Source organism: Haemaphysalis longicornis, unplaced genomic scaffold (assembly GCF_048455015.1).
Source record: "Haemaphysalis longicornis isolate Haplotype H1 unplaced genomic scaffold, Haemaphysalis longicornis Haplotype H1 scaffold_1, whole genome shotgun sequence".
In the NCBI taxonomy this organism is placed as follows: domain Eukaryota; kingdom Metazoa; phylum Arthropoda; class Arachnida; order Ixodida; family Ixodidae; genus Haemaphysalis; species Haemaphysalis longicornis.
In genome coordinates, this window is record NW_027526203.1 from 54,738,346 (window position 1) to 54,882,524 (window position 144,179).

At 49.2% G+C, this 144,179-nt stretch overlaps 1 protein-coding gene and 1 pseudogene across 1 annotated transcript; one reads left to right on the plus strand and one right to left on the minus strand.

The window, feature by feature from the left end:
- The first annotated feature begins 32,306 nt into the window (after window positions 1–32,306).
- On the plus strand, window positions 32,307–84,375 carry LOC144170887 (uncharacterized; annotated as a pseudogene).
- Window positions 84,376–141,017: 56,642 nt separating this feature from the next.
- Window positions 141,018–141,773, minus strand: LOC144170994 (uncharacterized). Its single transcript, XM_077700959.1, has one exon. The coding sequence runs from the start codon at window positions 141,771–141,773 to the stop codon at window positions 141,018–141,020; it is 756 nt and encodes a 251-aa protein (XP_077557085.1).
- Window positions 141,774–144,179: the final 2,406 nt, after the last annotated feature.

The following is a 144,179-nucleotide window of genomic DNA, read 5'->3' on the forward strand; positions in this document are numbered from 1 at the left end:
TTTGGCGTTTTTACTCTACGCTCAGCAGCTAAGCGGAGCTGGAGTGCGATTGCCCATGCTCTCTCCGCTTAGTGGCTAAGCGGGCTAGCTGAGCGAGAAGCACGGTCCGTTAAAACGCAGCCAGAGCGAACCGTCGCGAAGAAGAGGAACGGTCGAAGAAGAGAACACACCGAGACATCGGTCTGCCCTGCCTTGCCCGTCTCCGGTCTCTGCCTCTTTCCAAGCGTCTTGCTGGTCCCCAGCTATAATCCCCCTTATAGTGTGGTGGAGGTGCAGTCCCCCTACGCCTTTCAAGCCTGGAACTATGGAGCAAGCGCATAATACAACCACTATCCCAAGACATCGGTCACGATATGGCGCCTCCGCAACATGAACCCATCATGTGCTCCAGATCCCTTCCTCACCGTAACCCTGTTAAGTTCACCGGCACCGACTACCGCGACGCAGAAGACTGGCTTTCGTACTTCGAAAGAGTGCCCACAACCGCTGGGATGACCCGATGAAGCGTGCTAACGTCGGCTTTAGCCTTACGCAAAAAGCCGAGCGGTGGTTCCTAAACAACGATGCCGACATGACAACTTGGTCTGCCTTCAAAACGAGGTTCTTGGACGTGTTCGGTCGCCCCGCGGTCCGCAAGCTTAAGGCTGAACAGAGCTTAAGTGGGCGCGCACAGCTGGCCGACGAAACGTACACGAGCTACATTGAGGACGTTGTCGGCCTCTGTAGGCGCGTAAATCCTGATATGCCCGAGTCCGAGAAGATCTGGCACGTCTTAAAAGGCATAGAGGACGGCGCGTTCCAGATGTTGCTCAGCAAGGACCCAAAGTCGGTTGGAGACGTCATGAAATGGTGTCTTAGCTACGACGAGCTCAGGAAGTAGCGCATTTCTACCCGCCAGTTCTCCCCGAATGACGAGCCGCATCGGGCCTCACTTTCAGCGCTTGCAATCTCATCTGATCTTCCGCCGCTTCTTCCTCACATTGAGCAATTCGTGCGCGAGGAGATTGCGCGTCAACTCAACTTTCAGCCGTTGTCATCCACGCCTTCATGCCCGTTCCCTACGTCGGTGCGCCGCGTAATTCACGACCGAGTCGCCGAGGCGCTGCCGTCAGACCGCCAGCCTACGTCCTCGACTCCGCACATGGTCCCGCCTGTTACTGCCCTCCTCGACTCGCTCATGGCCGCGCCCCCAGCCGTACCCGTGGTCGCGCTTTTCTTTTCACCGACGGCAGCACCGATTCCTTTCGCTGTGGCCGTGCCCTTCGCCTCACCCGTGGCAGGGCCTTTCACTTATGCTGGCGTTTGTGCCCAACCACCGGAAGCCACATTTCAGCCGTTGCAGTACAGCACGAGCCAGCGGGTGCTCCCATATCCTCGAGCGGCAGCTCAGGGCCCCAACCCGTGGCGCACGTCCGATAATTGGCCCATTTGTTTTGCGTGTAACGTTCCGGGACATGTCGCACGTTTCTGCCGGCGCCGGCCGCCTCCTACGAGTGACATTCTTCGGGGGTCCGCATTTGCACCTCAGTTGCACTTCGCTTCCGTTCCTTCCGGATCAACGCCAAACTCATATTCCCCAGATGGCTTCCCCTTTTCTGGACGCCGTTCCTCTTCACCACGCCACCGTTCTATTTCTCCGATGTGCCCCCGTGGCAACACTGCAGCTGAGGGAAACTAGAAGCCGCAGTTCCTGAGGCACGAGCTGCGCAACCGTCGAACGTTCTAAGTCCTCATATTTCGTCTCCAAATGTGATTGATGTGATTGTGGATGGTACCCCTGCACTCGCGCTTATTGACACTGGAGCCGCCGTATCTGTGATTCAAGAGACTTTTTGCCGCAAAATTCGTAAAGTGATGACGCCGCTTTCGGGATTTACTCTTCGCACTGCCAACGCACAGCCTATTCAACCGCTAGCCATGTCCACCGCTCTCATTACCATTCAAGCCATCCCTCACATAGTTGAACTGGTCGTCCTTCGTGCATGTTCTCACGACGTTATCCTCGGGTGGAATTTTTTGTCACATAACCAAGCTATCATCGATTGCTTCCGCGCAGAAGTTGAACTGTTTTCACCCAGTACTAACCGCGGAGACTAGCAGCGTGAAATTGGTTGCTGCTGAAGATGCCATCATTCCCCCATTCTCTTCTGTCATTGTACCTGTGCTGTCACCCGATGCCCGAGACGCTACCGTTGTCTTCACGCCCTCCGGTCTATTTTCGTCGCGCACCAATCTTCTCCTCCCGTTCGCTGTCCTGGAAATGAGATGTGGTTCGAGCATTGTGTCGATTAATAACCCGTCACCTTGCCCGTCCCGAGTGCTTCGTGGCAAATGTCTTGGATGCGTCGAAGTTGTTCCGCCACATCTTGTCGACATCCCGAACGAGTCCGCTCCGGCCCATCTCGACGCCCTGAGCCCCGACGTCCCTTTTAATCAGGCAGCTTTTCTGCTCTCCATCGACGCCGACCTCACCCAGGAGCAAAAAGACCAGCTCCTAGCTCTTCTGCAACGATTCCGTACATCATTCGACTCCCAGCAAACATCCCTGGGGCGCACGTCAACTGTCTCTCATCCGATTGATACCGGCAACCATGCACCACTGCGCCAGCGACCGTACCATGTATCACCCAAGGAACGCCGCGTTATCGACGAGCATGTAGCAGATATGCTGAACCGGGACGATATTCGCCCCTCCACGAGTGCCTGGGCCTCTCCAGTCGTGCTAATCACCAAGAAGGATGGGACTATTAGGTTTTGCGTCGACTATCGCCGCCTAAATAAGATTACACGAAAGGACGTCTATCCACTACCTCGAATAGATGACGCGCTAGACTGCTTGCAAGGTGCCGAGTTCTTTTCTTCATTAGATTTGCGCTCGGGTTACTGGCAAGCACCTATGGCTGAGGCTGACAGACAGAAAACGGCGTTTGTGACACCGGATGGGCTCTATGAATTCAACGTCATGCCCTTTGGTCTGTGTAATGCGCCAGCGACATTCGAGTGAATGATGGACAGTGTTCTGCGTCGGCTGAAGTGGCGTATCTGTTTATGCTATTTGGACGACATTGTCGTGTTTTCACCGGACTTTACGACCCACCTCCAGAGGCTTGACCAAGTCCTTACGAGCCTTACTTCGGCTGGCCTGCAAATGAACCTGAAGAAATGCCGTTTAGCTCCCGGCAGACTTACCATATTAGGTCGTGTGGTATCTAAAGACGGCATCCTACCAGACCCAGCCAAGCTGCGTGCGGTCCGCGAGTTCCCTAAACCGAGCACAATGAAGGAGCTTCGAAGCTTTATTGGGCTTTGCTCGTACTTTCGGCGGTTTGTCCGGAACTTCGCGTCTATCATCGCACCGTTGACGCAGCTGATCGGTGACGCCAAAGAAGTTTTAAACTGGTCAACGGCTTCCGAGAGAGCGCTTGAGACCTTACGAAGGCTTCGGGGGTCGCCGCCGATATTGCGCCATTTTGATCCTACCACGCCCACTGATCTTCACACGGACGCCAGTGGTACCGGTCTCGCCGCTGTCCTGGCTCAACGCAAGGCTGGTTTTGACGAGTATGTCGTGGCGTACGCAAGTCGCGCTCTGACAAAAACGGAGTACAACTACTCCGTCACAGAAAAAGAGTGCCTTGCAATCGTTTGGGCAATAGGTAAATTCCAACCCTACCTCTATGGCCGCCCATTCGAAGTAGTCACGGACCACCATGCTTTATGCTGGTTGGCATCATTGAAGGAGCCTTCCGGACGTCTAGCCCGCTGGTGCCTTCGGCTCCAGGAGTACGACGTTCGTGTTGTTTACCGCTCAGGAAGAAGACACACCGACGCAGACGCCCTTTCTCGTTCGCCATTGCCACCGGAAGCCACGACGTCAGCGTTGGTGTCGAATAGCGACGTGTCGTCGCTACAAATGGACGACATGGCTACCGAGCACCGCAAGGACCCTTGGATAACCTCACTACTAGACTTCCTTGGAAACCCCACAAAGTCTTCCTCATACCGCAATACGGAGCCAAGCAGCGCATTTTGCCATTCGAGAGGAGCTCCTATACCGGCGCAACTATTCCGCAGAAGGCCGCAAATGGTTGCTGGTGATACCGTGTCACCTGCACTCACATATATGCGCATTGTTTCATGCCGACGCCCAGTGTGGCCATGCTGCAACACTTGCGACATATCAGCGCCTACGCTTACACTACTACTGGCGAGGCATGTACACGTTCGTCGCGAAGTACATTCGTTCCTCCACTGACTGCCAGCGTCGCAAGACCCCTTCACGGCACCCCACTGGATAGCTGCGGCCGCTACCATGCCCGGAACGGCCTTTCGATCGGGTTGGGATTGACTTCTACGTACCCCTTCCGAGCACTAAATCAGGCAACCGGTGGATCATTGTCGCGGTGGATCACCTGACTCGATACGCCGAAACAGCCTCCCTGGCCACCGCAACGGCACGCGACGTCGCCATTTTTCTACTCCGGCGTTTCGTATACGACACGGTGCTCCCCCAGAGCTGCCTAGTGACCGCGGCCGGGTATTTCTCTCTGACGTCGTAGAGGCGCTGCTACAGCAATTTCAAATTTTCCACAGAACCACAACTTCATACCACCCACAGACAAATGACCTAACTGAAAGGTTCAACCGCACCCTTGGAGATATGCTTTCCATGTACATATTGTCCGACCACTCAAATTGGGACATGGTGCTACCGTTTGTCACGTACGCATATAACACCGCCACGCAAGCGACCACGAGCTTTTCACCGTTTTTTCTTCTGTATGGACGTGAGCCATCTTGCTTGATCGACACTATTTTGCCCTATCGCCCTGACGCCTCTGAGTGTGCCCCAGTTTCTGAGATGGCGAGGTATGCTGAGGAATGTCGACAGCTCGCTCGCAAGTTCACATCAAAAGACCAAGGACGCCAGAAGTCTCGACATGACAGCTCCGCCGCTGCACCAACGTTTGAACCTGGATCCCTTGCATGGCTTCGTGCGCAATGCCCCACTCCTGGTCTTTCGGCGAAATTCCTTGCTAAATACCACGGCCCATATAGGATTCTCGAACAAACATCGCCCGTTAACTACCTCATCGAGCCCGTGATTCCCACCTCAGACCTTCGCCGTCGAGGTCGTGAAATAGTGCACATCGAACGTTTAAAGCCCTACTACGATCCCCTCGTCGTTTCGTCCCCTTAAGTCGCCAGGATGGCTCTTTTCGCCGGGGGTGATTATACTGGAGATAGGTGTCCCCGATACGACGACATACCTTGCGCTTAGTGTGCGCCAATCTACGCTGTGCAACCGACGGGGTATTTGGCGGAGGAAGGACTGCTATGTGCCGCATGATGATGGCAGGCGCAAGGCGTGGGCGAGAGAAGAAGAGGAACGGTCAGCATCGCCAGTGGCTTGCTTTAAGAGAACGCAACGAGACATCGGTCTGCGCTGCCTTGCCCGTCTCTAGTCTCTGCCTCTTTCCAAGCGTCTTGCTGGTCCCCAGCTATAATCCCCCTTATAGCGCATATACCTGTCGCCGAAATAACAAGCCGAATGTGGTACGTCCAGCTTGCACCCCAATGCACACAATCACTTCCACATCACTGAATTTGCTGCATCACAGCACGGCATATCCTCGCTTGGTGAACTCTTTTGATGCATGTTGTTGCTGACGGCAACCTGACGTATACTTGTACTGTATGGGGGCGCACAACTAGTGGTGTCACACTTCGTCCTCGATTCTTTAGGGAAAAGATCGGTGTCGTCGTGTTGTCGCCGTTTCACCGGCGAGGGCTCAAGGTGACGGCTTCATTCGTGAGCTGGCTCAAGCAGCAGAACACGACGCCGAGGGACATTTCGACGACACACTTCAACATATAACGCGGGTGTCATCTACGTTGAAAGAAACGAACTCGGGCGCAGAACAAATTCCCAGGGCAAAATGACGCAATAACAATAAAAAAAACCCGGCGAAGCGACCGTAGCGCACACACACGATGCCTTTGGCAATCGCCTCCACATGCTTTGGCTGAAGCCTTGGGTGAAACTAAAGGAAGCGACGGCTACGTTGACAGAAACTCGGTCATCAAACAAACGCCAAAGCGAACCCACCGCTGCAGAAGGGCGCACTTGCGCAATGGTGATAAAAGACACCTTACCGAAGTGCATAACTTCTCGATACTATGCCCAGTGCCTTCGTGAAAAAACTAAAAACAACAAAAAAAGTCCACGGCCTAGGAAGTGACGAAAATGTCTTCACCACGTGACTTTTGGCTGTGACGTCACGACCTCGATCTGTTGATGGCCGGGAAGAGCGTCCCGCTTCCGACGGCGGCCGACGCGCGGTAGGGGCGCTTCGGTCGGCGGCGCCTTACGGCGGCTACAGTGGCTAGAATAGGAAAGTGTGATTAGCGGCATGCAGCCCCTATGAGGCGCTTTGAAGCTGCCGATAGGGATCCGCGAGGGGGCGCGCGCGATCGTTTACACGTCGCATGGTGAGGCGCGCGCGGATCGTCTGCAATGCGATTGCTGCTTTGACCAGAGAGAAGCACCGCCTGTTTCCTGTGCCGTAGCAGGTTTAACTGCCGCCAAAGCAGAGCCACAATTTTGTGCCGGGCCGCTCTACGGTGTACAAGTCCTGCAAAAAGAAACTGTCGTTGTTTGGCGTTCCGAAGGACACGCGTCTGTATTGGCGCAGTGGCGACGAGCAATACCACGTACTGAGAAGCGGCTCAAGGAAAACACCGCTGTATGCGAGCTACACCTCGGCGAAAGGTACAGCTCCCGGCACATTGAACATACGGCCAACGGAGAAGTTGTCTCAATCTACAGGGGCAGGCCTCGGTTGCCCCCGGAGCTGTGCCCACGCAATTTCCAATCTTCGGAAGTACCAGCTGAAACAACTTCCCCAAGCAGGAAGTGTCAAGCGAGAAGCTCACCCGCGGTCACACCCAGCAATAAAAAGCTAAGGATGGTGACTGCCCTATGAGTGCAGAGTTTAAAGAAGAACCCCCATGCTCTTTTTCTGTCAAGAACTTGACCCTACTTCGGCAACATGAGGGAAACCACACGCTGAGTGTTTCGCCATTCACAGTGGCTTACAGAGTGTGTCGCACTGCGCAGGATAAAGCCAAAGCCCGTACACGTACCCTTGCAGATATTGGAAGCATTTACGAAACATCTGACATACGAAGAAGCCTGCCACTCTCCCCGTCCATGACTATCAAATTAGTTTTGGTCCTCTAGCTGCACTTTTACACGAAGGCATTGAAAAAGGAGAAGGCATGCCTTTTAGTGAAAGGAAGAAGCATTTAAAGCTCAATTGTCTCACGCAACAGCAGAATCGAATATGAAAAACGCTTTTCCGAAGACAATTCGAGAAAAAAATGCTTGAAATTCTTCACACACACACAGACACACAAAGAAATATCAGCGAAAGGCAAGGGCCCATTGAGCAAAGAAAGTTGATGGCTTCGAGCCTTTGCAATTATGAACGAATCATGAGAAATTCACCAAAAGTGAGTAGTTTTTGTCTGTTTGTAACGAGCACGTCGAAAATAAAATGCGTGTTTACCAGTTACCAGTCCACAATTCTCTAATGTGCTTCATAAGTCTCCGAGCCAGCCGGCTATATTCGGCTGTCAAATTGCACCCAGTCGGTTGCAAACTTCGATTGTAGTACTTTAAAATACAACATTCATTGCATCTCAGTTTGCGCGGCCACGTAGAATAGCTATGAAAAAAAAATATATTCGTACTCCATATTCCGCCGCCGTCGCAGAGAACGTGTAATCGTGGAACAGCGCCACCTAGATTTTCCTCCTACAGCGTCACGCGGGAGAGGGCCCGGTCATCACACTTTCCTATTCTAGCCACTGTACGGCGGCTACGCTGGAGGGTGAGCCTCATTTCACACACGATCTCTATGACACCCCCTCGCGCTCCTGTCACGTGATCAAGAAGGTCGTGACGTCAAGACCAAAAGTCACGTGACAAAGATCGTTTCGTCACGTTCTTGCTTTGCCCAAAACCATGGCCCAAAACAAATCGTGCCGTGCGCGTTTTCTCTACGTTGGCGTCGGCGTTTGCTTGACGCCCCATTTTCTTCCTCTAAACGTCAGTGCTATCCGCGTGTTACGTTGTCAAGGCCGGTTATTTAAACCAAGTGCAGCGTCGATCTGCAAACGCTAGACTTCGCGTTGTGTGCTGTGCTGGGAGCTCACGGGTGTAGCCGGCGTGCTGAGCCCTCGTCGACGAAACGGTGACCATGACGACACCGATCCATCTCGTCAAAAATCGAGGACGAAATTTGCCACCACTAGTTCTGCAGTACCTATCCTACAAGTCACGTTGCCACCAGCAATGACATGCAACAACGTGCCAGAGATCACCACACGAGAAACGCCGTGCTGTGATGTGGCGAATACAGTGAGGTTCGATTGTGTGCATCGGAGCGTAGAGCTCGACGTACTTACCACATTCGGATTTTGCGGTAAATGCGCAAATGAGATGTGGAGGAGTGGAGGGTGTGTTGTGTCCTATGTACCGATTACTTTGTGCTGTCGCTCTTCGTGTCGGCGCACTCGGCGGTGAAGTGCGATGCTTGCATGGGCAGCGATTGTTGCAGGCAGCCGCTGCAAGCATCGCGCGGTTGTGCTGGTCAGTTACGATCGCTTTGGCGTTCGGTAGCGCCCGAGGTTGTTTCGCCCAACGGAGCTGCTACCCGCGTAACATGCTGCGCGTTGCGGGGACGAAAGATGGCAGCGGCGGTGGTGAAAGAAAGGGTACGGAGACCATGGTGACAGCAGGACGCTTGTTTTCATTATCCGTCGTCCATGTACTTATTCTATTCCAGCATGAAGGCTAGACTTCATCCAATTTACTAGGACGTCGTAACTTAGCTTTAGGAACGACAAAAAGTAGGTTCTGTATCTAATAACAGGTTCGAATTTCACATTTACAAAAAGCCAGCAATTATACTGGACTATAAAAGGCCACTTTACAAGTGCCCTTTTAGGGATGCTGTAAATCAGGCATGTTCTCTGAACAACCTCCGCTTAAACCATTTCGCACTTACCCCCGCCTTTTAATATATATCCTCCTGTGGGCATTGAAGTGTCCACCAAATGTGCATTCTGCTCTTTGTTCTCTTGAATTTTATTTCAAGCTACATAAAAACCGCTTTTGGCCTGAATGTCCAACGAGACGAAGGGTCCAACAATACTAAGGTCCACTGTTTTATTCAAGACATGCATTTGTTGTGAAGATTAAGCCGATAGCGGTAGGTTCAAGCGTGTTGTGCCAAATGTTACGCTACATTAATAAAATGAGCGTTGCGACTGTGCAGGTAGTCCTGTGCGGGCCTCACCTTTGCGTCAATATAAAGCGTTGCACATGAATGTGCCGCACCGGATGGCTTTCGTCAACCTCCTAAAAATAGTTCCACCACAAAACAAAGAAAGTGTGATTGTGATTATGGAAATCTATCAGAATAATCTGTTTGTTTGCGGCACAGGGTACCATCATATGATTAATGACGTGTGAAGACTCTACCGGAAATCACAAAATTTCGCCAATTACTCTTAGGCCATAAAAACGAACTTCTGCTCAATTGATTCTTTAAGCAACGTATGGGCTATCTTCTCGATTTAGCTGGAGCACTCCTTAATGATTCAAAAAATACAGCGCGACTTGGACAACGACGGTAAAGGACGACTGGTCAAGCGTTCATGGTTTACTAGAATTAAACGTGCACACAAAATCATCTGACCCACTATGAAAATAAATAATTGCATTCGAGCAGCATCTCTTGGCGCTCTCTCTTGTTCATTCCTTTGTTTGAAGTATAGTGGTCCATCCCTGGGGAGTACGGCAACTGAACAACCCGGTGGTGGAATAACCGTTTGTCCGCTCACATTTAGCTCCTAAAGGGGGTAATGATTGGGGCAATGTCAAGTAGTCCGCCAGAAGACCAACTTTTAGTCCTTTTTTGCCTATGCATGCATGCAGTCTTTTTAGGCCGACTATGCGGAAATAGCATTTTCAGGGGGTTGAAATCTTGAGTGCAATTGGCCATTGAGCCTACTCGTGCTCACCATCCCACAGGACGGATCAGGCTCCAACGGATCAGGCTCCAACAATGACTCAGCTAACCAAATTCATCCACCGCACCAAGCACAAACGGGCAGGAGTGAAGGAACCAGATATCATCCGACTTAAGCTTTTCTCATAAGGCACATTATGTACGGCACACCTTACCTGTCTCTCAAGCCAGCCGAACGGCGAACATTCTGTACTTGTGACATGACGCCATAATATCGATCACTGCAGGTGAACAGGATATTCCTTTTCGTATGCTGTGAATGATCTCGTGGCACCTTGTCACAAGCACAGACACTTACGCACAGAATAGTAATAGAAGTAAAACGAGAACAAAGCAACAAACGTGAACAAAGAATTGTAAGCCTTATTTCGGAAAGTAGGGTAACCTGGCACAGAAGACGACAGCTTATCTGAAACCAGGTAACCGGTATCGACAACAATGAACCGCAGGAGTACAGTATTATGATTTGTACTAGCTGCTATGTAATTATTTGTGGCCGTCCTAAGCTATCGACAAAAGAGGTTTTTTGATCCTCTGTCCATAATGGCCGCCATTTTGCCATAGTCAAAGATCGATATTATATATTTGCAGAATAAACAGGTATCTACTGTTGTTGTTCCCAGTGCCAAACAAAATAGACCACAAAATGCGACCTCCGTGTGAAGTTTGAGCGCGAGCAGAGCAGCGATACGCTCAGGAAATTTTCATTTCCTGAGCGTATTTTCATTTTATACGCTCAGGAAGTGTTCCATTTATCGATGTAACACATGTCCTGGTGCTGAGTCTATGCTGCTGAGGGCATCGTCAAATTTCTACTGCTGCGGACAGATGAGGAAAGGGAATTGATGAAAAGAAGACGGTTTTTGAAAAGTGAATACTATGATAATTCCAAGGCTTGAAGTTAGTATTTGGGCTTGCTTTTGTGACAGCGTGAAGCACACTAACGTCGTTTTTATAAGTGGGCACGAAATTTAGACGAAATATCAGAAGGGAAGATATTGAAGTAGGATGTTTTATCTCAATAACTGATTAATATGTGAAATCCTGGATGACAAATATGACACATCAAACCGACGCCTTGATGAGACCGAACTGAGAATATACAACCCTCATCCGCATCGACCGCTTCTTACGGGCTGCCAGCAGTTGACGGACACTCACGCGCGTACACGATGAGTGTCAGGCGACTGTCGTAGCACCCTCCTTTTTTTGGATGGACGAACATGTGACTGTTTGCTTAGCGCTCGTGTGCCTGCCATGGCATGAAGGTCAGGAGGAGGAGGAGGAATAAACGTTTATTGTGCACACCACGATGTGCTCAGCCTCCCAAGTCCAGGAGGCCGCGAGTCCGAGCTGCGTCCAGAGCTCGTTGCACCAGGGCTTGCTGTCGCTCTGGTGCTGAGGTGGTCAGCTCGGACTCCCACTGCTCAGGGTTGGGGGATGGGATGGGGTTAGGGTGGTGAGGACAAGAGAAAACAAGGTAGTGAGTGGTGAGAGGTATGTGACAGTGCGGGCAGTTGTAGGGGAAAAGGGACGGCGAGATGTGGTGTAGGATGGGGTGATTATAGAAGGTTTCAGTTTGCAGGCGGCGATAAAGGGTGGCGTGGTGTGTTGGGAGGGAGGGGTGGGGCGGGGGGTATATTCTTTGTGTGTGCCTGTAGTGGGACAGTATGGCACTGAAGGTGGAATCAAGGGCAGGGAGCGTGTCTTCAGTGGTGGGAGGGGAGCACCCAGTGTCGGTCCTTGAAGTTGTGAGTGCCCGGTAGTGCAGATCGCGGGCTGCGGCATGAGCCGCTTCATTCCCAACCAGGCCGGCATGGCCAGGAGTCCATACAATGGTCACTTCTAGGTCCGGAGGTAGGCAGCGTAGCATGGGTAAGGCTTGCTGTGGGGCGAGACCGCCCTGGTAAAGGCGGCAAGCTTGCTGTGAATCGCTAATGATGGGGAGATAAGGCTGATTTCGATTTGTAGTAATGGCATGGGCGAAGGCCAGGGCTTCGGCTTCGGGTGTAGGCATATTTCGGTAAGTTGCCGCAGTAAGGGTGTTGCCAGAAGTGTCCAGGTTGACAAGCGTAGCCGGAGAATTGGGGGAGGGATGCGCAACATACGTGTAACGGGTCTGCGGGTCATTGCCGTAACGCTTCTCGAGGTGGCGTACTCGAGCTTCTCTTCTCGCCCGGTTGTAAATGGGGTGCATGTGCCTGGGTATGGGCGCTGTTCTGAGTTGTTGCCGAATGGAAATGGGGATGCGCTGTAGATTAAGACGAGCAGGGGGCGGGGTTCGGCCTATATTATGAAGAACCTGACGGCCTGTGGGGGTGAGGGCAAGTCTTTGCAGCTGAGACACGCGCTGGGCTTCGATGAGTTCATTCAGAGTGTTGTGGAGGCCAAGTTTCATGAGACGTTCGTTCGCGGTGTAAGTAGGCAGGCTGAGGGCTGATTTGTACGTCTTTCTTATGAGGGCGTCCAACTTGTTGGTCTCTTGGGGTTTCAGATTGACGAAGGGGGTCCCATAAGTGATACGGCTGGTGAGCAAGGCTTGTACGAGGTGACATGTGTCTGACTCTCGCAGTCCATATGAGGAGCCCCGGATACGGCGAATGAGATGCGTCAGCTGGGAAACTGTCTTGTGTAGCTGTGGTAGGAGAGCTGACCCGGATCCGTCTTGATGGATATTCCATTTTTGTGTCAATAGCTTGCTGTAGGCTGTCTTGCTGCTCACCGCTTGAGCCCCGGGTTGTCCAAATGGTGGGATCATCAGCATAGAACGCGCGGTGAATTCCAGGAATTTCTTGCAGCTTGGCCGGGAGGTGGAGCATGGCGATGTTAAGTAGTAAAGGTGAAATAACCGAGCCTTGGGGTGTACCTTTGCCCGAGGTGTGGAAACAAGTTGAGGTGAGAGGGCCCAGGCGGAGAGTTGCTGTTCTGTCTCGCAAGAAGGCACTGACGAATTGAAAAGTTCGCAGTCCACATCCCGTGGTGTTTAAGTTATCTAGTATGGCCTGATGTGTAACATTGTCAAAGGCACCCTTGACGTCTAATGTAAGAATGGTCTTCGGGGTGGTGCGGCTGAGGTGGTCAAGCACCTCTTCCTTGATCTGGATGAGCACATCTTGCGTGGAAAGGTGTTGGCGAAAACCAAACATAGTAAGAGGCTAGAGGTTCTGCTTTTCTAAGTGATCGGATAGGCGTTGATGTATCAGGTGTTCAAGAAGCTTTACGAGGCAAGAGGTCAGAGAGATTGGGCGGAGAGTGGTGGGGGTGAGGGGTTTGTTCGGCTTCGGGATGAGGGTGATGTCTGAATGTCGCCAATCTGCCGGAAGGGTTCCTGCTTGCCAGTTAGCATTGAAGAGAGTGAGGAGTTCCTGCAGGGTCTCCTCATCCAAGTTACGGAGTACGCGGTATGTGATGTTATCTTTCCCGTGCGTGGTATTGCGTGTGAGGCGGGCAAGCACTGCGGTGAGTTCCGTTAAGGTAAAAGGGGCATCGAGGTCTTCATTGGGACTACTGGTATAGTGGCTGACCGGAGGAGGGTGGTAGGAGCTTGGGTGACCGAGTGACCGAAGAGATGATGCTGGATCGACTCAAGAAGGCATTGCGAGGGGAGATCACTGTTCTTGATGAGGCGTTGTATCTTATCGTCGGTATGCCTCCGGGTATTAGTGGGATCGAGAAGAGAGCGAAGCAGGTGCCATGTCCTTTTTGAGTGTAACGTGCCCTGCAGTTGGTCGCAGAAGCTGCGCCAGTTCTGTCGTTGGAGTTCTTGTGCATACGTTTGGGCTTGCTGGGTGAGGAGGGCGATGCGTTTCTTCAATGTACGATTATGTTTTTGCCTCTGCCATCTCTTAGTGAGGCTTCGCCGGGCGTCCCAGATATGGGTGAGATGGGGATCGGCAGCGGGCATAGTATCGGTGAGTGCAATTTCCTGTGTGTGCTTTTTGACCCGTTGGTTAAGGGCTTGCGTCCAAGCAAAATTATTTTTTTCACCGATACTAGTGCACTCCAACAAAACGACGAGAAAAACCCTGATGGTTTGCCCGAATGATAAAACAGGTCCGAATTAAAAAACTGGAGTCATATTTCGGCACCCTCAGCAACGTACTCGTGACCAAGCTTGCTTTCGTCAATAGCGTTGCAGGCGCACTCAAATTTTATGACGTAAATCAGAGGTGCCAGGCATACATTTCACTTCAAATTATCGTGTAAAAGGTATTGCATGTGAAAATGCAGAAGGCCCCACAACTATATTGCGGCAGAGGGCATTCAAGGTAACTTCAGAGTGCTCCAGACATTCATTTAATAGTAAGAGCCTCAATGTCTAACGAGACGAAAGATCCTCTGAGACAGAAAGTCCAATCGAGCCTGAATGACCACCGAGACGGAATATCCACTATTGGACCTTTCGTCTCGTTGGACCTTTAGATGCTGAATACACTGAAACAAAGTTAACGTAATGGCTTGCATAGTTTCAGTGTTGGAATACTGAGTTCGCAACCAATTTTACAAATTAATTGTGAAACTGCCACACTCCTACTGCACTATTGTTAGTCACCACAGTTACCAAAGCCTGAAAGGAACTTTACATTTTTTTGTGTGTCAGCAGCAGCTGAAAATGCCTTGCTGTAAACAAACTTTGTACCAAACATTATGCTTGCATTATGGCGCATACAGTTGGGATGTTTCGTTGCCGCTGCTGTACATCACAACTTCACATTAATCAGGCAGAGTTAGAATGACAGCAAGCATAACCCACATTTTTTTTTATTGCGATAGTATGCCCATTGGCATAAATACTATGTCACAGGTATGTAAAACAAAATATATAATATAAAATCAGCAAATGCACAAAAAGGCCATTAACTGCGAAAGTAAAATTAGAATTCAATAAGTACACTTGAAACAAAAGAAAAAATATTTTTATGCACAAAAGTGTAATAAAAGCAATATCTTGCAGGTAGGTAGTTTATTGTTTATGTGACCGACTTCTTGTTTGTACTTGTAATTCTGCCTTAACAGTGTGAAGCATTCATTATGTCTAAGGTGTAGCTTATAAGCCACTTTACTGCTCTCAGCAATGCTACAGATCTGTGAGAGAGGATAGTTAAGCAGACACCAATTTATTTGACAGCAGGCCTCAGGTACGTGTCGGTGTACAAACATTCAAATTCAAATAACATACTGAAAGACAAACTAATATATACACAGGTAAACAATCCAATGTGGAGTAATATGGAAATCAAAGAACACAAGACCACGCGCACTTTGTTGTACAGCTAGATACCAGGACACTGCACCTCTGTGCAATTAAAACTCACGGGCTTTGCACAAAGCCTCCACAAAAATTGTTACAGGCGTTAACGATTGCGCGCCGCAATCGCAAACGGATACGCCTCGTTACACGACAGTTAACGTGCCCACTAACGCAATGGGCGCGCTAAAGTGGTGCTTTCCGCTGTACTAAAACTCTCTACTGTCTGTACAGTGACGACTGCCTCATCGTCGACTCATGGAACCTTTTCTCGTTGTCCGAAAGGTAGCCACGAACAACGGCTGCGATCCGAGACGTCAGTGACCGCTTTCCACTCGCACTTTTGACATAATGGGCCTTGAGCACCCTGTTTTGGGCTTCAATGCCGTTATTTGTCGTTAGAACAACGTCAAATTCAAGCCTGTGAAACATTACCCACAGCTCCTTCACACTTAGCCACACCGCTTCAAAGTAGCTGCGAAATTTCTCGTTGTTCCAGTCCTTTGAGCTAGAAGCAAGAACAGGTAAGGTAAGGTTGTCAGCTTTCCGGCGCGCAAGGCCAGCCGCGCACTCGGAACGATCGACCGCCAGGCACGAACGCGACGCCCGAAACCACGAAACGACGGAAACAAGGGGAAAATAGCTCTCCCTCACTCTCGCTAACTTATTTACCTGACAGAAAGTTTGCAGATCGACGCTGCACTTGTTTTAAATAATAGCACCGAACCGACAAATGCCGACGCCAACGTAGAGAAAACGCGCACGGCACAAAGTGACGAAACGATCTTTGTCACGTGACGTTTGGTCTTGACGTCACGACCTTTATGATCACGTGACGGGAGCGCGAGGGGGTGTCATAGAAATCGTCTGTGAAATGAGGCTCACCCTACGCTGGATTCCAGCGATGTCGCTCACGCTGCTGCTGCTGCTGTTCCTGTGCGGGGCGCGGTGCCGCTCGCGTTGGCGGCTGCGGCGCACCCGTAGAGGGGGCTTCTCAGCGCGGCATGGATAACCGGAGTGACGTTTTCACGGCGGCGCGTGGAAAAGGGTCGCGCAACTCTTAGCTCCCTGCGGGAGTTATATAGAGGAACTCTAGGTCGAACTAGAGTTCCGGTATATGATCCCTACGGGAGCAAGAGTTGCGCATAGGTCCGCCATCTTGACCGCCGAGCATCCAAAGCAGCGTGGGAAAGCCAACCGTCGGGCTTGAAGGAGTGGAGCGTAAGCGTGCCCCGACGTCGCTGCTTTTTTTTTTTTTAAGTGCGAATGCGACCCCAAACCATCCACCGCCGGAGTCGTTGGCGTCCGCAGTGCTCCTCTATATTTGAAAAAGAAGCAGCATCCGGCGCCAGGTTTCGATCCGAGGACTTTGCGGCCGCAGCGCGACGCTCTACCGACCAAGCCACGGACGCGACGGTGACATCAGTGTTAGACGCGCCTTATATCTTTAACGCATTCAAACTACGTCGTCAGCGGCGTGCGTTGGCGACTCAGCGGCGTTATAGCGGCTTGATAACTGCGTGGTGTACACTTGATACTACAAACCCGATGGAAGAGATGGAAGAGAAGGCGGCGAGGCGGTGGGCTGCGGGGGCCGAGCGCAAGCGCCGCAAGCGGGCCGACAACCGTGCATTCGCACTTTCACATTCTCCCCCTCGGGGAAATGCGGGGGAAGTTTTTTGTAACACGCGCTTTGCTTTATTATTAGGGGTGGTTTCCTATAACGCATATCCGAATATCGGGAAGATGTGGCTGTGAAAATGTTCCGAAATATCCTTCCAGGTCTTAACAAACATATATGCGTTGCTATAAATTTAACGAAGACGTGACTCGTTTTGCTCAATAAACCTCCATACTGGTTAGATGCCTGGTATAGAATCAGCACTCGCGTATATACACACTTGGTTATTTGGAACTCAAACTACAGTTTTTGCAGTCTATAGTGCATGTCGGCAAACGTTCATGCCTTGACAACGTAAAGTGATGTGACCAGGCATCTAACCAGTATGGAGGTTTATTGAGCAAAACGAGTCACGTCTTCGTTAAATTTATAGTAACACATATATGTTTGTTAAGACCTGGAGGGATATTTCAGAACATTTTGCACAGCCATATCTTTCCGATATTCGGATATGCTTTATAGGAAAACTGCACTCAAGAGGGAGAGGAGGAGTGTTAAACAAAGTTTTCCCCTCCTCCTCTTACTCCTCCGCCTCCTCCTCTTGAGTGCAGTTTTCCTATAACGCATATCCGAATATCGGGAAGATATGGCTGTGCAAAATAGAGCTAGGCGTCAGCTTCTCATGTAAGCATTCGAACAAAAGGAACAGTCAGCTGCTAATAACCGACAACAGCGAAAATGGAAGAGCAAAACAAATTCTAGGCCTTCAGGGCTGTCGGCTTCACCGCGTACTGAAGTTGTGCAAAAAAGATACTCTTCATGTACTAGCGTGTTGCGACTTGTCGCTCTCGCGCTACGAACTACGAATGCGACATGGCAGCGGCGCAAAATGTACGAAAGACGCCGACAGCAGAGGGCAGCAGCGGCGTTGCAGCCGCATCGCCACAGAACAGGGAGGAGTGGCATCGCCGGCTTCTCTGCGGTGCGTGGATGCTTTTTGAGCACGTGACGGCGATCAGCGAATAGGGTCGTGAGCGGCGAATGGAAATCAAAGGCGCAACTTTTGCTCCCGTAGGGAGCATATACAGGAACTCTAGGCCGAACTGCATCGCTGCGCCGCGTGTGGGCGCCGACGGGAACTAAGGAGCGCTGTCGACTTCCATTGGGCGAACAGGAGCACATGGAGCGAGCAGCCAGAGCAGCAGACGGGAGTAACGGTGACGTGTGCTTTCGTTCCGCGAATGAAACATTCTCGCTGCTCCGGGAGCAGTGAAAAGAAGGGGAGGGTGGAGATGTCAAGAGTCATGTGACCAAACGTTTCCCGCGCTCGCGATGTCCGCACGCAGTTATTCCTCGCCAGTTTTGCCAGATACGTGCCGGTGGTTTTGTGTCTGCCTTCCGCATGGCGACGAATGAAGCCGAGCGGATGTTCATGTTCATGATGAAGGGGTCACCATCGTGTCTCCCAAAAATTAGCTGCGAACGATAGCAGCGTCCACCGTCTTTTCCAGATACGACTCTACCTTCGGTCGCTGCTCCGGCGGGGTGCACAGTGGCTCGAACATAAACTCATGCAATGTGAAATTGTCGTCGTCGTGGCTGCTGCTGCTGTCCGATGATGAGCTTGCGCTTGAATCTGTGGTGCTTTCATCACCTAAAAGTAGCAGCAATTCCTTGTCCAGACGGCCGCGCTTAGCTGCTGCCGTACGCACTAAACGAATACCGCGGCTGCTGGATTCCGCCATTTTTCTTTCGTCACCCGGTGATAAAACCAGAAGTGACGCAAAAGAGGTCATGTGACTTCCTCGGCGTTCCCTGTTACTCCGCCGCTGGCGACGGAGCACCGAGATCTGCTCTCGGCTGCTCTCGGCGCCAAAAAAAATGCTCCTCATCGACCAATGAAACACAACGCCCCTGCTCCTGCCCGACCACTGGAAGACGCCAGAACTCGCGAGAGCACTTTGGGTGCAGTTAGAAGTGCTCCTGTTCGCCCAATGGAAAGCGCTATAATGGCGAATTCCAGTGGGCGAACAGGAGCAAGTGCAGCGAGCAGCCAGAGCAGCACACGGGAGTAACGGGGACGTGTGCTTTCGTTCCGCGAATGAAACATTCGCGCTGCTCCGGGAGCAGTGAAAAGAGGGGGAGGGAGAGATGTCAAGAGTCATGTGACCAAACGTTTCCCGCGCTCACTTCCCGGAGCATTTCGCGCGCTCGTGATGTCCGCACGCAGTTTTTCCTCGCCAGTTTTGCCAGATACGTGCCGGTGGTTTTGTGTCTGCCTTCCGGATGGCGACGAATGAAGAAGCCGAGCGGATGTTCCAAAAATTAGTTGCGAACGATAGCAGCGTCCGCCGTCTTTTCCAGATACGACTCTACCTTCGGTCGCTGCTCCGGCGGGGTGAACAGGTGCTCGAACATAAACTCATGCAATGTCAAATCGTCGTCGTCGTCGCTGCTGCTGCTGTCCGATGATGAGCTTGCGCTTGAATCTGTGGTGCTTTCATCATCTAAAAGTAGCGCAATTCCTTGTCCAAACGGCCGCGCTTAGCTGCTGCCGTACGCACTGAGCGACTACCGCGGCTGCTGGATTCCGCCATTTTTCCTCCGCCACCCGGGGATAAAACCAGAAGTGACGCAAAAGAGGTCATGTGACTTCCTCGGCATTCCCTGTTACTCCGCCGCTGGCAACGGAGCACCGAGAACTGCCCTCGGCTGCTCTCGGCGCCAAAAAAGTGCCCCTCATCGACCAATGAAACACAACGCCCCTGCTCCTGCCCGACCACTGGAAGACGCCAGAACTCGCGAGAGCACTTTGGGTGCAGTTAGAAGTGCTCCTGTTCGCCCAATGGAAAGCGCTATAAGAGTGCGTGCACACTGCCCCCGCCGCCCTATCTGATACGTTTGATCGTCGCTCTGCTGGCGGGTCGTACCGGGCGTGACGGTTGTCAAAAGGCAGCGCTGGGCTATAGGGGGGCGCGGGTTGCATTGCCGCTCGCATGTAACAGCGGCGGCCGAATCGGCCGCTGTTGAGCGGGACGAAGCTACGCGCGCTCGGAAACATGCCATGTGGCCCGCTGTAAAGGGATGCATAAAACTGTAGCCGGCTGCGGTTTCCCATAGCATGTCTTTGCGATATAATTCATTGAAGGCCAACAATAAGATCTCCCTGACAATATAGAAAGCGCATTCGCTGAAATGTTTGCTATTCGAAAAAAATCCCGCTTCGATACATTGTTTTTCTTAATTTGGTTTTCTCTAAAGGCATTGCTGTCACTCAGTCCAGGCCTGTTCTGAAGAAGGGAAATGATAAAATGCCGATACGGTGGAAATATGCTCTGCGGGAAAGCATGCTGCCTATATTTTTAACGACTGAAGAATGAGCTACAGCTTTCAATCAACTCCTTTGCGATGTTGATAGTAAGGCAAACAAATTATTGTTGTTCTGAGGCTTCGACACGCGTCTTAAACAATAACTGCATCCTTTCACTCCGTGAAAGAGTATGACCAGCGGAGCTGCGGCGGCGGTAGTGTTAGAGTCGTCTTAGCGGTGAACAAGTGTCGCGTAGTTTGTTTCCGGGTAGTCCCTGTAAAACAAGAGTTACAACCGTTTTCTGTAACCGTGCTCCCTTTGTAGATGACATGTATTGACAGCAGACCGTAATTCTGTGTCGTGTACAACTCCACTGCGAACTCAGGACGACGTTAGAGCCGTTTTCTGTAATCATGCTCCCTCGAGGCGGCCAGCAATGCAGCCCGATAACGTGCTGGGCTTGCTCCCGCTCTCCAACACGGCGCTATGTCGGCCCACGATGGAATGATTTCTCAATAAGGAGTCACGCAGCATTACCTAAGTCTCTCCTACCGCCGCTACCCCTCTGGCCACATATCTCTCGTATGTCGCTCCCTCCTCCACAAGATACATCGCTCCCAGTTCCCTTCACCCAACACAGAGAACACAAATAAGCCGGAATGGGAGTAAATGGCTTGTTGCATAACTCAGTACCAATTCGGAGTTTTAAAAACTCCTTCCGATGGGAGTTTCGCCGTACTACCATTATTTCCGCAGTTTTTTCAGTAGCATATGGGCGTTTCATTTTACTGCCACTACAATGGGAGTTTTCACGGGTACCATTAGGAGTGTATTATTTCCTCCAACTGGGAGTTTTCAGGGGGCGCATTGGGAGCACTGTTGACCTATATTGGAGGTATTTTTTTGTTTCTTGTGCGTTTGATATAAACTCTGTAGAGGAATTTATTCTGTATTTGGGAATTCTTATTGAGCGCACCGGCAGCATTTTCATTTTTCGAGTAGGCTTACGTAATTTCTAGTGTTTTTCCTCTTCAAACGTTGAATGGCGAAACACGAAAAGTTTGTTTTCTGCATACCGTCAATTTATTGCATAAAAATTACATAAATACGTTATACGTGTGAACACGTTAATAACACAATAAAAACACTGCATCAGCAAAACACCTACATCGAGAACACAAGGTATCTTGGTAAGAACTTTATCTACTACAACACTCAACGAAAAAAAATGCAAACCAGTTGCAAACAATGAGGCCAGAATGTCGTCGATGCGCTGTTTGCTTGCACTTGCCTCCCAAACGCTGAAGTTGCCGCGCCTCCTGGCACGTTCCTCAGGAAGCCACAGTAGCCCATGCATTACCGGGATAGCAAAACGCTTCAAATCTACTGCAACAAATACAGAAGCATTATGGGCATCTGACCTGAAAAAAAATAAACAAGCGGCATTGTAGAGACGCCGCACTTGTCACTCTTGTCCAACTTTCCAGAATGTTTGAAGGTTTATTTAAAGCTACGCAAAATTGCACTTCCATCAGAGACACCTGAGGTCACTAGTTGGTCAAAACGAAGTGCTGTTCAAAAGGGAGCGTGACCCTTGCGGTGACCAACTTCTCAAAATGCTTCCTTTCCCTCTTTTCCTCGCGTGTAGTGTTCTGGCAGCGAGCTCCAGGTTTTACCACCCGCACTGCCCCTCTCTTCCCTCACCCAAATTTAAGGAAAAAATTCGGTTTGTGTGACGCCTGCACTCGCCCCCCTTAAAAAATAAAAATAAAACAAGCCGTCGTCCGCCGACTCTACAGAATGCTCCCTCGACTGGCGTTTGCTGGTTATAGTTACAGGCGCCTAGCGCGTACGGAGAGCTCCCGCGGGGCACCGACCTTCTCCCTTTCCAGTGAAAGCAATTAATCGCCGGCGGCATGCGGCAGGCACCCTCCTCGTAGCAGGCGCGGCGGGTCTCTCATGTACTTCTCAAGAAACGCGGTCGCCCTGCGACGTTTGACCGGCCAACTTCGCCTTCGCCTGCCAATAAGCCACAGACACAGCCCAACAAAAACACCTAACAGCTGTTTACAGTGCGGACACTTTTCATTCTGCTCGCGAGTGTGAACGAGTGAGTGTTTTGCTCGAGACCCGCGCGAATACGCATTGCTTCCACACAGTTCGGCCTCCCCAATTACGTTCCGGGCATGGCGCTTTCTCTCACGCTTAACGCTCACCTCCAGTGGCAGAGAATCACCCGTGCAGTGAAGCGTGAAACACACTGAATTTATTTGACACTAGAAGGGGCACATGTCTCCCAAAATGTTAGGTACAATAAAAAACGTGCAAATCTTACCTTCAACCACTTCGCAGAGGCACAACCGCGTTGTTTTTAACGAGCCACTCTCCGTTAGCGATCGCTGCATTAAGGCCTCGCGTCGGCTCGCTGGCGTACTCCGTCGGTTCGAAGGTCGGTGACTCGGATGCGACGTTGCAGTGTGTCGCACGGTAGTCTAGGCTGGTTCCACAATGTTCGTAACGAGCTTCGGTTGTGGGGAAGAACTAGAGATCCATTCGTGCGGCCGCAAGTTTACACCGACCATAAATTTTTGGTGACGCTAGAGCTCACACGACACCAACTGGCAGCCATTTTGTAAGGAGGCGTAAAGGAGGAAGGGGTGAAGGAGGAGAAGGAAGAAGCGTGGGAGTTTTTAAAACTCCTATTAGGACAAACGTAGTATTCACAGCTAGATACTGCGTTTTGTGAAGAGGTACAATTGTGGTAAATGCGCCTATTTACGACGGCTCGTGGTCACCCGTGTAAACTGGCAGTTTTTCCACCATCATACTACCACTCGTTGGTACAGGCTGACTGCCGGAAGGAGTTTAAAGGACTTATTTGAGGCAAAAAACTCCCATTCAGGCTAACTTGTGTTTTGTGTGAACTGTCCCCTCTGCGACTGCACTCTAAGAAATCGGGGGAGCAGTTGAAGAGTCCAACCGTCATTGTACTCTTGCAAGCGTTGGTAGACTCCCCTCGAAAGCTGCGGGGAGTTGGATGCAATGCTCGCTCCCCATGAGGAGGAGAGCAAAACTGACCGCGTACTCTTCTCGTGCGCGGCGGAGTGCAGCCCCAGTTCTGCTCCCGCACCAGTGAAGAGTAAACCTGCGCATCGTCTCCCATCTCCAGTACGAAGAGTAGAATTGCAATTTCATTCTTGTCCAGTGCGGGAGTAAGCATGGATATGCACTCCTGCCATCTGCGCACACCAACTCATCAGCGATGTTTTATTTGCATACGAATATATTATATCAAGCGGTTGTGTAAAAAGCGCCCGATTACTTCTGCCCCGCATTCTAAACGTGCAAGAATATGAATTCGTGTAACGATTGCTCGCAGCGTTCAGTGGCGGCAGGCGGCAAACCGAAGGAACTAATCTACGGACCGCTGCAGACTGTCGCTTTGGAAGAGTTTGATAGACGTACGCTTGCCCCGCGCCTAGTCGAGCTAAAAAAAACGGATTGTAAATCTGGGATCGATTGAGAAAAATGGTGTTGCAAGAAGTGAAGTCCGCGCTCTTCTGATAGCTCAAGCTGCAAGCGCAACACGAACCCGACCCAACAACCGTGGCTAGTGTCGCCAAGATAGGCTTGTACATACGATAGCTTTTATTAGGTTAAATAAAGGAAATCCGTATACATAACTGGTATTAACAGCAATATGGGGCCTATCTGCAAGATCGGAGTGTGAGGAACAGGCGATACCACTGCGAGGGCATCTCAAATACACCCTCTACGGTGAAAACTATCTCGTCGGCTGACGAGCGACGATAAAAGCGTACACACCGATCGGTTGCTGGAACTCAAGCGCCTTTGTTAAGCAAAGAGAAATGATGACCCCCCCCCCCCCCCCCCCCCGCGACGGCGCAGGCGTGGATCACGATACGTAACGCGTCATACATCCGGGGGATCAGGTAACGCGAACCGCCCGAGCAAGCGTGAGAAAGGCACCTTCAGCGAGCCACGAAGTCCGCGTGTTCTGCAAAAACCTACACAGGCGGTGAACCCGCCAAGGCCGGACGGGCGACTTACAGGCCGCGCCAGACCGTGATGTCAACGATGTCAATGTGCTACGAACGAAGTGGGCTTTCAAGCAGACGCTTCGTGCACCATGGGAAGTTGCACCTGCCCTTATCGTCATACTTGCTTCGACACAGTATACGACGCGTGTTGGCTAACTGCTGGTCGCTTGTGCGTCAGCGCGACATCATGCACACGCAAGTCGTGTATTCGTTCATTCGTGCGTCCGTGCGTGGTACTAGTTTTTCTTTCGGACGAACATCACAGCGGCGACAGCGCTAGGGCCGATTTCGGAACTATGCCCACTGTGTAGCGATGCGCGCGCTATGGCCGGACTGTATCCGCGGCCGTCGCAGGCTTCGTGCCTTGAGCTTGGGATCTTTCGCAGCTATTACGACCTTGGATTTATCTACCGGACGAAGAAACGCTGGCGGGAAGTAGAGGTAAGCCATTAGTTAACCTCGTATTCTTGTCTTGTGTATTTAACGAAGCAGAGTTACTCTCGGTACTTCGGTCCGCGGAAGCGGTTAGTCCTAACGTTTTCGTGACTGATTTTGACCGTTGCTTAGTTTTGAAGGGCGGCTTTTGTACCCGTGTGCAAACAGCGTCGATTCTTGCACCGTTTCAATCCCTTTGATTCGTGAAGTGTTGGTATCCTTGCGGAATGTTTTCGCAGGTAGGAAGCATGGTCGCGCGAGTAGTCGCAGCGCTACGCTGTACTCTTAGCTCGGCGGCTAGGGTTAGAGTGGCGGCCGGCAGTAGCTGTGGCTACCTGCGCGGTTCCAAAGAATTGCGTACAATAGGCTGAGTGATAGTAGCGCGTCTAGCGCGTGGTAGTCACTAAATTACAATAATTTTAGTGACCGCCGCGCGTACAGCAGCAGACTGAAATGCTGTTCAGACAAGTTTTTTTACGTTTTGCTTGAGGGTAGGATGGACGAAAATAGGACTTTTAGGGGCATACTCACCGCACTGTTAAGGGGTAATTACATGCGTCTAAGGCGATGAGCGACGCGAGAAACCTCACTCAGTGTGTACGGCAAACAGGTATTGTGTGCGACACAGACAAGCGAAAATTTTTTACACAGGCCGCTGACGGCGGCGACAGCGGCAGGCGACGGGCGCTCGCCGTCGCGGGTTTATTCCCGGACAGAAGCAGCCCACAAGCGAGCGGCAGCAACGACGACGAAGGGCATTGGCAGCAATGCATTCCTTTTTTTCGTTTGTCGCTGTCGCCCACACTGTTTGTTGTATCCATTACATTACTTTTTTCGCGTCGGTTGTCGCCGTCGCTCGAGCGTTCTGATCGTTCAATAACGAGCCTATTGGTTATCATCAAATGTTGCGATCTGCAGCGTGCATGCAACGAAGCGTACTCGAGAATGAAGAAAACAGTAGCTATATGACCCATTAGCAACTTTTCCACGCTAGTCTTGTTAACGTATAATTGGCCCTACGTTGCAGTCGGCTGAGGACAAAATCCAATGCAAATTATTCAGGGATTATAACCTTACAAAAAGAGTTATGTTTCCTTAAATTTTGTGCAATGTTTTTATACCGGGAACGATAGCGGGGTAAACAGTTGAAGCTACGGACACGTAAGCACTAATGGGCTTGGGGCGCAGTGCGTAGGCAGACAGCTGTAGGGCGCGCTGTCTGACATGACATTGGCCAAGTGGTACAATGGGCGTGGTAGCATCCAAGGTCACCACCACCGCATCTAGACTGGTTACTGCGCCAAGCAGTATGGCATTCCAATACGGGTTCAGTGCGTGCTCTCGGCGCAAAAACTAAATCTATCACCCAATAAACTTCATTTAACGTTGTCGAACTCGTTAATATTTTTTTCATTGTAGAACTTATCTTTGCTGTCCCCCTCTTTCTGTCTATGTAGGAACCACGGTTAGGCGCTACTTGCCCGAAGATTTTTTGTTTTTGAGACAGAGGGAGAGATCCCCGAGGCGCCAGCAGCAGTGGCCGTTGCATTTAAGACAATTCTCCTCACACCCTTGGACATCGTGAATGGCCCGGGTTCCCATTGCTGCTGTCTGTGTTTGGCCGTTCATTGTGCAATACGCTTCAAATGCGAAGCGCACCTTCTTGCTTCTGTAGACGTTACTTTGGCTCAAGCACGGTGCCCTGGTCGGTACTGTTCTGAAGGCCGCCACCAACATTATGAAGCAGTCAGCTTGAACGTGTTTGTTTTTAATACCAAGTTATGCCTTTTTAAATCTTACTAGCGCATCCTCATTTGAGGACCACCCGCCTAAAAAACCCATGGGAATGTTTCCTGCGGTTTCCTATTGTACCACCAAAATATATCTGTTGCAAAGTTGCCGTGTTAATGGCTTTGAATCTTTGTGTTGATTGCACCTTGTAATGCTTTAATAGTAATCCACGCTGAATTGTTTTAGTCCCAGATTTTTCTTTTGCGAAATTTATTTGTAAATATTTTTATGTGTGCTAAATAAGAGCTGGCTTTTCCAGTCCATGTGAAGCACTCACTGATGTACTAAGGCCATTTTGTTTTATGTTAAGACTGTTAACTATTCTCCCACTGCGTATTTCTACTGACGCTTTTCGTGCTAATGCCAGTACCTTTTTATTTGTGGATGTTAATGTCATTTTTATCGTCATAATTTAATGTTTGTATTTCAGTGTTTTCAATTGCTTTGCTGCATTTTTATTTGTAAATTTTTCTTGGATGTATCCTAAATAGGCGCTACGTCTCCTGTGTGCACGTGGATTAGGAACCGTTTTTATGCCGTGATATTTTAATTCCCAATAAATTGCATTTTGTGTTAAATTGCAAAATGAACCGATTGTTGTGGTATTTTGAAAAATAAAGTCTGAGCTTGTTTTTTCTTCTTTTCCATGTTTCAAAATAGCTTGTCCTGTTTTGTTTGCTTGTAACTGCCTATAGTACCATCGTGGGGAAGGGGGGGGGGGGGTCTAGTAGCAGGCGAAGCGAAAGCACGCTGCCTCGCGGGGAATAGCAGAATGCTCTTGAGGCGTAACGAGATGCTTTCCAAGGGAGAGTAGTAGTACCCGTCTGCAGTATCCGGGAACGCCGCCAATAGAGCTTATTTACGTCTAAAGGGAGTGACGGAACGCTGCCTTGGATATGGCATTGCAATTCCCACACAGGGTTCAAGTACTCCGCTTCGAAAGCAGCAAGTAAATCCCACGGGGAGTGTTTCGCCTCTCGTTCGGCCGCCACGTGCTACTCCTCGGAAGAGTCGCCCAATGCTTCCAAAGGGAGTGAAATATGGGACAAAAGTTTTTACTCCTAGACAGAGTGCCCAGCACTCCTCGAGTTCTTAGAGTGTGCCCTGACCCTCTCACTCACGCCATGTAGGCCTGTACTCTCGATCCCCATCTCCAGCATCGCGCATTGGGAGGACGCGCTAAGCAGCTCGTAGCCGGGGATGCAGCTATTAATTGTTGACTCAGCCGCCACCGCCACCACCAGCATCCAGCCGCCGGCCAACATGCGTTCCTAAACTAACTTCCTTGGAAAAATGCAGTGATTTTTCTCTGTATCTCTGGCTCCGTAGATGGCCATGCTTCCCTGTGCAAGAGCTATGTAAGAAAGCAAGCTTACAAAGCCCAAGCGCACACCGATCTTCTCAAAGACGCTTCTACGTCTAATCACAAATGCATTGCTAGAGGACATTTTTGCAGGGGCAATACAGCCGTATTCTATGAAATCTGAATACCCTAAAACGGTGTTTATGCTTTTGGGATTTTTTTTACGCTGGGAACCAGTTACTCTGAGGCGGGAACGCCTGCTTCGGAAAAGGTGACGCGATATTACACACGATTGTCGTAAAGCCCAGCCCTAGAACAGCTGCGCTGTTAAAAACACCTTGCCTTACTCTGTCGCAGTGCGGGAGTTGTTTCAATTAGGCTCGCATCTGGGAGGGTTCTGGAACAAAAAGGAACAATTCGAGAGTTCTACTTTTTTGGATAACGTTAGTTTGGATTTCAAAGTAAGGTCACATGATGAAGCTTGCATTGCGATCTCGTAACTAATGGGTTTTTTACTGTTATTTTTAATTTGGTATTCGTTAAATAACTTTCCTAGTTTTTAAGATTTCTCATCATTATTTTTGTCCACTATCACTCGTCCGCGACTTCAACACGGGGTTTCTCCACACTCAATATACAGAGTTTAATTTACTTTTTATTCATGCGTTGTTCGTGACGATGGTGAAAGTGTTACAGAATTCTCTTCTGCTACCAGCACATGGCCGTCTATACGAGGGAAACGGACAGCCCCATGTTTTTTCGCTAGAATAAAGCTTGAGTCCTTCCAAGTTTCATTGAGCTAATGATCCATGAAGCTAATTTCATTTTCCATGAAGAAAGTTTCATTAAGCCAATGATCCTAATCAAATATTACAAACATAGGTATTTTATTCGTCTATGCTTAAAATGCGCCGACCTTCGTTAGTTATCTTTCTTCAGAGAATGGAAGGGCCGTAGTTTTTTTTTTTTTCACTCACTTTTCGGGGCTCTGTTGCCTTAAAGTGACCCTACTTTTCGCGATGTATTCGCCTTACATATTTATACCTAGGGGCAAGAAAGACGCAACGCTTTGAGCCGTTTTTTTTTTTTCTGGGAGCGATCCGGAGCAAAGCGCGACTAGAACTGTTGATAAAGAAGCAATTTTCTTCGGTGGTCCGAACGATATTCCAATGATAGGTACAGATGCGATACGATAACTGAGCTTGAGGTATAAAAAGGCAAGGATAGTTAAAGGGACACTGAAGTGAATTTGTCAAGCACCCGGTTTTGCTTGCACTGCGTAGACTGGCTCAAATTAGCACACTTTTCATCGTTTATCCGGTTGAGAAGTCGTTAATTATTTTATAAAGCGGGAAAGAAGAAAAACTACCATGCGCGGTCTGTGGCGGCCGCACCAACTAGAGCTGTGACGTCGCGAGGAGACTGCACCGTGATTGCACGATGTCGGAGGTTAACATTCAAACAAGTTTCGGTTTCGGTTCTGTAAAACAACATGCTTGACATCCGACGGCATCGTTGGATGGGCATTCTCGATATCTCAGTAATCGCCGTACCGCCCTTCTGCCATATTGTCGGCTGTAAAATGCCTGCGATAAGCCTCCCAGGACGGCTTGGAATAGTAGAAATCACTAGCCGAGGCCTACGCAGTGGATGAACGCCCTCCGCGTCATCGCTGACGCTCAAATGTCATGCGCTTTTCCCGCATATTCGGAGCTTGCCTCACTCATGCCTGTATCGTAAAAAGCGTGTTCGCACCTGGCCAAGGGTGTGCTGATTCAGGCCTGTGCCCACTGCCCGCAAGCAGTCGGTGCTTGTGGCAACAGCACGCTAACGAGAACTCGCTAGCGCGTCAGCGGCAGTCTGCGCGCGTTCTGCGAACTCGCTCGTGGAGCAGGGAACGTTACGGCCCAAAAATGGTGAACTCAGTTTAGAAAACATCGGCCAAAAACGAAAAAATCAACTGGCAAAAAAAAAAACGATGTACCCTCGGGGATTCGAACTTGCGACTTGCAAAACGGTAACCAAGCGCCTCAAACCACTCGGCCACAGGCCAATTTTTTTTTTCTTTAATACATGGAAATTTTAGAGAGAAGTCAGCCAAGACAATTGACACACAATATAAACACTAACAGACAGAAAAGGGTAAGCCCGTCAGTCTAACAAAGGTCGGCACCAATTCAAAACTCAGGCAAGCAAACGCACGCATCCAAAAGATGCAGCCACTCTGGTGGATCACTCTGCGCGACGTAAACGCTCCGTACCGACGCCGCCTGTTCCCGAAAAATGACCTTGGTCGGCCTAGGAAGTTCAGCATGCCGATCAGTCATGCGGCACTTCCACAAGCTAAACAAACCTAGGAGCACAAAAACGTCATACGGCACCCGATTAACGTCCTCAAATGGCAAGAAGCGAATGGTGTATGGGGTGATGTCAATGTCCTTTTTTAGTGTCCGTTGCAAAACGTCCCAGAAAAACACCGCGTCACGGCACAGCACAAAACAGTGGTCAATAGTTTCTGGTTGGTTGCACAAGCGGCAATTGTCTGACCAAGGGATCGACATTCCTTTGTCTCGCAGCCATGTTTTAACTGGAAGCGTTTGCGAATGAAGCTTAAAGAAAAACGTTTTAGCATTTGGCGGCATGCACATACGCTTGACACGGTCTAAAACATTATTCGTATGGTCCCGCAAGTATGGCTGGTGATAAAGAGGCACGGGGAATAGATTATGAATTAAAGTGTTCGTCATAGCTGTCCTTGAAAGACTAAACAGGTACTCCAGAGAAAACCGCGCAGTAAGGAAATGAAAAGTATCTACAACTTCTTTTAGAAAACCCCATGGCGGCTTTTGGTTGACCTCACCCGTAGAAACAAGGAGAAACGGCAAATGGTAACTTATGCGCTCTTGAATTACAGTACGTAAAAATGGATGCTCCGCCGACTTGTAGAAGAAAAACCGAGTTTTTTTTTTTTTGCGTATGCTGATGACATTGCCTATTTTTGTGTTGACAAGCGTAGTGTTCACGAAGCCCTTGCATTGACTAAGGAGTTTTGTGACGTGTCTGGTGCGGTCATGAATATGGAGAAAACTAATGGCTTGGCCTGTGGGGAACCAAACCTTCCAAATTTGCAGGTATTAATTGGGACAGCACACCGCTTGAGTACCTTGGCGTGCCTTTGCACCAAATAAGGAACTCAGGACCGCACTGGTCTTCAGCACTCACGCATGTCAAGCGTGCCTCGCAGGCATGGATGGGGCGAGAACTTTCTGTATTTGCCCGTGCGCAAGTCTGCAATGTCTTCTTGGTAGCAAAGCTTGTTTATGTGCTTCAGGTACTGCACTGTGCGCGGCCGAAAGTCCAGGCTCTACACAGAGTGTTTGCTACCTTCGTGTGGGGATCTGAATGGGAGCCAATGCGCAGAGATAATTTGTTTCTTCCTTTACGGTCTGGTGGTGTTGGGTTAATGCATTTGTTTGTGCACCAACTTGTGTCTCGGTTTTTCTTCTACTCGGCCACAGGCCAACTCGGCCGTGATTGGATCTAAGGTATATAATGTATGACCAGTTTACACTTTTATTTAGTTTTACCGTTCCAAGCAGCTTAGGGGACTATTTGTTGTTTTGCGCTCGTGCAGTAAGCATCCCCCAAGTTTCCACAATATCTCACGTCTAGCAATTGCATTTCTCAGACGGAAAAGCGTTCGCAGATGCGTAGTCGTGCTGCTGGCCGCTGTGCTCGTTCGCCCAGCGCAAAAAAGTGCTTCCCGCACCCCAGTTTTATGCTGTACGGTAAAAATATCAGTTGATTTTATTTCCTTAGTACCTATAATTACTTCGCTGACTCTTCTCCCGCCTTCAAGAGGCCTTATATTTTCCTACTGGAGTACCAGTCAGCGAAGCGTCGCATGTCGCTTGTGCAGCGCTTGTGTGAAGCGACCTTGACTTGAAGCTAGATACAGTGTACAAACTAACCAAGTAAAGAAAGGCACATTCTTCCATTCACAAACGTGTCCTGGCTTCGTTTCAACTGAGCGAACGAATTGCGACGACCCGTCGGCGGCCGGCGGACGAAACGCTGGGCCGAGTGACTCTGTCTGAAGGCCGGGGAGCCGTGCAGTAGCGCAGCCAATTGCGAGCTCGGCTCCTCTCGACGTCACACGAAAACGCCACAGAAAATGGGCGAGCGTAAAGAGAGGAGGACAGCATTTTCGAATTAATTTTTCTACTAAATAAAATCGCGTAAACGCGCCCTGAGTGGTCGAAACATGGCCTGGGAACTCCGGACTACAATTTGCGCCAGTAATACCGCAATGTTTACATATTCCTTCAGTGTCCCTTTAAGAACCTGCAGTGCGAAGACGATGCCGCCGAGAGTACCGCACAGCGCCAGGCTGGAAATTATAAAATACTGTAGGGAGGGTGTTCCCCAACGAGAGATATGCCGAAGGACCGCAAGGTCTACGACAGCGTCAACCGTATAATACAAGCATATCGGCAAGAGAACGGCCGAATCGACGACGCCCCACGGCCCGGAAGACCCCGCTGCACTTCCGAAGAAGAAGATCTGCTCATCTTTGCCGCCATGACGGATCCTCCCTTTCAAATAGCTAGGGAGATTCGCGACAACGTGTCGTTGGACATCAGCGACGCCACAATTAGGCGGCGCCTGAATGAGGCTGGTTTCAATGGCTGCATTGTAGCCCAGAAACCTTTCAACACCGAGCGGCAGAGGGTGCAGCGCCCGGCATTCGCTCGAGCCCACGAAGCCTGGAGTCTCGACGACTGGGGAGAAGTGGTTTTCAGCGATGAATCCACATTTTCCTCCAGGTGGGACCAGCAGCGCCGCGTCTGGAGGCCATACAACTGCAGGTATGCCCTTACTTCCTTCTGGAGGCTTTTTCAAACCGAATTGTTGTTTCTCATGCGGCGAAAAGCAACACTTCATGTGCTGAGATTAGGGCCCGGGTTCAAGATCCCCAAGCGGACGAATTATTTGTAACTCTCCACGGCCGGGCACTCCATTGCACTGAGCGGGAGTTAAAGCCCCCCTTTTTATGCTAATTTGAAACCGAAGTTCTTTGCCAGGCCTTTCAAAGCGAGTAAATGGCTGCGCCAGAAACTGTATGTGAAATTGGGAAAAACGTAGTACGAAGAAGTTCAAGGGTGAAGAACAGCTTTTCAAGGACCCGTTGTAGGGAAAAAGGGGACTGTATCAACATTATAGGTAATTTTGGAAAGAGATGTTACGAGGCACAAATAGAGAGCCCCGTTTTAGTCAGGGAAACAGAAAATGCCAGCTTCTTTTTGAGATACGCGAATGCGTGCAGGCCAGTGCACCTAGTGCCGTGGCAGTTGTAGGTGCAGTGTCATCGCGGTACCAAAAAGGAAGAAACTGCGCCATTTACCACTGCAATCCAGTAACCCGTGGCCGCAGTTGCACATTGTTGCGCTACTGAACTAACTTTTGGTGAAGGCGAAAGCGAAGAGTGGCCGTGTGTCGAGATCAGGAAGCACGTAATTGATCGCTCAGAAGAAAAATATCAAATGCCATGTAAAGGAGGGGCCCATGAGGCTCATTTCCGATTTGAATTTTGCGGTAGCCAGCATTAAGGAAGTCTCGATATTGCTTTCTTTCGGTAATATGCCTGCCGGCCCGGTAAATTCATTTGGCCTTATTTTAGAAGACCTCCGCTTAAGGAAGTTTTCTATCGACAATATTCACGATTTGTCTGTTCGATTTGTCTGCATAAATTCCTTCAATAGACTTCTTGTTTGCGCGACTTTACGGACAATTCGTATTCAAAAGAACATATCTCTCTTTACCTCTTAAACAAATTATGGTAATTTGCACCGTGATCCAGTGTGTTCCATGCAATGGTATTAGGCTTGTTTGCGCGTAACTATAACATTCTTCATTACCACAACAAATTCATCCTGAGTAATACAAAACACAGCGTACTCGCACGAAAAAGAACCCATTCCTGCAAGCGGAGCTACACTGTTGTTGATCTTTTTTTCGTTTCCCTTCTCTAGCCCTCCTCACAACGCGCCCTCGTTCATGTTCACGACGGAAAACAGTTTATTGCGTGCATTTCAAAACTTTTCATTGGCCACCAAACCATCATTGTTAGTGCCCATATGTTTTCTCAAGGTTGCGTTTTACAACAATGGCTTTCCAATGTTTTTTCTTGTTTCTTGCCAGATACCAGCCTGGGTATGTGTCCCATGTCCTCAGCAGCGCTCGGTGTGCTGTGAATGTGTGGGGAGCCATCACCAGGGACGGCCTTGGCCCACTCGTTAAGCTTCCACAGCCCTTCAATTCGGCCGCCTTCTGCGACGTAATAGACCATATACGCTCCTCCCTTATGCCCTGGACGGGCCCTTCAAGGACGGCTGCTACGTTTTGCAACAAGATCGAAGCCCCGTCCACACTTCAAAGGCCGTCCAGCGGCTACTGGAAGGGCGCGGTGTGTGTTTACTCGAGTGGCCCCCGAATTGGGCCGATTTGAACCCTATAGAGAACGTGTGGGGGGCCATGAAGCATAATATTGCTCATCTAAACCGCACCACAGCGACCGCCGACGATTTGTGGATGGCTGTGAAAGCGCAATGGGAAACTCTCCGACAGAAGCCTGGCTACGCTGAACAACTGTACGCCTCACTGCCCCGCAGGATTGGAGACACCATTAGGGTGGACGGCGGCTTCACCGGCTACTGAACGTGCGAACTGAATGAACGTAAATTAATTTGTAACACGTCGGTTACTTTCATTTTAATTGTTCATGTAAAATATTTTCATGCATTGTTTTTAAGACATCTAAATTATTTTCATTTATTCAAGTTTTGAATAAATCCAAAAGTCGGGATTGGGGCGTTGCCCATTTCTGTTCTCACACCATCCCGAATACGGGTCTAATTGCAACTACCTTCGCGCTGCTACAGAGTTACACAAGGTGTTTGTAACAGCGGATCTGTTCTAGGGCTGGGCTTTACGGCAGTCAGGTGTGGTATCGCATCACGCTCCTTCCGGATCCCGTTTTCCCACCCCGTAAAAGCCAGTTCCCCTGCAGTACGAAAAAAAATCGTAAAAGTATCAGAAAGATACAAGGCCCCGTATTTAGAGGCCTTTATTGGACTCTAGAAATTGCTTCCAGCAATGCAAGTGTGTGTAGCGCTGAAGCCAAATTACAAAACTTGGTGGCAGGCTTTTTTACATTGCCGGATACGCAGTGAAGCATGCCCGTTTACGGCGGGAGCGCGATTACAGAAAACGGCTCTAACGTGATCCTGAGTGCACAGTGGAGTTGTAAACGACACAGAATTACGGTCTGCTGTCAATACAGGGCCATCTACAAAGGGAGCATGGTTACAGAAAACGGTTGTAACTCTTGTTTTACAGGGACTACCCGGAAACAAATTACGTGACACTTCGCCGCTAAGACGACTCTAACACTACGGGCGCCGCAGCTCCGCTGGTCATCCTTCTTCACAGAGTGAAAAGACGCAGTTTTTTTTAATGGCGCGTGTCGAAGCCTCAGAACAACAATAATTTGTTTGCCTTACTATCGACATAACAGCGCAAAGGAGTTGATTGAAAGCTGTAGCTCCTTCTTCACTCGTTAAAAATATAGGCAGCATGCTTTCCCGCAGAGCAAATTTCCATCGTATCGGCATTTAATCATTTCCCTTCTTCAAAACAGGCCTGGACTGAGTGACAGCAATGCTTTAGAGAAAACCAAATTAAGAAAAACAATGTATCGAAGCGGGATCTTTTTTTTTTTTAATAACAAACATTTCAGCGAATGCGCTTTCTGTATTGTCCAGGGAGATCTTATTGTGGGCCTGCAGTGAATTATATCACAAAGACATGCTATGGGAAACAGCAGCCGGCTACAGTTTTATTCATCCCTTTACAGCGCGCCACAAGGCACGTTTCCGAGCGCGCGTAGCTTCGTCCCGCTCTACAGCGGCCGATTCGGCCGCCGCTGATACATGCGAGCGGCAATGCAACCAGCGCCCCTCTATAGCCCAGCGCTGCCTTTTTAAAACCGCCACGCCCGGTACGACCCGCCAGCAGAGCAACGATCAAACATATCAGATAGGGCGGCGGGGGCAGTGCGAGCACACTCTTAAACCGGCGCTCCTTAGTTCCCGTCGGCGCCCGCACGCGGCGCAGCGATGCAGTTCGGCCACCACTCCCATGCTCCGTTTACTTCTGCGCGGACCTGTACAGGGCTGAGAAATTGAACATAAGAAAGGAAAATTTCTATGATAATTCTCTGGGCAGTTCCTTGCTTTTTGAGACTAGAGCAGATTGCTTGCGAACTAACAGCTTTGTGGGGAAATATCCACAAAATGATGGGGTACGCGTTGTCTGCGGAAAAGAAACAGAAACTATGCGTCACATAGAATGTAAGGGCATCCATCCAAATCTACATGAGGGAAAAATTCGGCTTGCAGAAGCCCTAGGATTTAAAGCTAGCAAGGACGAAGTTAACTTCAAGGCTGTAGGGGCGACAGAAAGAAGATTAGAACGCTGGTGGAAGAAAAGCAGAGAGGAGAATATTGCCTAGGACAGTTATCACCTGTAACAGCAAAAAAAAGTATTTCGTGTCTAATAAGCTTTTTGTGCCTGCCTTAAGCACGCTAGTATTAAACCAAGAGTATAAAACAGGTATATTAGTCTTTTTCTTGGTAAGATGACATCATCACCCCGCTACAAAGGGGAAACCAATATAAATCATCATCGCTAAGGTCCCTAAAATTACTAAGCTTGTGCCAACCGCTCCTTCCTTCTCCGCCGCTCTCCTCTTTTTCTCTGCCCTCACCCGAGGCGGCGTGCGCCCTGGAACTCGGCGGCGATGTTGCCATTTTTCTTGGCTGCTTCATAGCAGACGCCCTCGCAACGCTACAGGCCGCTCGCTGGAGTTTTTCTTGTACTTTGCTCTGGTTTTTCCGCCAAATCACTATTTGGTGGCATTTATATCATTTCTAGAGTCCTATTTTACCAACACGCACAGAGTGAGGTTGCTTTGTTTTATATTTTTGCCTGCAAAAGGATATTTGTCAGGGGTGGTTGCCGCTCACGCATACCAACAGCGCGTTGTTTACGTCTGCGGCATGCTTGTAATATCTCAAAATATTTCGTGAACGCGAAAGGATCGAACGTGAACATTTCGAACTGCTCTGTTACGCTAATTCCTTTCTTGCATTTTAGTGACTGTGGTCGTGCAATCACTGCACAGAGGGCTTGCGCACGGTTCGCGGCGGTACACAGAGCGCTTCATTCGCAAATGCCGTCGTTCCAGCGCTGCATGCGCTGGCATCCTTGAATTCGCCTTTCTTACGATGGTTGTGAATCATTAGCGGCGTTCAGTCTTCCCCCGCTTTTACTACCTACATAATCCTACCTTAATTCCCCGCAGTTTAGAGTGATTTCCCGTTTTAGGGGCGAAGCTCCTCTTGCTCGGGCCCTGTACCGTCCCTCGTTGCTGCTGTATCCGGCACATTAATGATGATTGTGGCAGCATCCTCCTAGGGATTGGCCAGCCAAAGATTGGCCGAAGAGGTCGAAACGTTCAACGCGTTCGTTACTACCCAACAAGGAGGAGAGGAAGACGAAGAGGTTGTCGTTTGTCGCCTGCGAGCTCAAGACACGTACCGGGGGTACGCGACACAAGACGGTCTGCAGAAGGCGACGGCCAAGGTGGCTAAAATGTCACACACCGAATTCGCCAACTTACCCATGGAGATTCTCGTCTTCCCAAACAAGCCCTACATAATCACCACAAACATCGACGTCGTCAACGGGCTTGTCCACGGAGCGCTGGTAAGCTTGACGTGTCGAGTCTTTATATGATGTGCGGGCGAATGTTTCACGGTTTTACCGATAAGCATTTCAGCTTTGCCCCTCTCATCATCGTTCACTTCATGGAGATGGCGGGATTTTTTTTTTTTACCTAGCCGCATTTTTTTTCTCTTTACGGCCTCAATTTGCGCCGCACCGACGAAGCACATACGCAGCAAATCACTTCAATGTCATAACAACGGGATTATAATACTACCCGGGTCCATTACACACAAAACATGAATTCACTCCACAAGAAGCTTACATGCACTCGTAACGCACACGCTACATGGTCAGACGCAAGCTGCCGACGGTGAAAGCAAACGCGAGTTCAGGTGATAAATTCTTGCGTCACGAAAACCTTACGACCACCGAGTGAACATGCTACGGCGCTGATAATTATGCTGAAAGTTAAGCGCGCACATGACAAATACACGGCCTCTTATGCTAATCAAAGCTTACGACGCGACGAACTCGCCGCTGCGCGCAATGCCTACTCTGAACAAAGGGTGGACGACGGTCGCGGAGGGAATACGCATTTCTTCTTAAGTGACCGCTCCAGCGTGCGCAGAATTTAAAAAGCGAGAACAAGCATTCAGAAACTTCCCTCGCAAAAGATTGATTGATTGATTGATTGATTGATTGTAGGGTTTAACGCGCCGACGCAACGCAGGCGATGAGGCGCGCCGTAGTGGAGGGCTCCGGATTGATTTTGACCACCTGGGGATCTTTAATGTGCGCCGAAATCTCGAACACACGGGCGTTTTTTCTTTTCGCCTCCATCAGAAAAGCGCCCGACGCGGCCGGGAATCGAACCCGCGACCTCGCGCTCAGCAGCGCAACGCCATAGCCACCCCTCGCAAAAGAGTGATGGCAGCGTCGGCTTGATGTTGTGGGATTCTACACTTCACACACTACGCATTTCCCACCCTGCAGCCATCCGCGCTCAGCAAACATGCCTTGCGAGCGCCGGCTGCCGACGGGTCCGTTGTTTGCGGAGACAGACAAAGGCAGGAGGCGGAGAGGGCAAAACATCAATGACAGCATTTATTGCAAAGTGCAAACCAAATATACTGCATACAGACTAATAGTAGGCCATAACGGTAACACTGGGAGCGAGGCATTAAACAACGCTAGAGATCGAGATGGTTCGACTCACCGTTGGCATACCGGAGCAGCGGAGCGCTGCACAGTGCGAACGCGGGTGCAGTCTCCCAGCTCGTCCGGACGCGCGTTCCCCACGTCAGGACCAGCGCGCCAAAACGTCCGCGCGCTACCGGATCCCCAAGACAAGAGAGCGTCCTCACGTCATCCCACAACCCACCACCCCTCGCCTTTTGGTGGCGCTAGTATCGAGGAAGAACTGGTTCTCGGGAAAGGCAGAGGGGAAAAGGGTCAACGCCTCCACCAGGGCGACAACAAACCGTTCGGTCGCTAGCGCCCTCCCGTATCGTTCCCGTCGTGTGAGCGAGGCGCGTGTGCACGCCGGCCGCGATTTGAAGCTAGCCAGAAAGGGGTTCGCGTGAAAGTAGCGATCCCCACATCCCTCCCTCCTAAATTCCTTGCGTACGCCGTTGAGAGCTGACTACAGGATTAGAGGCGACTAAAAGTTCGTTCGTCGATTAAATCGTTAGTCACTGCATCGTGTTGCCTACGCCGGCTTCCACTCGTCCAATGCCACCGCTGGTAGTGTACCAGCAGGCTCGGTCGTCGCCCGCTGATGTCTGCAAGCAGGTAGCTCCGGGAAGAATCGCACCAGCCAACCCAAGCAAGCGCTGCTCAAGTGGCGGCACATCCGTGATGGCCCGTGGCCGCCGAGCGACCCGAGACTGCCGACTCTCTCAGCCAGGCTGGTGGTGGCATGCCGCACCGCAGCGCTTCAGCAGGCTCGGCAGCTCGCCCGGAACAGTAGACAGCGGCATAAACACGCTCCGTCATGTGGCTTAGCTGCACAAAGAAACTCCCCGCACCTTGAGTGTACGGCAGAAAAATAGCTCTCCGATCGCGCCGCCTTTGTGGCGCTATCCTAACGACAACTGCCGAGTTGTCAGCATTGCCATCCCTCTGTCAATGTCAACAAAGCCCAATAAATAGTCCAGACCCTACAATGTATAGGGCAGAAAAAAACAGGCTGCAGTAGCCCTTTAATCCCATTCATCACGTGGTTTGATGTCGAATATCACAATTGCCATGGCATCGGCATAACTACTTGCTTGCTAACGTCAACAAAGCACGCCAAAGTGTCCTAACGCTGCCGCGTGCCGGGTAGGGAGAATACCAACTCAATTGCATCAACAACGTGACACAATCTGATGGTTCAGCTGCTAATTGTTTGTCAGCAATTCAACCGCTCTGGAAATGTCAACAGAGCTAGAACCTGTTCTAACCCTATACGGTACAAGGCACAAAGAACACACACGGTCGCATCCACCGCCCGGCGCTATGCTTAACCACAAAAATGCGAAAGCAGTATTTGCTCGCATCAGTAACTCGCTTCATTTGCTCGCTTCATTCATACACATGAACGCGGAAACAGTATTTAGTCCCAACGACAGCCCTATGTTCACACACATGAACGCCGCTTGCGTAAAAATGCTGAAATACGTTTCAACACACTGGCGCTTAGTTTACGTGAACAGAGCTTGGTCTCTCGAGCCGAACAAGAGGGCTCCTGGGACGTTACAATCAGAAGGCGCAAAGTTTACCTCGCGTAATTCTCCCCGTCAGTGGGAGAGGGATGAGGCCCCCCTTCAGTCCCGTCACCCGCGTGGCGCGACAACAAGAACAGCTACGCTGCGGAAAGCATTTTTTCAAGCAGCGAGGGGTCAAAGCAACAGTCTTTCCTGAGGCGGGAGAGATTCCTTTCTCTCGCGCGAGGCGATCAACAAAAGAGGGGGAGCGCTCCGTGCGCCCTCGCATTGTGCCCAAGGTCGCGCCTTCTCCGGGAGGACCGGCTGTGAAAGCCTTCGGGTCACTCACTTAGGCAAACGACCCGCATCCAAAAACACACCAAAATAAAACAGACCAAACGAAAGAAACCCTGAACGTGCCCGTACGTGCAGCCGTGAGGAGACATCTGCTTTGTTAGGGGCCTACACGCTCGCTGCAACACAAGCAGCTTAAGAGCGAACGGCGCCTACCACAATCAGCGGTATCGGAGCGCCCGTGCCAGGCTGCAATACCAGCTAGCCTTTTGCGGCACACGTGGCCCGGCCACACGGCTCCCAGAGCTTCGACTCCCGGAGTCAACAAAACATCAAAGAAAAACTGCCAACTCCCCTCGCGGGAACCCCTGTGTAGATGCGACGCATAGGCGGAGCGGCGAAGGGACCGCGTTTTATAGCGCGCATAACGTTGAGGGGACTGCGTAAGCCGGTCCCAGTCGATGACGACGTTGGCGTACTTGTAAAGCGGCGTGGACTCTAGGTGCTTGAGCCAAGCGTGGATGTTGCTTCGCCGGAGAACGGCACACCGATTATATGCGCAGCGCGCCCAAAGGAGAGGAAAGCGCGGTAGAGAGAGTACTGCCCATGCGCCGGCCCCAGCGCGTCTGCCGCGGCTATGACGCAACGTGTCGCGGCTATGACGCAACACAATCCAACACAATCCACTTTAATCCAATCCAAATCCAATCCAATCCAATATAATCCAATCCAATGCCCCTCGCGAGAGGGTGTTCGCTATCGGAGAAAAGAGAGGGTGAGCGGCGGAGAGCGCAGCTGGCGCGGCGAGGAGAATGGGGGAGGGGCGGACAACGCCGCCGACGACGACGACGACGACGCCGGAGGGACAAGGCGAGTGAATCAGATGCTCTGCATCTAAAAACTCGGACCCAAATGGCAGCTTTCGTACACACTCACTCTGGGCTGACACAATGGCGCGGGCTCCCTGGCCTCGCTTGAATGCAAACTCGGAAACCCTCGTTTCCATGAACAATAACGTCCCGACAAAAATTCCGAGACCACGTACGTGTTAACTGGCAGCGATGTCCTGGCATATACGCGATTGCTGCAAAATCGGCGCTTAACAAATTAAAAACGCCGCAGCAATAAATAATTCACCTCACTCTCAGGAAAGTTCACCTCTGCTAATAACTCGCTCCAATCAGTTAGGCTTGCAGTCTGTTGTCCATGCTCGGATCGTCCGACGCCAGAACAAAGGATGCTGCCGTGCCTACTGCTCGTCTCCGCAAACATGGCCTCACGTTGGGGCGCCAGATGTGGGGTTCTACATTTCACACAGTAGTGAGTTCCCTCCCCGCAGCCATCCGCGCTCAACAAACATGCCTTGCGAGCGCCGGCTGCGGACGGGTGCGTTGTTTGCGGAGACAGACAGAGGCAGGAGGCGGAGAGGGCAAAACATCAATGACAGCATTTATTGAAAAGTGCAAATCAAATATACCGCATAAAGACTAATCGTAGGCCATAACGGTAACACTGGGAGCGAGGCATTAAACAACGCTAGAGATCGAGATGGTTCGACTCACCGATGGCATACCGGAGCAGTGGAGCGCTGCGGAGTGCGAACGCGGGTGCAGTCTCCCAGCTGGTCCGGACGCGTCTTTTGTGGCGCGCTCCCCACGTCAGGACCAGCGCGCCAAAACGTCCGCCCGCTACCGGATCCCCAAGACAAGAGAGCGTCCTCACGTCATCGGACAACCCACCACCCCTCGCCTTTTGGTGGCGCTAGTATCGAGGAAGAACTGGTTCTCGGGTAAGGCAGAGGGGAAAAGGGTCAACGCCTCCACCAGGGCGACAACAAACCGTTCGGTCCATGCAGGAAAAAAAAGCTTAGGAGAGGCCCTGACGTCCCACCCAGCGCAGCCGGAAACGCCATTTCTGAAGTCGAATGGCGGACTCTTTTTGCCTCTCTCTCGGTGCACCTTCTCCGCCTCCTCCGTCCTGTATTGCCTCTCTTGTCGTCTGCATCTGCCAGCGCCGAGACGGCAGAAATCAGCTGATAGGCAGGTAGAAGGCCGTTTGGCAGCGCGTGACCGTGAACCTAAACGAGCGGTTACACTGTTACACGTCTTCAGTGTGGCCGCAGCAGTTTTGCGAAGCGGCTCGCTCTAACAATGCCGCAATGCTCGGTGCCAGGCTGCAAGTCGCGATCGGTACCCAAGGAATTGGGCGTCACTTTCCACCGGTTAGTGCATCATTCCGCTGACAAGTATTGCTGTACATTAGTGTGCATTCATCCTTTGTTTGCAATCGCCGCCGTTTATTGGTTCCCAAGCGATGGAGAACGCCGCAAACAGTGGGCGAACGCCGTGCGGCTACCGGACTGGAAAGTTGCCCAAGTTTTCGTTGCAGTTTCACTGGCAATCCCAGAGATGACTAGTCAATTAAACGGCCGTTCTATATATATAGGTAAGCAGCACTTCATGCAGATTTCAAGCTAAAAAATTGTGGAATGTTTTTGCCGTTGTTCGCGTGCCTTCGATAAAATTTTTTTGCGAAGGAGGAGGAGGCAAAACATTTTATTGAGTAAAAAAAGGAGAGGGTGGGTGGCGTCAATAAACTTTTTTTCGCCAAGCTTCAACTTGTCTCAGTGTCAATAAATTCAAGGTGATATCAGTTGAAAACGTTCATACGCAGTATGAAGCGTTGAAAAGCGAAATCCAGAGCGAGACCACAAAAAGAGCCAGATTCCAGATCCAGCACTCTTCCAGTCAACAGACGGACACCTACTAAGGTAATAGGACGATGGAATTATATCAACTGGGAATCTACCTTGTAACAGTTGCAAAGGCACTGCCGCGCATTGCCGGCCTAGCAAACTACATGCAGCGGCGATAACCAAAAAATTGAGTTGCGAATCGTTCGGTTGCAAGTCGCCTACGTACTGCACACCGTGTATCACTTCCCGAAAATCTACCTGACGGGTGTCCGCGCGTACGACGGGACGGCGCGTTCACGATATCTGCACTTCAATAGGCGCGTCGTGATCGCGACCGGAGCAAAAGCTTGACGCGGTACAAGGTGCACTTTCAAGTAGAAATTAAATGACATATTCACATCGGCGCTGCTGTCGCAACTCGCAGCATCCTTTTCGAGTTCCGCAAGAAACAGCGCAGCAAAGCGAAGCAGCAATCTTCGCAATCGGACGACAAGGCAGGCGCTGCCTTTCCTCCATGACTGGCGAACGGCGGGCGGGCTGTTGCTAGGACGCCGTTGCTAACGTGACTTCCAATGGCCGCCGAAAACACGTGACTTCCTCCACACTTTTGCAAATGCGCGGGGATAGCTGGGGGCCTCTCCTAAGCTTTTTTTTCCTCCATGGTTCGGTCGCTGGCGCCCTCCCGCATGGTTCCCGTCGCGTGAGCGAGGTACGTGTGCCGCCGGCCGCGATGGGAAACTAGCCAGAAAGGGGTTCGCGTGAAAGTCGCGATCCCCACAAAGTATGCCTGTTCAAATGTATGCAACCAAACTTTTCTCGTTTCTGCGTCGCGTTTCCCGAACGGAATAACGAAGTCTTTTGCCATCCCTGACCCTATTCGCGCTGCCTATAAGGCAGAACACGTCGCCACCGTGAAGCAGCATAAATCGACACCGATGCGACATTTGTTCGGAACGAGCATCTAATTCTTACTTTGCTATTCTCTGGCGCGCACGATAAAGCCGACACTGAAGCTGCGCAGCCAAACATGGCACCGCACCTGTGGTGTTGCGCAATGCTCCCGCCGGTGAGCCGAAGCGGCCGCCAAAGAAGAAAAACAAAAAGCGGCAGCTGCCACGTGACTTCTCTGTTGGCCAATGGCAGGCGGCGCTTGCCGGAGAAAAAGAAAATAGCAAAACCCGGAGGAGGGAAGGAAGGCGAGTAAGGGCTAAAGGCGGCAAGATCATAGAATGGCGCTACCTTAGTAATTTTTTAACCGTCGCCAGTGGACCTCCAGCACGGGCGGGGTAGAGGAGCGGCACGCGTAGTTGTCGCTGCCCTAGCCCTGCCGTGGTTACAGGTGATACCTGTCAGTGTTAATTTACATAGGCGTCCTTAAAATAGGCTATAGATTCCTCCCTTTTGAATATTTGGTCTAATAGGGCTGAACAGCCTAACATTATCATCCGGAAGCGCCGAATCAAACATGTGAAAGAAACATTTTAACATGGCACGTGAAGAAAATATGCGAGGCCTTCATATCATAACAGCGACTGTGTTATATGAAAATGGGGAGGCAGGCAATAAACACGGCATTTACCGTGACTGAAATATCAATTGTCATTTTTCATTTCAAATGATGTCTTAGTTTGCACACGCACAGGGCACTACCAGTGACGCGAATGACTTCAAGTCGAAGGAGATACGGTTGTCGCTTAGCTAAAAGTGACTTTGCTATTCCCGCTCCGGTCGGGCTGAGCGGACCGCCGGCAGCGGAGCGCACTGTCAAAAACATACAGCTAAAACTCGTAGTCATGCAACTGGAGCGCACAACGAGTCTCCTTTTTGGGTGAGATATAGCAGCGAAGATATTCATTGGTACCGGTGATATTCTGCGGCAGATCCAAAACGCGCGCGGCCGGCGTTGTCAGCTTACATGACCTGAGACGATGCGTCGACTAAGAAAAAAATTGCGCCAATCCACCCTGTGAATGCGATTGGAAAGCAAAGCTGCACACGGCACCCAGAACGATTACCTATGCGACGTCCCTTAAATTCAGTCACGTCACTCTACAAATAGTGAAACCAGAGGGAAGTGAAATGCACTTATCCACACCACTTATTACTTCAGAGATATTCTTAGTAAGGTTAAATCAATGATGATGGTTGAACGGTGGTTGGTTGAGCTGTATTGGTGTAGCAGAAGAGTGGATTTTTTTTTATAAAAGTAAAGACAGCTCAAACCCCGAGTTAGACGATCTCACTTCTTCATCTCTGCCGCCACGGACGGAGGCGACAAGACTGGTAGCCGAGACGGTGAAGGAGGCCGAGATTTGGAAGGAGGAGGAGCACGAGGAAAAGGAGGAAGTACTTCTGTTGAGATTTCTGAACGGCCCAGAGTGCGGCCCAGGGGAGTGGTTCTTTCTTCACTGGAGTCCATTTGAAGTCCGCGCCTCCTGTGCTCTCTCCACCAACTGAAACTGGGTAGGAAGACAGGGTCTAGACAGCAGCATCTCCCATTTCTCTTGTTGGGTAGTTGACGGAAAGAGAGGAGGGTGTTCAGGGCTAAAGTCGCACACCGACATTATGTGGTGGAGTTTCCCTACTTCTGAGCAATATTTACATTCAGCGTCGTAGCTATTCGGGTGCTTCGCGTGAAGACGCGTCGGCGTCGGGTGTGGGCAGGAGCCGGATTGTATAGGCCTCCTGCGCTGGAGTGATGATGATGATGATGATGATGATTTCTATTGGTTTCACCTTTGTATCGGGGTGATGACATGTCATCTTACCAAAAAGGACTAATATACCTATGTTTTACACTTTTGGTTCAATACTAGCGCTGCTTAGGGCAGGCACAAAAAGCTTATTAGGCACAAAATACTTTTTTTTTTCCTGTTACAGGTGGTAACTGTCCTAGGCAATATTCCCCTGTCTGCTTTTCGTCCACCAGCATTCTAATCTTCTTTTCGTCCCCTCGACAGCTTTGAAGTTAACTTCCGCTGTGATACCCTTAAATCCTAGGGCTTCTGAAAGCCCAATATTCCCTTCATGTAGATTTGGATGGATACCCTCACATTCTAACACGATGTGCCGCATAGTTTCTGTTTCTTTTCCGCAAACCACCCATACCCCATCATTTTGTGAATACTTTCCCACAAAACTCTTAGTTCGCAGGCAACCTGCTCTAGCCTCAAAAAGCAAAGCACTGCCCTGGGAATTATCGTAGAAATTTTCCTTTGTGATGTTCATCTTCTCAGCCCTGTACATCTCTAACGACGTTTTAGCTTCCATTTTTTCCCTCCATTTATTCGTTTCAATCTGCCTTGCCTCTTTTTTGGTTACCTTGGCTGTTTTGGATTCCCCACTGCTCTTTCAGTTTTGGCGACATGCAGCGCCCCTAGCGGCCGACGCGTCTGGGTAATACAAAAGCAGACGACCCTCGCTGCCCTCCATGTGTTTTCAATTACAAGCCAGAGTGAAAGTTGGTTGTGGCGCTTTGTGGCGTGTGTAAATGACTGCATACTGTATGAAATAGCCCTTAAAGTAGTTGCAGAGGCTAAACAAAATAATACCCGCTAAAAGAAGCCGATTTGTCGGCTTTCTTTTGAACTAGCTGTCGCGGTGGTCGCGCCGTGGGACCGTATCGCCAGGTCGGGTGGTTTAACTGTTTGACGACAGTTACAGTTTTTTCTTCTTGCGTGCGGTCGACAAAGGGAAGTTCACGAGTAGCATAAACACGGAACACTGCTCATCCTATATCCTGAGGTAACTGCAAAAGGTTGCTTCAGTTGGAGCATGCAAGCTAACTCAAGAAATGCGCAGCCGACTCAGCTGACACTGCTGGCCTGGCACCGCCTTTGAAACGAGTGTAGATTTTGTTTCGTATTTTCGCAAACTAAATGATTCTTGCGTAACGTGTTACGCCGCCCGATTTACAAACGGCAGGGTACATGTATACTAGCGAGTAGGTGTGGCAATAGACGCAAAACATGCACCAAATCACACGCCCGCTGCCCGCAGAGATGTGTACTTCTATAACATCACATAACACAGCATAACATAACACAGCCGCATACACGGCGCGAGGCCCCGAATATTTACATACGATCATCACTGACTGTGTTGGTTTTCTAGTGCTCGTCGAATCTGAACGCCGACACGCCAGTTTAGACTTCAAAGGGAGTTGGACAGCGAGACAAGAACAGAGAATTGGCGTCCTCCAGTTGAATTGCCCCCCCGCGCCGCCCCCCCCCCCCCATGTTCCCACTTCGCCAGGTTTTTGTCAAATATTATTAGAAATTCGCAGAATTTTTTCTCTTTGCATTCAAAGCCCCCCTCCTCCTCCCACGCGATTTGCCGTCCAGCCTTCCGCCGTGTCGGCTGCATGGAACTCGGCCGTTGCTGACCCTCGTTCTAGGCTGTTAAGTGCGAACTGGGTATGTATGCTGCAAGAGCGTAATTAATTAAAGCGAGAGCAAACAAGGAAAGCGAAGCGGCCTTTTAGAATTCGCCCGACCACTTTGTTTTACGGCCACTAATTTCGGAATCGCAAAACAGATTTCACGCTTCTGACGGTCGCGGCATTTTGTCACTGAGACACGCAACAAAACGGCAAGCTAACGCTGCACCATGTATTCGTAACGGCGACGCAAACGAGCACTGTTTAATGAAAGTGCACGCATAGTGTGCAGGTACACAAAAGAGCGGCGCACCGCAGCAGGCGAGCCTGCGGTCAGCCGGACTCGCTGGCTTTTTAAAGCGCGATCATCGCCGATTGCGTCCCTCTTCTTTTTTGATCGGCTGTTTTTGAGAAGTCTTTGTCACCGAGAGTATTAGTTTAAACTAGAAATTTCACTTAAATTTTCAGTTTGTACGACCATCGATCGGTGAACCTGCGAGTAGCAGACGCCGTCACGGTCACGGCACTTTCGTCAGCGCTGTAAACGTGTTTAGCGCTGCAAAGCTTTTTCTCCTAATGCCAAGTTGATCGCTGAACTAGATCGGACGCGTCGGAGATGAGCTGGTGACCACGTCGCAAAATAATCGGGAGCGTCGAGCTCATTTTGCTTCTGTCAACACGGGATCCTATGGGACCCGCGCAGCTTTGTACTACCCGGAAGTACTGCCCGGAAGCCACTTGCGCAGCGCCCCCTGGACAGCGCAGGAGGCCTATATGCCGTAGGGTAGATTGTTTTTCTCTGGAAAGGTGAGGGTAAGGAAAAGGTAGGGTCTGTCTCTGAAGGCGATAATGCTGGGTTATGTCCCTGAACGAGAGAAGCGGGTGAATGTCCTCGTGCAGCTCCATAGCACGAAGGGTAAAAGCGCAGGCTTGTTGGTGGGCGTATTCGTTGTCCTCTGTGGAAGCGTGAGCGGGTGTCCAGATGAGCTGAGTGGAACCACTTGGGGAGTGGGATTTTGGCACACGCAGTGCACGTCGGGACACCAACCCGACTGGAAAGTCCGTTAGGCTTTTGTTTGGAAGCGGTTGCTACCTTCCGCACCCCTGGCTGAGTGAGAGCCAAGGCGATGGCTGCCTCTTTTGCTGCCGTCATTCCTTCGGTCTTCAGTTAGGCACAAGCAAGGAGGTTAGTTTTGGAGGTAGCCACGATGATGGCGTACTACTGCCCTCGATGTTGGGAGGGGTCAGTCTAGATAGGTGCACGATCCTCACTGAGGGTGGTGTTGAGCGCTTGAACCCGTGCTTGTCGGCGACCCCCGTCGTGTGAGGGGTTAATATTCTAAGCAAATCGAGCATCTTTAGTTCTTGTCGCCAAGAGTGCGGGAGTACATCAAACGGAGTGACATTGTGTGCTGCCCAGCCAATCTGGTGAAGGACCCACCGCTGTTCTGTTTATTCGGAGCTTCTGGTTAGAAAGATGTCCCTCTATCAGCTCTTCCACCGTGTGGTAGGTCCCTGTGTTAAGCAGCCTCTCTGTGGACACACGCAGGGGAAGACCAATGGCCTGCTCAACCGCCTTTCTAATCATTATATAACGCCTCTTTATGTCTTCCTTGCCGAGAAGAAGACAGGGGATTGACGTAAGTGATTCTCGAGAAGACAAAAGCTTGAATTAATCGAAAGCTATCGGAATCCTTGAGGCCTCGCTTCTTAGTGGCAACTCGTCTGATAATGTGTATGGTTTGAATTATGCTGTGTTGGAGGCGCTGCAATGATACGTCACTGCTGGTGTTGGCCTGGAGATGTAGGCTCAGGATCTTTAATGTGTTCCGTGATGTGTCGTTTGGCATGAGGGCGGACGACAAGGAGCTGTGATTTTTTACGTGCACTCTGGAGGCCACAGGCTTTAGCACATTGGCGTACTACAAGTGAGACGCCATGCGTTGGTGTGAGCTTCCTTAATTTTGGTAACTCCTAGCGCACGCACCAGGAGCGCACAGGGCGGCTAGACGTGCCGTGGGCGGAGCGAACAGCGGCACATGAAGTCGTGTGGCACTATCACGTGGCATTCAGCGAGAATGCAGGGTGCAAACCAGTAGATGTGCTTAGTGAGTCCACCACCTGTCTTCACCGTCTCCGCGTGGGCTCGTAGCTAAATTGGTAAGACGACGGGCTCTTGTTGTGTTACGCTATTAGATCCAGGTTTGATTCCTGGTGGTGCCAGTAAATTCTTTTATTGGTACGCGGGAGTTTTCTTTTGACTTAAACGGTCGTGAAAGAACCCTTGGGGGGCGGAAGAGGTATAAAGCTTTGCTTTAAAAGAAGGGTTGGGAGGGTAGAGGGTTGTTTCGAAGCGACTTCACTCTGTCGAGAATCTGCTGTATCGTTTCTTTCTTGGGTGCGCAGGCCGTATGAAAGTGCGCGCTCGCCGCTCCTCCAGTCCGGCCGTGGCTCTGCCTTCCTTTCCTCTATCGGAGGGGTGGTGGGTCGGGAGGCCAGCCTAGACGTGGGGAATAAGCGGAATCGCAACTTGTGGGCCCCCGTGCTCACTGTGAACCCGGCCGCCACATCGGGCTGCAATGGCATCACCGTCCCGCCGTACCTGGACGACGTGATCGTCCGGTCCTTAAGCGACGCCAGGTTCCTGCAGGTGTCAAAGTGAGAGTTGCGCGAGTTCTCGCGGAAGGCCGGCACTCGGGCCGAGAGCAAGGTTTTGCGGCTGGCCGTGAATCGGGCTGCGACCTTTATGGATCGGGGGTTGCTGCGAATGCGGTTGCGAGCAGACCAACTGCTTCTCACTGTCTCTTCCGCCCAGCTCCGTCGACCTTCCCATCGTCATCAGCGGACGCCGGCACCCGATGACGACGGACACAACTCCCAGTCTGACTTCTCTGACGTCAAGCTCAGTGAGGAGAAGGGCCCCTTGGCGACTCAGCTGTACAACTTTATGGACTAACGTGGGATGCCTATCAACAAGGGCCCCGTGATGGCCGGCTGGGACCTGAACCTTTACCGGCTGTTCCAGCTGGTGAGAAAGCTGGGCGGCTGCAACCGGGTCACAAACCACAACCCCTGGAAGGCCGTCTACGCGCACCTCGAACTCCCGCCCGCGTCCCACTTTGGGCCAGCGCCGGTCTCCTGCGGGCCTCCTACAAGGAGTACCGACAAGGCTTTGAACACTTTTACCGCAAGCTGGGTTCACAGTGTTGTCGATCCCGCGGTCGGAGCGCGCGCGTCACCGCTCGCGTCGCATCATGACTCGCAACCAACACCGTGGGCTGGACCTGCTTGCTCGCAAGGAGAAAGCCAAAGAATAAAAACGACCAGGTCACGGACGAAAACAAAGAGAAAGACGATGAGAAGAAGCCAAAGGAGGCTGATCCCCTGATTTCGTATGCGCCACTAATATAAGGAACAACAACAACAAGGAGGAGTCGGCATACACACCTACCCCTCCCGTCACGGTCAAAGAGCCGTATGAAAGTCTCAGCCTCTCCGTCTCCGGAGAGGCCGAGACTTTCGCGAACATCGAGGGCCACCAAGCATGATGAGGGCAGCAGCAGCAGCAATGCATCGACTGCGTCTTCGGTTTCGCCAGCCGCCAAGCCATTCGCAGGTGTAGTTAGACTAGACGAAACAAAGATCCGGACAACAGAAGGCTGTCGGCAAAGCGAGAGGCAACAGAAGCGAGATGCTAAGCCCTCTGCCTCCACACCATCATCGCGAAAGAACGAGAGTAGCATCAACTGCAAGGAAGTCGAATTTTCGAAGGAGGCTACCGTCGTGCTGACCCCGACTTTCATAGAGAAGTGGTGGGCCTCCAAGGCGACGAAGAAAATCCACATCCACCACTCCGACGACCACATCTAAGCGACAGCCAAATAGGACCAGGCCGGCAAACTCAGGACAAGGCCGAGCAATACAGGAATGACGACAACAGGGCAAGCAGCAGTGGAGCTGTCGCCCCGTCCGCAGCTGAGTCAGAGGCTATGGCGGAGACAAAGCCAGAGACAAATCCGAAGGCGTGCTCAGAGAGCCGCGGGGAGCACATGGCGGTGCTCACGGGACGTGAGCTTAGACGTGGCCGGCGGGGTGAAGGTGAAGACGGCCACGGGTGCCAGCTGAAAATCTGAGGCCAAGGTGCTTCGCATCAAGGAGGAGTGCAACGAGAAGTTCTACGTCCACTACACGGGCTGGAACATGACATATGACGAATGGGTGCGTAAGAACCGCATTGTGGAAAACGTCGCCGATAAGACTTCAAGACGGAAGTGGCTGCAAAAAGAGAAGGAGAAGCAGGCCTATGCCTCGCTGTACCAAAAAAGTACTACGGGTCCCAGTGACGGTCTGTCAGTGACCTCGAGTCAAAGTACAGGAGGCACGTCAGGTGCATCGTTTGACTCTCCCACCGCTTTGAGCAGGAAGTCGGCACGTCGGGGCCGTCCACCCAGCATCTCGTTCAATTGAAACCACACCCTGTCTGTGGCTCCGCCGCCGGGAAAGCCTCGGCCAATGCCATGTCGACATGGCCACGCGGTTAGAGCGTACCACGATTTCTGCTTCACCGCTTGTCGCCGGCTTGGAGACGCGTTGTCGCGGCCGGCGGAACTCCAGGACACACTCACCGCTTGGTCATGACGGTTACGAACGTACAGAGGACGAAGATGAAGAGGAGGGGGAGGAGAAATAGGATGAAGTCTTGGAGAAGACCGAAGCTTCGATCAAGACGGAAGCCGTCCATCGCCTAGGAAGCGGAGTCGAACTCGCAGCCAGCCGAGCTGAACATTCAATGGGCTGAACTGAGCTAGCAAGATTTGTAGCGGTGTTCGTTGTAGCTGCTTCTCAGTGTCCGCAGAATTCCGCTTCCGCGTGTCTTTCGTCAGATGTCATCACGCCGTGCGAGAGTCGGAGCATAGGAGGCACACACGTTCCCGTTGTAGCTCTCAATTACGCAGCGTTCCTCGGAAGGGATGGGCCCTAACAGTGCCAAATCAGCGAGCTGGGTCGGCCCATCCTGTGTACATCGCTCCAGTGAATGCTTGCTTTTTCGGCGTCTGTTTTCTGTTTCACCGCCAGCTGCAATGCGTTGAGCTGCCATCGGCAGCCCGCATCCACCTTGACACGTCCGTCGTACGAAGGTACACCGTTCACCCGGCTGGACAAACGCAGGCGCGCTGAAGAAAACACGGCGCCGCGAAGCTGTTAAAAGTCGCAGCGGGTGGCCGACCAGCGTTACCGTATCCATCGGGCGGCCAGCCACTGTGAGTTGCACGCTTCCGATGCGTTGACTGTGCAATTCTGACTGTTGTTTGCGCCGGCTGCGCCGCTGCTCAAAATTTGAGAAGTCCAGAGTCGAGGCGGCGGGTCAGTTGTGTCCGAAAACCCGAAAAAGGCGGCCTGCAAGAGGAACAAAGCAGGGACGATACGTACGATAGACATCGCCAGTGGACTGCCACAGCCCCGGCTCTGGGGCACCGGTAACATGGCATGAATGGACACCCTGCTCATTCCTAGAAACAACTTAAGACATTGACGGCGGCGTTATTCGTTGGCTAGCCATTCGTTTCAAGGCCGAATAGCTTTAACGGCGCGAGCTTAGAATCTGCGTTCGCATTCCCCCAATAGGTTGATGCCAGGCATTGCGAACCCTGCGACTTACGTGACAGAAGCCACGGCGTAAAAGGCTTTGTTAAAGCTCACCAACGCACATGGGATAGACGGGTGCGCGGAAGCTGGTTGGTGCAAGTGGACCGGGGCTGGACATCTTGAAATCGACCAATCGGACTTTAGGGCAGAGGGAAAAACTCGCATTACGATTAGACAGGACAGAGTTGTTTCTTTATGTTGCAGAGTGTTTGGAACGTCAAGTATATAGTATGTCAAGTCCGTAGAAAAAGCGTTACTTCCGGTGTAACCTAAATGATTTCGGCGCTGTCGTCTCGTTAAGATGCCAACAGATAGAAAAAACAAATTTTTCTTGGCCTAGCGTTGGCGCACCATCCAAGTCTCATTTCACCAGCTTGGGGAACGAAAGAAAACAGCTAAAAGAGAAGATGTCTACTCGAAAGTATTAAAGTGGTGCGTCTAAACAAAAGGCAAAGTTAGAAAGAGAAGAGCGTGAAAAGAAGCTGCCGAAGATGACGAAATATCTTTGAGTGAGCTTCCATGAAGTAGTGTCATTGCTCCATTACGAGTTTGTTTCAAAATCCTGATAGCACTGGGAGTGCTTCTGTCGAGGACTTATCGACTCCATCGAGCAGCAAGACTTCACTCCCCTTAGTTCAGCGGGTACTGCGCAAAGGATGGCACCCTCCTCTGTTTCAACTTGTGAGCAACCGACGTCAAGCAAGCCCGGTCCTGTCCCTACGCAAGCAACATCCATGCCACTTGGTGCAACCCCTGCCATGGAGTTTCACGTGTGCGTTCTGCCCCACCCGATGTCTACTCCTTCTGATCAACAGGCGCCATACCTCTCCAATCAGCCTACTGATGACGAGTTCCCGCAAATGATGCTCAAAGAGCCCACTGACTTTTTTCACGGTAGCTCGACTGCGGATCATCTTCCCGCGTGCCTCGACAGGACGGATCAGCTGGCGTCTTGTGGCGACAAACTACAGGACCCACAGCAGCAAGAGGTAGGCCCCGAGATTCTGCAAAGTGACCCAGCTAAGTGGCCGGACATTACTACTGATAATTTTCGGGGCAAATGCATTTAGAGGGGTCCGTTGTATTTTCAAAACCGGGTAGAAAGTTCTTCGTCTTCCGGAAGAGAATACAAAACTCAGAAACGACATATGTCACCTCATCTTTTTGCGCAAAAGGCTCTCAATGGGGAGGCATACGAGCGAAATTGGTTATTGTCTTCGAAGTCCAAAGGCTCTGTTTTCTGTTTCATGAGAAAACTGTTTTCGAGCAACCCGAGTTGTTTCACCACGCACGGATATTCTGATTGGAAAAGAGGAGAAGAAAAGGTTCGCGCACATGAAAACAGTGTAGAACACTGGAACTGCGGAGCAGCATGGCTAACCCGCTCTAACTCGAGCAGCACAATTGACAAGGAGCTAGTTAAACACCTGGTCCCTCAGACGGCTTACTGGACAGAGGTGATGGAGCGCGTAGTCGTATTGATTAAGCTTCTAGCTGAGCGTGGCCTAGCGTTTAGGGGCAGCGAGGAGGTTTTTGGCTTCCTGAGAAATGGAAACTATATGCATGGGAGTACTTGAAGCCATTGCCCAGTTTGATCCCTTCCTAGTGGAGCACATCAAACGGTATTGTAACAAGTGGAAATGCCACCCATCATACTTGTCAAAAACCATTTGTGACGAATCCTTCGAGCTCATGGTCAAGGCTTTCAAAGACAGCCTCATTGACGAAGTAAAGAGGGCAAAGTACTTCTCTCTAATTGTTGATTCGACTCCAGACCTTACTCACGTTGATCGGCTGTCAGTGGTTTTACGGTGCTGTTTAAATGCGAAAGTGCACGAACGCTTTCGGGTGTTTGTTCCCATTGAATCTCACACTCACTTCTACCTTTTTGATACCGTGATGTCCCTACTGACAACGAATGGCATCTCAATTGCGAACTGTAGGGGGCAAGCGTATGACAACGCGAGTAACATGTCAGGCAAATACATAGGACTTGAAGCACAAATCAAACAGCTCAACAATTTGGCAGTATACGTCCCGTGCGCTGGTCACTCACTGAACTTAGTTGGCGCATGTAGCGTTGACAGTGGCTTTGAGGCCGTCCAATTCTTTAGTGTCACTCAAAGACTGTACGTGTTCTTTGGTGCCTCCCCCAAGCGCTGGAAATGTCTTCTGGACAGCATAAATTCCACTGCGGAACCCCTCGTACTGAAAAGTCTTTCTCAAACCAGCTGGTCAAGACATGGTGAATGATGCAAGGCTATTACGAAAACTTTCAGTGCAATTTTGCCTTGTCTTGAACACATAGCAAAGAAGGAGAAAGAAAACGGTGACACTAGGAATGAAGCGTGCTCGCTCATTAAAAAAAATGCCAAAACTGGAGGCGGCATTCATGCCGATTTTCTGGTGTGAAATTTTGCAGCGCTTTGACAAAACGAGAGTAGTACGTCAGAAACCAGGCTTAGACAATTCAACTGCTGTAGATCTTCTGAGCTCTCTGGAAGGCATTGTTAATTCGTTGCGGCCTCTTCTTGATACCTTCGAGGCGAGAGCACGCAAGCTGAGTTCCAGTCAGTGTTATCAGGATGAGGGCAAACGTATCGCTTAATTAAGAAAGTACCCGGACGGGAAAAGCGATGGTACGCTACGTGGTAGAAAAAAATGTTTCTTGTAGAGACGTATATTGTGGTACTTGACTCTCTAGGCTCTGCTCTGCGAGTGCGAAAGGCTGCCTACGGTGATCTTTGCGAGCAGTTCGGATTCCTAAAATTGCTGACGGAAAATGGAGGCATGACCTCTCTTTCACAGCAAGCGGAGATATTGGTGGAGACCTACACAAAGGATTTGGAGCCAGTATTTCAGGTTGAAATCGTTCAGTTTGCGAACTTCCTGCAAAGCTCTGTGCCAAGACACGACTGCCCTGGGTATAATAAAGTAGCTACAGGAAAGACAACTTATTAACGTGTTCCCGAACCTTTCCATCGCATCAAAAATGTATCTAAGCATACCTGTGGTAAACTGTGAGAGCGAGCGATCGTTTTCCAAGTTGTCACTGATAAAAAATCGCCGTCGTTCAAACCTTCTGGACGACAAGGCGAACTCGCTTGCTATCATGTCCATTGAACGTGACCTTGTAAGAGGCCTATCTTTCGTGCCAACTACATCGGATTTTCCCAAGGCAAAGGCCCGAAAGATGCCGTTTTAAAAGAGCACTGTTAGTGCTATACATGATTGCCTGTGAGATTTTTTTTCATGTGTGTTCTCCCAACCTGCGTGAGCAAACGTTGAGCTGTAACCCAAAAAAAGTGTACGTCTTCGTTGTTCATCTTTGTTTGTTGTTCTTGCAATGTAACTCGCGCTTTTATCATCCATAGTTTTCTTCTCTCAAATCATCACAAATGGCGTTTGTTCGCACCACCTGTATTTGGTGTCCTCTTTTCTTCGTTTGTTAACTGAGCCGCAATCAAAAATGTTTTATAATTAAAGTTAGTCATCTAACCTGAAGTATGTTGTCCACTTTCTTGTGCTTGCAAGCTCTTAAAATGAATATATACCGAATCTTCTATGTACTTATTATATAACATGTATGACAATTTCCGTACTGTGCGGCTTCTGTTGAATTCCAATAAACACTGTTCTTGATACAATGGCATGTCTCCTCACGAGATTATAGATTTAGTGGTCCAAATAAAACCAAGCGCTTAAGAAAACCTATCTAGATAAAGCGAATTCACATAGTAAACATAGCTGTTGGTGTTTTCACTGGGTGTTTCTCTTTTAGTTTCTTGAGATGGACCAAACTGTATCAATGGCCATAATGTGGTTTACGGCCACGGAACGGACATGTATCGCGAGTTCCGACGGTGATGTTAGTGGCTGCGTTTGTGTTGTGTGCCGCAAAAACAGATTTGACGCATTAAAAACCGATATGACGCATCACTACCGCATGAATCTCATTATTCATACTTGGTTCTTTTTTAATTTGAATAATTGTTTAAAATAAAAAAACTGTTTTTAGCTAAAATAAAACAAATTAGTATATTTTAGTAGTGGAGTGGGGGAGGGTAGGGATGCAGGCTTTAAGAGAGATAGAAAGAGAGAATTTTTATTTCGGGTAAAAAAAGCGTAGGGTATGCAGGAGGGGAGGGGAGTCAAGGGCCGACACTAGCGCAGTAGCCCAGGGCCCCCATTTTCCTTAATCCGGCCCTGACGTTCTTTGTATTGACACAGCCACGTGAAGCTATGCTTTCAGCCGCCACCGACTGCTCAGAAAAGTGCTTGACCCCTGCTCCATCCAAACCAACCACCCGAAGGAAGACAAAAAACTGGCCTTTCCCTTAGCCCTATATGGCAGCTACCCAAGTGCGTAAAATGATAAGCGATTCCCATCTGGCGATCTGAAAAAAAAAGGATTTCCAGCGCAAGCCGCAGGGCCTTTACCCGCCCCGAGACAAACCAAAGCCCCAGCACCAACTTGATGGGGACCCCCACACATGTGGCACTACAAGGCAACGAACGGGCCAACGAGGCTACGCGAGATCTCACCCACCGAGAGCCCCAGCGCACATTCCACAGACAACTCCAAAGATCGCGTCTGTACTTGCCGAGACGTGCTTGTTCACTGCAAAGGGGAAAGACGAAGCCACCCGGCTGCTGACTCCTCGCTCAGCAAGAAGCAAGAAGTGGCGTGTAGACGTCTCCAGATGATCACTTATCCTAACCTAAGGGTCTACTGGCCCTTTCATTAGGAAATACACAACGCTGGATGTAAACACTGCTCTAAGCTTGCGACCTTGGTTCACATGCTATGGGAACGCCCAGTATTCAGAGACATAGGATCGAAAATTCGAAAGGAACATTTCTTATCAACTATTATCAACAGCAAGGGGCAATGGGAAACCGTGCCGCACAGCGAAAAGCCTGAAATCCAACAGTGGGCCATCCAAAGGAAGACATCGCCAGGAGTCAGGGCATCTTGGCTGTCGTCCAGAACGCTACAGGCCTGAATAGGCCTCCCTTTCAACTGAATAAAGTTATTTTCTCCTTCTCTAGACCGATTGGAGTTCTACATTTTCTAAACTAGCAATAGGATTTACTTGAAGTGAATTTACTGCTGCAAAATATCATGATGTACTTGCTAAATGGGCATATTTCATAAAACTTCAGTGACAAAGAAGGATAATAGAACACTCTAAATAAATTCACCAAGAAAGAATCTACAAAACTCACATTTAATGTCCACATGTGCCCAAATGCCCAGCTGTCAGTTGTACCCCTCATAACGGCATTTGAAGATTATAATTCTACAAATGCACCCAGCATTGTTTGCGAAACAGGGAACACAAGTTTATAGTGGTATGGGGGCACAAAGAGAAAGACACGTGAGAGTGGGGATGCAAAAAAAAACATCCCTTTGTGCGGCATCATCCGCCCACCAGTTATATATCAAGGCTTTTATTGGGGGGGGGGAGGATTGGGGCAAAAAAAGGTAATGGCAGATCATGAAAGGATGAAAGTGCAAAAAAATACAGAATCCAGAGCAAGGAATTCATTGCAAAAAAACACCTTTGTTACCTAACTCAACAGCCCGCTCAAGCACTGTTTGAATTGCCTGCACAGTGGACGAGCAGATATCACCCTTATACCGAAGATCCACAAACATCTAAGGACTGCGCCTGTATCTCTTCTATTCGCAAAATATTTGAACACTTGCTACATACAGCAATCACCGCGCACCTTCAACAAGCGGACAGTAACCCTATGCCATGTTTGGCTTTTGTACCGGACTGCTTACTCAACATGCGCTGTTACAGCCAAAACAAGCGAAGAAAAAATTTTGAAGGCTCCGTTATATCACCACTAAGCAATGCTAATTACTCCACTCACCCATGAGACTTCACAAAATCTCAGACTTTCATTACACATTCTATGTTGACAACATCATACTGTGGACAATTCAAGGTCAGTTGGAGCCAACACGACACCCTAGAGCAAGCTATACATACTATCACACATATCTCATACCAAAAGAGTACGCTGCCGAGCCAAGAAGTCTGCACTACTGATGCTTCGCTTAAGCACGCGAGATAGACCTGCCGAAACCCCATCAAATTCTACTCTGTTGATTCAAGATACTTCTATCCCCCAAGGTTCTGCTGTGAAATCTTGGCGTTCCTTTGCATCATGATGGCCCGAGTGCTGCCAACTCACTAAAGCATGTTCGTTACTTGTCACACTTAACCTCAAAGACACCAACACGCAGAACTCAGAGAGTATGAATCTTGCAAGCTCAAACAGGCCCTGCTGTTTAGTCGTATCGCCTACAGAACGACTTATACTCCAGTCGAACCTCCTTTTTTTTATCAAATTTTAAATGTTAAAGGGGCCCTGAACGGCGTTTTGAGCATACTAAATGAACTAGCGCAATCATTAGATTGGGTCGTCAACGTCATCTGTGCCAAGCAATACTCTTTTACGCGTAGCGGAAAGCTCACACTTTTGCTGCAAAGTTTGTCGCTTCTTTCTCACCCTTCCCTTCGTATTTTTTGGACGTCGCCATCTTCACATGTCTACGTCATCGATTCCCATATGTTCGTCAACAGCTAGACATCCTGCTATTGGGCGGCTTTTTCACGCACTTCCGGCCAAGATATAAGTCGTCTGCTCAGTGTCGTCTCTCCGGCTGATCTGTCCGCGGAGTGCCGGAGTGCCTGGACATTTTACGAGAAACGAAACAAGTGTAAACAAACGCTTACCGTTTGTATTGAATGCAACACGGCCATAACACGACATGGATATTCTCTTACCTGAGTACGTTCCATAAAAAAAGCGTTGAAGCCCCGTGGCACTTATTTCGTTCAATCGCACAGAATGCCCTGAGCCGAATGCCCGGGTTTGACGCATACATTTTATTCAACTTCAAAACAATCCAGAGATGCCTTTCGAACAAACACAAAGTGAGAATATGCGTTGCAAGTCTGAACCGTGATTGACAGACGATGGGTTGCCTCCTCCTGCCCGTCGTAAATTCTGCACTCAACTCGCGTGCGGTTTGCGGGGACGAACAGCAAGTCACTTAACTCCTGCGCACAAGCCGAGATGGCTTTTAGCCACGCACACTGCACATACCCCATGCCAGGTTCAGTCGTACGTCGCTTGAGAAAGATAATACCGACCATGCAAAGCATTATCCATCCGCAGAAGCACGACGTCGCATTTCATCGCGAAACAAAGGCGTCCACAACACACACATCATCGCCTCTTATAATGACAAACGCATCTAGAACTTCCCAATGGGAGTGAGTGGTACTCCTGCAGTGCCCCCATGTCGCAAGGTGGGGCCCCGAGCTGAACCGAGATCATGCAACCATAACTTACTTCTAGAGCGGTTTGTACCTTGTTGCCAAGGCAACCGATGTTTAAGATTGTCAAAGAAATGGCGCTGGCTCCAGCGCTATGAAGCTCAGAGCCTCGGCGGAGCATGTTTTGCCAACGTTGCCGCTCTCCACCACGCGTCGCCCCAAGCTGAACTGGTCACATGATTGAAGCGTTTTGTGCACGGGTTCTCTATCGGTTCAAAATATCTTTTTCACATGCCGCCGGCAGGAATTACCGCCGCCGCAAAATAAGACCCGGCACCAGCGGGGCCACATCTGATTCGGCGCTTTTTGGATAAACAGTGCGCGGTGCATCAAAGGGAAAGAGCGCACGATCCTCCCCGTGCAACTGCGATTTCACCGCCGATAGCAACTGCAGCAACGTACACCGCGAAAGGGCACCGCCACGCCGCAGCACACATGCGACCAGATTTTTCGTTCGCTTTTCCAGCCTTGAGCGGAGTGCGAAATTCATGGTAACAACAAAGCTTGCCCGTAGCAGACGGCAGCCTGTGGAGCGCGATAGCGGAAGTACGTCACCATTGAAAAGCGCAGCATCATGGGAGGGAAGGCTAGCGCGCCGTCAACAGCGAAGAATAAGTTGAAACGAGGACGAAACATGGCGCACATAATGCGCGGTTTTTGATATACGATTTCTCAGGTAATACTCATCGCTTTAACAAAATTCTTGCGGGAGGAGATTGCTAATACATTGGTTTATTTTGTTACTTGTACATCCATGCAAAGGGGAAGGTATTTCAGGACCCCTTTAAGGGGGCACATGGGTGTTTGGACCAAAAAATTGCACAAAAAAGCATTTTTTAGGTATGACTTTTCTCTTGATTCGCAGTTTTTCCTCCAAGCATTGCGGATGTGGATCAGTGCCACGTACTTATAAAAGCCATAGGGGCCCGATTTTAATGACAAAATAATTATTTTCCAATAATTTTTCACTTTTTCGCCTCGAGTGGTATCGCAGTGATACCAAATTCTCGAGAGGTACATCCCAGCATGTAGTGCAGCTAGGAACATCATTTCTTTTGCACTGTGAAGCTGAATGTGTAAACCACGCGATATGGGAAGCAGATTTTGCATTTGTGTTTGAGTAGTTGTTTAATTACCCTGATTTTAATTGGTTAGCAGGAGTAGTTCAAACCTAGAATTTAGAATTGGTGTAGACTTCTATAGGTTTTCAAAACAAAAAAAATTCACCACCTTCCCGTAGGGGAACCCTGAGAAGCATGCGAAGCCCCCATGCGGTCGACTCAAGTCGACTGCGTTTAGGTTGTCCGCAGACATCATGCTCACCTTGTCTATGATCACGCATTTCACTGTGCGGAAGGCCACGCGGAAGGTGTTCAACTCGCAGGCGCTGAGGCCTCTGTCCTTGTTGGGACCGGTGGTCTTCCGAAAGAGCTTGAAAGCAGCGTGCACCGTAGTTCCTCCCACTGCCACAGCCGCATTTCTGGTGGTCGCGCAGATGGCGAACGCGTTGTAGGCGGTGTTGTTGCTGGTGTTGCTGTACCGGTTGTAGAGGTCCATGTACCGGTTGCTGTACCGGTTGTAGAGGTCCGGAGGACAAACGTCTTGCCGTAACCGGCCGGTCCGGTGAAGAAGACCCGTAACGGAGGTGCTGACGGTATCGTCTGCCAGTGGATGATCTTGTTCAGTAGCTCATGTTGTTCCGCATTTTTCATCCTCATCCAGTTGTAGTATTCGTCCCGGTCAATGATGTCCTGGCGCTTGCGCACGGCCGCGCACGGACTCGCGTGTTTGATCAGGCGCACCAAATCTTGGCTCGGGATGAGGTCGGTGTCTTCGTGTTACGGGTGGACGATCACGGCAAGCGGAGGTGCTGCTCCTTCTTTGTGTTCTTCTTGTTGTGCCCTCTTCGCGCATCTGTCCACGGCGCTGACACACCGCTGACACTGGCGTTGACGCTGTCGTTGCAGGTGGCGTTACCGGCAGCGTTGCCTGTGGAACTCATCGCGGCGTTGCGGGAGGAGGTTCCTCAACGGGAAGATGACGACGGTGGTTGAACGCGAAGCTATCTAGTGACTGATTCTTTGGTTCGCCAATCGCTTGGGGCATCCTGCCACAATCATCATCAGCGGTGCCTGGCCTGCCTGGCTTGCTCAGTGTGGTGGTGTGAACGCCGCATAAAGGCGCCCACACAACGGTGGAAGAAACAGGCACCACCATAAGCTGCTTCGCACTTAAAAAACAGCTTCCCATATTTAATTCTCCACAACTTCTGATATCTATTCATGTCCTGCAGATAATCCTTTGTTGAATAGTTTTTTTGTACGGTTCTCAAAAACAATCAAGGAATTTTTTAAATTAACACAGAAACTAGTCACCTCACATCAAAACTAATTAGATATTTCAGATCAGCTAAAAAACTGAACAAGCCTATGAAGTTTCATCAGAATTGGTTGGAAAGAAAAAGAAGTTTCTAGTACCAGTGTGCTTCCTTAAATGGAAAACCTACAAGACGGCCCTTCACCTGCCCACCTTCATACCCTCACAAAAACAACACAAACTCACTCAAGTTCACCATCAACTTGCAACCTAGCATGATCAGAAGTTCCAAGCAGGAAAATTGACCCAGAATGCAATATTGCACCGACTCAGGAAACGATTACACACATGGTGAAGGGGCGTGTTGGCTATTGAAAAAAACTTTACATGAAGTTTTGTTCGGCACACATAAAAAAAGGTAGAAACCAGTAGGAGGAGAAAAACACTTTCAAGACAACAATCAGTGTAAGTTATACTGCTTTTTATTCAACTTAACAATTTTAGGCTTTGATATTTCTCAAAATTTTAACAAGTGCAGGTAGCAGGCTGAGAAATGCTGATTTTGCTTGGACTTGAACTCAACCTTAAATGCACTTCCGTAGGTCGGTACGTGCTTTATGCCAGATTGACTTCTATCACGCGAGACTAACTATGTCACTGCGATCGCTAATTAGCTAAAGTGTCAGCTCTTAAATTTTTAAAATTAAAATTCCGGATTGGTTTGGAATTATACACAAGTGTCTAGACAACTGGTACATGCAGCTCAATGTACAGTGATTTCGACATTGCTTGGCACGTAAAGAGGGTCGACATTACGGTAGTAACGACAGGGTAAAATGAATACTGGCATGACGATGTACCAACTCAGATGGATTAGCCAGCAACGACTACAGCTGCCATCAGAACCATTTGGCTGTTTCACCAAATCGCATTTGGCTGCAACTTCACATACCCACCCACGATTCTCACAAACACATAGGCAGATGCAGAAGCACAGCAGACACACCACAAGGAAACTCTCTTGGTTATACCCATCACACAGGAAGATGCTCACACAATACTCTACCAAGCAAGTAAACAAGCTGAGCCTTGCATTCATCTGGCCCGCAGGATCGACATGAACGACTTCACAGGCTCGATCCAGAGCAAACGTTCCAGCTCGCTCATGCTCCTCGACTTCACAGAAGCCAAGAGACACTGCTACACCGGCTGCGTCCTGGAGTAGCATTCACCTGTAAGTATCGCCACACAATCGGACGCGAGGACTGGTTGGACTACCTTTAGTGTGGCTGTCCTGAAACTATCAAACATTTGCTTAGCGCTTGCCCAAAGTACTCCAGTGAGCGAAAGATCCTTGACGCAGCATTAATAATACGCTTGTACACTCGCCCTCCGTCCGAACAAAAGATTTTGGGCACGTGGGTTGACAACAGGAAACAAATCCTAGCTGTTAAAGCCCTGCTTATATTTCTTAGTTACTCCTCTCTGGATTCTCGACTCTAGGTTGCTACAAAATTTGACGGCAGAATAAATTTTTTAAGGAGGATTCTTATGTAGTGAAAAGTGGACTGTAATAATCTGGTTCAGCGCCCCATTGTATGTGAGGCGTTTATTGGTTTTATTCCTTGTACATAGTTCATTCGTTGATTTTGTCGTCATTCCTCATACCTTCCATATTCATTCCCTTCTCTTTTTGTCCCCAGTTCGCTCCCCCCAGTGGGAAATAGCAGGCCCAAGTACAGTTTCTCAGGCCGGCCTCTTCTCCCTTTCAAGAAACATTTACCCTGTCTCTTTCTCTCTCTCAAAGGGTGACAATGACGATGACCGCTGTTAGAAGCTCATGGCCTATTCCCTTACTCTCATAACAAACCAAATTCTCACATACCGACAGAGTGGGACTGGCGACTGACAATGAAAAGGGATGTCAAAGTTCACAGTGAATTCTCCAGTTCCTAATGGCTGTGATGTGAACATACCCGCTTGAAGGAACACTCTGTGGCATTCTTTTTATTTATTTAGTGCACAATTTTGACACAGGGCATTAAAGTAACAGAGGGGTAAACAAAAGGAAAGGGACGGGATGCGAGCGGCTTCATGCACTACAGAATAGTGTATAGGCCAGTCCCGGCAAGAGATTCCAACAGCTGCTTGTGGAGAGAACCATGCGTTCAATTGGCACTAGTGCTATTGCATTCCAAACCAATTAGAAATGCTTCGGTGTCCTCAAACTTTTTCTCCCGTCACACAACATATAGGTGTGCACACTTTAACACATTTAGGCGAAACAAAATTTTTGTTTATTGACATACATTTACAGGGCAAAGTGTAGGAAACCTATGGTATCACTACTAGTAACAGTGCTATGTGCGCAAACAGGTTTACCCCACGGTACTATTTTAGGGGTAGATCACAGGCCTATATGTTGTAGTGTACGGCTGACAATCGAACCATTCAAACTGATGGCCTATGTTTCATTAATTTTGTGGCAGATAATTTCAATACAGAAGCGGTTTTAGCTTATCAATAGACATACCTGTAGCTCTTTTAAACTAGGTACTTCTGTGATAGAATCTCTTACGAGGAAAACATTTCACAATAAGCTCAGTTGTGAAAGTTGAAGCTATTTTAATGACGTCTGAATGCAGTATGGAGAGGCAGCTTTCTGTTTATATCTGTCGCACGGTGGTATCTACAGTAGGAGCTTTCTACTGCAGGCAAACCTGGGATATTTTTCTGCTAGTGCTACCTTCTTTTTATGCCTCATTTTCCTCACAAGATATAACCAATCCTCAGCACTGATCTAGGCAAGCTAAAAAAGTATGCAGTGGAACAGCATATAACTTGTTACATTCTTTACCACAGATCTACAACAAAAATTTAAAAAATGGGGAAAAAAATAGACCGCACTTGTTTATGAGAAGCAAATGTATGTATGGCTATTCAAAGTCTTCATTCGGCTTCATTTTTATGTGTCACACACACGAACTAAGACCACAAAAGTTACAATTACGGAACATGGATAGCGTGCTTGTAGTCTTGTGATTGGTCTGGGGGGAAAGTGCACGGGTGATTATGAAATTGAGGTCACCCAATGACAATGACTGCGGATTACCAACAACAAATGTCGTTACTTCTTTGTCGTGAGCCAGCAAATGTTATTCTCTTTTTTTGGTTTAGTTTCAGTTCGGGTTCGGCATGCTGAAAAACGTTTTGGTTGGGTTCAGTAAAAGCAGTGTATACTGCTATATGGTGAGACCCAATCCACCTGTGTTCAAATGACCTGCTACACAAGAAGAGCTACTGGCCGACGTGATACCAGCACCTCCTAGTGGTGCGCGAAAAGTTGTGTTTTTCTGTAATTCAATTCATGCTATGCACGACTACGCCAGAGCTGAGCATCGGGGCTGCGCATGCACTCCTCACCGCACACAACAGTAGTGTTTTTGCTTTGCCCGAAAATGTGACAGTGGACCCAGCTGTACGTGGTGAGTTGTCCCAAGTGTCAACGCTTAAATGCCCAATGACTGCTCAGCCGGGAAGGCTCCACTCTGCGAATCCCCCTTTACCCCTTGAAAAAGTGGGCATAGATTTGAAGGTCCCTTTTTCTCGGTCAAAGAATGGGAACCATTAGATGATCCGGCGCATCGACTACCTTTCAGGCCATAGTGAGACAGCTGCATTGTCATCTGCAACAGCTGCCAAAGTGACCAACATCATTCTCAGTCGCAGTATACTTCAACATGGCCCACCTAATGTCCTCATCAGTGACCGTGGACTCCAGTTCAGTGCTGACGTCGTTGAAGGGCTACTTCATCTGTCCAATTCTGAATTCTGGCATTCAGTGCCATATGACAAACAAAAAAATGATCTCACTGAGGGGACCAACCGGACACTCACTAACATGAATGCATGCATGTTGCTTCTGACCGCAACTGCGACGACATCTTGCCGTTTAATACCCACGCTTACCACACTGCCAAGCATGAGACAATGGGTTATGGCCCATTCTACCAAGTTGACGCACGTGTTCCCCCAAGTACCTCAACACCAACTTCCTTCTTTCACGACTAGGCCAGCCTATCAAACACCCTCTGCTTTGCTGAAGAAGCTTGGAAACTCACTAGTCTCAACATACTGCAGTCACAGAACTGCTCGAAACTCCGCTACGACAGCCAACATCAGGAAATTCGTACTCGCGAAGAGACCTGGTTTTGCTCTAGACACCTCAGCGACAGCATGGACTGTGCAAGAAACTGCTGCCACATTAAGTCAGCCCATTCGTGGCACTTGACTGACTTAGTTGTCTGAACTATTCCATGTTCAGCTTACTGCTTGAGGGCGGCTTAGTCGCAGAACTCAAGTGGCTCGCGTACCTTGCTTGAAACGCTTTGAACCACGTGACACTCACTGACTTGCAGAGATGGCTGCATCTTTGATGGGGGAAATGTTATGGCCCCCAAGGCCTGGCGATATTGGCCGCCTTAAATTTTGACACCAGCGAGAAAGATGTCACGTTACAATACTGAGGAGGAAGACGATGAAGCTGTCTGGTAGCCCAGTCCGCCATCTTTTCTTACCACCCCTTTGTAAATAATTGAGTTTTTCACCGTAAGGATATCGTGGTGGCTGAAGCAGGATTTTATAAGTGGTCTTGCGCAAGCAAAAATGATCCAGCTTTGCACCAAGCACTAGGCAAGACAGCATTCCACTATTAACAGTTATGAAGAAAACGATAATTGTTTCACCTCGAACAGCTGGGTATAACAGTGGCTGTGAGGGCCATCCTCAAGATATCACTCACTGAGGTTAAACAATAACTGCTGAATCAGGCTGCATTATGCAATTGACCATGCAACTGCCTAGTGCTATCAGCAGTGTTTGACAAAGCCTAGCATTGTATTCAAACTTTAGGCATGAGCAAAGGTAGAACAGCTATTGCCATTACATCTGTCAGAAGCGCATTGCGCCACTACCACTCACGTCACATGGAAAGCTGGCAACTCAAAATAAAGTCTGCTTTCTTCTGGTTGTCGGCACTCCTTACATACTTGTAACGCTCATTCATGTCCAGGTGGCAACTAAAGAGGAAACCAATTTTGCCGAAAAATGTTTCTCAGTAAAAGTGTGTTAAGACAGACGACGGCCAGAATGCAGCCGAGCAATCATAAACCTAGTTAAGTGTATACAACGGCCGTTCCCCTAATTTGAAGTCACTAAAAGAAGCCAAAGTGCCCACTCAATCAATTAAGCACAGCAATCCCAAGGCACACACTAAGCTGTAACACTGAAGACTACACGAGGCTGCAGCTGTGCTATGACGATTCCTAAATGGCAACAAGCCAACTTTTTCAATTTCATAATGTCGCGAACAAAAGTATGAAGTTCACACAAGTGGCCGCCAAAATGTATTGCAGCGCCATCATGCGAAAGAGCTTCTGCTGTCGACACACTGGTTGTGCACCCCATTTTAACTGCATGCATATTCTTTGGATCGCCTGAGTTTATACAATTTTGGTGCGGAAAAGGACTGAGCTGTTTCGCTTCGGTTGCCCTTGTGTCACACATTTCCTAAGTGTTCTCGCTGAGCAATGATGAACAATGTGATTAGCGTAGAATGATGTGCTGAACCAGTGGGGCGCTCTTGTTACTCCTCATCATGAACTCTAGCACACGACAGCTTCATTCAAACAAGGCCAGAGTATGTAATATTTTTGAGTCCCTGATTGTATAGGAAATGCAATGATTACAGAAGACAGAGTAACAATAAAGAACAAAAACACAGAAGACAAATAATGCGCTAACATATAGTAACTGCAAAATCAGACACTCACTGGGTCCACCTTTGAAATAAGGCACATGTGCAGCTGAAGCAAAACTGTTCAGTCCCTCTGCTTACCAACACTGCATCAACTGCTAGGTGCAAACTATGATGCGTGCAGTTAAAATAGCAACACAGCCTTTATCTCGGCAGCCGTCGCCCTTCCGCAAGGTGGCACTGCAGTGTGCTTTGGTTGGTGATTGTGAGGAATCCCGACTTTAGCTCCATACAGTACCCGTTCGGCCATGTGGAATGGTTATCGATTGATTTAAAAGAATGAGTCAGTTTCACACAAACACCAGTATACTCAGCAGGTGACGAGCCTATTGCATACAGTGGGTGTACCCCAGAAACAACACAGAACAGTATATCTGCTTTACCCCAACGAGCGTGCACTCTGGCTGCTTGAACACTCCTGACACAAACAAGAGCACACTCAATCAGCCAAACACGCACCTACCCCAGACAAATGAGTAGACTGGGTCACTCATTAATGTTTCAATATATGGCTCTCGAAACTACTATTCTCAGCTGTTAAGAGAGGTTTTGCATGTACTTATACAACCGCATGGTGTTGCTACACAAAATATTCCTGCCTATGAAAAGCTCTGCCTGTAGGATTACACCACCAGTTCCCGCACGCAAAACAGAACGCCTGGTAGCGTCAAAAAAAGACTTCAGCGCAAGCGTGCTGTTGAGTACTGTTGTGCAGTGTACATGGTGCTGTCGACGTAAATAAATTCTGCTGGCGACTGTCTGCAGCAATCTTCAAGGATGTATAGCTTGCTGCAATAAAATATAAAATCGCGCGCGCGCTCACACGAAGTGTCGCTGTCAATGCGGTGAACAGTATCACGGCAACACATGACATACTACGTCCCGCAACAATGATTTCTTTGGCTCGCTTCACGGTGTATCACGGCCGGAACTTTTAGAAACCAGTGGCACACAAACGTCACCCGTACACAGCGCATCGGCGCGAGACCCTGGCGGTAGTCATTGCCGCAACGCGAGCTCACACGGACGCACACAGAACTGTCCGCTAGCTGGTTTCTCACTCATTTGTCCATTTCTGAAGACGGCGAGCACAAATGACGGTGTCAATTTCTTCAAACACACTCACGCACAACCAAAAACAACGACAGGCCAGCCGTCACCAACATAAACATCGGGGTATGCTTGCTGCCTTAATATCGCGGCACTGCAAATATCAAACTAAGCGCTGTGCAGGTATGCTTCCGTAGGCACAAACAAGTGCTTCGTGGATTTATACCTCGATTCATACAGTCACAAAATAGTCGCGACGTAATACAAGTTGATGCGACTATTTTCCTCCGCATCGCTTCGCTTGAGCAACGCCGCCATGTTGTTTAGCCTGAAACCTTCTGATAGCCCTGACTGGCCCGTAGAAGGTCGGTAGGAACCACTCAGGGCGTCGGATGATGGCTGGCGAAACACGTTATCCTCGCGGACCGGCAAAGAGTTGAAGTTGGCAAACTTCTGGCAGAAAGCAACTTTCTGCCGGAAGGCGCCGCGTTCCGGCCGCCGGAATGATTTTGGCCGGAACGGAGTGACCTTGCCCGAGGTACCGTTTATACGCCTTGAAGGGAGCGTAACGGGGCTGATTCACGATTGCCAGAGCATAAGCATCGTGGTGACGGTATTCTGCCGCGTCAACGTATAAAAGATCTGGTCTTACAGGCAGGCGTCGCTGAAGAGCCAGCGCTCGTTGCATTCTGCGACCAGCATGATACACAGGGTGCATGTTGCGTGGTATAGAACGGACGACAAGTCGAGCGTGAATACCGCGATGAATGGGGAATTTATGAGCGGGTGAAGTAGGGGCACAAATCCCGAGTCGGTCTAGGATGTGGAGACCGGTTGAGGTTGTGGATAAGTACGCTTTTTGTCCTGTCAGGTGCGCCTCCACAAGCTCCTCGGCATTATTATGGATACCCAGATGGTCTAATCTGGCATTGAAAGAGTACAGGGGTATCTGAAGTGCCGCTTTGTAGGCTTTGCTGATGAGGCAATTGATTTTTTGAAACTCAGCAGCACTGACATGAAGGTAGGGGAGGGAGTATGTTATTCTGCTGATCACGAAGGCCTGAATTAGTCGCGATCTTTAACTCTCACACAGCCCATTCTGGCGGTTGGCAATACTTTTTTATGATACCAATTGTTTGGACAACCTGATTAGTTAACTGGGTGACGAATTGTGTATTGGTTCGATTCCGTTGTATAAGGAGCCCGAGAACTTTTAGTGTGAGAGGCAGTGCGGCGACGTGGAGAGGACGTTTTCAGAGAAGATCACACGCGACAAGCGCAAGGCCACGCGCCGCTCGCCGCCATAGCTGACCGATAAAAAGCGCGAAGGCTCGTGGGTGCATTGTTTTCTCACGCGGAGTGCCGCCACTTCCGGTTCGGGAGCCCTCCTGGCCTCCCGTACGCCGTTGGCTTTCACGCGCGGTTGTGCTTGTTGTTTATGTTTCCACCAGGGAAAAAACTTTCATGCATCCGGAATTCTATAAATAACGATTGGCCCTACTAGGCGTTTATGTGACAGGTAAGCACCCTGTGACAAATACACAGCACGCACATACGCGCCTGAAAGCCGCCGGCGTACGGGAGGGCAGGAGAGATGTCGAACACGAAGTCGCGGTAGCAGACGACGTACCCATGAGCCTTTGTGCTTTTTACCGGTCACCTATTTGACCCCTACTTGTGGACGCTAGCCGAAGTGTGCGGTCAGGAAGTGGAAATGAAGACGAAGGAAGCACAGACACAGTATGTGGACCCTCTCCCCTGCGACTTGTTAGAAACGGTGTGAAGTTGTAAAAACAACGTTTGTTCGTGTCGGGTGTCAATTACTGTTGCTATCCCGCGATATTAAATCCAACGCTGGCCACGATAATGACCCTGTTCTAGACGATGTATTAGCAACCGTCCAGAGAATTGAAAAAGGACAGGGTGAGCTTTGTAGTGAGCTTGTAGCTTTGGTGCAGGGGAGGGCGTCAGTCGATATGAGATGGACCAATTGTCTGACAGGATTCGCGCTGGCGATGTAGATATAGCATCTCTAAAAAGCGACCACGCCTATGCAGATATACTACCAACCACAACCGACACTGTCGCACTACAGATTTCTTTATTTATTTATTTTATTTACATACCCTATAGGCCCGAATACGTGGTAGCGGCAACGAGCCCTGTACGGCGTTATGGTCACTGATTCCGTCCAGTATGTTTGGTTTAGCAAGCTGTGGGTGGATTGTGAGTACAAGAAATGCCCAGCTTTCTCCCTCGAAATTAAGACTTCACAGGAACATAGCAACACCACTTCAGGAAAGTGATATTTGGCATAACCAAAGAACTCAACGAGAAGATGAAAGCACTACGAGATATTTCCAGGATTCTGAACATTGTTTGTCTAATTCGCTGTCAAATCGTTCCCCCCATGCATTTAAATGGGATAGCTTCTAAGGCTCAGGAACCTAGTTGCGCAACGTGCAAGACTTGAAACTGTGCACAAAGCAAGTTTTCACCCCCAATATTAGCTGCGCAAAATGCGTTTACAGTTCGCTAAATAACTGCAGAACAATCACTGTTGAAAGGACTGCCATGAGCGGGAAAGCTGCACATCAGTATGTGGCCGCCACGCGTCGGTTCGTGCACAAGTTGTTTGAGATTATGACAATGAAGTAAGAGCAGAAAGCTTAGTTGTTCGTGCCGATTACGTTGAGCACGAACGGTTAGAGAGGCCCAGTCAATATCAGGATAATTAAAGTCACCGGCACGAATTAAAAGACAACTCGGGGACTTGAGGAAAATGGTGTCGATAGTATCGTTAAGAATGTCTACGAAATCCTTCCGGCTATCGCTCTGTAGCAGGCCCCGATGACGCAGTGAACAGGTTGAAAATAGGAAGAAACCCAAACGATTTCAAGAGAGAAGAAAATGGAAATAAGTGATGAGTGATAACTAGATTTCATGCCGATTATGACTCCTCTCCCTCGGCAGCCCGCTCGGTCTTTGTGAAAGAGCGCAAGGGACGAGGGAACTGTTAAGTCAGTGTATGCAACATCTTCAGATAGCTGTTTCGGTGCCTACAATTATATGAGCCGGACACGTGAACAAAATAGCGTTTAGGGGTCCTATGGCACTATTCTCGACTGCACAAATTGCCGGCAGTTCGCCATGTTTGCCGGCAATTTGCGGAAGTCTTTTCTGATTGGCTTTCAATTTTGGTCACGTGCTTCTGGTTGACAAAGCGGTTGTGCGTGCTGTCGCCATTTTGACGTTTTATGACGTTTACAGGCACCGGTTCTTAAGTTTGCCTTATTTATCTTTACTGAAAGCGCATAATTCTTGGCCGGCAATGAAAAACCAGACTAAAAGCGCAAGACATGACAACGTAGGCCTGTCATTGCTATTTAACAACAATAATGCCTGTAATACACGCACTCTCGTGTCATTGGCTGAGAAGGCATGACGTATTTAAACAGTTGGCGGGAACGATTACGTCATGCATTGGCAACTTCAGGCTGCGTAAAAGTGACGTAATGCTACGTAACAGCTTCAAAATTGCGGCGGTTTTGGTCGCAAAATACAAGCAAAATAGGGCAAAAAATTGCCCCGGCTTTTGGCGCCATGAAATGTCCGCCAATTTGCAGCAGGCGCAGTTTCGCATGCACGCTGTTTAAAGGAGCACCGACACCAATTTTCGGCGTTAATAATATTGCACAGTTCACTTCCTTCACTCAACCGAATACCCTGGGTGAAATATGAGCCACCTGCGACGCGAAGAACATAGTTTATTGGATCTCATTTATCGCCCCGACGGAGCAGCGCGCGGAGCGGCACTCAACAAATGGACATCAGCGTGACATCATCCAGGGAGAGCCAAAAGAAGTGACGCGGCAGCGCTCGCCAAAAGCTCATGACGTCACTTCATGCACGCGGCCCCACGAGCGGCGAGTGGGTGCAACACCCTCTCAAGCGGGCGCCGGTGACGTCCGCACAAAGCGGTGAGGTCAGGTAGGGAGTCTGTGATATGCGCCGTTCGGGATGAAAGCGCGGAAATTTGAAACAAACGACTTTCAGGCCGTTCAATGTAATTAACTATCGCGCGCTAAAGTATTTGAAGTGCTGTTTCAAGTTCGCCAGGCCATTAAGCATCAATAAAAGCAATAAAAGTGTAACAGAAAATTTTCGTGTCAGTGCTCCTTTAAAGCATGTTTCCTACCGAAACAAATTATAGTTTTAACTGCTTCTAAATCAGCAATCATGGAGCATACAAATAACGTGCAGTATTTTGCTTTTATGTTTGGCAATAAAATAAAAATTGTTTGTTTGGTGTAACCGCAACATAAGAGGGCAGTACAAGCCTCTCCATGAAAAGAGAACCTAATGCATGGCATTTGTCCACACTCGTCCTAGTAAGCTGTTGGGTCACGTGATCGAAATCAAGAGAAAAATAACAAAGAAAAGTGACTCTTTGGTTTCTTAAAGCGCTGATTGGAGTCGAGATTGATGAATGAGTGAATCGGCGACATCGGTGCGCTCCGCGGTTATCAGACGTAGCGCTTGGCTGCTCGTGTGTGTCATAGAAGCCATGGTCGGGGCCGTCTTTTTCTGTGATCATGCCATAAACTTGTAACATGGCAGCAGACGATGGCGTGGCGGCGGTGGCGGCAGGGAAGGTGATAACGCAACAAAGCTTGCATTGACGCAGAGAGCCCCGCTATGTTGCTAAAAGCAATTGAAAGAAATAAATAGATACAGTAAAAAATTGTGTGATGTTCTTTAGCTCGACATCTGCCTTTCGCTAGCTTTTGCATCAACGTTACTGATCGCCTTGTGGTGTTAACGCCAATTTTGACCTCCAGAAATGTGTTTTTTTTTGTCAGCTTCAGCTACCGTCCTAATGTTTATGGTACATGCCAAGTGTTTATATCTTTTTTGCACAATGTTTGATACCTTGGTTGCGATCTTTATGAGTGAATCGTCAAATTACACTGCATGTCGCCATAGCTATAGGTGCGGCACGTCACTGATTGCTTACGTCGTGCTTTCGCAAAAAAAACATGGCGAATTGCCGGCAATTTGTGCAGTCGAGAATAGGGCGGTTACACCAAACAAATAATTTTTATTTTATTGCCAAACATAAAAGCAAAATACTGCACGTTATTTGTATGCTCCATCATCGCTAACTTGGAAGCAGTTGAAACTATAATTTGTTTCGGTAGGAAACATGCTTTGAGCACTGCGCATGCGAAACTGCGCCTGCTGCAAATTGCCGCACATTTCGCGGCGCCGAAAGCCGGGGCAATTTTTTGCCCTATTTTGCTTGTATTTTGCGACAAAAACAGCCGCCATTTTCAAGCTGTTACGTATCATTACGTCACTTTTACGCAGGCTGAAGTTGCCAATGCATGACGTAATCGTTCCCGCCAACTGTTTAAATTACGTCACGCCTTCTCAGCCAATCACAGATGGGGTGTGTATTACAAGCAGTATTGTTGTTTAATACCAAAGACAGGCTTACGTTGTCATGTCCGCTGCATTTAGTGTGGTTTTTCATTGCCGGCCCAGAATTATGCGCCTTTAGTAACGAGAAATAATGCAAACTTTAGAACTGGTGTCAGTAAACGACATGAAACGTCAAAATGACGAGAGCACACACAACCGCTTTGTCAACCGGAAGCACGCGGCCAAAATTGAAAGCCAATCAGAAAAGACTACCAGCAAATTGCCAGAATTGCCGGCAATTTGTGCAGTCGAGAATAGGGCCCATGCTTTAAACCAGGTGTCATGCGAAACTGCGCCTGCTGCAGATTCGCGGACATTTCGTGGCGCCAAAAACCGGGGAAATATCTTACACTATTTTGCGACAAAAGTAGCCGCTATTTCCAAGATTTTACGTAACATTACGTCACTTTTACGCAGGCTTAAGTTGCCAATGCATGACGTTATCGTTTCCTCCAACTGTTAAACAACTTCATGCCTTCTCAGTCAATCACAAAGAGGGCGTGTATTACAGGCATTATTGTTGTTTAATAACAGACATGCGTACGTTGTCATGTCCAGTGCTTTCAGTCTGTTTTTTCATTACGAGCCAAGAATTATGCGCTTTCAGTAAAGAGAAATAAGGCAAACGTTGGAACTCGTGCCCGTAAACGTTCTAAAACGTCACAGCGCACGCTTTGTCAACCGGAAGCACGTGACCAAAATGGAAAGCCAATAAGAAAACACTTCCGGCAAATTTCCAGCTTTCCCGGGAATTTTTGCAGTCGAGAATAGGACCCTAGGGCGTCAAGTTTGTGATACATGCTACGAAAATTTTCAACCAGCAAGGATACCGGTTTTCTTGACTTAGTTTTTTTAACTGGCCCTTTAGATGATCATTGTGGAGAGGGCGCTTTCGTTGAGGCCACCTTGACAACGCAGTCGTTTGCAGCATCATAACAAAAAGTGGAGTTTTGCATGTGGAGTTTGTTGAAGCGCACGGTGTATTTCTCGATGCTTTCTCGGTTCGATTTCGCGTAATCGCGCAGTCTTTTCCGGGCTAGCTGTACGTTGGGTGAAAAATCCTCTCGCCGGACTTTGGGCGTTTTTAGATTTTTCAACTTTGAGGCGTTACTCAGGGCTTCCCGTTTTGATATAAATTTAAGAAATTAAACAATAATGGGACGGTGAAAGTCAGGTCGGGGCGCTATGGGCTCTATCAATGGGCTCTATCAATGTAGGTTATGGGCTATATCAATGTCTCCAGCTTCGATTTCAAGGTAGGTTGAAAACAAAAACTTTGACAACACATTCCGATTCTGTGTATCCTTCATTTTCTTCTTCAGGAAGGCCTTTAATTACAAGGTTGTTACGCCTCATACGGTTGTTCATGTCATCAACGACAACCACAAGACCTCATTTCTTTTACAAACGTTCGCCTTATTCTGATGGAGGCGAAATGCGAAAACGCCCATGTGTTCGAGATTTCGGCACACATTAAAGATCCCCAGGTGGTCAAAATTAATCCGGACCCTCCACTACGGCGCGCCTCATCGCCTGCGTTGCGTCGGCGCGTTAAAACCTACAATCAATCAAACGTTCACCTTACCTTCCTCCGCCGAATCAGCCACTACGCCAAAAGTTTTTTTTTTTGAAATTTCGACACATTATTCAGTTTTTTCGTATCAGTCAAAGGGGCCTCAATGCTGCTGATTTGCTGTTTGATTGCGTTCAAATTAGTCGTACTTGCCTCGTGGCAGTTCTTTAACCAAGTTAGAACGTCCTCGATCTTAGGCCCTGGGTTGGATTCAACGTCACCTGCACAAAGCAGGAGCAATGCAAGCACGCGGACAGCAGTAGTGTCGAGGGCCTCGGACCGAGAACGCCTATTGAATTCATTCGGGCGGGAAAACGGCTTTGAGAGAGGCACTATAGCGAACGACAGGCAAAAAACCTGCCGATGCGCAACCGATAGGTGCACACGTCGACACCCATGGGAACAGAAGGGAGGATAAGCGGCCACAGAAGCTTTCAGTACAACACTTGAGTGGAAAAATGTATACCTAGAAAGGCAGAACACAACACTGCGATGATACAGAAAAAAGGCAGCGCCGATCCATTTTTTTTTTTGGCATCCCCAATCACCCTACAGAAACATCGACTTCAGAAAAACAAGTCATATTGTGCTCCGAGGTTCTGGGTGTTACCCTTGTTTCATCCCACTGGAACGTGCGCATCGTCTTCGACGACGTCAACCCCAAAAAATAGGCCTATTATTGCAACATTCCTTCACTTCAAACACAAAAGAAAATGTTATGGCTGTGGGGAAAAGTTTAAGGACACTGACTACGCTGTCCGGGGGGATTTTTCACTGCAGACGCGTATCGCACGGAAAAAGTTTCGGGATTACGCTAGATCGATAAATGCACCCATCAAGCTAAATGTTCACAATCTGCTCGTGGACGGTTCGTATTATGTGCACGTTGCTCTGTTTGACACTGCCATTAAATCGCCAAGGTAGTGCAAACATGTGTCGACTTCAAGCACTATTCACACTTCCTCTCCCACTTCCGCTGGGCAGTGTCAGTTGCCAATCTCTTTATCGGATTCATTTACGAACATCACAAGCCTGCTTCTCGATGATGGTAACTCTGACATCATTGTCCTAACGGAACCTTGGCTTAGGCCTGAAATTAGTGAAACTGAAGTATTTCTCGATAACAATTCTTTTAACATTTACCGACATGATAAGGGGAAGTGGCGTCCTGTTAGCTGTTAATAAAAAGATTTACTCCTTCGTTATTGATACCAAATCTGATCTCGAAATTGTTTGGTGTGCATGCGCATCCGCGTCAACTAAAGTACTTTTAGATGTGTGCTATCGGCCCCCTGACTATCGGCAATCATTTGCGGGCGAACTTCGCAAACGTGTAGCGACAGCTACCCAAATGTTTCCTTCTGACTTCATGTACATTTTTGGGGACTTCATGTACATTTTGGGAACTTATCCCTTAATCGATTGGGCCTTATTTTTTCCCCTGTCATATACCTCTATAGATTTTGTTAGGTTAGCTTTAGTTTTTAATTTATGTCAGGGAGTTAACGAACCAACTCGTGGTCAGAATTCGTTACATTTATTTCTTACCTCTGCTCATGATACAGTAGGACAAATCATAACACTTCAAGGATTCAGTCATCATAAAGTATTACAAATAACACTTTACATACCACTCAACAATACCCGCTTCACTTCCAAGAAAATAAGAGATTAAAATACAGGTAACTATAAAAATATGAACTGTGATCTGGAACAGCTTTTTTATCAGGAATTTGTGCTCTGTTTCTATCAAACGATCAGCGATCAATGTTCACAGAAAAAAATATCTTCCCTAGTTCACAAGTATGTCCCTTTGATTACCATATCTAATTAAAAGACTAAGCAATGGTTTAAAAACACATTTAAGAAGTAAGAGGAAACGCTTATACCAGAAAGCAAAGTGTACTCCGACTGCTTGGGACGAGTCGAAAGATTTCTAAAAACTTACTGTTCTGCAATATCGGTTGCTAAAGATAAGTATTTCAAACATGATAGGCCCTCACTCCTTAAATCAGATCCAAAAAATTATGGAAAACAATTTCTCCGGATAATGGCTCAACTCGCATTTCCCTGCACGGAGCTAACAGCGTGCCTCTTGCCGACCCCGAGTGCCCGGTAGCTTTTAACGATTTTTTTCCATCAATACTCACCACGAAGGACAATTTTTTGTTCCTTATCCTCACTACCCTTACATGCAACCTATTAACATCACCGAGGAAAATATTTGTCGGCTAATAACCGACCTGAAATTAGCTACGTCGGCAGCCATTGATAACACGAGTTCCAAACTACTGAAAACCACTGTTTCCGTTTCGAGCAAAATAGTGCTGCTCATTCAGTCAATCCCTATCATCAGGACGGCTCCCTTATGACTGCAAAATTGCAAAAATATTTCCTGTATTTAAAGCTGGTGATAGAAATTCACCTGGTAACTACCATCCAATCCTGCTAACTTGTACCTCTTGGAAATTACTGGAACACATCATTGCTTCACATGTCTAAGCCACGACGAGTTCAGTATTTCTTTTATACTAGCCAACGTGGGTCCAGAAAGAGTTTTTCGTGCGATTCACATCTTTTTGACTTTACAAACTACCCGCAATTTAACACGAATAATAACTGTGCTCGCAGTTTGCAAAAACCATATTACTGTTTTGTACACTCCTGCCTTGGCAGCTAAAAGGCCGCTGGCAGTATTGACCAAATAAATAAAATAAACAAACAAACCGATTGCATTTTTTGTCGCGCATTGTCGCCTAATCTCGAAAATATCATGCCTCAGACTAGATTCACTGACTCTTTCCTGGCTGCGACACTTTTGTCTCTTCGCCAACAGTTCACAGTGGTAAACAATTTATCTTCTTCCTCTTGCTACGTTACTTCGGGTGTTCCACAAGGCCGCGTTTTAGGGCCCTCCTATTTTTATTCGTCATCAATAAACTGCCTACGAACATTACATCTTCTATTCGTCTTTTTTCTGTCGATTGCATATTGCATCGTAACATTACCCGTACTGACGACCACATCGCTCTTCCAAATGACCTCATAACTGTTACAAGTTGGTGCAAGACCTGGCAAATGTATCTTAACGAATCTAAATGTGAAGTTGTCTTTTTCATCCGCAAGCATGACAATGCTACGTTCATATACTCTTTAAACAGCTCACCCGTCTCTGAAGCCACTCCATATAAATACCTCGGTGTTCACTTCACTTCAAACCTGTCACGGGCTTCCCATATCACAGCAATTTGCGCCGAGGCCTCGCGATCGTTACGAAGAAACTTAAAAAAATGACCCTAACACCGTACGAAAGCTGGCCTACGTTACTTTTGTCCGTCGTCGACTGTAATTTTCTAGCCCTGTATGGTCGCCTCACCAAAAATATCTTAACAATATGCTTAAAGTCGTGCAGAATAGAGCAGCACGCCTTGTTTCTTCCGATAAAAGAATTCTCATAGCGTCACCCAGATTAAACGTGATAGTGACATCATCTTCATACACGACGTTTTATTGCACTTCTCTGTTTCACAAGTACATTCGTGACAAAAGACTGTCGCCCCTTCCTCTTGAAAGACCACTGCGCATGTCAAAACGTCTACATAACAATCTCAGTTACTCACGCATTTTCGGTCATGCATCAAATTTCAATAGTTCTGCGCTCCCACGTGCCATCTGTCTGTGGAACGATTGGCCCGATAACATTGTTTCCATAGCAAACCATGCCTCCTTCCCCCACCGTATAACCAGTCATATCTTAGGTTTTCATTTTTTATATTGTTCACCGACTTTTACTCTAACCCCCCCACCCCTCCCAGTTTTCACTCCGGTGAAGCGGATTTCCTTGCCACCGCCGACGACACCGCTTTCCCAACTGTTATTCCCCTCGCCCCCACCGATGCCTGTTTCACAAGATGCGCAATCCGCTGACAACGGCGGTAGCGCCCTTATCAGGCGCTACCAGAGCAACTTCTCTGCTTTGAACACCGACGTGAGCCCATAATTCGTCTTCAGCATGAAAGGCTTTCCGCGCGACGTTTTCGTCCATGTATTTCACACCTAAGCACACGTCCACCACTGGTTGCTGGTTTATGCGGGCACTGGTTGGGGGTGGGAGTAGGTGGTCGTGCATGCACAGCTAGGCTTCATGCAACTACGGATGACATGCGCGTTGTGCTGGCAGGAAATTTCAACGTAGAAATCTCGCGGCTCAATGCGACCGGTCAGCTGTCCTCAATGGTCGAGGGGTTTGGGTTTGAGTTGGTATATTAAACAGAAAATGAGATGCCCACGACACGGGGGGAAAACGGGCTGGCACCTGTCTGTCCACTAGAATGAACCTCGAGTCCTTCCAGATTTTACCTCCCTATGGGACAAACGCGTGTCGCTCGCTCGGAGGAAGAACAGCGGAAATCGAAGGAGCGTCTGCCGGAACAGAAGCGCGAATGGGTACGAAAACAACAGAAAGGCGCTGCCGCTGCCGTAGCCGTGGCAAGTGCCAGGTCGTCGAATCGCTGGGAATTTCTCTCGGATGAACAGCAGCTTCGATGGGAGCCAATATTTCTTGTTCAGCTTGAAAACATTTTTGAGCGAAAATTTTGACGGTGCCTATCACTTTAAACGCACGCACATAACCGGTTGCCGGTTTATGCAGGCACCCGTTGGGAGTAGAGAGGCGGGCAAGGGGGGGGGGGGGGTGGGGGTGGCGTGAACCCGCGGCTGTAGGTTTCATGCCCCCACGTACTGACATGTCTGTTGTGTTGGCGGGAGTTTTACCAGTGTGCGACCACCGCGCCAATGCGAACTGTCCAGTGTCCTCAGTGGTCGAGCGGATAAGTTTGATTGGTGTGTTACGCAGACAGTACGATGCCTTCGACTCGGGAGGGAAACAGACAGCTCCATGTTTGTCCGCTAGAATAAAGCACCAATCGATCCACATGTTATTGGGATATGTGCTAATTGCTCTTTGCAAATTACAAACAAATGTGTCAACTTTCGTGCATCTCGTTGGACTGCGTCCAGCTTCGCAGGTCATCTTTCTTCACAGAGTGGAAGGGCACTAATTTTTGTCTGACGTATTTTTGTGAAGTTGCATTTTGTATACACTGCGCCTTATAATCTCTAGTTACGTCTTGGCAGTATATTGTGTCCTTGTGTTTTCGTGCATGGTGTTCTAAATGCCGTGTTAGCCTCATCTGGTACATATTATGTTTGGTTGCTCCTGTATTACTTTTACTGTTTTTGCCTCCCCTTACGCTATGCCCCTACGGGGGCCTGTAAGGTTTTTTAAATAAATAAATAAATAAATAAATAAATAAATAAATAAATAAATAAATAAATAAATAAATAAATAAATAAATAAATAAATAAATAAATAAATAAAAATTAATTGTTAATAAATAAATAAATAAAGGGTCGCGGTGAAACCGACAAGGAGAGGGGACCACGAAGAAGCACAACAGCAAGTGCTGCACCCAGCGAGCCACACTCACTCACATGATTTGGGCTTGTGATGCTTAGCCACGAACTATACGAGTATGCCTACGAATCACCAGTCCGGAGCAGTGGGAGTTTGCTCAGCTCCGACCCCGAAAACAGGTCAAGGTCGTCCAACTGCCGAAGATGCCGCTCGCCCCCAAGGGCTGTAGGCCGTCATCTGAGGGGGAGGAATTCACGAAGGCTCCCACTTCCCCTTCCTCCTTTCACCTAGTTTTGGGCAAAATGAAGTTATCATCAGCAGCAACAAGAGCCGCCTCACCAGCACCACGCACATTCCTGCAGTCATCACCATCACCTCCCCCCCCTAGCACCACGAACCCCAGCACTCACACCACCATCGGCAACAGCATCAGCAGGAGCCGACGAAAATGGACATCTCCACCTCCGTTGCCGAGGCGGCGCTCGCTGGACCTTTAACGTCCGATCCATCGGGGCCCGTTCTCGACAAGACGCCTCCGACGACGCCGGACGGCAGCCAAGGTGCCGAGAATGACGCGCCGGGCTCCTCGCTCGCCGGCTCGCCGAGACGGGAGGGTGATGCATATCACGCCACCGATGGAGAGATCCCCTTGTCTCCGGACTCGGAGAACAGCCAGGAGCAGGCGGACGGTGCGGGCGGATTCAAGGCTGGTGGCGAGGATGACTCGTCTTCAAGGACGACGGACAGCGCGTCATCAGCGGAGCGACTCAAGCCGTCGGCGGTGAAGCGGCCGGCAAAGCATAATGAGGAGGCACTGGTGATGCACGGGAAACGGGCGAGGAAGAAGGCGCGAAAAGCCCCCCGGTCGGCGGTCATTTCAAAAGGGAAGCCGCGCCGCATCACGGGACGACGCCGTAGGAATTGTGTGGTGATGCCGTCCGCCGCCAAAAGCGGATCGTGTACGCCAACATCGACGATGACCACTTGCGCCGCGGCGACGCCGGGCAGCACCAACAAGGGCAGCTGCCACCGACCGTCCAAGTTCAACTTTGACCGACCCTTAAACGACAGCCTGGATGCCGAAAAGCGGATAGCAGTCCTTACGGACCGGCTCACCGAGCTGCGGAAAGTGTACATGCAGCTCAAGGCTGAAGTTGCGGCCATCGACCGGCGGCGCAAGCGTGCAATGAAAAAAGAGACCGGTACGCCTGGGCCGCACGGTGTGCCAGCGACTTCCACCCACTCCCAACGAACATGTTCGCCTCGGAGCTCACCCCTGCAGCCAGTCGAAGTGCAGTGCTCGTCTTAACACCACCGCGTCTCTGCTCTTCTTTCGCAGCGTCTCCTTTTCTTGAGGCTTTCTCGCCCGGTTTGTTCCCCGGGGCCAATCTTAACGAAGAGCGGCTACTCGCAGGACAAGCATCGCCGCTCCCGCTCCTAAAGCCCACTACGGGAGGGAATGTCACGTCACCACCCGCTGCCTTCGCTTGTCACCAAACGACGACGCCATCGACACAACTCTCCACTGTCGTCGCACCTTTCCCCTTCCTTCTCTTTCGCCACGCACTCTCTTCCCTCTTTTCACTGGGTCGTCTTCAAAGACTCGTCTTCCAAGCAGGAGGGAACGAGACTCAGAATACTGCACCTAATTCCGCCTTCCCACCCAATTTCACCTGCCTAATTTTCTCTCTCATTACCAAGTTTTATAAAATCACGACTTTGGAGTTTTGGGTGTGAACACTCCCGTCGAATCTTGCGAAAGAGAAGCTCCAATAGGAGAAGTGCAATTGATGTCCTGGTAGAATAACAAGTTGTGCATTTTCGAATGCGTGCGGAGATTTGAGCTGTGTCCTGTCTTTTTGCTTTTGTGCTTGCCACATCTTAAGTTTTGTAATGAAGAATTTTGTGCCCACAGTAAGAAATCGCACAGAAAATTGTTTGGCTGCTTTTCCCCTTGGTTTGTGGCGGTCTTGCAGAGCACTACTGGAAGCATACAAGCTGAATGCCGAAAATAGTATGACTAATTTGAAAATTTGGTGATGTTTTGCGTGGAGCATGGGCGACGGATTGCCCCCCCGCAAGACAAAATCGTGCCGACCGCCATGACGTGGAGCATAACTTGTCGGCGTTCAGGCTTTGTAGATAATGGGGAAAAGAATGGTGCAAGCGTTTAGTAATGGTGCACTTGTGGTCTGCGCACATGCGCATGTCTCCATTTCCTTTCAATTGTGTGCCAATAGGTTTCCCACTCACTCCAGCCTCCACAACACCCTGCTGTAGCAGCTTGTAAAGTTCTGCATCGATTTTTTAGCGAAGTGCAAAGGGCACACTTTTTGCCTTTAGGCTGACTGGTACCACCTCAGGGTTCAAGGCCAATTTCACCGATGGTCCTTTTTAGCAGCCCAGGCCCCCCGTCAAATACAATAGCCAACTCCTAAAACAGCGTGTCAAATGACGTGGTCGACTCATTCATGCAATGCACTCCCGTGATCTCAATGCCCAGTGCTGGAAACCAGTCCAGTCCGAGGAGGCTCTGGCGCTCTCCTTTGTTAATAACAAAGTTCAGTGGGCCGCAAAATCTCTGAATCTTACCATAACTCTGGCCATGCCTTGAATGGCTATACTGTTTCCCTGATAGTCCTTCATAACGATGTTAAGTTGCTTCAACTTCGGGATGCACCCATTCGGGGAGATTTGCCTGGCCGTAGCCTCGGAGACGAGCGAAAAGGTGGATTCCAATTCCACCTGTATCTCACATTCTACAGCTTCGATTTTGACAACATGAATCTTGTTTGTCACGGGCTGCGGCACGTCGTGGATAGCGGACACAGTGAGGTTGTCACAGTACGAGGTATTTGCTCGCGGAGTAGTCCTCGATTTAAACATTCTGCTGTTTGCCTCGAAATTCTCACGGAGGTCAAGTTTCCTTTGAGACCAGCAAACCTTGGATATGTGCCCTGTTTTTCCGCAACCTCGACAGTCGGCATCACGGAAACGACACAAACGGCCCTCGTGCGGGCACCCACAACCGGCACAAGCTCCACTCCCTAGTGCTTCTTTCCTGCGTTCACTGGTGTCTGCACCTAACCGACGAAAACATTCTTCGGGGCCGTCCTAGTCCTCCTGAACGTCCCCGAACGTCCCCTGGTGAACTGGCTCGGTACGCGGCGCGGTTGCGTTCAGTCGAACTGGCTGGCCTCCCGGTCGATGGCCTCTGTGGCGGTAGCTTTTCTAGGGCGCAGTCGAGCGACAGCTCTTTCTTTGCCAAAATACACCGCTTAACTTTTTCATCCCTTAGGCCGAACCCGAAATGGTCTCGCAGCGCCTTATCAAGGTCAACAAAGTTGCAGTGCTGTGCAATTGTTCGCAGAGCCACAAGGTAGGCAGCGACTGATTCACCGGGTGCTTGCTCGCGGCGATGTGACTCCTATCGCCTCCCCAGCTCAGGTGGTTTTGGGACAAGACGTTATCGAATGGGAGCGATGATGTCCTTGCACGGAGTATCCGTCACCTGGTGTGGCGTGACGATTGCCTTCCCCAACTGGAACGCCGTAGCCGCGCAACGGCTGAGAAATGTCGACCTCTTATTTCCGGCTTTCGTGGTGCCCTGCGCCCCCAGAAAGAATTCGAACCGCCGCACATACTTTTCACAATCGTCCAGGTTTGAAAAGTTGAACTGTTCGATGGACATATTGCTGGAACCTGCCATGTCTCTGCACCAACGGTGCGGTGGAGCGGTAGGTCGAGGGGTGTGATTCCCTTGTATCGGGGTTCCATCCGTCAGTTCATACTACTTGTCACGCTGATCATCAACGCTCAGACATCGCCTCCTTTTATACTACGATGCCTGCGGCGTCACCCCAAAGCGTCCACGCGTTGCCATCTCCCATTGCGTCTGAATTCCGCTCAGTGGCTCGACTCACCGATCCTCCGGCTACCGATCCTCTCTCGCTAGGTCGCATAGTAGCAGACGATCCGCGGGAAAACCGTGCACAGAGCATTCCAGCTTTTTGCCAGTGAACGGCTCTTCACGATACTTAATTTTTTACAATATCTGTGAGCATGCCTGCCGCTAAATTCGTGTAAGTAATACCTGCCCATTAAACAAGCGACGATGTTTTGCTCGTGAAATTTAAATCCGAAGAATACGATACTGTTCCCGCCCATTCTTCAGGGTGTCGAAAAAGCATCCGGATGTCTCCTACTATGAGATCTCAGTGAACGAATCCCTGAAAGCACAACGGGTAAAAAAATTCCTAGAAAGAACAGGGAACCCAACTCAACGTCCAGTTACTCGATGGTCTGGAGTCTGCACTTTCGGCCGGAAGACTCTCAGAATATCAGGAAAAGAAGTAAGATGCTGTGCCCAGTGTTTCCCGCACTACCCTTCGTACATGAGGCCGGCACCGAAAAGAGAAGCAAGGGGCGATGTCAGCTTCAAAAAAAAAAGAAATCGGGAATCCTCACCAGCAGGATAGGCAAGATATCCAACGCAGCAGCTAGTGAGACTACTGCTTTCCTTGAAGAAGTTTTCTGACGCCATGCTTTCGGATTGTCGGTCGCTTACGAAGCTCCTCGAAGCATGCTGGAAACACAGCTGTCATAAAAGTAGAGGATGATGAAGTGCGCGCGGCGCAGTAGCACTGGAATAAACAAAGAGGAAGGACGCTGCTTTCCAGTTCTGGTACGCCGTGGGCGTCTTGGCTCTTCCTGGTCCCTTCTTCAACACATCTTGGTGCCGAAAACCCGTTGCTCGACGTTCTCCGAGCTTGCGACGAACCGCCGGGAGAAGAGGGAACGACCATGGACCGATTGAAGCCCAAACGAACGACCCGGCGGGCCCAGCAAACGAAACTGATCAACGAAGTGAACGCAGCGCTACAATCTTCAACTCCTGACTTGGTGAGCCTTCAGAACTTGCTTGAACGTTTGACAGCGTGCGACGCTGAACTGCGAGCAATTAACGCCGAGCTTGACCCGTTAATTCCCGTCGAGATACTTGAGACCGAGCTTCAGACTATCGTGCAGTACGAAGACGAAGCCATCGGCGCATTATCAAGTTTAAGGACTGTGATACAGGCTCTCAAGAATCAACGTCCCGCAGCGATTACGCACAATGTTGGCGTCGAGCATTCAGCTTCTCGAGATGACCTTCAGTCTGCCGTTTGGTCAGGTGGACCACGATTACCGAAACTTGACATTACGACCTTTAGAGGAGAAATAAGTAAATGGCTTCCCTTTTGGGAACAGTTCGAAGCGACTATTGACAAAAATCCTTCATTAACAACAACGGACAAGTTTCATTATTTAAGAAAGTATTTATCGGGGGAGGCTCCTTCAGCCATTGCTAACCTTCAGACGACAGTAGCATGCTACAAAGATGCCATAGACACGCTTCGCTCAAGGTTCGGCGAACCTTTCCGCATCGAGCAAGAACATCTCTACCGCCTGCGATGCCTGCCAGCTCTAAAGTCGTCTTCTGATGTTGCCGGACTGCGAAGACTTTACGACACCCTGCAAAGTCATGTACGGGGATTAAAAGCCTTGAAGGTGCCTACTACATCGTACGCATCGATGCTTACCGATGTTTTACTCCGGAGCCTCCCACCGGACATCGTGATCGAGTACCATCGGCGTCGAGCGAACACCGAGCTCTCTTCCGACACAACACAAGACAAATACGCGACGGCAGCTGACAAAAGGTTACAAGACCTGATATCTTTCATTCAAGTGGAAGTGGAAAGTAGAGAGAAATGCCAGACGATGTTTGACGTAAAAGAAAAGGGATTTGACGGAAACGTGGAACAAAATAGAGGTGGATTTCGCCGACCACATCCTCCAACAGTGGCGGTATTTCAAAACGCTGAAAATTCGCCGACTAAACGAACCTACTGCTGTTTTTGCCGCAGTATCACTCATGAAACGGAGCAGTGTAGGTCAAAGATGCCGGACCATGAGAAAAGAGAGATTCTTACAAGAGAAGCCCGCTGCTTCAGATGCACGGCTAAGGGACACCGTTCATAGGACTGCCAATGACGGATTTCATGCTCCAAATGTCAACGGTGGCATGCTTCATCGCTATGCTTGCAGTCGACAACCGGGAGTCAACCACCTAAACCTGACTCGGATAAAGCGTACTATGCGGCTACGGACTCGGGCAAAAACGCCAAGCATAGCAAGACCGTACTGCTTCAGACTTTTCGGGCATGGGCTGTCTCCCAGGAGCGACGATGCTTCCTTCGCGTGGTCATCGACGGTGGCAGCCAAAGGAGTTTTTTACGTGAGGACATCTCCCGAAAACTGAAGCTTCCTGTTGTAGGGGAAGTCTCTCTCGCCATCAACAAGTTTGGAGACACTCGCCGAAAGAAAACTCGCGAATATCATATTGTCCGGCTAAAACTACAAAGCCAGTTTGATCATTCAGAATGCACTCTAGACGTGGTTGAAATTCCCGAAATATGCCAGGATATTCAATCATACTTGGCTGATGTTCCTTTCGTGAAGAAATTCGAAGAAACCGGAAAAAATATCGGTGATTCAGACAAATTTGGTTGGAGCACTGGAGATGACAGTATTGGACTTCTAATCAGAGCAGATCAAATGTGGCTGCTTTTGACAGCTGAAGTTACGCGCCATACTAACTCTAGCCTTGTGGCCGTGAACACAATTTTCGGCTGGACGTTTCAAGGTGCCACAGACACCGCAAACCAATCCGCGCCGTCTAACTGCATGGTATGCGTCTTGCACAGTAACATCAGCTGGCCGGAGCAAGATTGTCGCCAAGACGACATTGCCCGACAGTTTTGGGACTTGGAGACTATGGGAATAAGCACAAACGACAACGGTGAGATCAAAAACCCAGCGTTAGAGGAATTCGAATCGACAGTTACCAAGATTGAAGGACGTTATGAAGTGGCTCTTCCGTGGAGGCCTATCGAGAAGACAGCTCTCTGAGACAACCGTTGCGTGGCCATGAGAAGATTAGCTTCTTTGGTGCAACGCCTGCATAAGAACAAAGACCTTCTCGAAAGGTATGACAAAGCCATACGACAGTACCTCGTGCATGGTCACGCAGAGATTGTTCCTGAGGCAAGTTTTACACCAGAAAAGGACAAGCGGATTTACTATATGCCTCACAGAGAAGTGCTCAAGGAAGATCGCACAACTACAAAACTACGAGTTGTTTTTGATGCATCGTCATCTTCTCCGGGTTTTCTCTCACTGAACGAATGCCTGCACAAGGGAGTCAACTTGAACCCTGATATACTGGAGCTACTACTGAGGTTCAGGACGTACCCAGTTGGACTCAGTGCAGATGTGGAGAAGGCATTCCTCCAAATCGGCGTACAAGAGAAAGACCGTGACGCCTTCCGGTTCTTCTGGTATTCAAGCTTACCAACTTGAACCCCGGCAGACCATCTGCAAGAGTGGCGGATGAAACGTGTTCCTTTTGGAGCTACATCAAGCCCATTTCTCCTCTCGGCCACTGTTCAATACCACTTGAGTAAAGCTTCAGAAGAGGACAAGAAGACGGCGGAACTACTGAAGACATCGTTCTACGTTGACGACTTCCTTGCCGGAGCGGATTCAAGAGACAGTGCTCTACGCATATATGAGCAAGCCAATCGCATCATGCTTAAAGCCGGCATGACGCTGAAAAAGTGGTCGACAAATTCCGCTTCTCTGCAAGATCATTTTGACGACAGCGAAAAACGACAAGCGGAAGCAAGCAATCAAGAGCCCGTATTGCCTCCTGAAAACAGAAGAGTTTTTGGCATCGCTTGGAGAAAAGATGATACACTTCACCTTAGCATGAAATCTGCGCTTCTTGCATCCAGCAAGACACCAGCGACAAAGAGAACCGTACTCCAAGCAATAGCTGGAATCTTTGACCCAGTAGGGTTGATTTGTCCATTTGGCATCAAAGGAAAAATCCTGTTTCAGCAGCTTTGGATACAGAAAATTCGTTGGGACATGCATCTTCCGGATAACCTGAAGTCTGAATGGAATGACTGGATTCATTCTCTTCCGAAGCTGCAAGAGACAAGAGTCAAACGCTACTTGCTTTCAGACGCTGAAAACAGATCGGACTGTTGGGAAGTTCACATATTTTGTGACGCAAGTCCGCAAGCATATGGGGCGGTAGCTTACCTTTGTTTCGTGAACAGCGCAGGAGGAACGGAAACATCGTTCTTGTTCGCAAAAACGAGAGTGGCTCCAATCAGAAAACTTACCGTACCCTAGGTTGGAACTCATGGGAGCGCTCATCGCGGCAAGAATGGGTGCCTACCAGAAAAACAAGGTTTTTGACAGAACCTTGATAGCATTGATAGACTCCTTGATAGACTCCTCGATAGCATTGGGATGGATCCGTGGCGGCAGGAAGTGGGAATCGTTCGTCACGAACAGAGTGGCGGAAATACAAGGAACGTCCCATCCAATTCAGTGGCGTCATTGCCCGGGATCTTTCAAATCAGCTGATACACTAACTCGAGGTTGTTTGGCTGACGAATTGATTAGCAGCTCACTTTGGTGGGAGGGACCGACCTGGCTTAAGTTGCCCGAAGAAGATTGGCCAGATGACATTCAAGTGGCAAGCCGCGATTTGTCAACAGAGCTGACACATGTGGAGCTGACAGGTTGCAACGAAGATGAACTAGCACAAGTTATACCTGTCGAGAGGTTTAGCAGTCTGCATAAGCTTCTGAGAGTGGTTGCATGGACCAGAAGATTTTGTGTAAGAAGTTCCGAGTGACCTACAGGACCACTCTCTACATTCGAAATAAGGACGGCGGAACAATGTTTGATAAAAGCAGAACAAGCGAAACACTAACATCAAGAAATGAAGGATATTAAATTAGGGCAAGATCCGAAAAACTCCGACATCGCGATGCTTCGCCCGTTTATCGATGGCAAAGGACTGCTGCGAGCGCGAAGTAGATTATCATACTTCACTGTAAACGAAGACACGAAGAACCCTATCATCCTACCGTCAAGATGTCACTTCACGGAGTTAATCATCGAGTCGGTTCACAGAAGACTACTATACAGCGGAATCAGAGACGTGTTAGTAGAATTGCGGGAAAGATTTTGGATACCAAAAGCGCGCCAGCGAGCGAAAAGCGTCCTGCGCTCATGTAGCACATGTAAAAAATACAAAGCAAAGTCTGCCTCAGCTCCAACGGCACCTGTTCCGGAAGAGAGACTTCGGAAGTCCCACCCGTTTGATATAATCGGAATTGACTTTGCCGGGCCCCTACTGGTTAGAGGAGAAATTCGCAAGGTGTATATCCTCCTCATCCCATGTGCTGTTCTAAGGGCTATACACTTGGAAATAGTTTAAAGTCTGACCACAGAAGCATTCATGTATGCTTTCCAGAGGTTTATAGCTCGAAGAGGCGTGCCAAGTGTAGTTTATTCGGACAACAGCCTTACATTCAAGCGCGCAAGCAAAGAGCTGCGTTCCCTGTACAGACTCTGCTCTTCTCACGAAATGCGCAACTTCGCTGCTGAACGTGGCATCACATGGAAGTTTAACGTGGAAGCTGCACCTTGGTGGGGCGGATTCTGGGAACGACTGGTCGGTTCTGTAAAGCGAGCCGTACGAGTCACATTGGGCACCGAAGAGCAGTTGGGCACACTCATGTGTGAAATAGAAGCAGTCATAAACTCTCGTCCTCTCACTTTCGTGGAAAGCTCCATCAACGAGCCAGAAGTCATCACACCTGCTCACTTTATTATCGGCAGACGTTTAACACCATTACCAACTGTGTGCGCAGAACTGTGTGAACAGAATCCTGCAGAAATTACGAAAAAATGGTATTACCGCCAACAACTCTTAAACCTTTTCTGGTCGCGATGGACAAAGGACTACGTTCTTCAACTGTCATCATTCCATCGTATCAAGTCAAAAAAGACCATATCTGTTAAACTCGGAGACGTCGTGCTCATCGAAGGAAAGGGTCCACGTGGAATTCGGACGACAGGAATCATAGCGGAAACACATCGCGGTCGTGACGGCATAGTTCGTGCTTGCAAAGTCCGAATCCCGAATGGACAGTTCCTGACCCGTCCTGTTCAAAAGTTGTACCCTCTCGAGCTCGCCAAGAGGCGCGGGGAGGATGTCATAGAAGTAGAGGATGATGAAGTGCGCGCGGCGCAGTAGCACAGGAATAAAGAAAGAGGAAGGACGCTGCTTTCCAGTTCTGGTACGCCGTGGGCGTCTTGGCTTTTCCTGGTCCCGACGAAGCTAGGTCATCGGCGAGAGTTGGTGGAACTAAGCCGCTGCTGACAAACCACGCATATAAGACCGACAGAAATGCAGTAAGAAGGATATATATTACACAAAGCACCTCCCACGGAAAGTTCTGAAGCTTTGAAAATCATCCTTATACTCATACGTCCTCTCAGTGTAGCGTAACTACTCGAACTTTTGTTTTTACATATATATGCATGCATGCACGCATGCATACACACATTAAGAATTCCCACGTTTGTTTTTATAGCTGTTTCGTTTCTGTTCATTTATAATTGTTCTTAAGCTATCTGATGCCCTTTATTTTTTGTTTAAATTTGTCATAAGCGGTTGTGTGTTGTCCGTCTCAGTCATATCGTTGGCCATTGAGACTGACAGCTTCACCGCTGCTGTTTCATGCGTGGAAATCTACGCAATTTTTCAAAACATCTGAGAGCAGCAAACTGTGCAGAAAAAGGATTACAGATAGTCGTTACAGTTGCCTATAAAGAGTATCCCATAAATATGCCAGAGAACGCCAAAACCGATATACAATTAAGGCGGGCCGGTAGACTGTACGAGCGAAAGAAAATCTGTTCATTTAATTATTGCACAATAAAGAACTCTGGAAAATAGAAAAGTTACTTAAAATGACTACAAAAACACAGGCAAACAAGTTTTATTTTAGAATGTATATCAGACGGAAGCAAAATCGCGCACAAAAAACCTGCATCAGCTGACGCCGTAATCGCCACCGAGGATCGCTCACTTGTGGAAACGGCGGTGGGTGAGGCAAATAGGTCGGCGATGTGGCAGCAATGGGAACCGGCGCGACCCCTCACGCATTCAAGAAGTAAAGGATCCGATGGCTCAACCCATCCCATCCTCGTCGCTAGTGTTACATATCGTGGGCTTGAAGGACACAAACGTTTATTCAAACTGACCACACTTCAACCGTACAAGCACCGAATTACTGAAAGCGTAACAACCCACCAAAAACCCTGGATAGCCGTCAGGTGGCGCGGCCACACGTCACACGTAGCGGACAAAAAAAAAACGCTTATCCACGAGCTGGTACAGGAAGAATTTTGCGCAGGTTGTTGCAGGGAGCCAGAAGCCATGGACGTATGGTAGCGGAGTGCAAAGGTATCCCTCCAGTCCTCAGTGGGGAAGACATCCAGCTTCCGGAAGCCCTGGGCTTTACGGTTGACGAAAGAGTGAATTAGAAAGCAGTACAGGTTAGTAAAAGAAGGTTACAATGTTGGTGGGAAAAGAGCAAAGAACAATCTCGGAAGACATGCGAACATAAAAGTCAAACTAGCATAAAATCTTCATAAAGGGTTGTTTTGGCGAGGTGATCATGCAGTGGCGTTACGACTAAGGTCGCTGTGCAACGCCATCCCGTTACAAAGGGGAAGCCGCTAAGCATCATCATCATCACCATGTTGGTTGCCGTGTTCGCTGTTGCCGCCAAACATAACGACCAGAGTCCCAATACACAACAGACACCACACCCTTATAGTCACTATTGGTATGTTTCTGCTAGCATATCGTTTCTGTGAACGTATGGCCCTCTTGGTGGGGGCTTCACCCAAAAGCAATTTCTCCGCCCTCGCTCGCATTAATGCGCCATGATACGTTTCTTCAACCATGACCTCCAACTGGGCTTTCAGGAATTTAATGTCCTCCTTGAAAAGCCCTGGTGATTCTTTTGCCACGAATCGCCATTTCGTTTCTGATTTTATTATTTTTGAGAACACTAAACCTTTCCGTGGCCGTTATGTTCACGTTCTGCTTGAACAGTTCCCTCTGAAAAGTCACGTCAGTTTCACTCCCATCTATTTTTTCTATCATCCAGGCTGTTACATCTGCTACAAACCCTTCACCTTGTACTAGCTTACAGTTCATCTTCTATAAACCCCCGTTAAACTTCGACGCTTTCTTTTGGGCCCTACCGAGTGACAACGAAACGATGCAATGGTCACTAGACGATATAGGAAGAATTTCGCACAGGCAGCACTCAGGCACAAGTTCTAGAGAGACATACGTCCTATCAAGCGAGCATGGCTGACGCCCTGGAAGTGTCCGATGCGCGCCAGTAATTACATTCCCCACATCTGGAGGCATAATGATCCACCATTTCATCCCACACTACAGTACTTCCACCACAAAAGGAGGGTGGTGCTCGATTTATCGCGAGCGGCACACAAACAATGGAAATCTCCCAGCACAATAAAAGCACGTTCTCTCTCGAGCCAAACACGACACTCTTCTAAAAAAACTTTTCTTTCATCGACCTTTGTCGGCGCATACACACAAACTATCCGCCACTCTTTCGATGCAAAAAACAAAATCACACACCGCCATCTACCCACTCGAACCAGATGTGAAGGCTAGAACCGGCTCCCCAACACTGGCGAATTAACAGGAGGCTCACAGCTTAGAAGCCCACTGCATGGCTCACACAAACTTTCGTTTCTTGCTAAGTCACTATATCGACGTCCGGCTCATTTATAATACGGTCCAGCTGACTTTGTCGCTTGTGATCAGCTCCCCCCCGTCTCACACACACACACACACACACACACACACACACACACACACACACACACACACACCTACACACACACACGCACGCACACACACGCACACACACACACACGCACAGACACACACACACGCACGCACGCACACACACACACACACACGCACACACATGTGCACACGAACGCGCACAAAAGAAAAAGAAACTTCGACTTCCAAGATACGCAAAACGGAACACGCTCCCTCGTTCCCTCTTTCCTACACAGCCAAAAAAAGAAAACATGTGAGCCGACGCCCATCGCTAGAGCATTACCTCAACGTTTCTGTGTTAAGTGACACACGAAAACGTACCGACATCTTAACAGACCTATAAAAAGGTATGACAAGGGGCGTGTTATTACGAGCTCTTCGTTGCCGCGGGTCCTCTGTCGTAGGGCGTGCTCGGCTTTGGCGTGAAGCTCGAGCGCCCCGACGTGCGTGCGTGCGTGCGTGCGTGTGCGTGTCCGTTTGCGTGTGCGTGCGCGTGCACGTATGTATACGTATGTGGGTGTGTGGGTGTGTCACTCGATCATTCCCGCCGGTGGAAGTAAGGGAATTCATGAACACGAACACGCACACCGGCAGGAACGCTCGGAACTACTTTAAACTGCTGGCATGGGTCTTACATTTCCACAATATTTGGCATAAAAGAAACCTAGGGCACATTTAGCGCAACTGATAGCTGCATATCCAAGAGTCGCACGTTTTTTATTTGAGAATTCTTGTTGGGTAGGTTTTTAATGTACCCAATGACAAAAAAAATACCCGTTAAAATTGCGCCGAAAGGCGGTATAAAAGTTAACAGAAGCTTTAGGGAATTCAACCCCTCCCGCCAGCGACAAACCACCAATTCCGGAGCAGAAATCTACAGTCCGCCTCGCTCAATGCATACGTAGTACAAAAATGAACAAAATGATGACGCGATAAATTTTTTTCGAACAATAGCGCAACAGCGGGGTGCGCAAAGCAACGCCAGCTGTGGGTGTCCCTCACGGCTGGCGCCGCTAACAGCGCTCCTGGAGGCGCAAGCGGCCTCTCCTGCAGCACGAAAAAAGGAAACAAAGACCAGGCGGTCATGTTATATTGCCCATGCATGCGCCGACTCAAGCTTTCTCGAAACGGGTTTCGACGATAGGCGTCGCCAGAACAACCCGCGAAACGCCGCTCGAGTGTTATGGATGAGGGCGTTCCCGTCTCTACATAGGTGTCAAAAAGTTCTGACAAATCTTGCTGTGAATGCCTGCTCTACAGCGTTCAAGCAATTATCTTTAACGAGGCATTCTAGAATGGCCAGGGGCGAAATAGTTTTTGTTTACCTTTGTTTAGAAGATTCCTTGGCTCCTCTTTTTTGGTTTTTTACTGCTTAAATTTCAGATATAGCGGCTCACCATTCATAATAGTCCACAGTAACCTCTATACACCATTTTCCATAAGCAGCCGGGAAAGGAGGAAAATACTCTCAAACCAGTTGTCTCGGCGGCCGACCAGCGTTGTCTGCGCGCGCTGGGCTGCTAACATCGCTCGGCGCGGTGTGCTCCGCTGCGTAGTTCAGGAGTATTTCGCACCACGTGCTTAGTTTTTGCGGAAATTTCAACTGTTTTAGCCAATTCTGCGATGCCGTTCAAGGCGCAAATGTCGCTTGGTCAGCACTGCGTGGTGGTAGATTATTGAACAACCAGAGAAACCGAGAAACAGTCGCTGACATCACGCATGTGCACGACACTGCCTGGAGAAAATGCAGTGCGGTTGCGGCGTGCTTTTGCTGCATCGCTTCCCTACGCACACCGACTTGAGATATCGGTGGATGCCGTTGATAAATCGCAACGACTTTGTACCAACGACCAACTCCAGGGTTTGTTGGGTGCACTTGGACGGCAAGCAGACGGAGCAAAATCCATTTATCACACGCAAAGCTGCGTCAGGGAACGGAACCCCCTGAAATGTTAGAAGCAACTTTATCCTTTACAATACAGCATTGATTGGTTGGTTGATTGATTCATTATGGTGTTTAACGCCCCGACGCTTCATGGGTGATGAGGCGCGCCGTAGTGGAGGGCTCCGGGTTAATTTTGACCGCCTGGAGATCTTTCACGAGCGCCGATACAATACAACATTACCATAACTTCTGGTTCCTTGTAGTCAATTTAAAATACCATATACTGTTTGGTCATTACAGCCGATTGGCATTCAACAATCCCCTTTTCATTTAATGTAACCTTTAAAATTATGGCGTTTTGTTTATTTTTTTTCAGGCCTACGCATTACACTGCCAAACGATATGAAAGGATAAATTTCTCCATCGCACACTGCTGGTCGATAGCAGGATAAGCAGTCAGCCCAATGTGGAAACGCAGCTCGAGATACGCGTGAACGCTGCATTTGGAAAATAGCTCAACCTGTTCACAACGCGGTCAAAGGAAAAGCTTCTAATCCTTTTGCGTTGTCACGGAATCTGAAGTATTACACTTACAATTAAAACAGTTACTGCTGGTCGCGTAAAGCATTTATGGTGTAAGCAGCGGTTTCACAAAGGTGGGCTCCGAGCGACAGCCCACATGCGCTGCGCAGAGTTAGGTCAATCATGATCACGATCATGATCAACCAATATTAACTCGCCCGACGGCGACCCTTCTGCTCAACCTTCGAATAGTAATTTGACTGGTTGTGCGGTCGTGTTATTTTTCCGCCCAGGTAATTTCGTTTCGTCAGTAACCGTCATAAGTCTAGTTAAGAAAGATTATATTGCATTACAATGTCAACAGCGTAGCAATCGCCTCGTCGAAAGTCCATCGCGAGCACGGATCACCGTGACCCACATATGCTGTGCGCGCTCCGCATTCCACGTCCGCGCTTCCGTAAACTTGACTAATCGGTGAACATAACAAGCACGGTGGCATTGAAAACACGTATTTACTCCCCGATATCGATTTATATGTCAGTCGGTGCCATACCGGTACGTTTGCATCGCGGAACTGCGGAGCAGCACCGGCACCACCACCTAGGGTTGCCACCTGACCGGTTTTGGACCGGCCCGACCGGTTTTTTAGACCGTGGGCTGGTTGCCGGTTTGTACCTAAAACCGGCCGACATTGGCCGGCTTTTTGGCCATCGCGCAGCGGCTATTTCTTTTTTGTCCTTTTGTAAGCGTCAGTACAGCCACTACCACGATAAATGTGTCGACAAGCTCTGCAAAGACACGCAAGCCGAGAAAATATGTGGCCGAGCGATATTTCTCAGATGGAAGGGTACCAGAAAGGAATAACACCACGAAATGCCGCCGGCGCGGTCAGCAAGGGCGGTTACTTTTCGCTGCAGCACATTAATAGCAATAACCAAAATCTCGATCACTTTGAGTACGAACGTACTCTGTAGGAAAACGCTACAATATATGACATTGCATGTCAAAAAAAAAAGAAAGAACGTGACATCTGTTTCTAACACAAGTTAAAACAGATGTTTTAACTTGTGTTAAAACATCTGTTTAAATAAACAGATGTTTTATCTGTTTTTACCCCCCCCCCCCTTTCCTCGACGGGCCGTTTTTTTCTGCGGGGAAAGGTGGCAACCCTACAACCACCACACTGCTACTGCTGCTCGCAACAGCCGGGGTCGGCATTTTCCGCTCTGGCAGCTAATTAGGACCTAAAATCCGTCCGCAGATGATGAAAACAAAACAGAACACGCACACGCACACGCACACGCACACGCACACGCACACGCACACGCACACGCACACGCACACGCACACGCACACGCACACGCGCACGCGCACGCGCACGCGCACGCGCACGCGCACGCGCACGCGCACGCGCACGCGCACGCGCACGCGCACGCGCACGCGCACGCGCACGCGCACGCGCACGCGCACACGCACACGCACACGCACACGCACACGCACACGCACACGCACACGCACACGCACACGCACACGCACACGCACACGCACACGCACACGCACACGCACACGCACACGCACACGCACACGCACACGCACACGCACACGCACACGCACACGCACACGCACACGCACACGCACACGCACACGCACACGCACACACACACACACACACACACACACACACACACACACACACACACACACACACACACACACACACACACACACACACACACACACACACACACACACACACACACACACACACACACACACACACACACACACACACACACACACACACACACACACACACACACACACACACACACACACACACACACACACAAGCACTGCAACCGCTAACTTAACGCTAAACCACGACGGTTCACTCGGAAATGCACGGATACCGAGAAGACGCACGGAAAGAACGGAGCACTTAACAGCCCAGCGCGCAGGTTTCGGCGGTCGCTTCATAGACGGCGCTAGCGTCCGGTCAGAAAAAGCAAATGGCGGCGCCCACCTCTAGCAAGGAAAATGGTGTATAGAGTCCACCAAGGTCTGCGAGGTCTAGGCGTTCGAAATGGTATTGTTTTGAGCAGGGGAATTATTGGAGTGAGTGAAACTGAAAAATCGGCTAAAGTTTCTTTCAAATAACAACTGTCTGTGAGTTATGGTTTATCGTTTCCCAACAAACGAAAACCTCGGTAAACAAACAGTAGGCCTCATTGTACGTCTGCGTTTTGGGGCGCCGTGGCTGCTGGGATCACCATCTTCGCCATTGCAGCGTGCATCTGCGTTGTTGCGCGCGTTCTGAACCCGGTAGTTTTCGCCTGGTGGCTTGTTGAAGGGTCTCCAGAATATGCGGCCCGCTTGAGTACATTACGAGAGTCTGGAAATACGAAAACACAGTGAAAATTATCAGGCGCCGTTCACGTCTCCGCACAGGTGAGGTGTGGCGGATGAGCTCACTAAGAGGTTCGCATGATTCACCCAGTAATGCGTGGTGCACGAGGTGGATGAACGGCTCATCGTTGCTGGTCGAAGTTGTAATTTCTTTCTGATTGCGCGATATGACGGTTTGGCACCAGAATGGGGCAGGGCCAGCGGCCGAATGGCTTGTCGTACGAAACTGTGTGCATGCAATGGTACGCAATGAATGCCTTCCCCACGAACACAGACATAACACAAAACACTTAGGCAACGCGAAGAAACATGTGGTGGGACCTGATCACCGCACTATAGTGAGCGTGAACCCTGCCGTTTGGTTTTAGGAAATCTCCCATGGAGCATGCTGGTTGTGAAAAGAAGGCAATGGCGCTCTAAATATCCGGCAGCCATCACTGAGAACCGACGTGAACATTCTGGGGATCTAGAGCGGCGGGCAAGTTCGTGAAAAGAAGAAAGCATGGCTTTAGCCTGACATAGACACTAAGGGCCGTATTATGAGTCACCCCTCCACTCTCATTCGCTCCCTCCACTCGCCTGAGGGGATGGAATCCGCAATTTGTATGCACGGAGAAGTCGATTATAAGGATCACCTCGACTACAGGCTGGAGTGGAGGAAGGATTCAGAATACCAGGGTAAGACCATCTGCAATGAAAGAAACTTCGCATTATAAATATTGCCGTTGTTAGTGTTTTCGGGGCGTTAATTTTTTCGCATGCACCAAGCCTAAACTGCGTCTTCGAGTGCATACCCATTGTATGGTTTTACGTTCGAAATAATTAAAACTATATCCGACAAAAAAATTCGCGCCAATCCACCCTGCGAATGTGGTGGGAAAGCAAAGCTGTAAGCGGAAGCCACAACGATTACCCATGCGACGTCACTTCAATTCACTCACGTGGCTCTACAAATATTGAAACCAGAGACAGGTGAAATACACTTAACCACACCCTTTATTACTTCAAAGAGATATTCTTGCTAAGGTTAAATCAATGCATGATGCACGAATGATGGTTGGTTGAGTTGTATTGGTGTTGCGCATGAGTGGCAACTGTTTTTATAAAATTTTAGCTCAAACCCAGTGTCAGACGATCTCACTTCTCCGTCTCTTCCGTCGCGGACGGAGGTGGCGAGATCGGCGGCAAAGACGGAGCAGGAGCATGAGCAGGAGGAAGAGGTGCAGGCGGAGGAATACTTCTATTCACATTTCTGAACGGCCCAGAGTACAGCCAAGGGGAGTGGTTCCTTCCTCACTGTAGCCCATATTCAGTGCGCGCCGCCTGTGCTCTGTCCACCAGCTAAAGCTGGGTAGGCACAGAGGGACTGGACAGCAGGATCTCCCATTGCTTTTCTTCGGCAGATGACGGAAAGAGAGGAGGGTGCCCAGGGCTAAAGTCGCACACCCCGATTATGTGGCAGCGTGCTCCTACTTCTGAGCAAAATTTACATTCAGCGTCGTAGAGACTCGGGTACATTAAGTTAAGACGCGTCGGGTGTGGAAAGGAGCCGGATTGTATGAGCCGTATGGTACATTGCTGTTCTCTGGAAAGGTCAGGTTAAGGGGAGGGTAGGGTCTGTCTTCGAAGGCGATAATGAACATGACATGACAAGCGGGTGACTGTCTTCGTGCAGCTCCATAGCTTGGTCGTTAAAAGCGCTGGCTTGTTGGTAGGCGTATTCGCTGCCCTCCATGGAAGCGTCAGCGGGCGTCCAGATGTGCTGAATGGAACAGGTTAGGGAGGGGTGTTTTAGCACATGCGGTGCAGCTCGGGACACCCACCCCTACTGGTAATTCCGGTTGGCTTGTTGGGAATCGGTGACTACTTTACGAACCCCTGGTTGAGTGAGAGCCAAGGCGATGGCTGCCTCTTCTGCTGCCGTCATGTCTTCGGTCTTGAGTGACGCACACGCAAGGAGGTTTGTTCTGGAGGTAACCACGATGATGGCGTATTGCTACCCTCTATGTTGGGAGGTGTCAGAGTAGATAACTGCATGATTCCCGCCGACGGTGGTGTTACCCGCTTGAGCCCGTGCTTGTCGGCGACCCTCGTCGTGTGAAGGCTTCATATTTCTGAGCAAAGGGAGCCTCTTTAGTTCATGCGACAAGAGCCCGCGAGTACATCACTCGGTGTGACAGTCTGTGCTGCCCAGCCAATGTGGTGAAGGATGCGGCGACCCACTGCAGGTCTGCTCAATCGGAGCTTATGGTTAGAAAGATGGCCCTCTATTAGCTCTTTCACCCTGTTGTGAAGAACCATCCTAAACAGCATCTCTGTGGATGCACTCATGGGAAGACCAATGGCCTGCTCAACCGTCTTTCTAATCATTATATCACGCATCTTTATGTCGTCCTTGCCGAGAAGAAGACAGGGGGTGACGTAAGTGATTTTCGAGAGGACAAAAGCTTGAATTAATCGAAAGGTATCGGCTTCCTTGAGGTCTCGCTTCTTGGTGGCAACTCGCCGGATCATGTTTATGATTTCATTGATGCTGTGTTTGAGGCGTTGCAACATCACTCTTGGTGTTGGCCAAGAAATGTAGGCCCAGGGTCTTGATGCTGGGGCTTTGAATGATGGCCTGGTCATCAAGGAGTATTTCAATGTCTTCCTTTATGTGGAGTTTGGCATGAGGACGGACGAAAAGGATCTCTGATTTTTGTGGTGAACACTAGATTCCACAGACTTTAGCAAAATGGCATACTAGAAGGGAGATTCAATGCGTTGGTGTGAGCTTCCTTTAATTTTTGTAACCCCTTGTGCATGCGCAAGGTGCGCACATGGCCGCTACACGTGCCATGGGCAGAGCGCACAGCGGCGCGAGCGGTCGCGTGACGCTATCACGTGGCATTAAGCGAGAATGTAGGGAGTAAACCCGCAGATGTTCTTCGTGAGTGCACCACCTGTCTTCCCTGTCTCCCCGTGGGTTCGTAGCTCACTCGGCAAGACAACGGGCTCTCGCTTTGTTAGTCTATTAGATCCAGGTTCGATCCCTGGCAATGCCAGTAACTTCTTTTATTTGTTCGCGGGAGTTCTCCGTTGACACCAACTTTCGCGAAAGAACCCTTGGGGGATAGAGGTAAAAAGCTTTGCTTCAAAATTCTTGAGCCATTCCACTGAGTGAGAGTACATGTTCAGCGCAGCAGTATACGCCTCGAGCGCGGCCTGTAGGGGCGCCACTGACATCCCCCTATCGGCCCGTTTCGAAAGCAGGCACGGGAGTCCGCGCCCCGCTCCCCATTGCCGCCGCTGCTTTTGCGGCACGTTCACGACTGAGATTTATGGTTTGTGGGTGTTCGAAATTCAGGTTCATGTGAAGCAGTTACTCTGTTCGCAAATGGGGTATGTTTACGAGAGTGGAAATGTTTCCGACGCGATCTTAGTGTGGTATTTTCGGTATCTATAAGCGCCAGGTGTGTGTCACAGGCCAGCGTCGCGGAACCGGCGTATGATGGAGCCGATTGTAGCTACACTGACCTGAATTTACTAGCCGTGTCTCCGTAACCACCGGTTCCTCAGATGTTCATGCTACGGCTATACACTACGATATAAATCGGTTTTGTGCGCTTACATAATCAGCGGAGCACTCATACCTTACAGCACACCAGTTACGTTTGCTTATATTATACCTCAGATATTGATCACCACTATTTACAAGCCAGTCTGTGTTAATTTCGGGAATATTCAACAAAAGTACGATGGACAATGTATAATTATACTCGGGGATCAGCAAACGACAGAGTCGTCTCGTCGTGAGGTGAGCGCCCGCAAACATTCATCTGCTACATATATCCTCCGCGCGCAGCCCGGAGACGGGCTTACAATATAATCCGCGTCCGCGACTAAATGTTTCTTCAAAATATCGTCACATGGCACAGGGAGCCTGAAGAATAAACCAGAAACTGAAATCAGAGGGCCTTATCACATGCCACACTCTTCCAACGACACTTTTCATCGCTTGTGAACTGCCAACCCTGTATATTTCCAAAAATGCGTCTGCCGAACGATCAGCTGTTCGTTGAAGTCGAAAAACAAAACGACAGTGAACGCAGATTTGTGTGTGTGTGATTACTAAAACGTTCATTGCTTGATTCCGCTCCGCATTTGTACACAGCGTCCCCCTCCCTTCCCCTCCCTACCCCTCCCCCCCCCCTCCCCCCGTCTCGCGAAATAGCAGCGCATTTCGCGCACAGTTGGTCTGGTGAGCCCTATCCGGCTTCAGTTTCAACAAACGTCTTTAGCATGTCAGAAGCTGCACTGTATTTTTTTTTACTTAAGTTAGAGCTACTATTATGTTTCTAAATTTCACATTGGCACAGCATTTATTTTTCCGTGGTTTCATTTCCTTGATTCTTGCTATATGGCGTGTGTGGGCACATATTTACCGACGCACAGGCTTGGAATATACCTTACATTTTCGCATGGTTTATATTCTTATAAAGGGTATACGTTATTGTCCGGGATTGGGTAATCACATCCCCGAAACATATTTTACTGTGACGTATATATTCGAAACGAAGCCGTATTCGCCCATGCTGCAAAATGAAGCCAACCTTTAACTGTGTCAGTATCAGGTCTAAACGAGCCGACAGTAGAATTCATTTGTGCTTGGCGTATTTAAAGGTGCCAGTGGTGATATGCTGCAACCGTCGCCGACGCCCGGAAGAGCGGCGACGAAGCGCGCAGAACCGCGTCCCCGGGTAGCTCTTGCCATAGGTCGGCGTACTCACTCGTGAGTACACTCATTTGTACTCATTTGTACTCAAACTCACGAGTGAGTACGATGATGATTGAGTAAACACTCAGAAAAAAAAGGTGAGTATGATCAGAGTCCTTCAAGGCTTTTCTGGTCACGAAACTCCGGCCGAAGTTTCATTCAGGGACAGAAACTGCCGCTAGGATCGCCCCTGTTAACGTGAAGGCTTCGCCGGCGGTCGACGACGCTTGCTGGCCGGCTGTTTCTCCATCGGCAACGCGCCTACTTTCATCGGTTCTTCATTTCCACTTGTAAAAACGCGAGCGAAGTTTTTGAGTCAGTTTTAGGGTCAGTCAGTTGTTGTTTTTGAGTCAGTTGCTGTCGCGTAGCTCAGCTGTGAAATTGAGGCAAGACTACGGGTGTTACTGAATCGCATATGCTGCAGTGTTCGATCGTTGCGGCAAGCACCGCTACAATCTCGCTTTGAAAAGGCAGACATCTGGCGTTTTCAATTTTTGACTAGCCTTTCCAGCCGCCTGCATGATTTGGGTGAACTAGCGCCAGAATTAAATCTGTATTCAGCCCTGGGCGCGACTTGCTGCGCTGAGCAAATAGGTGTGCAAACGTACAGCACGTTGGGTTAGCGTTGTGTTTGCTTTTATAGCGCACTAATAATGTAAAAAAATAATAGAGGTTCGGAAAGCGAGCGTGGACAGCAGGGAAAAAAAACGCTCACGAAATGAAACCAGAATAATGGGCGCGCGGAGGGGCCAGGGTAGGAGTAAATCCTACAGCCTTGAGCTACTTTCTCGGCTGTTCTCATAGGCATAGGGTGTCAACAGATAAAAACTCGCCCGCTCAGTGCCTGTCACACCCGTCCCACCCAAACGGCAAGTTAAAAAACATTGATTGATTATGAGGTTTAACATGCCGACGCTACACAGGCAATGGGGCACGCGCCATAGTGTAGCGCTCCGGATTAATTTTAATCACTGAGGTATCTTTAACTTGCGCCGAAAATTTCGAGCACACAAGCATTTTCTCTTTTCGCCTTCATCAGAAAAGCGGCTGGGAACCCGCGTCCTTAGGCTTATCAAAGCACAACGCCTTAGCCCCTGGGCAAGCGCGGCGGGTAAGTGAAAAAAATATATGCAGACAAAGATAGCCATGCTCCGCTTTCCTAATTCAAAATATCTGGTTGGATAACCAAAATCACAGTAGCTGCAGTCCGATCTTTGTGCGGCGACGAAACGCGACGACGTTTAGCAGACGGATTTTCTCGTTGTGAGCGCGATCGTGGCTTGGGCTTCGTAAGATACGCAGGCAGGTTTTCAAATATCCGGGGCGACGCGGAGCTTGAGCTTCTCGCGCTGCAGAAGCACAGGTTGTGCACTTATTTTAAATTCATCGGCTCGAATAATGTCCATGGGGTCGAAATGTTTCTCGAACACACGAACGGCCTTCAACTCGAAGCTGAAAGCGTCCGTCTCCTGTCGTGGAATGGCTCGCTTCCACATGTCGCGTTGTTCGCGGTCGCTTGGGAGGCAGAACAACGAAGCCTTTTTCGTTGTACTCCGATAGCCAGAGCGGCACCCACGTACACAGCACGTCACAGGCATGGTAGTTCACATAGTTTGCCCTTCGTGATGAGTTTAGAAAGCTATATCACACAACAAACACCCGCAAGCTCGCGCTCCAACGCACTGCAAATGCGGCTGCCGCCGTCCAAGCCGCCCTCAACAGACTCGTAGCGCCACCGCGCGGGACTTTTGGTCCCCATATGAAGCTCTCCCATAGCGTTACGGAGAAGTTTCGTGACCAGAAAAGCATTGAAGGACTCTGGTATGATGAAGAGTGAGTACAGGGGTAAGTCCACTACACGTGAGTACAGTACTCATGAGTTTTCTACTCATGATTATGAGTACTCATGAGTACAGTATTCATGAGTATAAGTACTCATGAGTTTGAGTACTAATGAGTATGAGTACTCAAGAGTACACAGTACTCGTGAGTACGCAGTACTCGTGAGTACACAGTACTCGTGAGTACGCAGTACTCGTGAGTACACAGTACTCGTGAGTACCCAGAACTCATGAGTACACAGTACAGTACCATGAGTACAATACTCATGAATACTGGTTTTGCGAGTGCTTGCACTCTTGAGTATATGCACTCGTGAGTACAGTAGTGCAAACAAGTTTTATCACGAGCTCGAGTCCGGACGCGCGTGTACGAGTTGCAAACATTTAGCGGTGCTGCTGTGCAGCTTAACAGTCAAGGATGACAAAATTAGATAACGAAAACTGCACTTCCCCGCTTTCCCAGTCCCTGTTTGGCGCTGTAAGCGTTTCTCGGCGGTCGCTCGCAAAGGGGTCGCGGCGAAGAGGAAAAAACGAAGGGGTGAGAGCCCGGCGGGAAACGCGGCCGCAGTTGCTTTTCTCCTATGGCACTTGTTGACTGCTGCAGTTATTTTTGTTGACGCGGACTGTGAACGCGTGGCGGCTTCATTGGGCTTGCTCCCTTCCAGTCATGGAGGAAAAAAAAAGCTTAGGAGAGGCCCCCAGCTATCCCCGCGCATTGGCAATATTGTGGAGGAAGTCACGTGTTTTCGGCGGCCATTGGAAGTCGCGTTAGCAACAGCGTCCTAGCAACAGCCCGCCCGCCGTTCGCCAGTCATGGAGGATAGGCAGCGCCTGCCTTGTCGTCCGATTGCGAAGATTGCTGCTTCGCTTTGCTGCGCTGTGGTCTTGCGGAACTCGAAAAGGATGCAGCGAGTTGCGACAGCTGCGCCGATGTGAATATGTCATTTAATTTCTACTTGCGAGTGCACCTTGTACCGCGTCAAGCTATTGCTCCGGTCGCGATCACGACGCGCCTATTGAAGTGCAGATATCGTGAACGCGCCGTCCCGTCGTACGCGCGGACACCCGTCAGGTAGATTTTCGGGAAGTGATACACGGTGTGCAGTACGTAGGCGACTTGCAACCGAACGATTCGCAACTCAATTTTTTGGTTATCGCCGCTGCAATATATAGTTTGCTAGGCCGGCAATGCGCGGCAGTGCTTTTGCAACTGTTACAAGGTAGATTCCCAGTTGATATAATTCCATCGTCCTATTACCTTAGTAGGTGTCCGTCTGTTGACTGGAAGCGTGCTGGATCTGGAATCTGGATCTTTTTGTGGTCTCGCTCTGGATTTCGCTTTTCAACGCTTCATACTGCGAGGTTATTGTATGAACGTTTTCAACTGATATCACCTTGAATTTATTGACACTGAGACAAGTTGAAACTTGGCGAAACAAGTTTATTGACGCCACCCACCCTCTCATTTTTTTTACTCAATAAAACGTTCTGCCTCCTCCTCCTCCTCCTCCTCCGCAAAAAATTCTATAGAAGGCACGCGAACAACGGTAAAAACATTCCACAATTTTTTAGCGTGAAATCTGCATGAAGTACTGCTTACCTATATATATAGAACGGCCGTTTAATTGACTAGTCATCTCTGGGATTGCCAGTGAAACTGCAACGCAAACTTGGGCACTTTCCAGTCCGGTAGCCGCACGGCGTTCGCCCACTGTTTGCGGCGTTCTCCATCGCTTCGGAACCTATAAACGGCGGCGATTGCAAACAAAGGATGAATGCACACCAATGTACAGCAATACTTGTCAGCGGAATGATGCACTAACCGGTGGAAAGTGACGCCCAATTCCTTGGGTACCGATCGCGACTTGCAGCCTGGCACCGAGCATTGCGGCATTGTTAGAGCGAGCCGCTTCGCAAACATGCTGCGGCCACACTGAAGACGTGTAACAGTGTAACCGCGCGTTTAGGTTCACGGTAACGCGCTGCAAAACGGCCTTCTACCTGCCTATCAGCTGATTTCCGCCGGGTCGGCGCTGGCAGATGCAGACGACAAGAGAGGCGATACAGGACGGAGGAGGCGGAGAAGGTGCACCGAGAGAGAGAGGCAAAAAAATTCCCCCGCATTTCCCCGAGGGGGAGAATGTGAAAGTGCGAATGCACGGTTGTCGGCCCGCTTGCGGCACTTGCGCTCGGCCCCCGCAGCCCACCGCCTCGCCGCCTTCTCTTCCATCTCTTCCATCGGGTTTGTAGTATCACGTGTACACCACGCAGTTATCAAGCCGCTATAACGCCGCTGAGTCGCCAACGCACGCCGCTGACGACGTAGTTTGAATGCGTTAAAGATATAAGGCGCGTCACTAACACTGATATCACCGTCGCCTCCGTGGCTTGGTCGGTAGAGCGTCGCGCTGCGGCTGAAAAGTCCTCGGATCGAAACCTGGCGCCGGATGCTGTTTCTTTTTAAAATATAGAGGAGCACTGCGGACGCCGACGCCGCCGCCGCCGCCGCCGGCGGTGGATGGTTTGGGGTCGCTTATAAAGTGCATTCGCACTTAAAAGAGTCCGCCAATGGCATGGAGGGCCAATGGTCCGCCATTCGACTTACAGAAATGGCGTTTCCGGCTGCGCTGGGTGTGGCGTCAGGGCCTCTCCTAAGCTTTTCTTTCCTCCATGCTTCCAGTTGTTTTAGGGGAGAGGCGGTGGAGGCTGCTAACAATGCGCGCACTAAGCGTACTGAAGTCCCTCTTTTTCGGTCTTCAAAAGTTTCCGTAGACGCATGTCACGCTTTGTAGTCGTTTCGTGAACCGAACCACCCATTTCTACAGTCGCAGTTAATTTACGTAACTCGCGTCAAACCGACTGCGTGGTTTGTAACGTTTGTCTCACCGAAATGATGATGATGATGATGATGTTTGGAGTTTAATGGCGCAAGGCCGACTAAGGGCAAAGAGCGCCAAACAATAGTGATTACATGAAAGTGGCATGGAAGTAAAAGTAGAACAATTCAGTAAAAATAAACAAAGTAAAACACAACGTAATGAAGATGACTGGTGTAAAGGGCCAGGTTGTCAACATGCATGATAAGAAATGAGATGTAAAAATTTTACGTCGGTAAGAAACTCGAAAACGCGTTTGACTGAAAACATGGCTTCATCTCCTAGGAAGTATGACGGGTGTGGTGGAATATGTCGTGTGTGTAGTTGTGGGAAGTGTTTGCGTCGTGTAATGTCGAGTGCCTTACATTGTATAAGGATGTGGATCACGGTTAGGGCCTCTCCACACCTGCTGCACAGAGGTCTTGGAGATCCTGTGAGCAGGTGGGAATGTGTTATATGAGTGTGGCCTACCCGTAACCTAGCAAGGGCAACTTCAGTGTGTCTGTTGTGTGCGTCAGTCGTGTATGGTCCCAAGAGTGGCTTTATTATGTGTAGTTTGTTGTCTGTCTGTTGATTCCAGAGTGCTTGCCATGTTTCGCGAAGGTGTTGTCTGATGTGTGGCTTGAGGTCAGTGTAGGGTACTGCTGCTATGTCCGGTGTATTTGTATGTGCAGCAGCAGCGGCCATCTGATCAGCGGTCTCATTTCCCGCAATCCCAGAGTGGCCTGGAACCTAACACATGATCACGTCGAGATTTAATGCATATGCTGACATAATGGTTTTATACACTACATTAAGAACATTGTTTTTAGAAGACTTGTTGGATGACAATGCATGTACAACACTCAGTGAATCTGTGAAAATGATAGACTTGGGTATTTCATGTTGCACTATGTGATTTAAAACAAGCAAAACTCCATGGGCTTCCGCCGTAAAAATGCTGGTCTTCGCGTTCAGGGTCCTGGAGACTCTAAAATCGGGTCCGTGCGCCGCACACGACACAGTAAGGGCAGTTTTTGATGCGTCACTGTAAAACTCTGCACATTCATACTTAGACTGCAGGGACAAGAAGTGCTGCAAAATCGCAGTTTGTGGTACCCTGCTTTTATCAATTTTCACGAAGGACAAGTCACAACACACAGGTTGAAGCTGCCAGGGTGGTAACACGTCAGTAAAAAAAGATGTGTGAATGTCTAAAAAGGAGATGTCAAAATTTGGAGCTTCCTGTCTCACTCTAAGTGAGAACGGCAAAGGAACAGACGGGCGATTTACAAACAGTGGCGATGTGGATGTATCATTAAAAACAGGTTTAAAAGGATGGTTATTCAAAGATGAAATTTTAAAAGCGTAGAGAAAGTCAACATACGTTCGTTGGTACTCAAGGCACCACTTATTACATTCAACATATAGACTCTGGGTCGGGCTAGTGCGGAAGGCACCCGACGCAAGGCGCAGACCCAAGTGGAGTACTGGATCAAGACTTTTTAGGGTTGTTTTCGATGCCGACCCATATACGACACTGCCGTAGTCTAATCGAGACCCGACTAAGGCGGTAAAGACCCGGAGAAGTAGTTCTTTGTCTGCCCCATAAGTGGTGGGAGAGGACCTTGAGAATGTTTAGTGTTTTGAGGCATTTATGTTTAAGTGCTTTGACGTGAGGTATGAACGTGAGCTTGTTATCAAATATGACACCTAAAAACTTGTACTCCCTTTTAACAGGAATAGGTGCACGGTTAAGTGTAATCTCAGGGTCCGCGTTAATCCCGCGCTTGCGGGAAAACACAACACAAGTACTTTTGGCCGGGTTTAGTTTAAACCCGTTAAGGTCCGCCCAGCCAGCGAGTTTCTTAACACCGAGCTGTACTTGACGTTCGCATATTGACAGGTTACAGGATTTAAAAGATATTTGCACATCGTCCACATAGATGGAACAGGAAATGGTCGGCGGCAATGCCTTTCGGAGGGAGTTCATCTTAACTATAAACAACGTGCAGCTTAGAACTCCACCTTGCGGCACACCATTTTCCTGCAAATATACATTGGAAAGTGCATTGCCAACCCTCACTCGAAAGGTTCGTTCAGCCAAATAACTACAAAGAGTGTTCAACATGTTGCCGGAGACACCAAATGACTTAAGGTCCCTCAGGATGCCATAGCGCCAGGCTGTATCATAAGCTTTTTCAATATCGAAAAAAATCGCGCCAATCCACCCCGTGAATGTGGTTGGAAAGCAAAGCTGTAACTGGCACCCATAACGATTACCCATGCGACGTCACTTAAATTCACTCACATCGCGTTACAAATAGTAATACCAGAGAGAAGTGAAATGCACTTAACCACACTATTACTTCAAAGAGATATTTTTGGTAAAGTTAAATCAATGCATGATGCATGAACGGTGTTTGGTTCAGTTGTATTGGTGTAGCAGAAGAGTGGAAACTTTTTCTATAAAATTAAAGTAAGCTCCAACCCGGTGTTAGACGATCTGACTTCTCCGTCTCTGCTCCGCGGACGGAGGTGACCAGATTTGCGGCAGAGAAGAGGGAGGAGGCGGAAGAAATACTTTTGTTCAGATTTCTGAACGGCCCAGAGTGCAGCCCTGGGGAGTGATTCCTTATTCTGTGGGGCCCATATTCATTCCGCGCACACTGTGTTCTGTCCACCCGCTGAAGCTGGGTAGGTAGAGAGGGCCTGGGCAGGAGCATCTCCCATTGCTCTGATTGGGTAGTTGACGGAAAGAGAGGAGGGTGCTCAGGACTAAAGTCGCACACTCCGATCACGGGATGGAGTGTTCCTACTTCTGAGTAACATTTACATTCAGCGTCGTAGCCATTCGGATACATTAAGTGAAGACGCGTAGACTGTGGGAAGGAGCCCGGATTGTATGAGCCGTAGGGTAGTTTGTTGTTCTCTGGAAAGGTCAGGGTAAGGCGAAGGTACGGTCTGTCTCAGAAGGTGACAATGCTTGGTGATCTCCCTGAACGTGACAAGCGGGTGACTGTCCTCGTGCAGCTCCATAGCACGGGAAGTAAAAGCGCAGGCTTGTTGGGTGGACATATTTGTTGCCCTACTTTGAAGCGTGAGGGGTGTCCAGATGAGCTGCATGGAACTTTTTGGGGAGTGGTTTTTTAGCACCCGAAGTGCAGGTCAGGACACAAAACTCGACTGGTGATTCCAGTAGGCTTGCTTGGAATCGGTGACTACCCTCCAAACCCCTGGTTGAGTGAGAGCCAAGGTGATGGCTGCCTCTTCTGCTGTAGTCATTTCTTGGCTCCTAAGCGAGGTACACGCACGGAGGTTGGTTCTGTAGGTAGCCACGATGATGGCGTATTGCTGCCCTCGATGTTTGGAGGTGTCTGGTTAGATAACTGCATGAACCCCACCGAGGGTGGTGTTTAGCGCTTGAGCCCGTGCTTTTCGGTGACCCTCGTCATGTGAGGGGTTCATATTTCTAAGCAAAGGAAGCATCTTTAGTTTTGGTCACCAAGAGTCTGGTAGTACGTCAAGCGGAGTGACATTCTGGGCTGCCCAGCCAATCTGGTGAAGCATGCGGTTACCCACCGCAGTTCTGAGTCGGACCTTCTGGTTAGAAAGATGGCCTTCTATCAACTCTTCCACCATGTTGTGGAGCCCCATTCTAAGCAGCCTCTATGTGGACGCACTCATGAGACAACCAATGGTCTGCTCGACTACCTTTCTTACCATTATTTAGTCTTCCTTGTCGAGAAGAAGACAGGGAATTGACGTAAGCGACTCTCGAGAGGACAAAATCTTCAATTAATCGAAAGGTACCGGATTATTTTAGGCCTCGCTTCTTGGTGGCAACTCGCCTGATCATGTGTGTGCTGTTTTTTAGGCGCTGCAAGGCGACGTCACTCTTGGTGTTAGCCTCGAGATGTAGGCCCAGGATGTTGACGCTGGGGCTTGGAGTGATGGCCTGGCCATCAAGGAGTATTTGAATGTATTACTTGATTTTGCGTGAGTGCGGACGACAAGGAGCTGTGATTTTTTACGTGAACACTGGAGGCCACAGGTTTTAGCACATTGGCGTACTAGAAGTGAGATGCTATGCACTGGTGTGAGCTTGCTTTGATTTTTGTAACTCTTAGCATATGAGCAAACTGCGCACAGGGCCGCAAGATGGGCGTGAGTGGTCGCGTGACAGTTTCACGTGGCATTCAGCGAGAACGCAGCGGGTAAACCCCTAGATGTGCTTGATGAGTACACCACCTGTATTCCCCGTCTTCGCGTGGGCTCGTAGCTGAATCGGTAAGACGACGGGCTCTCGCTTTGTTAGTCTATTAGTTCCAGGTTCGATTCCCGGCGGTGCCAGTAAATTCTTTTATTGTTCGCTGGAGTTTTCTGGTGACACCAACGGTCGCGAAAGAACCCTTGGGGGGTAGAGGTAAAAAGCTTTGCTTTAAAATACTGTAAGGCAGAACTGGTTATGGACAAATGCATCTTTTATGTAGGATTCCAGTGCAAGAAGTTGATCATTGGTACATCGCCCTACCCTGAAGCCTGTCTGGCAGCCCTCGAGAAGACCGTTGTACTCCAGAAAGTACACGAGCCTACGGTTTATCATCTTCTCGAGGAGCTTACACAGGCAGCTTGTCAGGGCGATGGGACGATAACTTGCGGGAGAGGAAGGGTCCTTCCCCTCCTTCAGAAAGGCCACAACTATGGCCTCCTTCCAAGACCTTGGAAGCTGCCCCGAAAGCCATATTCTGTTGTAGAGGTGTAGGAGTGTCTCAAGAGTGTCTGGGTGTAGGTGTTGTATCATGGTGTATGTAATGCTGTCTGCCCCTGGTGCTGAAGGCTTACAAGTGGCAAGAGCAAGCTTCAGCTCATGAAGTGTGAATTCAGAGTTGTAAGCAGAATTCGACTTGTTCTTGTCGCGTAAGGGCTTCTTTTCTGAAGATGTTTTGTGTTGCATGAAAGTATTAGTGTAGTGTGCTGAGCTGGACACGTGTTGGAAGTGTTGTGCGAGTGTGTTAGCCTGGTCTTCCAGTGTGTCCCCTGTTGTACTAACCAGGGGCAGGCTATGTGTCTGTTGTCCTTTTAGTTTTCGTATACGTGTCCAGACTTTGTGTGTGTCTGTGTACGAATTGATGGAAGTGAGGAAGGTGCGCCAACTCTCCCTTTTCGCCTCACGGCGCACTCGCCTCCCAAAAGCCTTTGCCCGTTTAAAAGAAATGAGGTTATCTGACGTGGGGTACCGGCGAAGGACACCCCATGCCTTGTTCTGGGCCTCTCGTGCCCGCCTGCAGTCCTCGTTCCACCAGGGCCTCCTTGGGCTGCGGGACCCACTGGAGGCCTGGGGAATGGACTTTTCGGCGGCGTCGAGGATGTGCGCCGTGACGAGTTGGGCGGCTTCCTCCACGTGTAGGTGTTTTATGGATGTGTGGTGTAGTTGAGATGTTTGTGTGAATGTGCTCCAGTTTGCTTGTGATTCATTAAACCTTTTATGGGAAGATGGACTGCTCGGGCCTATACCTATATACGTTAATGAAGTGGGGAAATGGTCACTACCATATGGGTCTGTGCCCACACCCCACTCAAGACAAGGAAAGAGAACTGCGGAACCAATCGCCAAGTCAAGATGAGAGTATGTATTGTGTCCTAAGTTATGATATGTAGGCTGTTTTTTGTTGAAGAGGCATGCTCCGGAGGATGTAAGAAAATTCTCTATCAGGCGACCTCGGGCATCCGTTCTGGAGGAGCCCCAAAGAGAGTTGTGCGCATTAAGGTCGCCTGTTAGTATGTATGGTTCGGGCAGCTGGTCGACCAGCGCCTCGAAATTAGAGCTCGAAAGTGCATGATCAGGAGGGATGTAGATGGAGCATACCGTTACCAACCTATTAAATATTATCGTACGGATTGCTACAGCCTCGAGGACAGTGTTCAGAGTGACAGGGTGGGAGGCTAAGGATTTCCGGGCGACAATTGCCACACCTCCTGAAGAGTGTGTGCAGCCAACCCTGTCCTTTCTGAATACCATGTACCTATTTAAGAAATTTGTCTGTTTGGAATTGAGGTGAGTCTCTTGGAGACACATGAGACTTGGCTGATTGGCATGCAGGATATCATACACATCATCAAGATTTTTAAGGAGGCCTCTGCAGTTCCATTGAATGATGTTTTCTGTTCCCATTATTTACGTTTAAGAATGAATGGAGTGTGTGTATGTGTTCATGTGTCGTCTTTCGGGGCTGTTACTCTGGGATTAGGCTTTTTAGGCCTGTCTGTAGGCTTGGAAGTCGGTGGCCGCTCCTTGCGCTGCGTTGCAGGCAGGAACGGCCCGACATCCATCTCGTCGTCGGATGTCCGAGGGGTGCCCGACGGACCGGGCCCCCCGGACTTGGCCCCCCCTCGGGAGCCCTTCGTTTGAGCCGCCACCGCCGAGGGCGTCCGCGGCACCACAGGTGGCACGGGCGGTGCGGTGACGGTGGGAGCCGGTGCAGGGCCCGTGGTGTCCATCACCTCGGTACCCTCCAACGGACTGGAGGACGGGGAGACAGAGGCGGGAGCGGCACCGGTACCGACAGAAGTGGTTTGCACCACAACCGCTGCTGCCTCAGCAAGCGGCGTGGTGCCGGGTTGGGCTGCATGAGGCAACCCAGCGGGGGGCGGGGGTGGGACCAGGTCAGACTCGCTGAACTGGGTCCCTGTGGAAACCAGACGCCGCTCCGCCCCCCGGCGAGCCGCGTCTGCGTACCTCCCCAGAGGGAAAGAGGCGAACCTCTTTCGCGCCTCTGGGAAGGTGATGTTCTCCGTGACCTTGATGTTAATTATCTTCTTTTCCTTTTGAAATTTTTCACACTTGCGGGAGTAGGCTGCATGCGCCCCCCGCAGTTCACACAAGAGAGGGTGTCGGATGTACAGTTGTCACTCGGATGGTCATGCGACGCGCATTTTGCACACGTCGTTCGGCCACGGTAGGAGTTTGTACCGTGCCCGAACCGCTGGCACTTAAAACAGCGCCGCGGGTTCGGGATGTAGGGACGGATGGAGCAACGGATAAAACCTGCATTGATGTGTTGTGGCAGAACTGCGCGGTCGAAAGTCAAGATAATGTGCTTGGTGGGAATCTCCTTGTCCTCTCTGCGGATAGTGATGCGTCTCACGGCAGTGACGCCCTGATCCTTCAAGCCGGCAAGGAGATCCGCATCCGTTTCGTTCAAGAGATCTGTCTCGGATATCACACCATGGGAGCTGTTGAGGCTCCGATGGGGTGTGACCCTGATGTCTAGATCAGCCAGTCTAGTCTGAGCCAGAAGCTTCGTGGACTGCTGCTTGTCATTTATTTCGATGAGGAGTTCACCAGACCTTTGTTTTTTGCATTTATATGATTTTCCTACTATGGCTTCAAGATACTTGGCGATCAAGAAGACTGACTGAGATGCTAGAGGGTGGGTTGGATTGAGCGATTCCATCACAAGAAATCGAGAGAAATTATCCGGTTCAGGAAATGTTAAAGATGGCAATTGGGGAAAAGATACTTCGGTGCGGCCCCTTTTCAGGGACCGATCACGTTTGGGGGGGGGGGGTTTGAAAATGCCATAGAGCATAGTATAAAAGCAGGGAGACTGGGGTACTTTCTTCTTTGACCTTACCCTGGTAGCCAAAGAGGTCCCGGAGCTCCCTGCCTGGTGAACAGACAGGGAGCCCATCCGCCGGAGCTTGACCTGGGCTCCGACGGCCACCGTTCGTGGTTTCTAACCCTCCACCTATAAACACATCGCCACGGTTGGATCCAGCTTATGTTTGGGGGCTCGGGGTCCGCGGTATCGCCAGTACCGTCACCAAGATTGCTCAAGGTGCCCCGTGCGGGGGTCTCACCGAAATTGTCCGCACCATTCCGCTGTGCGTATTCAAGCGACGATTTGGCTGATGTACGTGCGCCTATATGGTTTTATTAGGTTCCCGTTTCGAAACATTTTGCTCAGGTTCGCTAGTAATGTGGTCTCGTGTAGGGCCATTTACAAGTGAGCATATAGCCCCACCGTACAGGCGCGGCGGTGGAATTTGCCCCAGCAATGGAAATAAAATATCCGAGTACACCTAAGCACGTTTGTGAGTTGTGAATAGGACATCATAATATCCAGTTGAACGCGTGCGACGCCTTCATTACCCTCGCATAATTAGTCAAACATTTCATTTTTTTCTGTTTAGCCTTTCATTCGAGCCACGACCTAGCTAAGATGTTGCAGTCGACAGGATCAGGATTTGAGGCCATGAGAGGACGAACGGACGAAGAGACGAACAACGTGGACGAACCGCACCCCGACTACGAGAGTGCGGCACGCAGACGTGAGGCACCGACGGACTCTATGTCAGTGGTGGTCGACACACTGTTGTCTTCAACGGAACGCTACGTCCTATGCTCTGCGAAGAAACAGCAGTTCGTGAGCGCACTACGATTCTTAAGGCTACCCTGCTCTGGCCGTAAGGACGACATCGTCTTGCGTCTTCTAGATGACAACAAAGAACGTCGCCATCTCTCCAAACTAACGAATGTGACAACGCTACTTCAGGCTGCCTCCGACACCAAACGGCAGAGGGCCCTGCAAGCGGTACTGTTTCAGAGCAGGAGGCTGCGTGAGGAGGAGGAGGAGGGGGAGGAAGAAAAACTTTCTTAATGTACAAGACAGAGTTAAAGAGAGGGAGAGGCGGTTAGGCCTTTCTTGCGTGGGTGGTATTCACCAGTCCGGGATCCCATTGGTCGAGGCCGCCGCCCGTGCCCCTGGACGAGAGCCCGCTGAGACTCTAGGTCCGAGCAGTCGGACAGGGCCGCCTCCTAGCCCTCCCTCGTTGGCTTCACTTTCACTTTTAACCCTGGATTATACTGGCAGGCCCATACCATATGAGACGTGTCTGCCCACTGACCGCAAAAGTTACATGAACCCGAGAAGGATGGGTTGATGTGTTTGAGTATTGCGGAGCTTAAGAATGAGCCCGTCTGCAGCCGGCGAAGATGGCGCTCCTCAGTTCTGTCCAGGCCCTTGGCGGGCACCGGGAACGCCCGCCTACCGTGGCGCAGGTATGTTGTGACCTCAGAGAATGTGGTTAGCGGGTAAGGTACAAGTGTACGGCCAGATCCTCGGAAGTCAGAGGAACTTCGGGGGAGAGACGTTCGGGCGGCTGTGTGCGCAGCCTCGTTCTCCTCTACTCCCTGCTGGCCAGGTACCCATACAAGTTGTTTTATGGTGTCGGATATTTCTGGATTGGCATTTGTGAGAATTTTTTTCTTGGTAGAAGTGCTATCCGACCCCTGACGAAATTTCGGCAAGCTTGTTGCGAGTCAGACATTATGTGCGTTGCGTCAGAGTGAGTGGCAGCCAAAGCTATACCCGTCGCTTCAGCAAACTCAATTTTACTCGTTTTCACCGATAGTTCATCCACCTGTATTCCCTCATGCAGGATCGCAACCGTACAGATGCCCTCCGGTGTGGGCCGCGCTGCGTCTACATAATACACGCCTTTACGGGTGCCATATTGTTTTGTTATGGCTGTTGCTCGAGCTTGCCTTCTTCCTGAGTTTCAGTCAGGATACATTACGGGGCAGAGGTTTAACGATTAGTTTGCGGCGCCAAGGGGGAGGGATGTCCGCTCTGTCTTCAGTGGTAGGGGGTAGAGCGATGCGGAGATGTTCAAGGACCTGCCTGCCAGTAGTTGTCATTGACAGTAGCAAGATTTGACTCATGTACTGAGCCTCTATGAGCTCAGCGATCGTATTGTGCATCCCGAGCTGTGTTAAACGTTACGTGGACGTTCTAAAAGGGAGTAATAACAAATGCAATAACGTCATTGCCCTTAACAAACTTAAATTCACGTGTGAACAAATCAGCCGCATGATCGGTCGAGTATCAGGCAAACACGGGGGCCTCCAGGAATGCGAGACGCTCCGCCAAGTGCAGGCCTTCGTCATCAGCCGCATAACATATACAGTGCCCAATCTCAAGGTACGACAAAACGATCTTAAGATACTTGGCAATGTGATCAGGTCAGTTGTTAAGAGTGCGTGATGAACGAGAAAGTTTTCAGAGACAACTGGCGATTGCCGGTCGCACGTTTCCCACGGTGCCTGGACTGCACGAGATCCGGACACAGGCGGAATGCACAACGGCACGCACATGAACGAGACGACGCATGCAAAATTGTGATTGCGTGCTCACCGGACCTCTCCCAGGTAATCGCCACGATTACGGAAACGCATCGAAGGTCAGTGCATTTTTGGCGAGATAACGAACACACGTTGCTCTGCTACGTCGCCCACGAGCTACATCGCCCACGGGCAGGTCATTCCAGCAACGAGCAACGAGACGCGCAACGTACGCAGCGTGCACGAGCCAGAAGGCACCACGTTCCTGGCACCCGCTATTCCGGTACAGACGTACACGAACGGAACGCTGAGAGCACGGAGCGCAACGGAGCCAGTATGTACATTCTTCGCTCGTGCTGTCCCGGCGCCGGTACACGCAAACAACGACACCACATCCGGATTGGTGGATACGGCCACGACAAGCGAACAGGACGCACGGCGGCCAAAATGCACCATACGTGGCGAACAACTGCACACCAATTATAGGGGAGTTTCCTAGATAAAACGAGACGCACAGCGCACGAAACGCACCAGAGGCGACGAACGACATCCAACTTGAACCAGTGGAGCTGACCACGGCGAACGAAATGCACAGCGCACGGATCGCCACCAAGCCAGCACACACGGAGGAAACTACTATTAGCGACATCCTCCGCTCCCACAGCTGCCCGGACTTGGCCAGCGGATGTTACAACCGCAGAAATCAACTGGCCACAAGCAACAATAGACCCAGCGCACGCAGTTAAACCCTACCGGAACGTACGAGCTCTCCACACCCGCTGCTCCAGCCCAATCCAGCGGACGAACGATATAACACTCGTGCAGGTAGGTCCGTCAACGAGCAACGACACGGCCAGCGCATGCGACATGTTCGAGCTAGAACAAACAAGATCCCCGGCAACCACGCTCCGACCGAGACACACGATAAACACCATTTCGTACAAGAGCATGCAACCGCGAGCAAGCGGACTCGGGACGAACGGAGCCTGCTTGTATGGGAGAGATAGCGATTATAGCATTCTCGAAACAACGGGCAAAAGACCAGGGCTTTAGCGACGGCACGGACACGGCAAGAACCGAAACAAATCAACCCGATCCAGACGAAGGCATCGAATGCCCTAACGATGAAGTCACGCTTGCGACGCCACGGAATGTGGGGCCGAACGGACGGCATGAACCACGCCTGCTCCTCCACCACAACGGTTTCACTTCCGAAACAACCACTGCGACTGCCAGCACGGAGCCGCAATGACCTTGACTGATCAGCCATGCCACCCTACGAAAACGCCACGCTACCGCACACTAAACGAAAAGCCAAACGGCTCCCACACCATACGCAACGCACACGACAATTCAAGCAACGTCCTGAACGCGCCGAACTATGCCATCCCTACACAACGCAGCTCGTCACCGGAAAAACCGGACGTCTACGCCCCCACATGCATCAAGCACGCGACGAGCTACACGAACACAATCACCGACGGAAGCGGTGCGGCTCACGCAACGCCGTAAACACTGTCAAGTTCAGGTCTGACGAAGGCAATCCCACGGCACACACACAATAAAATCAAGCAGATTTGAAATTCACCGAAACTCAACGAGACGAACACCCTCTTAATGAAGTTTCTAGTATCCTGAACAATAAAAAACAAACGCCAGCATCGAGCATCTGTGAATAAGCGGACAGTGATCTGGATACGAGCGGACGTTAATATACGCAAACGTTTCATTGTGCCTGCGGGCAGGCACAATTCAGATTTGGAGCACGATTACGAGAGTATCGGCGCGCCCGGAAACGAAAACGGGCGAGAAAGCTGCCACCCGAAGACACGCACAAAACCGCAGTTTACGGCCACGACCGCACCGACAAGTCCCGAGCTCCCCTGAGCCCGACTCGGCCCAGACTTCGTTGTTTTATTCCTGCAACAAGAGGAGACGCCAGATGCAACGCGAGTGCTTACGTTCCGTTTCGCTCTCTCACATGTACGTGCCTTCGCGCAGTAAGTCGCCCTACGACAGTGCACCGCGTCAGACGTTTCCTTCCTCTGTCCTGATATATATGTAACCTGTGTTTTTCTAATCAATTGAACGTTTTATTTTTTCTATTTATTATTCCATTCGAGATACGACGTGGCTAACAGTGCAGATAAGTTGATTATTTGTGAGTAATACAAATTGAATACTCATGAGTACAGATTGAGTACTCATGAGTGCAGAATGAGTAGTACTCATGAGTGCAGAATGAGTAGTACTCGTGAGTGTAGAATGAGTAGTACTCATGAATACAGAAGACTGAGTACTCATGAGTACAGATTGAGTACTCATGAGTACAGAGTGAGTACTCATGAGTACAGATTCAGTACTCATGAGTACAGATTGAGTACAAATACTCGTGAGGACAAATGAGTTTGAGTACAAGTGAGTATGATTACAAATGAGTATTTGATGAGTGAGTACGAGTGATTTTGTGAACAGACGAGCTTTTTGAGTTTGAGTTTGATTGAGTACAGCGTGAATGAAAAAAATTGTGATTGAGTTTGAGTGAGTTCCTTCTGTTTTGCCGACCTATGGCTCTTGCCGGCGATCGCGTACTCTACGAAGACGCAGCTGCTGTTTAAGAGACCTAAATCTACTGTTTGCTTATAGACGTCAGCATAACAAGTTTTTTTAGGGCGCGGAAAGGCGAAAAGAAGCAAAACAGAACCAAAACACTGCACGAACCCCTATATCAGTCACGCAGCGCAAATCCCGTCAACGCCGCGGAGAAGCGGTGGCAAGCGGCGCAGCGATCGCGAAGCTCGAGGCGTATACGCCTCGAGCGCGGCCTGTAGTGGCTAAGGTCCCTAAAATTACTAAGGTAGCGCCAACTGCTCCCTCCTTCTCCGCTGCCCTCCTCTTTTTTCTTTCCCCTCACCCGCGGCGCCGCGGTGTGCCGGTGCCGCCATATTTGTTGGCCACTTGAGAGCAGACGCCCTCGCTACGCTTCAGGGCGCTCGCTGCAGTTTGCTCTTGTTTTCGCGCCGAAATCGCTCTTTGGTAGCATTTATAAGATTTCTAGAGCCCCGTTTTACCAACACGCACTGAGTGATAGGGTTTTGTTTTATATTTTTGTCTACAAGGGGATATTTGTGGGGCGGATGCCGCTGGCGCATACGCACAGCGCGGTTTTTGTTTACGTGTGCGGCATTCTGTAACACCTCAGGATAGCTCGTGAATGCGAAAGGATCGAGCGTGGACATTTCAAACTGCTCTGTTACGGTAGTTCCGTTCTTGCATTCGCGTGACTGTGGTCGTGCAATCACTGCACAGAGGTCTTGCACACGGTTCGCGGCAGTATACAGAGCGCTTCATTCGCAAATACCGTAGTTCGAGCGCTGCGCTGGCGTCCTTGCACTCGCCTTTCTTGCGATAATTGTGAATCCACCGCGGCGTTCACTCTGCGCCCGCTTTTACTAACGACCTACATCCTACCTTAATTCCGCGCAGTTTAGAGTGCTTTGCCTTTTTTGTAGAAATGTTTCCTTCACCTTCATGTCATTATAGGCTGCTGTGAGTAGATTAAAAACATACACATGCTGTTGTGCGTGTGTGCACGTACAGCGACGTGAAAAGCCCCTGCTTCCCCGACTTCGCAGCCGGATACACTAAACTGCACTCGCGGCCGTACGTTCATGTGCAAACCGAGTGAAAAACGCAGACTTGTAATTCTGGGAATACGCGCCAGAGAAGACTGCGATCAATCGATCGGGTAAACTGAAATTACAGATTTGTGGCCTCTTGTTTCTCATGCGAACCAGAGATCGAGTCCCTCTAGGTACAAATTATGTAACTAGTTACTGCAGTTAATTAATCATGCAATACGTTTTTCACCGGGCGCGGTCATTTACAGCCGTTATTAATGGAGGCGCCTGGACAGAATTGTTTTGTGCTGGGAGATATTGTGGCATATTTGTACATTGCACGAACACAGGAATACACCCGAAAGAAATTCGAAAGAGGACCAATGTCACGATGATTATCAAGAGAAAACAATAAATCACAAAAATGAATTAATGCCACCAAATAGATATTTTATTGGAACAAACGTCCGTAATGGCGTCGTGCAGGTGGCCTGTGCTGCTGACGTGGCTTCCCGCGAGAAAAAATGTTGGGAGTGGCATTTGGGTTTAGTTTTTTTAACGCCAAGCTTCTCCAATATCCGTTGCTCAAATTGATCCGTGAGATAATCCTATGGAGAAGGGAAAAAAATGTCGCCACCGAGTTTGAGATGCGCCACAAACACTCCGCAAATATAGGCAATAATGCATTGCAGAAGGGAGTTAGTGACCGTTCTACCGTAGCATGGCCAAATTCGTGTTCGCGCATCTGCTCAGTGCCGCGTCCGCTCAACTCGCTACACTAAACCCGTTTAGCAAGCGCTTTGCTGGACAAAAATACGTCTGCTGAAAATAATATAGTCGCCCAGTGTGTTTTGGTTCAAATCGCAATGACTGGATACGCTGCGCCATTGACTACTAAAATGAAATAAGCGCGCACACTGCAAATGTACGGCATCACGTGTAATGCAAACGTAAGTTGTAATTAACGTTCCTCTGTGCATACACGGAAGAAAGGGCGCGCAGCCGTTACGGTGCGAATATGCATTCGAAGAGCTCATTCAAACGTGCACGAATTTAATAAAGCGATAACAGAAATTGCGAGTCAAACGTAAGTCAACGGCGCGGCCACTATATTAGCTGGCCTTAAATTGTCTTACCTAGCCGCAATTTTTTTTTCTCGCAACAGCCTCAATTTGCGCCGCACCGACCGAGCCCATATTACGCAGCAAATCACTCCAATGTCATAACAACGGGATTATAATACCACCCGGGTCGCTAACACACAAAACATGACTTCACGCTAAAAAGAGCGTACACGCAACGCACACGATACATGGTCAGACGCAAGCTGCCGTCGGCCAAAACAAGCATGAATTCAGGTGAACAATTCTCGCGTCACGAAAACCTTACGACAACTGACTGAACATGCTACGCCGTTGATATTGATGCTGGAAGTTAAGCGCGCACATGACAAATACACGGCCTCTTATCCAAAGCAAAGCTTACGACGCGACGAACTCGGCGCTGCACGCAATGCCTACTCAGAAGAAAGCGTGGACGACGGTCGCGAAGGGAGTACGCATTTCTTCGTAAGTGACCGCTCAAGCTCGCGCAGAATTTAACAGAGCAAGAACAAACATTCAGAAACTTACCTCGCTAAAGAGTGATGGCAGCGTCGGCCTGAAGTATGCCTGTTCAAATCTATGCAACCAAACTTTCCTCCTTTCTGCGTCGCTTTTCCCCGACGGAATAACGAAGTTTTGTGCCCTGCCTGACGATATTCGCGCTGCCTAAGGCACAACACATCGGCACCGAGAAGCAACATAAAACGACACCGGTACGACATTTTTTCGAAACGAGCAGCTAATTCTTACTTTGCTATTAGCTGGCGCCTACGATAAAGCCGGTACTGAAGTTATGGTGTCCATACTGAAGTTCAGTGGCTCGGAAGCCAGCAATGGCGTCGCAGCGGCGGCGTTGCGCAATATCCCAGCCGGCGAGGCATCGGCGAGGCGACCCGGCGGCCGAGCAAAAAAAAAAAAAAACCGCGTGACTTTTCCTTTGGCCAATGGCGCGCGGCGTTCGCCGGCGAAAAAGAAAATACCAAAAAACGAAGTAGGAAAGGAGCGCGGGCGAGGGCGAAAGGCGGCGAGATCTAAAGATGGCGCTACCTTAGCAAATTTTAGGGACCTTAGTAGTGGCGCCACTGAAATCCCCCTAGCGGCCCGTTTCGAAAGCAGCCGCGGGAGTCGCCGGCCCGCTCCCCACTGTCACCGTTGCTTTCAGGGCCCGTTCACGACGGAGACTTACCATTTGTAGGTGCTGGAAATACATATTTATGTGGGGCAGTCACTATGTTCGCAAATGTGGTGTGTTTACGAGAGTGGACGCGATCTTAATCTGATACATTCGGTCTGTACAAGCGCCAGGTGTGCGTCACAGGTCGGCGTCGCGACACAGGGATATGCATATGGAGATGATTGTGATTCCACTGCCCTGAAATTTACTAACAGTGTATACATTTTGTGCGCTTATATAACCTAGTGGAGTGCTCATACCTGACAGCACGCCAGTTATTCTTGCCAATATCATACCTCAGATATTGATCACTACCCTGTACATAAATTTGCGGGACATTCTACGAATTAAGTACGATGGATAATCCAAAATCAGCGATGGATAACTACGATGGATAATCCTGGGATCAGCGCACGACAAAAAAAAACATAATGCTGGGTGGAGCGTCTTGTCGTGAGCTCAGCGCCCTCAAACATTCATATATGTTACATATAACCTCCGCGAGCAGGCCGGAGAAGGGCTTATACAGTAATGCCAATTCGCGACTGAACGTTTCGCGACTGAGCCTGCAGAATCTAGCACAAACGGAAATCAGAAGGCCTTATCAGATATCCCAATCTTCTAACGACACCTTTTATCAGTTTTGTACTTGTATACCTCAAAAAATGTGTTCGCCGAGGGATCAGCTGTTAGTTGAAGTCTAAAAACTATAGTGACGTGAACGAGTAGCTTGTGTGTGTGATTACTAAAACGTTCTTTCCTTGATTTCGCTCCGCAATCGTACACAACATATGTAAGCGTCCCCCACCCCATGTCTCGCGAAATAGCAGTGCATTTCGCACACTATCTCGTAAGTCCTACCTGGGTTAAGTTTATACGAACGTCTTTAGCATTTCAGAAGCTGCACTGAGATTTTTTTTTAATTTCTGTACGAGCTATTTTGTTTCTTCTGGGCTTGCAGAACATTACTTTTTCAGTGGTTTAATTCATTTTTCTTGATTCTCGCTAAAAGGCATGAGTGCACATCTTTCACGACTCAGAGCCTTGGAATATACTTAACATTTTCGCGTGCCTTATATTCTTATAAAAGGCACAAGTTATCAGGTATTGAGTAATCGCATCCCCGATATATATATATATATTTTTCTACGACGCATACTTTCGTAATAAGGCCGCATTCGTTGTCCGCGCTACAAAACAAAACACACCTCTCATTGTGCCAGTATCAGGTTTAAACGAGGCGACAATAAAATTCACTTGTGCCGGAAGCATTCGGAGGTGACAGCAGTGGTATGCTGCTGCCGTCGCCGATGCCCGTAACAGCGGCCGAGAAGGACGCAGACCCGCGTTCCCGGATAGCTATTGTTGGGGTTTGAGCCCCCTACCAAGACGCAGCGGCTTTTGAAGTGACCTAAGCGTACTGTTTACTTACAGACGTCACCATAACAAGTTTTTTAGCACTTGGAAGGTCAAAAAGAAGCGAAAGAGAACCAAAACACTGCATGAACCCCTATGGGCTGCGCAGCGCTAATCCCGTCAACTCCGCGGAGAAGCGGCGACAGGCGGCGCAGCGATCGCAAAGCTCGAGGCGTATACGCCTCGAGCTTCGCGAAGGGGGGGGGGGAGGGAGGGGAAGGGAGGGGGACGCTGTGTACAAATGCGGAGCGGAATCAAGCAATGACCGTTTTAGTAATCACACACACACAAAGCTTGCGTTCACTTTCCTTTTGTTTTTCGACTTCGCCGAACAGCTGATCGTACGGCGGACGCATTTTTGGAAGTATGCAGGGTAGGCAGTTCAACAAGCGATGAAAGGTGTCGTTGGAAGATTGTGGCATGTGATAAGGCCCTCTGACTTCAGTTTCTGCTTTATTCTGCAGGCTCCCTGTGCCATATGACGATATTTCGAATAAGCATTTAGTCGCGGACGCGGATTATATTCTAAGCCCGTCTCTAAGCTCACCTCATGACAAGACAACTCTGTCGTGTGCTGATCCCCGAGTATAATTATGCATTGTCCATCGTACTTTTGTTGAATATTCCCGTAATTAACACGGACTGGCCAGGCGCGTAGCCAGGATTTTTGTTCGGGGGGGGGGGGGGGGGGGCGCTAAGGTTGTTCTCGACACCCCCCCCACCGAAAGAAAAAAAAAGTGCGGCAGTTTTCAAGCGCCCTTAAAGGCTGTGAAGATAAAATACATGTTGGGTTCATTAGGAAGACTGTCGTTTATTAAAATGACTGTCTTGTCCCAATAACAACGATACGAGTTCTATCTCAAACTAATCAAAGGAATAATCGACCTAACAAATTAAATTAAACATTGGGCGTTCTGCTGCTGAGCATGAGGACGCGGGTTCGATTCCCCCTCGGGGGTTTATAAAGCGCGTTTCAGGTCTCTTATGCTAGTGACGTTGAATGTTGTGGTTTTATTTTGCCGGTGCGCAGTTGTAAGCTCAAATTTTAAGTTCAAATCTCGCGCAGGTGATACTGGACGCGATGCAATCACGGGAACCTCGTCCGTGTGTACTTTGTGTCTACTGTGTGTACTTTGAGGAAAGAATGCCATCCACAATGAATCTGCGTAGGCTTTAAACATACATCTTTATTTCGTTGTTTTTGTGGAAACAAGCGAAGGAAATTAGCAAGTATTTTGTGCGTACACTCCTGTTACGTCCGTAGATTAGCGTCCACTGCAACGCTAATACAGCATATTGTGCATTGATATCGAGCGCAGGTGCATCCCTACATATGGGAACTAAGAATAGTACGCACAAGAAGGTTTGTCCCACCAACGATAATTTCACACAAATTTCATCCCGAAACACGGCCAAATAGCAGCACTAAACCAGCACAACACCACTACCAGCACCAGGTTGCAAGACAGCTAGAAGATTTTGTACAGGATTTAAGCGCAGCTGTCCCGGCATTTTTCAAACATTCATGGCACCGCATCTGTGGAAAAGCCACTAGGGGAAGGTGGTGGGGCAACGGCAAAAATAATGCAGTTTTTAAAAGATGTTTAAAAGAATAAATACAGTGCTATAAAGAATAAATACAGTGAAATAAATGTGTACCGAAAAGAATGTGCAAGTGGTGGAGTAGAAACAAGTAAAATGAGACACAACAAATGAAGCAAACATCGAAAACACGCAATCGAAAATAAAATAGATCCCAAGGCCTAAACGATTTTCTGCTTTGGGGAATGGGAAGAACTCCGACAGTTAGTTTTAAAGTATATACAGGTATATACAGTTTTAAAGTATACAGGTATATACAAAGCCATCGTGGCATATACAGAGCGGGAAGCTAGAGGACAAAGCCTAACCGGCGGGGAACCCTCGCGAAGCGATCGATGACATCAGAATGGCTGATGTTTACATCCCTGTGAGAGTAGAGAAGAGCCAGGCCAACCAGCCTGTCCTCGGACATTGTCGAGCGCAGGTAGGTTTTGAGCTTTCTCAAACTGGAGAAGGACCTTTCTGCTGTGGCAGTTGTTAGCGGTAGCGTTACCAATATTTGCAGCAACTTATGGATGTTCGGGTAAAAAGTGCTGTCGCAGAGACGAAGAGCACCAAGAGCAGAGCTTGGGCGTAAGCTCGACTCTGTTGCCTCCCACTTTGTCCACCAGAGCCTAAATTCACCCAGACACGCCCTCTCATCTACATCTTTGGTGAACGCAAGAATCAGTTCCTTTGCTTGTTTGAGGCGGACATCAAGCGCTGAAGGAACTGCTGCGGGGATCAGCACACTAAAGCTCTCTATTAACTGCCTGTGCGTCTCAAATCGCTGGTTTAGTTGAGACAGTATGAAATCAATGAAGGGTAGGTAGAGAGACTTGCGAAAGTAGTCCTCTGCGCTTTCCGCGGGAGCATTTCCACGATGTCGTTGGTGGCTGCTAAGCCTTGGCTTTACTATCTCCACATTGTGTTGTTCGCCACATTCTCCAGCCTTGGCGAATACCTCCCCAAAGCAAGCCTCGGCATTTACTCGATAACCCTCAATAGTGCGTTGCAAAACATCTATGTGTTCAATCGCCATGCACATGTCCGCGTTCTTTGCTTGGAGCTTCCTCGATAATGGCAGAGTCACTGCAAACACTTGCTCTGCGACATGGAGGCTCACAATGAATGACGGCGAAAGCAGTGCACACATGAGGTTGTTCGCCTGGGCGGCGTTCTCAGGGCTTCCTGTCGACTTAATTTCTTCTAGCGCCGCAACGACCGAGTCAAACAGACTAACGAAAGACAGAAGTGCATCGTGTTTCTCTACCCAACGGGTCTCACACAAGCCAAGAAGCCGCGTTCGCCTACACCCAGAATGCATCTGAACAATCTGTTTGCTTAGCACGCTTGTTCGGCTTGGGGACTTTCTAAAGAATTTCGCAGTTTTCTTACCCGACCGAAGCAATTCCTAATATCTGCAACACAACAAGCAGAGCAAAGCACGAGGTTTAAACAGTGGCTTGCACAGTGCGTGTACAGCGCAGTCGGATACTTCTCGCGAACGGCGGCCTGCACCCCGTTTGCTTTCCCGGCCATCGAACTGGCGCCATCATACCCCTGCCCGCGAAGGTTGTTCATGTCAATACCGATGCTCACCAAAAATTTTACAATTTCTTCTGCGAGGTTCCGGCCGCTTTGGTCATGTATGGGAACAAAGCCCAAAAATACTTCCTCAACCTGGTTGCTTTGTTTGTCCACGTAGCGGGCACACATTGTAAGTTGCTCAATACCTGCAACATCGGTCGTCTCATCTGCGAGTACGGAGAAGCAACCAGCGTTGTTAATTTTTGAAACGATTTTGTCTCTGATGAGGGTGCCGCAGATCCCAACGACCTCATTCTGAATTGCTGGGCTTAAGTAGGAGGCATTGCCGGAGCAGCTCTCGATATGTTCTTTAAGGCAGGTGTCGCCGCAACTACTCCGCATGCGCAGCAGGGCTCTAAAGTTACCCTCGTTCTCTGATGGGACAGTGCTTAGATCTAGTGGCCCGCTGTCATTGTGGCCACGAAGAGACAGGCCTTGACTTCCACAAAAGATTATTGTGTCGATGATAGGTGCCAGTCGCTTCCGGTTTTCCTTGACCTGAAACTTCCTGGCGATATCGAGCTGTATGAAGTCGTCAGCTGCCGATTGGCTTTCTCGATGGTACCCCGTTTTCTGGTGGGAATCGAATATTTCGAGTGCATGTTTCCAGTCCGTGCAAGGTCTGGACACGAGCGCGCCAGCGGGCGCGTGCTTCCCTTTTCCAACTTCGGGGTGAGAAAAGATTGCACAAACACGGCAAAACGCGCCCTCACACACAGCGGAATAACTCAGCCATGGGTACTTTTCAAGCCACGTCAGTTGAAATTTCCGCTTTTGTTTAAAGTCGCAGACGCTGTTGAAATCGTAGTTTCTACCAGGACGCCATGGGAATTTGAGCAGCTGGTGCCTTGTGACGTCGTCGATTTGGGTGCCACTTTGGTAGAGCCCAATGTCGAGCCTGCTGTACTCAGTTCTCCCTTCGGTTTCTGAAATAGTTAATTAACTTGACACCTTTCGATTGCTGGGTGCCCAATAATAAAACTTACCTTGAGGAGGCCTCTGATCTACATGGATGCGTGTACCATCCTGCGCGGGGCGGTCATCCCCTTCTATTCTTGGTCGCGTTCCTGCATAAGATATAGGAAGTCATGCCAAAGTTAAATATTGTATGCAGTATTCAAATACAAATGTAGCACAAAATAATAACGCGAATACTGCGGCGTTCGACGGGGCTCCTGCTTTAGGCACGTTGGAAGTTTGTAGTGAGATTTGATGAAGGGACTATAATGGGGTCTCACTATTCTGATTCTAAACATTACAGAAGCACGTATTCCTTAGCAGACGCGTGTGCTGTAGTGGTTCAGCCGAGTACACAGCGCAGGTGGTAAAGCTAAGCGATCAAGCACCACTTCACAGTGTTTGAGCTTGTGTACAGGGAACAGAAAAGCATTGCAGTTTTAATCAGTAATTCGGGAAATCAAACTGACCTTGGGCATCTCCTTGATTGACCGGAAAACGGGGGGCATTGGGATGCTGCGCAAAGCCAGCGTGAGTATCCGACGTGGGTCGATGCTCGAAAAGAGTCGGCGTTTCATTCCCCACTGGGAACCAAGCAAACATTTGTGAAGGCGCTGCACACTTTTCAAACGCTATAAACTACTGCATTCTAGCATGAAGCGAATTTCAGTGGCACGGGTAAGGTTGGCGACGATAGTGATGTTCAAACTGGAGCTTGATTTTAGGCTGATTAAGTTAAAACACGCGAAATCAGCTAATGGCGGGAAAGTTACATACCTACAAAAGACTTCGCCCGTTGGCTATTGTTTATGAATTATTCAATGTAACCTATGAGCGTGAGGGTGCCTTGTTTGTAGTCCCTCTTCTTATGTGCCCCTGGTCTCTTTTTGCGCTGTGAAGCTTATGGATTACCAATGTACCAGAGAAATCATTTGGCTATTACACTATATGCAGCTGTAGATTAGGCACTCTCGCATCAGGGCGAGAGTGAGATAGCCTGTAGTCTGTGGCGCGTTTTAGCCGACATTCATTTGTCACGCAGGACATGCACTGGCAAAACGATACTCTTTCCCCGGAAGCCTTCACAACAGCACTAAACAAGTTATGCATGTGTCGTTATTCTATCAATACAGTAAGTCAGCATACATAACTCAACAGTTACCCATACAAATTCGCTCCTCTTCCATTTTCACAGTAGTGGAAGGGATCCGAATTTTGCGACTCTTCATGTACTGATAGTAACGCTGTCCTGGTAAATTCCTAAAAACCGTCTCAGACGTCATAACTACTAAACATTTAGGCATTCACATAATCGGTATTAGTGGTTTCTTCCCCGGACGTTACCTATTCGTTATATGACGGGCGTTTATTTCAATAATTTTGCAGCAGGAAAAGCGGAGTATTCAGTAATCGTGATAGTCACGGCGACTGCATATCTATTTCATCTATTTTGGTTATCAAGCGCAGTTAGGGTTACCAAACATCTTTCCCTAGTCCTATAGTTTTTGAAGTACAGAAACCTACGTGAATATTGGTGATCTGCGGCAAACAGTCAAATCTCGATATAACGAATCCCGTTGGGCCACCAGAAATCGTTGTTTCGAAATATCGTTGTAATGAAAAACTGGCGATTATAAGCCAGTGCTCAATGGGTCGCGGGTTCGATTCCCGGCGGCGGCATCCACTTTTCAGATGCGGGCGAAAAGCAAAAACGCCAGTGTGTATGAGGTTTCAGCGCACGTTAAAGATCCGCAGGTGGTCAAAATTAATCCGGAGCCTTCCACTACAGTGCGTCTCATCGCCTGCTTGCGTCGGTGCGTTAAACCCTACAATCAATCGATCAATCAAAGAAACCTGGGAATGAAAACGACATACGTGAGCAGTAGACGCGTGTGCAGACAGCAAACTCTCAAATTAAAATGTTGGGGTCACTTCAAAGCTACTTCGTTTGAAGACACCAGTTATTTTCTCGCGCGTGCAGCACGCGCGACCCATTAGGATTACCTCTACATATTCCACCTTGAGCAATACCTCATCGGGTACGTCATTACACCGAGCAATGAAAGTGCGGAATTTGCTCATGTGCACTAAGACATCAATGTTCGACACGATGTTATTTTCTGTGTTGGGTGAACCACTGTCGCCTTCCTTCGCGTCGTCATCGTCGCTATAGTTGCATTTATCTTTAGATCACACACTAACTACACAGAAAAATCAGGTACTCCAAGGAAATACCTGCCCGCACACGAGATTAGCGTCAAGAAAGACCGACCGGCGACCGTCACCCAACACAAGAGAGAAAAGAGGAAAACGCGACTAGGCCTGCTAGGCTACTGCACATTAAACCACAGTTCTGTCGCGGGGCTAGCTGGTGGCACTGGACATTGTGGTGATAGCTACTGCACTCAGGGAAGGCACGGAGAAACGGCGGATTCTCTTTCACGCGGGAGTGGCGACGCTGTTACTTTGAGCCGAATTCGTAATACTGGTGTTTATCGATTATATTAAGGAAAATAAATGACGTGCATTTTACTGAAATATAGGCTATATAAAATTCATATTTTTGAAACATTTTTACATTGAAAATATGAGCCGTCTGGCGGGTATTCTTAAAATATTCAAAAATTTGAGAAATTTGTTAATGTGGGGTTCGTATATAGTAATGAGATTTGGCTGTAGTTATCTGATAAAGCGGAGCCCTTGCCGGCACACTTTGCAAGAATAAATCCTCCCGTTAACTAGATAACAACGACACTTCAAAATTACTATGAACTCGCGTAAACATCATGAAGTCAACATGCATATATTTCAGAATATTTGTGCACATTGCCAGCCACCGCAACTCCGCAAGACATCAATTACAATGTAAAGTTAGATCAGTTGAAGAAATTGACTTACAGGTCGAGGCCTCGCTTGTACGTTGACGCTTTGACGATGAGCTGTCCCAAAACTCGGACAGGCGTTTCTGTTTTTTAGACATATTGCTGTTGTTGCGTCTGGCGAGCATCGGCACTGCCTTTTTATAGCACCGTTCCCTAGGCTCTTAGGCTAGGGATAAACGCAGCAAAACAAAGTTACCCAATCACAAGAGTGAAAATGCCTCTTTCTGCAAAACCATCCTCGGGAGGGGTTCCGCCATAATGGGATGTGGGGACCGCGTGGTACAGCCAACACGGGCACGGCACCCTTGCCGGTTCGTAAGAAACGGGGGAGAGAGGGGTGACACACACAAGGAACATGGGCATCTTTTATTGCGTGCTTAATCCGCAAAACCTCCGCGAATTTTACCCACGCTCGACTCACTTCCAGCTAAAGCACCCATTTGCTGAATACATTGACCTATCGCTGTTCTGTCGCCTGGGAGAGCTAATTGTCCACTTATTGCAGAAGTCTACCGGTGCCTGTGCTGCAAGCAGGGCTGCATAGACAGGGGAACATTACCTCGACCCTTTGGAGAATTTGTCACGGCGCTCTTCAGCAATCAATGACAGGCGTCCCTCTATTCCCCGACTCCAGTCTCCAGACAACTCCCTGCTTCCCCCTCAAAAGCGTGACGCGCCAATCTTCTTCGCTGAGATGAAGCCTCCCGCTTCCCTTCACGGCATTTCCGGTGGCACGTAGCGTCGCCGAGGTGTGGTATTGAGTAAGGGCACAACATATTACAAGAAGTGGGGAAAAAGCAAAATGACGCCCAGACAAGCCCATCTCCCGATGACCTCCCCGCGTCTGCCTTACGTGTACGCCGAAGTGGCAAGCAAGACGATATCCCGAATTCCCAGAAAGAAATGCCTTCTTGCAGCCCACAAAACCGTGTCAACACTGCGATAGCCCGCCGAAAGAAGAAGCGCGAGGTGCTATTTACGAAATTCCTTTGGGCGGTGCCATGACATTTACAGCGGTGAAACGCAAAACTTCCCGGAATGACTCCGCCGGCACCAAAATGACGTCCTGATGTCAAACACCACAGCCCATTAGCTTAACACTGCGAAACATACGACCACTGCATATACTTCGGAAGGGCGCAGGTGACTGACACCGAGAAAAATTATTTCCATGCATTCTCCTCGAGCCATGGCAAGTATACAAGCGAGTCGGGGAGAGATGAATACCAGTTCAAGAGAACTACTATTCAGCTCTCCCCAACTCGCTTGTATACGTGCCATGGCTCGAGGAGAATGCATGCTAATGGGCTGTGCTGTTTGACATCCGGACGTCATATTGGTGCCGGCGGAGTCATTACTTCTCTTAGTTCTGCCCCCTCCAAGTCCACGCCCGACTTTCGATGCGCCATGGGGAGAAAAAAATTAAAAAGAACATTTTCTATATAACTGCCGTTTATGGCCAAATTTAGTCAGTTCTGATAAAGGGAACCTATGAAGCTTCGAAAAGGTATTTGGTTGGAGTATATTTATTTGTTTTCATTTATGTTGTGACCCGACCACACAGTTTTCTGTACAAGACATTCACCTTACAAAAGAAAACGTGTGGCTTTGGCGTCCCTTGCGCTGAGCGTTGGTAGGGCTGAGCTGACCCGAGGGGGTGGCTGCACCTCTCCGCAATTATTTTGATTGCTGTGCTTCGTTATTTGTAAGCCCATGCGTCTGATATGCGTTTAGACGCGAATTCCCCTAATGTTCGCACGTACGAAGCAACAACGTCAGTTCGAAGGATATGCGCCTTTGTTCCCAGGTGATCTGCCGGGCATAGCACCCAGCAGATCACCGGCCGGAAAAATTTCGGGGGGGGGCTGAAGCCCGGTCAGCCCCCCCCCCCCCCCCCCCCCCCCCCTGGCTACGCCACTGGGACTGGCTTGTAAATGGTGGTGTTCAATATCTGAGGTATAATATTGGCAAACGTAACTGGTGTGCTGTCAGGTATGAGTGCTCGGCTGATTATGTAGGCGCACAAAACTGATTTACATCTTAGTGTATAGCCGTAGCATGAACAGCTGAGGAACCGGTGGTTAGAAAGACAGTGTTAGTAAATTTCAGGGCACTGTAACTAGAATTGGCTACATCATACGCCGGTTCCGCGACGATGGCCTGTGACACACACCTGGCGCTTATACAGACCGAATATACCACCCCAAGATCGCGTCAGAAACATTTACGCTCTCGTAAACACACCCCATTTGCGAACAGAGTGACTGCTCCACGTAAACATGGATTTCAAACGCCCGCAAACGGTAAATCTCGGTCGTGAACGTGCCGCAAAAGCAGCGGCTACAGTGGGAAGCGGGACGCGGACTCCCGCGCCTGCTTTCGAAACGGGCCGCTAGGGGGATTTCAGTGGCGCCCCTACAGGTCGCGTTCGAGGCGTATAGAAACACCACAAACCCTGACTACGGGTTGCTTAAGGGGAGAGAGCACTGCCAGCAATGGACCCTTTAGAAAAGTCAGTCTGGCAACGTAACTTACTATCATCACCATCGATATTCACCTGGCGTCGGCCATTACTTGATCTCTACTATCAGCCGGCGTAATACCGGCGTGTTGCGCAATCGAGCTAATCTCACCCGGCACTCTGTTAAAATGCCCAACGACCCGATTCAGTGGTCGAAGGATTTATCCCTGCTACCGGGTGGGTTTTCAGAGAGGCGATTAGGCCCCTACTTCGAAAGTTTGGGTGCTTCCAGTTCGTCCGGACGTACTTGCGAGCGCAGCCTTAAGCTCGTCTCGGAGTCGTATGCCGACCCGTCGTCTGTGCTTGTTGCTTCATCATCGGCAAGCTACAGTACATTAATATATTTGATTTTGGTTAACTGCATGTGAACGGTCAGAATAGCTTCTCAGGAAAGGCTCTGCCGCGTTGTTTCCCGGCTACAAATCGGTGCGTGTAGGTCGTTCACGTCGCCGTTGTCAGCTCCGTAATGTAGTCAGCGGCAAAGCTGACGAAAGGCTTCAGCCACGGCCGCTCGAGCGAACCTTCGCCCTACAATAACTGCATGGCAACAAAGCATGCGGCGAGGGATCTGTAACATAGTACACGTGGAAACTTGGGCGCAAATCGATTGAATGGCATGTCGTTTAGTATGTAGGCATTTATTTCAAAGGGCAATCCTTTTCAAAAACGAGCAGTCACATGGGGAACTCGTCGAACATATGATTCTAGGTGTCTGCGATAGGCGCACGCAGCGTGGCGCAGAAGCAAAACAAACAAAATAATCGGTACATAGTTCTAGGCTCTACGGCGGCCAATCTTGAGTAACGTTAAAAACAATATGTTGTCTGAAAAAACAACGCATGTTCCGATCAGACGCTGCATAACCTGTGTACCCTTCGCGGCCTAGTGAAGCTTGCAAAAACATGCGCTGGCATAGGCAGGAAAAGTAGATCGGTGGTTGTGAGAGGTGGCTTACGTTGAAACCGCTATAAATGCTCGTGAGTTTTCCTATTGCGCATACATATTAGGTCGTAGGACATTGTGCAACTCCCCCCCCCCTTCCCCTGCAAACACCGAGTTTTAAACCATTTTTGAAGTCGATCAGAGGTAGTATGTGTACACATCACCCTGTCAAGGAAAAGAAGCGTGTAAGAACCTATGTAGGCCCAAGGTCCCCAGAATTTCTGGCCAGGTTGTTTGTGTCTCACACATTAGTGAAACTATCATTATTATTGTCCTTGCCAACTGCTGCCTTTCTAGAGTTTCAAAGCGTCCATGTTTCAACATATTTGGGTGTTTGTCTTATTATTCACAGAAATAAAATCTATGTCATGCATGTCATTTACTTAGTTTAATATTCTGATGCGGGTAAAAAATGGCAGTGTTTTTCACTAGTGCACATGTACGGAATGAGTGCATTAAACTTGTTCTGGATTCATTCCAGCCCTGGGGATGTGCATGTGAAATGCAAGTGCTTCAGGAGCCAAAACAAGACTTCAAAGCCCTATGAAGTGGACGTGGTCCTGGGGCCTGGTGGCACCGTGACAAAAGCTATGTGCCAATGTGCCCCGCCGGTAGGAGTGGTGCCTGCAGTCACAGTAGGGCTGCCTTACATCTGCTGGCATTACTAAAGCAGCAGGGATATACTGAAACGCCACCCGAGCTGTCCTGCACAGAGCTGCCGCAGCAATGGCGAAGGCCACGCAGCACCCCACTTGCTCCCATGCCACTGGAGTTTGTCGATTGGAGAAGTGTGCGGCAAGAAGGATTAACGGAGCCAATTTACAGTAAATTCTATGATGCAAGGGTGACTGTGGAGTCATTCAATGAAGTGGCTACCAGTATAAGGACGCTCGGATCAAAGCTTTCTTCCGTCTGTCGTTCACCATTCTCGAGGCAATTAGAAACAGGGGACCTCATTGAGAGCTCCTCAAGAATGGGGCCTACACCTGTGGACAGCCCACTAGAATATTTGAAGCCAGTGGTGCCTCACGGGTTCCAGACATTGATCTGTCCCGAGGTAGAGTGCACAGCCCCAACCACGACAACACCGACAAGGCCAGCCCTGTTCCAGTCATGCACGGTGTGGAGGCACACTTCAGCGAGCCGTCTTCCTCAGCAAGCTGCAATCCTTGAGGTAAGTATGCAGTCTAAAGTTGCGTCATATCCAGTACTGGGCAGGGAACTTGCAACGGTGGTTGCCTGGGCAGGTTGGTGTAACGTGATCGATACTTAAATCATCACACCAAAAAAAAGGCACTGAGGATAAAGGTATATAAAAATAGGTATAAGAATAGCTTTTTTTTTGTCATCGTGGCGCAGTGGCTAAGGCTTTGTGCTGCTGAATCTCGTATAACAATTTTGTTTTCGTGGTCCACTAATCTCCATAATAGCACGGGTCTGCTCCACTTGAAACTTTAGGCCAAACAAGCAACAACCTCTTCCCAACATTTCTGTTCAGGGCTTGGAAATCACGCCTGCTGATGCTGCTGCCCTGGAGCAGAATACACGCCAGCAAGCCAACAGCGAAACGTGGAAGGAGGCTCGGTCGCAGCGTGTAACAGCGTCGTCCTTCGGGGTTGTCTTGAAACGCCCTACGTGGACGGATAAGGACTGCAAAATTTTTCGTCGCAGAAAGATCTGTCACGCGTGAGACCTATCCAGTAAGTACAAAAATGTTTGGGCTTCTTCCCAATAAAAAAAATGTGTAGTAAGGCCTTTCTTTTTTACAATGCAAAGGCAGGAAGTCTTATGTGACTTCCTGCGTTTTTTTCGTGTTATGTAATCTTGGTCAAGTTAAATTTGGCGATGTAGCTTTTGACAGTGGCACATACTTCCTTTTTCCACCAAAATGGAACATGGCATGACCCTACATTCAAGCGACTGTTTTTTTACGTTTGTGACATTTCATTGTCACTTCACCATATGAATTAGCAGTTTTGAATGCGCTGCGAGACACGCACTGTGGCCAATGACTGCTACTGGCAACTTCATCTCGAAGCATTACAAAGAAGAGAAAATTCTCAACTATTGAACAGATTGATGTAGCATGCATTTTTTGTATTTTTGAGATGTGCACGTGTACAATGGGTAGAAACTGAGCGAACTAGTTGGTTCATGGCTGAGTGAACTTGGTTTCTGGGTCAGAGCCCACAAAAACTAATGCAACACCGCTACAAAAATGTGACGACACACAGCATTGTGTGTCGCCAAATTTTGGTTGCCCATGTAGCATTAGTTTTTGTAGGCTGACCAGTAAACAAAGTGGGATGTGCGCATGCATCGGCCAAGACCAACTGCATGCATTTTTATGCTCCATATGTGCAAAATTTAGTTAACATTTGGTCCAAGATGCACGTGTGCAAATGTATCTGTATGCTTGTTTTATTATGTTGTATCGTGAAAGGTTTATGGGCTACGTGTTCAGCATTTCCTGAAGCTGAATCCCCAAAAACCGTGTCGCCTGAACGCATGACACTGATCATATAGGCAGAGGTGAGCGTGCGCTCGCCTCTGATCACACCATGTAGCACGAGCATTAGGAGGCATCTGTAGGGTCGTCATGTCATGTTAGCATTTTAGGCAAAGGTCCCACACAAAGCGAGGAGGAATGGCAGGAGTGTCAATGTATACCTGCAAATGTTTCATGCTTGCAACGTATGTGGCAGTTGCGTACTCTTTTTTTCTCCCCTGCCCTGGTTCAGTGGTGCCGCTGAGTACCACAATGAGTTATCCTTGCCACAGCAGCCATTTTTCTGATTGAGGCAAAAAACAAAAATGGCCGTTAATTGAGATTTCGGTCAACGCAAAAGATTTCCAGGCAGACGAAATTAATCCCAAGCCCTCTACAAGGCGTGGTAGCTCAGCTTTGGCGCATAAACACCCACCTTTTTTTGAAATTGTTTTGTACCACTGATGCAACTTTTTCTTACAGGTATGGCATCAGCAACGAGCAACCTGCAGTTCACCGATATGTGTCGGTGATGAAGACCAGAGGACACGATGTTGAAGCCTTTAGATGTGGGTTGGTGGTTGACCCTTCATGTCCGTGGCTGGGTGCGTCGCCAGACAGGCTGATATTTGATCCATCAGAGACACCTATGCATGGCCTCCTTGAGGTTAAGTGCCCATACAGCCAAAAGGGCAAGTCAGTTTCACAAATAGAAGAGCCCTTTTACATGGTGAAAGACCATCAAGGCATCTTCAGGCTAGACCGTAGTCATGACTACTACTTTCAAGTGCTCGGCCAGATGGCGTTGGCAGGCCTGTCTTGGACAGATTTTGCCGTGTTTGCGGACCAGTTCATGATTGTTGAGCGCATAAGGTTTTGCGAGCAGGACTGGGCTGTAGCCAGGCCTAAACTTGACAACTTTTTCTTTTCTGTTTTGCTGCCTTATTTAGCCAAATAAATGTGATAAAAGGGGCAATGCAGAATTTGCTAGTCACGAGAAGCACACTTTGTGCTGTAAGTTCCCACTGCAAGCACAGAGGTGTCATAAAGATAAAATACAAGTTTGTTTTATGCAAAAGATTTAGTGTTTGTTTATTCAGAGCTTCTTCCTCGGTTCTCCAGCTCCTCTGCGGTGGATGAATTGTCCATGAATAAACACATTTTCATTCACTCACACTTGGTGTTGAGTCATTTGGGGTAGTGTCATTAGGTGTGTGGTCACCTGGTGCACGTATAATGGGAGACTGAAAGTTTTCAGCAAAACACACACCACCCACATCTCGTTGATGACAGGACCCAGGGAAAGCGGTATAGGTCTGTCGAAGATGTGGAAGTTCTTGATTCGCTGTATGCGTCGCTCCACGTGCATGCGCAGTGACGCGATTTCCTCGGTCTCTTCCACCTCCTCCTCCGAGAATTGCTCTCTGGTAAGAAAGGGTGGTGTGTTCAGCTGAACCTTGATGTCATCTAGTAGGTCCTGGATTTTGAAGCCCTTGTCAGCCATTACGACGTCACCCTCCTCAAAAGAACGCTTCCAAAAACCACTTTGACGCACGCATTCCTTGTCGGAGATGGAGCCTGGAAAAAGGTTTGACACAAAAGTCACGGTGCCATCGGGTGAAATGCCGACCAAACCCTTAAATGTATTCGCAGACTTGTAGTGCGAATATGTTTCCGACTGAAGTGCGAGTGAGCTCGCTGCCTGACATTTTATCTCAGTTGCATCCAGGATAACGCGTGTTGAGGAGTACTTGGGCTTGAAAGCTGGAGGCATCTCTTCAAGCACTTTTGCTTTAGAAAACCATAAATTCAGATGGGACAACTTGATAAAAGCGAAGCTTGTCCAAGTTATGCATATGCTTGAAACGGTGGCAATCGACGCGCAAAATCTGTCTGCCAAGTCTTTTTCCAACAGTCCGAGGCGCATCCTCACAAGAAACAAAAAGAATTCATTTTCCACTGTGAGACTCCTTGGTCTGCCTGCTTTTGGTGGGTCTGAACGAGGTGTGGACCAAGTTCTCACATTCTCCCGTTGTAAGCCAGGGTTGAAGAACATAACAAGAAACTGGAACACTGTGTATGATGGTAGGCCAGTATAAAAACGCATATCTTCATCGCTGTGCTTGAACCGTTCAATGGAAAACTGTGGTCCGGCTTTTTTCCGCAGCGTATCTGCCACCTCCTTCATCAGTTCTAACTCTCTCGTAATTTGCAAAACCTTCAACTTAGCAGCCTTCAGCTCCTCTTCTAGATCTCCGGCTTTTCGAAGTTCCGTTTTAAAACGTAACAGTTCGTTCTGCGTGGCTTTTAGATCATCCTGGGCTGCTTTCAGCAGCTGCTGATTCTGTGTCGCTGCAGTTTTGGCTTCATTGCAGAATGGGCAGCCTTGGCTGGAAACAGATGACTGTCGTTCCAAGCTGCTCATTTCAGTGTCCTCGTTGCTTGGTTCGTCCGAGGAAGGGAGATCTACATCTTGTGCACACACCCCATCAAAGTTGCCATTCCCAGTAAAAGCTTTTTGACGTTGGGTTGTCAACTGCTGCACATTTGTTGCGCAGCGTTGCTTAGGGGGTGGCCTTTGTACTTTAGGACGTTGTGACGGGAAGTTGAACACACTTGGCACAGCATGCTCTTTCAGGCGTCTTCTACCGGATGCGTAGTTTGAGAAGAAGTCACTATCAACAAAGTGCTTTGAGCAGACCTTCGTGTGTTTGGTTATTTGAAATTTCTTGCGTTGATCTCGGCGTATAGCCACAATCCACTTTTTTTTCAGGCCAGGATCATTTGGGAATCCTAAGAATGAAACCTAAGAAAGGGGTAAAAAATTGCATTAGCCCAAAGAAGCAAAAAAAAACATCGCGTAGTTGCTTTCTATACTATTCATGTTGTTATTCCCTTAAGAAAAGGAACAATTTAGTGCAATGTTTCTAGGTTGGCTGATAACCATAAAAACTATGAACGGACGTTAAGTAGCAACCACATGCGATTTTGGCGAGCTCACTAAAATCGTACCGTGAAAACTACATACGAAGCACAACTTTGACTGAAAACGTAGAAGTAGCGCGCTCACGAAACAAACTGAAAAGTCATTGAGACCAACAGGAAATATGACGTGAAAGTCATCGGGCGAATTCAACGCGCTTAAAACATGAAAATATCTACCTCCAATGACTTTACATCAGCCCACGCTAGAGAAGTTCTCAGGTAATCTTCACAAACTGCTCCTAACCGTAGTATTTAACGATAATAATAAAAAAAACTGAAGCAAGCGCGAGCAGTTCGCACGAAGTGCTCACGGCGAGCCCGAACACTAAGCGACCGCGACCAGGGAAAGTACGCACTCGTCCAGCAGCGCAGCACGCTTGCCAATGGTTTAAACAGATCACCTCCCCTTCTTTTTGATGCAAGCGGTTTTTCAGTACGCATGGCCAGCATGTTTTCCGTTCATACATCAGATCTGCTACGGCACGTTCTAGCGTCACGTATGTACTGAGTACGTACGTACCTTGTTTCCGAGCGCGTCTTTCGTGGCACGCTGGCTGCACAAAGGCACGCAACAGCATCCTGGCATCGCGGATGTGTTCAGACGATGACGACTCGCGTCTGCAGGGCGCAAGAGGCCGCAAAAAGTATAAAAGATAGTAAACTCGAGCCACTGAGCGCTAATGCGTACCGTGTGTGCATGCCGCACGCTGGCAAGTAGATCAAGTAATGGCGGACGAGAGCAGTTGGTGCGTCCGTCACTAGGCGGCGCTGACGTTCTTAAAGGGTGTATTGGGTGGATGTTCTGTCAGCTGCTAAAGTTTGCGGGATGTGCAGTGCGTGGCGGAGAGGCTGCTGTTTCACTTGCCGCCACAGATCGCCAGGTCGTCGATAAAAAAACTTGCGTGCAAAGTGCGGTTTGTGCTGGCCTGTACTTCGTTATGAGGAATCCCTGGTCAGTCGCTTCGCAGTGACACGCTTTGGATATTGGCGGAAGCCGCTGTGGCGCTGCGTAACCATCGCCGCGGGTCTGCTGTCACTGGTGCAACAAAACACGTTGCTCGCGGCCGCCTTTACAGGGGCCATGCAAACAAAACACAAGTTGGTTTTGTTCCAAAGATTTAGTGTTTTATAGTGCCCTCAGCACTTGTCCTGCAGCAAATGATGCGTTATTCACTTAGAAACTGCGGTTCCGGGGTTCTTGCACCCGGTCGTAGTTCACCAGAAAGACACTAAGCCCCCTAAAACCACAACTTTACTGGGAGTCCCGTTCCGCCAAGGTCCACTGCTCTGCCGATCCGGCTGAGCACACCTAGTCCAGCCCAGTCCGCCATGTTCAACTCTCGCTCAT

Bases quoted from the DNA above. Each gene is read 5' to 3' on its own strand.
- LOC144170994 (XM_077700959.1), bottom strand. From the start codon at position 141,773: ATGCGCCTCGGACTGTTGGAAAAAGACTTGGCAGACAGATTTTGCGCG.